Source organism: Leptosomus discolor, chromosome 2 (genome assembly GCF_034619465.1).
Source record: "Leptosomus discolor isolate bLepDis1 chromosome 2, bLepDis1.hap2, whole genome shotgun sequence".
Taxonomy (NCBI): Eukaryota; Metazoa; Chordata; class Aves; order Leptosomiformes; family Leptosomidae; genus Leptosomus; species Leptosomus discolor.
This window is the reverse complement of record NC_141392.1, coordinates 10547256-10668790: the sequence shown is the minus strand read 5'-3', so window position 1 is coordinate 10668790 and position 121535 is coordinate 10547256. Positions and strand designations below refer to the sequence as shown.

General features: G+C 38.3%; 1 protein-coding gene across 4 annotated transcripts; it reads right to left on the bottom strand.

Annotated features, from left to right (window-relative positions):
• Positions 1–2523: 2523 nt before the first annotated feature.
• Positions 2524–60769, bottom strand: SYT14 (synaptotagmin 14). Of its 4 annotated transcripts, XM_086460598.1 has the most exons (7): positions 60613–60769; positions 53842–54060; positions 27444–27712; positions 25052–25501; positions 7133–7322; positions 3983–4039; positions 2524–2837 (listed from the first exon to the last, which is right to left on the bottom strand). In XM_086460598.1, exons 1-7 carry the CDS (start codon positions 60722–60724, stop codon positions 2524–2526), a joined length of 1611 nt encoding a protein of 536 aa, XP_086316724.1. In that variant the 5' UTR covers positions 60725–60769. The 4 variants fall into 4 exon arrangements, with proteins under 4 accessions (XP_086316724.1, XP_086316725.1, XP_086316723.1 ...); XM_086460599.1 differs by lacking the exon at positions 53842–54060; XM_086460597.1 differs by lacking the exon at positions 3983–4039 and having other exon boundaries at positions 60613–60724.
• Between the last annotated feature and the right edge of the window lie 60766 nt (positions 60770–121535).

Here is a 121535-nt window from a genome sequence, read left to right as displayed (position 1 = left end):
AACTGAAGCAATACAACCTACAAACAGAAACCCAAGTCATGACCACAGTTTACTTCAGTTTGGTTCTGTAAGAGGTTATTTGCTGCACCTTCCAAACTGACTTCTTCATTTGTTCAATGGTGATGTTAAGTATATTCTCCACGGGAATTAATTTGTTTAGTTCTTGCTGTTAAATACTATACATTGTTTTATAAAGCAAAACCTGTACAAAGAGACAAACATCAAGAGACGAACTTCAGCTTTAGGAAAGAGCATCCAAATATCCACAAACAGAATGAGTAAAAACACTTCCACATTCATTGAAAAATTGCTTTTGAACAGCTTCTAAGTCAGTGTTTCTATTATATGGAAAGCTGAAAGGATTGGGAATATCTGAGCATTTTCCTTATGCATATAAAATTAATATTGATTTTTTATTAAAATCTACACTCAATATTACATTTCACAAACTGAGCAACAAAAAGGACTGAAAGAGACAACTTGTATTACTGCAAGACCATTCCTGTTTAAAGAAAGTTTTTTGCATTATTTGTATTTAATAAATCAAGTTACTGTAAATGAAGCTGCAGCACAATACCAGGAATAAAAAAAAAAAAGGCCTGTAATAATATTTTAAATCTTTAAATCAATAAAAACTGAAAGCCTGGGTCTGCAAATAAACCCCTCGAAAGGCATCAAATAAACCAAGAAGTGGAATTACAATGTCCTTTAAAAAGAACTTAATGAAATTGTTAAATAGTGTGAGAATTTGAGAACCACGTGAAATTTTATTATAGTATACTCACTGTCTCCAATCTCACTGTGCTTGACTGTCTGTATACCCTAAAGCCAGGATCATTCAAGGGTATTATAAAGAAATTCAAGAGAAAAACATTTATCCTAATGAGAATGCTCTAGACTACCACTAATTCTCTCAACAAAATTCACAACTTCACTCTTCTACCCACCAAGTGCTACAACAGTCAGTGAGGTCCCATATTAGCAAGACATCGCCACAATTTATAAGGAAAGAAAAAAACAAACCAAAAAACGCTTGCTTTCCATACAGCAACAATTAAAAGTAAATGAAACTTGTAATTACAGGCAAAAAAAGAATATTTTAATTGGGAAGCTTTTTAAAAATATGTTTACTGATTAATCTACAATTTCAGTAATATGAATTAGACTAATCAATCAGTAAATTAGCATGATTCCAGTAAAAGTATTTGGGACAAATAGGAATCTCACAAGCACTGATACTTCTCCAATTTCAGTGGAAGCCATGAGTGTTTATCCGATGGCAAACCTTCTCGTTATACTGTGGCTTCTCAATTGTGTTGTTAGAAAGCTGTGTTCCCCAACTTGAACATAAGCAAAGCAAACGTCTGTTTCGGGTGTGAACATTTATTCTATTGCTGGCAAATCACTAGAAAAATAACTTACTGATGTTCTCTTCTCCTAGAACAAAGGTAAAAACTCCTGGTTCTGCTTTCTGCTTCCAACAAACAGCATATGGTAATCCCTAAAACAGCCCAGAAGAGACTCAAACAATATCTATTTCAACCAAAGCCATGGTATTTCACATTCATTCAGAGTGGTTCAACTTCTGCCACTTCATTTGCAATCTTTCAACCTAACTTGCAATCCCTGACATTTTAAAGAAATCCATATCAATTTGTTTAATGAAAATATATTTTAGTAAAGTCGTGCTCTATGAGCTTCCTACATTGGAATACATGAATACAGGAAGTGCTTTCAACAGAAAGTTACATAGTTATACAGTACAACCTGTCTAAGGAGATTTGGAAGGGACCAAACTAACGATCTGGTCTCTTTGGATTAGGCAGAAGTACAGGCAAGAGGGAAAACCCCAATTTATGCCATATATAGAGCTCGTTCCTGTCACAGATTGAAGAAACACTAGTTTGATGTCAAAGTTCACCCGATGCCCAAACGTTAGTATTTTTCAAACCAGCTGCATATCAAAAACCAAAAACTTACTTGTACTAAGCTCCTGGAAAGAAACTCAGTATAAAACAACAGTATATTCATATTTGCTGTATTACTAAGTGTTCTCCCCCAGTGGATTTTTTTTCTTTTGCTCTACAGATCATTAACTTTTTCTCAAAGTGCAAATTATTGACCTTTAATCTGAATGCAGGCCGGTCAGAAGCTACAGTATTAGAGCAATACAAAAAGTACACAAGGAGGAGCTTACATTAATTTGGAGAACCTTACATAAAATGTTTCTGAATTGAAAACCACAAAACAAACCCAAACGAATACAGCATCAGGTGGATGGGGGAGGGACCGCTAACGTATCTGTGTACAGCAAGGCTTCTCTGACACCAAGGAAGTGTCTGACACTAAGTGAAGATTATATATTAAATCCCGCCATTTTGCATGTTGTGCATTCTTTATGATGGAATGTTGACCTCAATTTTCACTTTTCACTTCCACAACAAAGCTGCTGATTGTGACTGGCGATGACCATCCTGAGAGATCAAACTCCCTTAAAACCACAACTGCACTTTTTACCGTCCATTAGGATTCTAGCAAAGTATGCCATCTACATACTTGCTGTCCTTTAGATTCTTTCATTTCAGTCCAGTGATTGAGTTCATCTTCTCCTGAGCTGTTGAGACCTAATGAAATCCACCCTATCATCTCTTTTCGTTTCATGCTGCGCTTATTATATACAGACAGTATAAGCGTCACATCCGAAAGCTGAAACAGTGCCACTTGGAAAACGAAGGTTTCTTTGTATACTGGATTTGGCTGTCCTCGGCGGATTGAAGTTTTGCATTTGGACATCTCTTGCCCCATCGAGTTCAGCAGTGTTAACTTAACATATGTATCTACAAAATAAATTGTATTTTGGAATGTCAGATATCTTAGAACAGAAGTTTTTTGAGAATGAGATATTTAAAAGATGCAAGGATATGGTGTATACCAGGCTGACTGAACATAGCTTAATTTAGACACATGGGAAGATGATAAGTAAGCAAAATATTGCAAACACAGTAACAAATTAACTAGCTTCAGGACTACGTAAATGGGTTAAGTTAAAGGTATACCTCATAATCCTCCTCCCATCAACCCCCCTTATTTGTTCTAAACAAACTTAAATTGCATTAACACTTAGCAAGCTCCAACTAGCCACAACACTGTAAAGCATACCACTGAATTTTCAGAAAATAAGAATAGACAAAGTGGAATGAAGGCAACTAATGAAGAGAAAAAAAAAAAAGTTGATATGCAGTGATGATACCAAAACAGCCAGAATGAAATGCTTAAGAATAATCTCTGCATGGATGTGGCTTTTCACTTTGGGCTTTTCAATTTTATTTATTTTAAAGACCAAAATGTACCAAAGCACATTCAAAGGTGGAAGTCCACACGCTACAAACCCCCTAATAATTCCCAGATTCATGAAGGAATACATTTATTACACCTTTGAAGAGAAATAAGTTTTTGCATAATTCAAGATGGTTGTTTAAAACATAGCTTGTACAGCACTCTTAGGAAGTACATTTAAGAAGCTGATGCAAGTAAATGTGGTTAGCACACACTGGGTGTTAATACTTGGGTATAAACCCTCATTTTTAAAGCTCTGCTTTCATTTGACTAGAAGCACCAAGCCATGCTCCTGCAGAAGGATGTGCATTTCATGAAGTTAACTGATTTTAAGAAATATAAAAATCTATAAAACAATCTGGTGTTTCATTCTTTATTCCGGTCATATTCACGTTAATGAATAATATTATTAAACGATTGGAACTTATATAAAAAGAAACACATTGAATATTTTCACTTTGCAGATACACTGGAATCCCATCATCCATAGTCAGAGATAAATGCAACTTTTGCATTAAAGTGCCACAAATAATAAACATATACTTTTATAAACCAATATGGTAGACAGCCGTGGCTAGCTTTACTGCTGGCAAGTTTTCTTTTGCATGAAAAAGACAACATCCAATTAGTTTCTACAGAAACTCACCTCGGATTATATAAACCTGTCCACCTATCAAGTGTTTTAGACAACAGAACAGTCCATCTGACAACAGGGGGTGGAAAGCAGTAAAAGAAATAATGACCAGATGTCAATAGTTGGGTGAGAGAGGATCAAAGGTTAAAGTTTAAGAGGAAACACTACTCACTGGAGTGGAAGAACAGAAAACCTTAGCAGCATAGATTAGAAAAAGGATTGAACAAAAGGATTGTTGGGTAAAATTTTATGAAATGAAAATTTTGTGCCGTTTTTGTGTAATCTTTAACAAAAATTACACCGCTTACATATGGATTATCTTACCACTAATAGCTACCGGGCTCTAAAGCACACTCAACATAGGAAGAATCATGCAAATGATTAGACTGGGTAAAAAATCTCTGTATCCTTTTTATCAAACCTTATGCTTTTTCATGCAAACTCCAGCATATTAAGAAAAACTGCACACAGTAATTATACTTCATATATTAAATGCAATAAAATGTAAAATCACTGAACTGAAAACTAAGCTGGTTTTGCGCTTCGCTTTTATAGTTACAGTTATTTGATGGTAATACTTCAGTTCTTGGGTAGTGATGGACTTGGGCATGAGAATGACTCTGATCTAATCTCTAAAAATAGCTGAGAGATGCTTACCATTTGAAATTCAACTATGGGTCTCTATTTAAATAAATGTAAAGGTCTGACTTGTTAAAATCCATGCATTTATGGATTTAATGTGTGTGTGCATGCTTACACACACATGCATTTAATGTGCAAAAGCTCGTACCTCCTTTCAACAGCACTTTAAAGAATACTAAGCAGCACCTTTTTCTCAGACAAAATATTATCTGTCACACTGAGAAGCAAAGACACCTACTAACATCAACTGTTACTGCCTGCAGGATTTGGCCTATTTGCCTGTATTCAGTTGCTAAATGAGTTACTATATAACATAAAACATGCAGCAGAGGAGAATATACTATCAAGAAGCAGAAAGGTAGGACTCAATCCATATCTGCTGCAGAAGCATTTCACAAAAATTGCACAGGTTCACAACCCCTAGACTTCAGAAAGGATCATATGTTGGAAAGAATAATGGCTTCCATTTCTATCATAGTTTCTCAAGACCTGAATGAAAACTGACCTGCGCATGAATTTTGCAGCACTTCTCAGGATTTTGCACCACTGATGGTCCAAGCAGCAAATCTGATCAGAGCATTTCATCATCATCCCTATGGGCCTTAGTTTTCATTTTGTGGAAACGATGGCACAGAGAGAGGCTGGAATGTGTCCACAATATACTTGACAGGGAGTTAGGAAGTGGCAGTGGTACGCACCCGGATCCAGAAGGTGCTACCACTGCTGCGGGTGGGGGGAGGTAGGGGATGGCACAAAACAGCCCACAGGAGAAATTTGGATTCCACAGCATTCTGTGCATGGTCTTACCAGACCCAGAAAGTGCATTAGTTTCCAGCTTTCTAGAAACAACAGAACTCCAAACCTGCATTTGCCTAAACAGAACTAGACTATTATTATGAATATCAAAACTTCCCCCTATCCTTCACAGGGGATGACAAAAGGTAATACACAAGATCTTCCATCCAAAAAGGTTAGTCAGTATTACAGGGTTATGTGCCATGTTCTATGCTGCTTTCTTGTAATCTGAAACAGATTTTTGTCCCTAGTGACACAAACTCTTAGCTAGACAGCATGGGCTCACAGAGCACATTTTGGGAATTAACATACCAGGGAATAAACGTATCTGTCTCAAAATAAATACTGAACCCCCAACCAACTTGCATATTCTAAATATTAAGAAAAACATGGCTTTCTCTAGAGATTCCAGAAAGATAAGCATAAGCCACCTATTGGTTTTGGTTTATGGGAATACATGGTCCCTTTCTCTCCCAGTCTTCTCTTCTGCTCATTCCTTCCCCGACCCCAACGCCCTTGGGCCTTCTTGACTTTCCCCATGTATTTCTATGCTTTGTCTCCAAATAGGTGACTCTGGGGCAGCTACCCAATTATATAGAAGTATCAGAGATTCTTCTTTTGCCTTCCTTCTCTGGCCATGTTAACAAAGTCTGGCTCCATCAGTGTGAAAAGTACAGAGACAGCAAAGCAGAGTAAGGCTGAGTCAAATGTAACTAACAAACAGAATAAAACATGGGTCAAGAAAGAGGAGAGCATTGGTCTCAAGTTATTTGCCTTACTTCCTACACTCTGAAGACAAAGTGAGATGCGCAAACTACTTATAAAATGTTGGCAGCCTGCTACATAATCTAGTAGTGCCAGATAATCTGCTAGTGCCATACAAATCTGGGGATTATGAAACAGAAAGAAGAGCTCAAACCTGAGCCTCCAGAAAAAAAAAAAAATCAAGAGGAACAGGTAGGTATATCTGGCTACAATTTATGCAAATCAGGCTTATCATCTAAAAAAAAAAAAAGAAAATTTAAAAAAGTTCATTACTGAACTTTCTTAAACTATATAAAAGAATTTGAGACAGTAAAATCATTCTGTGTGCATGACATTCCATCTGGCTTCAATTCAGAAGTATATAAAGTTCACAGATATTTCAGACAAATGTATTTTTGAACAAATGCTTGAACACACAGTTCAAGTCCTTTCCAATGGTGAACATTCCTTCTGCACAGTAAATATGCCAAAGGTCTCAATTTGTTCCTCTGTTGTCTTCACTGACAGACATTCCCAAGTTACATCTATTACTACCACATATACACAGGCACATAAGTAATTAAGGACTGCAGTATCAACCCCTCTAGGAACAGCAGTAACTGTTCAGAATGTTTATATTAATATTAGCTGGCATGTACTTTCTCTTTAAACACTAACTTTTTATTCTTGGCCTGTGATGTGAGGCATTAGTAATTTAGCAATTAATCATTATGATAAAGGTAATTTATTAGTCAGTCATCATGAAAAATTAAAACAGTCTTGTCAACTTACAATTAATATTTTGAATTTTAGATTTTTGCTATTTCCCAACTGACTAGAAATATAAAACATGAAACAGATTAGTTGATGATCACTCTATTTGATTTTGATTGGGTAAGACTAAATGATAGGATTGAAGTCCTTGCTACCGAGAGCCCCACTAGTACAGAAGCATTAGGATGAAAAAAGATTTTCACTCACTGGGTGGTCTGTTTGCTGCCAAGTTTTTGAAGTGGCTGCCTTTTATCACTTCTGCTGATAATCTTCCAGTTGTAGCGTTATAAAGGAGGCCAACGAGGATTTCTGGAGCTGAGCCATGTACCAGAGACTGACAAGAGGAGGTACTTTCACTGCACGACACTTCTGACATGCTCATTTGAGAGTCACAACCCTATAAAACAGACAAAAAGTTCTATGTATTTTTATGAAATGATGTTACTTTGAAGTCTATTTTTAGACTAATGCATAGAAAATTAGGAAAGCGATTTACTGACAATAACAGAAGTTCCATTCAATCACCCAATAAGAAATGTGCATCCTTAATATATACTCAATTAGCACATGTTAGAGGTAACAAAGACTAAAGTGGTCTGGAATTAAAATAATTCTTAATTTTGTGTTTCCGTTGCTTCATAATTCAGAAGAAATAATAGCAGAAAATGAAAAGCAGCCTTTAGGGTCCGTATTTACTTCAATTGCTAAGACTAGACCTGTAACATAATTTGTCAGCATCCTGGAGAACATTAAACCTTGGATCTTATACTTTCCAAAGATGGAAAACACTACTGGAACTTTGAAGATAAAAAAATGCAGGAAATTCTTATTCATCCTTTGTAAGGGTTATTCTCTAGACTGAGAATTTATGAGTAGCAAAATAACAGAACACATGCAAACAGAAAAATGCACTGTCTAGAATAAATTAGCTTACAAGGAGTTTAATTGAACCAGGGATATAGAATTGCAATAGACCCTTTGTCTTGGGTGGGAAAGAAAGCCATCATAAAGCTCAGCAAGTGACACTTTAATTTCCACCCTGCAAGCTTCCAAAAAATTCAGATCTCTCATGCATTCTCACCACATCACATCTTTGACGGGAGCTTCTAATATTCATTTTTATAATTTTTAACCCCACATTATTGGCCTTAAAAAAAAAAAAAAATTCTTTACACTGCTATGCTAATCATACCATAGTTGTTCCTACTTTCTTTTCTCGCTTTCAGACACTGGCACATAGAGTTGTGCTACTGAAAATAAGAAACTGGACAGAACGTAGCCAATGGCATGGCAATTTGCTTGGTAGCCAAGAAGAGAATTTTGAATTATCAGTACATCTCTTTATGATTCTCTCAGAAAAAAATGTAAATTGGATCCACAGATTTTTCAAATATGGCTTGACTCATTTGAGAATCTGGCAGCACCCTTTCGAGAAGACATGATGATTTTGTGAAGCTGATTCTTCCAGATTCCAAATGTCTCTATCATTTCCAGCAACAGCTGACATCGGCGCAAGATCAGTCCTAAAACCTGAATAGCACAAATCCTCATCAAGATAAAAGTTAACAGCAAGTTAACTTCATCTGACATATAAATCCCAAATGCATTACAGAATCTCAAATTATAGAAGACACAATACCTACAGAAGAAATTGTGAGCCTACAATAATATCCTTCATATTGACATTTTAACTAGTTTTTCTCAACAGAACATTTCCAAGAAGACTGGCAGAAGTTTCAAGTAGCAATCCGGTTCCTTGTTAATAAACATGCACTATTAGCAAATGTATTCTTACTACTAAAGAAGGACCTCAACAAAATTCCCTGACTTCCATCCCCCAACTGACAAATTCTGAATTCTAAACCTTTAGTTATTTCTCAAAAAGTTCTTTATTCAATTCCAAGAATAAATTTCAAATGGGTTGCAAATGTGAATTGATGAAAATGAATTACAAGCATACATTCTTTCTTTGATTCTTGGCACTCACAAGACAGGAAACTCTGGAGTCCTAACTTCACAGAATCACAGAATGGTAGGAGTTGGAAGGGACCTCTGGAGATCATCTGGTCCAACTCCCCCGCCAAAGCACGTTAGCCTAGAGCAGGTCACACAGGAACCCATTCAGATGGGTTTTGAGTATCTCCAGAGAAGGAGTCTCCACAACCTCCATGGGCAGCCTGTTCCAGTGCTCTGCCACCCTCAGAGTGAAAAAGTTCCTCCTCACGTTCAAGCGGAACTTCCTGTGCTCCAGCTTATGCCCATTGCCCCTTGATCTGTTGCTAGGCACCACTGAGAAGAGCCTGGCCCCATCCTCTTGACACCTGCCCTTTAGATATTTATAAGTGTTGATAAGGTCCCCTCTCAGTCTTCTTTTCTCCATGCTAAAGAGCCCCAGGTGTCTCAGCCTCTCCTCGTAGGAGAGATGCTCCAGCCCCCTAATCATCTTTACAGCCCTCTGCTGGACTCTCTCCAGCAGCTCCTTGTCCTTCTTGAATTGGGGGGCCCAGAACTGGACACAGTATTCCAGGTGTGGCCTTACCAGGGCAGAGTAGAGTGGGAGGATGACCTTCCTCAGCTTGCTGGCCACACTCTTCTAATGCACCCTTCTTGGCCACGAGGGTACAATGCTGGCTCATGGTCATTCTGTTATCCATCAAAACTCCTAGGTCCCTCTCTGCAGAGCTGCTCTGCAGCAGGTTGACCCCCAGCCTGTACTGGTGCATGGGGTTATTCCTCCCCAGGTGCAGGACCCTACACTTGTCCCTGTTAAACCTTATCTGGTTCCTCTCTGCCCAGCTCTCCAGCCTGTCCAGATCTCACTGAAAGGCAGCACAGCCTTCTGGTATACCAGCCACTCCTCCCAGCTTCGTATCATCAGCAAATTTGCTGAGGTTACACTCTGTCCCTTCATCTAGGTCACTGATGAATATATTGAGTAAAACAGGCCCTAGTACTGACCCCTGGGGAACACCACTAGTCACAGGCCTCCAGCTGGACTCAGCACCACTGATCACAACCCTCTGAGCTCTGTCCTTCAGCCAGTTCTCAATCCACCTCACTGTCCACTCATCTAACCCACACTTCCTACACTTACCTATGAGGATGTGATGGGAGACGGCGTCAAAGGCCTTACTAAGGTCAAGGCAGACATCCACTGCTCTCCCCTCATCCACCCAGCCAGTCATTTTATCATACAAGGCTATCCAATTGGTCAAGCATGATTGCCCCTTAGTGAATCCATGCTGACTACTCCTGATAATCTTCTTTTCCTCCATGTGCTTGGAGATAACAGCCAGAATGAGCTGTTCCATCACCTTCCCAGGGATGGAGGTGAGGCTGACTGGCTGGTAGTGTCCCGGGTCCTCCTTCTTGCAGACTGGAGTTACATTGGCTATCCTGCAGTCCTCAGGCACCTCTCCTGTCCTCCACGACCTTTCAAAGACGATGGAGAGCAGCTTTGCAATGGCATCCACCAGCTCCCTCAACACTCATGGGTGCATCCCATCATGGATTTGTGGGTGTCTAGTTTACCTAAAAGATCCCTGACCCAATCCTCCTTGACCAAGAGGTAGTCCTTTCTTCTGACTTCTTCCCCTACTGCCAGGGTCAGGGATTCCTGAGGGCCAGCTTTAGTAGTAAAGACTGAGGCAAAGGTGGCATTCAACAACTCCGCCTTCTCCATATCCTCCATCACCAGGGTACCCACGTCATTCAGCAACAGGCCCACAGTTTCCCTGGTCTTTCTTTTACTACCAATATATTTGAATAAGTCCTTCTTGTTGCCTTTGACATCTTTGGCTAGATTGAATTCCAAATGGGTCTTCCCTTTCCTCGTTGCATCCCTGCATTCTCTGACAGCATTTCCACATTCTTCCCAAGTGACTAGCCACTTTTTCCACCTGTCATAAATATCTTTCTTCCCTTGGAGTTTTTCCAGAGCTCCTTGCTCATCCAAGCAGGCCTCCTGCCTCCTTTGCTCAACTTCCTCATAGGAATGCAACAATCTTGAGCTTGGAGGAAGTGCTGCTTGAATAGCAACCAGCTCTCTTGGGCCCCTCTGCCTTCTAGAACCCTAGCCCATGGGATTCCTCCAAGTAGGTTTTTGAGGAGGCTGAAGTTGGCTCTCTAAATCCAGGGTTGCAATCCTACTGATTGCCCTGCTTCTTCCACACAGGACCCTGAACTCCACCATCTCGTGAACACTACAGCCAAGGGTGCCCCCAACCTTCACATCTCCGACCAGTCCTTCTTTGTTTGTCAGTACGAAGTCGAGCAGCGCCCCTCTCCTCATTGGTTCCTCCACCACCTGTGTCAAAAAGTTATCATCAATGCTCTGCAGGAACCTCTTGGACTGTGGGTGCTTGGCTTTGGTGCTTTTCCAGAAATTATCAGGGTAGTTGAAGTCCCCCATGAGAACCAGGGTCTGTGATTGTGAAGCTACTTTCAGCTGGCTGTAGAAGGCCTCATCAGCTTCCTCCTCCTGGTCAGGTGGCCTGTAGTAAACACCCACAATAGTGTCACCCATTTTAGCTTGTCCCTTAAGTCTCACCCATAAGTTCTTGACTTGTTGTTCCTCCTCCCCTAGGCAAAGCTCGACACATTCCAGATCCTTCTTCAGTAGAGAAAAAGAAAGATAACTTGATTCAGCAGTTATGGTATACACTGCACACTTGAAAGCCTCAGCCTGTCACAACTGCAGATATTACTTAAGTTTTCTGGTCTTTTAAAATGGTCCCTGTGGTGCTTATTCATCTTATTATTTTTTTGGGCCAGGAATTCAACCACAGTCAACCCAATACTGTTCAAAGCTTAGGTCTCAAATTTGACTGTGATCATGCTGAGAGGCTACAAAAGAGACATAACACAAAGCAAGCAGCTGGGTAACACTGCCCCCCAAACCCTCAAAGGGCTTTGACAGCTGTACTGAAAGAAGGTGATGATAGCACTTTTTCCTAATTGTGACTTATTTGTACAGCTTACTGATGTTCTAATAGGGACTCAGTCTAAATCAGTTTATGACAGAGTTAAACTGATTACAATGGGTAGGAGAATAACGTTTAGAATGCTAGAAATAGTAAATAGTAAAAACAAGTGATGACTGAGTGGGAATGAGACTCGAAGTACAGAAGTTTAATGACATTAAAATAAAGCAGACAAATTCACTGAATCTAAACAGTATTTGTTTTCCATTTCACCTAAAAAAAAAAGACTCCAGCACATTTTGTTTCATTCTGACCCAAACATATTTTAAAAGATACGTTGCTTTTGAGTTATGAACTGGAAAATCCTAATATAAAAGAAAGTGAGACATTCAGAAGAAAAATTAAGCAGTGAGGTGTGAAGCAGATTAGAAGCCAGACTGATGTTACTGGGTAAAAACAGGGTTAAGTGACATAAACCGAAGTATAATTTCTGTGTTTATGTATGATAAGGCAGAAAACAGAGAATTTGAGGGCAAGTAGGTAAAAGACATGGCAAAAAGGGGAAGGTGGGGTTGTATTTGTCAGTTTCGTTTTGAAAGAAAACAGAAAGATCCTATGAGGAAGAGAAAAAGAAACAGGAATTGGGGAAGGTAAAGAGACAGCCGAATTCAACAGGGCTCAGATCAACAACTGAAGAATGGCTTTTCATTGCAGGACAAAGTTAAAATCAGGGATACTGAGTATTATCAGATGTCTTCTCAAAAGTATTTTCTCCAGCACAGAGTTTATTGTTCATATTGTGGAAATCCATTCATTGTTTCAAGTAAGGTATTCTGTGATAATCACATCTGTTGGTAAGTAACCTGACTTTGTGTTAAGTCTGTAAGCTGCACTAGAATTGAAAATATCAGTTTTTCAAGTCTCTGGTTAGAGTTTTCTTTTCTGTTTACATAGTCAGAATTCAAGAACAGTGCTAACAAACTCATTAAGAAAAAAGCAAGAGAAGTTACATTTTTACCTGCTTAAAATATAAACTTCATGATCACATGCCAAATTGTAAAATATTATCACTGAAATTGCCAATTAATACAACATGAATATAAACTTAGCTATGACAAAGCTTTCATCTCATGACAACATTACAGTGCTACCAGATGCTTTTCATCTCCATACAGATCTGTATCCAATCTATCTGCAGGCCACTCTGATGCTGTGGCTTCACTGTGGGAAACATAATATTTAGACCAAAGGTTACTATTTGTTTGGAATAACCTATGTAAGTTTATTTTTATACCTCTTCCCACTCTTGATCTATAAACATGGTGTGTATTTAATAAGTAGGGGAAAAAAGGATGAAGGTTCTGCAATAGCAAAAGCCTTTCCAGGTCAGTGAAGCACCAGAATAGCCTAGTAAGAACTGCTGTAAAATCTTAAATGCAGATTTTTAAGAACTCAGATGAACTGTCAAGGTATCGATGATCTGGCCACAGTGTAAGAAGCTGTCTCTTGAGATTGTCCCCAGAATATTAAAGCTAAATCTCTAACCTATTTTTGTCAATTTAGCCATAACAAAAATACATTATTAACAGTAAACACAAGCAAAAAAAATAGGTAAAGTCTATTCCAAATATTTGGTTCAAAGGTCTGTCTTACTACAGTAAATTACAAATTTTCAGCTTTTCAATTTTATGACACAGAGCTTTTCACAAAGGACCTAAACCTTTCCCATATACACCACAGGACAGTACTTTATTACAACGTTAGGCGGATTTTATTTGATCAATACTTACAAGAATTGCTGCTTTTCACTGGGTTATAAGAATAATATGTGTTATATTCTACAAAAACTTAATTACTAATTTTCCAACTACTATCCTTGGTGACTCCCATGCATATATTATCTAGATAAGAAACATCACTTTTTAATAAATATATAAGGAAAACATTCCCATTAAGTGGCATTTTTATTTCACATGTTTGTATTGTACAAAAGTTGGCAATTAAAAAAAGAAATCTCTTTTCCCTCGTGCCAATGGACGTGAACACACACAAGGCAAGACCTGAATCCCTAAGATGTATTTTCAATGATCTTTTTCTGTGATCCGTTAAGACATAGAGAATCCTCTATTTGCAATAATGACAATATATATGTAAAATGTATTTATTTGTCTTCCTTCACCATAATTCCATGGAAACAGGATATTTGTTACTTACATATTCATCTCCTACTGTTATTTTTCTCTACCCTGAAGTTCTGCTTGTAAATTCTGCTCTTAAGCCAACTGGAGTTAATCACAGGGAATAATGGCTGCACTCTGAGGGCAGTTAAAAGTTCATTTTCCTCAATGCACAGGTTAAAATCATGCCTCTGTAGTTTTACAAAACAAGAACATCTGATTCTCTTGGCTTTTCAAAATACACACAGGAAAGATGAAACCTTGCTGACAATCCTTCAGCAACAAAAATCTGATTCACAGCATGTTACTTGTCAAAATGTCTCTCTCAAATTTTAAATGTTAATGTTATACCACTAATCTCTTGAAGAACTTTTTTGCACATTACTTTCTTCTGCTTCTATATCAATACTACTGAGAGGTTAGGGAAAGAAATTTGAATCCTAGTAGGCAAGAGGGAACTGAATCCAGGTCTCCAACATGTTAGATAAAAGGACTCATCTCTCTTAATCACCAGCCCAGTGCTGAACCCTGAAGCTACTGCTCCACTTTGAGGCAAAAGCTTGCTGAGGTGATGAGAGCACCCAGGCACCAAACAGGCTCCAGACCTGCACTTAGCCTACAGCTCATCCCCTACTTCTGCGCTGAGAACCAGAGAGGAGGAGAAAACTGAACCTAGAGGCTCTACATCCCTCATTAGTGGCTAAAGCACCAGATTCTTTATGAAAACATGTTCCAAAGCTAAAACACTTTTAAAAAAATATCAAGATCATTCTTGGGAAAGAGAACTTAAACACCTCAAGAACTAAGCCCTCAAAACAGAGATGGAAAATAATTAGGAATGTCAAAGAATGGTGCTTTATAATTTTGATTTCTAGCATCTAAATCCCACTTATGTGCTATAATGGACTCTGATGCTTTTGCAGAGATGTTTGCCTCAGTTCCTCATCACTTCTGCTTGTGTTTCCCCTAACTCACAGAAGAACTGCGAGGATTGGCATACTGGAAAAAAGGAAGTCCTCAAAAACACGATACTCATAACAATACAGTTCCTTAAACTAAACAATTGATACTCTTTCTGTATACTAACACCTGCAAGAAGTATCAACTTTTTGTTTCTAAAGGGAGAACTCAAGTGTTACATGATGGTTAAAACAATATTAAATGTTTGAAATAATAAATTATTATTATTATTAAGAATAATAAAATAACAATAATAAAATTTAACAAAGATGTTGCAAAGTAAGAATGAAATGAAGAAGCAAGTGCCAAAAACGGTCTTTGGGGTTTTTGAGGTTTTTATTTTGGGTTTTCTTTGTTTTTTAAAAAAGGTTTCTTTCTGTACTGCATACGATTGTCATTTTGAGGCTTTGGCAATTTAAAAAAACACCTGATTTTAAATGGTGTCAATTTGGATGGTCTAGGCATTGTTTGTTTGGGGTTTTTTATGTTTGTTTTAAAGAAAATTAATACTTTTGAAATTGTACAAAGCTACCAATCTTCATAACATGTTAGGGAGGATATTCCAATTCCTATTGTAGCTGGCTGTCCTGTATAGTAAAAATATAGGACATATAGTTATCAGTATTTTGCTTTGAACTAACAACCTGAACTTGCAAACATTGAAACATATGGTTTTAGGCATCTCACAAAGATTCAAGTTTAAGAAAGCATTGTTATTTATGACAGGTAATTATTTGGGTCTTTTGCTTAATAGCTTCCTTGAAGCACATTCCAATTAAGGATGATGTGCATTTTTATCCATGTACTTAACATTTTACAATACTAATATCTAAGTGAACTTTAAATCACAAACATGAAAGTAAATATTCTAATTATATTTTCATTATGCAACTTGATTTTAGGAAACAAAACATAATTATTTTGTGTAGAAAAGCATGCTTTAAAAATTACCAAGATGTCCTATTCACAAATTCCAATTTAAAAATCTTTAACAAATAAATACATTCAACATCAGTGGTGTTCACATCAAACATGGAACCATTTTGATTATTAAACTGCTATTAATGTAGTTGAAAAATCAGATTATCTGAAGTGATAAAATTCACATATCTCATCAAAAGCTTCTGCTCTACCTTGGTTTTTTTACTCTCAAGAGGAAAAAAAACTTGTGGACGCAGAATTTTACAAAACACACCATCTTCTCACAGATGAAACACTGGAAAATGGAGATCAAATGAAAAATAATTCTTTCATTCACTACAGTCAAGGGACTAAAACCTTAAAAATTCTATGCACATCTTTAATTTACCACAGATACTATAATGTACAGAGCTATAAAACCTCCTTAGATACACAATGATACTACACAAATTTCAATTTTAAAGTAATTTAAACTTAATTTTAATAAAATTTAAAACATTTGTGGGTTTTCTAATAAGAATACAGTATCATTAAAATAAGGTTTGTTTTTAAACTTTAGCACACCATAATTCAGTCATAAAATGAAAATGACAAATTAAAATTTATATATGCTCAATAACAGCAAAACAACACTCCACTTTTCTGAAAGATTTTGAACAAGGTCACAGCGAGATTTCTGTGTTGCTTTTCATATTTCCTGAAATTTGCTATTAGTACTTCGTGCCTAAAAATTTTTTAAATTACCAGCTCTGCAGAACAAAACACTAATTCTCTACAGAAAGGGAAATATTTTAAGTTTTCTGCAACTTTTATTTATCTGCATTTAAATTACACCTTTGGCTTCCTTGACAGATTACAAAAGGTCACCTAGTTGTTCCACAGACTTAATGGGTTTGAAATTTGCACAGCAAACGCAAGCAGCAGTGGAGGCTGTATGAATGTACAATGCACTCACAGCATTTACAAAGTGCTGTTTTTATATTGCAAAAGTCTACCGGCTTTTTATACAGCCATGGGCAAGGGAAAGAAAAGAGGCAAGAGGCCTTTCATTACTGAATTCTGTTTTCTGAGATAAGACATGTAGCATAAAGAAACATTCAGGCACTAAAAGGTGTTAGATGTTTGTGCTAGCAATTTAGTTAAGAACATCTGACACAAAAAGCAGACATTTTACCTGCACTCCTGATGAAGCTATGCTAACAGCTCCTACCCAGACTCACTCACACCTCCCCCTCTCTTTACTCCCTGTCAGACTTGTAAGACCACGGAGATGTTATTGTGGGACAGCTTCCAAGACCACAGACTTCTTTAAATGACAATGCTCAGTCCAGATGGAGTTACTCTTTATGCTCATTGGGGAGATTAATGGCAAATAATTTCATTTCTCTCTTTTCTCCCTTGATTACAATTTTCAAATTAGGAAAGGAGAAAAAGATCCAGTGATCTAACAGTAAGACAAATTTATGAGTAGTCAACCTATGGGCTAGTATTTGATTGCATAAACATTCATGCAATTATTTTTCACAACAAAGAAATCCATAACATTAAAAGGTATATGTTTATAACGCATTTGTCAGCTGAACTATTTGTGATTAACAGTTCACCCAGCTCTAATTTAACCTGCTAGTGGCACCCCTTTTGATTTGTTCAGGTCACGTTTAATCTCATGATCAGAGGATCACGAGGCGTTTGCCATTGGAAGGGATCTGTTTCAGATCTTAGAGCTATCATACACACCACAAAGAAGGGCAAGAGGTGGGGATAAACGGGATTCTCCTGGGGCTGGCTGACAGCTGATTAAGCCCAACAGCAAGACAGGAGCTGTGAAAGATGAAGCTCAAGGTCAGACAATATGAGGGCCAGACCCAACAAGAGGCTAACACACTAAGACTAAAAGGATCCCTTGCTAAAGGCACCCTATGAACAGAAATGCTTATCTGATACCAAATACAGGCTGCTGGAATATACAAAAGAAGTGATTACCTGGAGACCCTCAAGTGTGAAATAAAGAACACTTATGTTATACTGCAAAGCCCAGGAGAAGAAGAATCACTCAGTAAGTAAACCAAAAACTACAATTAGAAGTTGTGAGAAATGTGTGAGTTATAAATTTGCAGACTAGGTAACTTCATCTGTTTGTACAACGTCTCTGACCAGGATTTCCCCCAATGGAAACAAAATTGGAGGAAAACAGTGCACATGCTTTTGCTGAAGGGTGATCAAACCTGCAAACAGAACTGTTTCTGTGGTTCTCCTTTTTCTTTCTTTCTTGAAAGACAGTAACAAAAATTCTGAGATGACGTTTGTGTGTACACATACATGCAAACAAGAAAGAATTCAAATTATAAGAAAATAAAATAGTTGGGAAACTCAGTATCTCTAAGGGAAACAGAAATTTCACTTGGATTCCTAAGTTAAAGATAGTATCTCCACTGAAAGAGTTGCTTGAGGAAGACTTAAGCAGCAGCTTGTAGTCTTCAAAAGTAGACATTTCATGCTAGTGAAAACCTTGCTAATCTGTATTTGTAACTCATACAAAGCCACTTCTGGGAAATCTACAGCATGTTTTTACTGTGTGATTATTTTCCTTACTGCTTTTTGAAATTGCAGTCCAAGTTGGCAGATCATACTTATGTCACAGTGAACGATAGTCTGAGAATCTCACAGGTATCTGATAAAATTCTCATTTTCCTAGCTTTATGTATTGATGAGCTTTTTCCTTTTTTTTTTTTTTTTTTAAAGATGATCAAACCTAGACATACAATTCTAGACAATATGTTTGTCACTGATCACTGGCTTTCTGAGGAAATAAGAGCATTGCTCAAGAGGATTTGTTTGATTTTATCTAGAACAGTCATTCACGCCCTGTCATTTGACTGGTGGCATTTTAGACTGAAAAGCATCATCATACGCTCAAAATAGTAATACCATGTCTGAAACAGTTTCCATTATTTGCTGACCCAAATATCAAAGGTTGTGAGGATCAAACTGAGTAAATAACTTTCTTCAAGCAACTCATTGATTAAAGGCAAAAGATACGAGTTTTTAATTGTGATTTTACTCAATGCAGTTAAGGCAGAGAGACAACAAACAATCTTTATTCTGGCTGTGTGACCAACTGATGCTTTTGACAAGTAGATGAAATTCTTTACATTGCTGACTTCAAAGAATTCTCCCAGTATCCTACATTCAGGGTCACGGTAATAGATCTAGTTACCAAAGTAGAGACTTGCCTCCCATCTGGGTATCAGCAAGGTAGCTGAAAGTTCAGGTTAAATTCAAGTTCCTGTTTTGCTAATGTGTTGAAGAAAGCCCTGGTGTTATGGTGGCAAATTTTTTTAAACAAGAACCTGAAGGCCAGGTGGACTTTGTTAACTCTGCCATGGCAGTGGCACGTACATTCAGAATGCTTTGTCCACATAAGTCAGCATATCCCAGAAATGGTATAGAAGTACCACTTTGATAGCATTTTTATTAGCTATATTATCCATGATGTCAGCAACAACTGGAATCAAATTATTATTCTTGTATCTTACAAAAAAGTCTGGCAATAAAGGCTAGAAATGCAAATTAATTGAGAAATGTGGTGGATGCACAAGATTCAACTAAGGGGCTCTCAGAACGTCGTAAGAAGTCACAAGCTTGTTTCCAGAGAATCAGGGTTTTTCATTTGTAAAAGCTTCGGACCCTTCAAATTACTGACAGAACAGGAATCACAACCCTAACTAGCCTAGACATGGCAGAATGACAAACTGACAAATGGCTGCAGTCACCTGAGACAAGTTGTGAATGCAAAGAAAAATTCTTAAGAACTAGCTAAAACAAAGTATCAAGGTTATTCTATATGGGACCGAAACATTCTCAACGTCTAGTCCGATGCTTCTTGGATGAACAGACTAATTACATGCCAAAATTTGCCATGAATGATTAGTCATATTTACGTAAGGAAAAAAAATCAGGAGCAAACAGCATTGATTTGGAAAGCCAATTAATTGTTAACTTTAACGACTGAACTTATCTAGTAGGAGGTCCTTATCACCTGATCAAACCCTATTTGAGGTCTTGAAACTTGCATCTGTCAGAACAGTGCAGACACACCATTAGAGCACAGGAGCCACAGCTGCCTTTGGGCTTCCCCCCTGCCATATCCTGATGAAGACCTGAGCAGAGCGCGCCATGGGTTAGCACTTACTCCTCAGCTGCCAGGAGCAGTGCTCAGTGAACACCACACAAAGGCACCCAAGTGGAGGCAGCCATGACACTGAGAAGACAACAGCCGCTGCTTGCCGATACTGCCACGAAATGTAGCACAACCAGCCAAAGACAGGGAGACTTGCTACATCCGCCAAGAACTGTCAAGTTCTCCTGCAGCCTCAGTAACACGATCACCATTTTCCAATCACCTAATAGTTTTCTTCAAAGAAATTGCAAGAATCATCTTCCTTATTCTGTCAAAGGATTAATTCTGATCTTCCATGTTTTACACCACTAACTCAAATGAATTCAGCAAGCTATTCCCGAGATAAGAATGTGCTCAGTGTTTAAAGATAATTGCCCCTTACTTTGATGGACATAATTTTTACAAGCTAAATGAAAGCATTTATGCACCATCACATAGGAACTGATCCTTTTAGGTAGAATTCTAGTTAAATAAAATACTATGAACCAAATCTTTTGAGTCCTCCTTTTTTTAACCCTAGACAAGTCTTAGTAATTTTTTTGTTAGCCATTTTAAAGTATCATACTGGTATTTAGTACACAAGAATTTTAGTATTTAGCCTTCCAAATACAACCCTGAACAGATCATGCCATAAGAAAACAGTAGTAAAGTCACCAGTAGGTCTACAGTACAAGAATTTGCACAAAACCTGACAGCTCGACTCTGTAATAGACAAGAATTCCCAAGAAAGAAATGCCACTCTGAAAGCTTTTTTTTTTCTGAGAAGTTTATAAACTGATAAACATCCATTACAGAGAATACTGATGATATGCCACACAAAGGGCAACGTGGAATAAATACCTTAAGCTCAATGCATACACCAATGTATACTAGATGATTAGCCACTGTCCTCAAAATGGAGAGAGTGCACATGTCTGTGTGCAAGAGCAAGCATTTTTAAGCATTTCATGCATAAATGCCTTAACTCAAAAAACCTGTAATTAAAATAATTCTCAGACACTCTGGATATTTATAGTAAAGATATACAAAGTAATCCTTTAAGCACGTATGATTGCCTACACCATCCATTCTTTGTTATGGGGATCACATCTGTGAGTTCAGTATGTTAGAAATGGAGAACATTACAGAAAGAAAGAAAAATAAATTTAATTCTCCCCAGTAAACATCTTGTTATTGACAACACATCATGAACGGTTACTCGATTTGCTTAGCAGAAAAAGGTATATTTTGGTCATCCAAATTGTACTTCCAAAAATCAATCAAAAAAACCCCAAAAAACACAGAATCATAGAACAGTTTTGGTTGGAAGAGACCTTCAAGATCATCAATGATTGATTGTTGTTATTCTACACCAAAAAGAAACCTATAGGATGGTGAAGAGGATTACATTTCGGGTTTTGATCATTTCCAAACAGATTTCACTAAATATGTGAGTGAAATTATATGTTTTTATAATCACATCATACTGGAGGCGGCTGTTCACTGTCAGGAAAATTTCTTTGCGTGAGAAGAACGAAGAGCAACTAAAAACAGGTCCACAGGGATTTCCCAAGGAAAAATAAACAACATTGCAACAGATTCGAAACTCCAAGATGAGTCAACAAAAATTTGTCTACCGTTGTACTAAAAGGAAAATTTCTCCAGAAGCATCAACAAAGGTCTTCCTAAGCAAACTATACTGAGACAAAACCACAGTGTACACCCCTGCTACTAACTTTTGATGCAATGGCCAACTTCTATCAAATCTGAAAGGGACACAGTCTCAGACGACAGTGACAACTGCACTCCGGCTAGCCCATATTGGTTCTGTTGCTGCCTCCCCACTCAAACATACACTGAGCTTGGAACGAAGTGTGTGATAAATAAGGGGGCTGAGGAGGAATTCCCTGTTGCGTGGGAGAACTGCAGCAACGCAGGGCTGTTAAACGGCAACAGGACTAGGGATAATAGCTGCTAATGCAAGACGTTATACACAATGTGGAAAGGTAAAGAACAGGGTGAAATCTTGGGTGAGAAAGATAGTTTGTGAACATATTTGTCAATTTGAAGCCACATGTAGCTTTGAATCCTATTTAAGGAACATACCAGTAGCATGTACTCACCGTGACACGTGCTTGTCCACATTTAACAATAACTAGAGCATTGCAGGCCCCACTCATGTGAGCATGCCACTATGAAAGGCACTGAACTTGCTGGTCTACCTTTAACCAGACTCCTTGGTGAATGACTTTAAGGTGTAACTGAAAAAATACTACACTGCACAGGATACAAACTGTTCTTATATAATCAGAAGAGAGATGATTAGCTAATAAAATACATTAATATAATATCAGGCACAGACAGAAGCAAATAAAATACATTTCTGCAGAAGAGATTAGCATAGATGTTTGAATGGATTAGGAAGTTTCAGTGACAGAAGGTATATTTAATATATAAAATCCATATAATGAGCAGCAGTGGAAAAATAGGACAACTGTCACATGTCCAAGGAGTATCTTCATAAAAAAGCTGTCAAATATAAACACTTCTCAGCAACAAAACACTGCAACTGAACAAGGCACATTTACAATGCACCTCATCATGGATTTTATAATTACAAATACCCCTGACCCACTGGTCCTCTCCAAACTGAAACAGCACTTACCTTCTCCTGTTAAATAACTCTCGCCTGGCATTTATGATTAGTTGGACATAAAGAATGTTTTTGGTTTATTCTAGCAAAAGGACAGTTGAGAAGAGGTACGACCAATGTGTATAAATAGACCCAGAGGCAAACACCTTTGAAGGCTAAAATTAAGCTCAAGGACCACGCTGGCATAAGAACAAACACTAATAAGTTGGTCATGAAGAAATTCAGGTTGGAAACAAGACAACCTGATGTTTTCAAATGAAAATTTATAAATTTGTGATCAGGATGACTTGGCTGTTTGCAACAACAAGGGCTTGAACGGAAGTCATCTAGGATGCCCCCCACTTTCAGTCATACACCCTAAAAACGCAATAAATTTTAACATTCTTGCAAAATAACTGTATGTTAGATCCTGTAATAAATCTCTCACTGAAAAAATATTATGTAGGCTATAAATAATAAGAGAAAAATACCTATAAACTCAGATGTGCATGAATTTTCAAGGGTTTAAAAACTGATTTGCATAGTTCCAAAAAACTGTGGATCCTCCTTCAAGCTATGAAGACTATGAAGGTTCCTTTTCAGCATCAGGCAGGGTTAAGATAAATCTGCCCAAACCCCACTACAGCAACAAACTCTGGAAAATCTTTTCACTTCCTACCAATATTCCTTATTCTTGTTCCTTGCCCCAAAAAATGAGGAGAGAAAAATGCAGACATGGCATCCCTTACTATCACAGAAAATAAATAACAATCATCTTATCTTTGATGCCTTCTGGAATTTGCTTTTTCTCTCCCTGCCACAAAAGCTCAAGAAAATAATGCAGAACAATAACCAATGCGCATATGGGATATACCAACCAATCAAAAGCCTGGCCCACTCACTGGCCTTTTTCACTGACTTTGGTAAATATTATACAAGAACCTATTGAAAACATACACAAAAGCAAGTACACTTAGCATATTCAACGTTCTGTTTCATGGGGTGCTTTTTATCCTGGCTGTGAAACTAGCAAACTCTGCATTAGGGAAGTTCACACTAGGTAGGTGAACCACTTCATCTTTGGAATAGACTGATTCGTACTTCTTAGGGAATCACGAAAAAGCTGTTTATTGTCAGTTGATCTTCCATCAGATCCACGTTTTAGTCTCAGCTTTCACTCATTCTAACAGTAGATTAGATTCTAATTAGTAGATTTTTAGCCATAAATACAATGGCATTTTATTTTGAGTGTCTTTCGTAATACTCAGGTTCAACAGAAATGGCAATTGATTCAAACTTCATCTGAATATGCTGAAAAAATTAACTGCATTGTTTCACCTGAAAAAATACTTTCCTTTCTTTCCCCTCTCCTCCTCTTTTTCTTCTATTGATAGTTTAAAAACCCCACAAAATACATACAAAGTCCAAATGAGGATGCCCTTGCTAAATCACCTTCTCTTTCCCCCTAAAGTCCATTATTTAGCACATATGCAGCTCTTAAGCAATAAACATTCAAGCACTCCTAGTCTAGGAAGCCGTGACCCCAACATCACAAACATTCTCTTTCTGGACATAAGCATACTTAAATACCTACAACAAAAGAAAAAGGAGACGCTGATCACTACCCATACGGTGATCTCCTGTGTTTTATGGTAGTGGTAGCTAAGTTTCCCCTTAATTATCGTTGCTTTGCTTTACTAAAAATACTAAAGTTAAATTATTTTTGGGGACAACAACAATTTTGTTCATCAGACAGGTCAGGTTTGGTTTTTTTTTTCAGCAAACAAAAATCCTTTTCAGTTTGAACTACTTTTCACACTATTTTTTACTTCAGACTGAACCAAAAATCAATTATTTACAAGGTTCCAATCTGAAGTTATTAAAAATGGCTTTGTGCTCTCAAAATTTTTCTTTCCTATCTTTCTCTCTTGAAAGGAAAATACCTACTGCAACCAAGATTTAATTGCAACAGATGGAGGGCACTTGCTAGTATAGCTTTTTTTTCCTCCTCTTTTTTTTTTCCCCTCTGCTGTGGGTAGCAGAGTAAAGCTTATACCATTAAATGCACGTGTATGTATTTGCATCTAGACATATATACAGATACTTACCACTCTAACCCTATTTATAGACTGGAAATTTCTAAGTAATTAAAAGGAAAAATATGGCAGCTTTTGCAGGTGGAACATGAATGTACTTACAGAAGCTCTAAGGAATTTATCATTGTCCTAATACTGTGCTATGGCTGTTGAAAAAAATTGAGTGGATGTGATGACTCTATAAATACACGTACTATTCTTACAAAATTCAGGACACTCTATATCATTGCATTCTTATTCTGCCTCATTTAATACTCACAGACAGACTGTAAGAAGGTTCCAGTATCACTGGCACTGACATCTTCCCTTGAAGATTCAATTTTGTTAAGTAAAAAATCTTTTCTCCCACAATCCTCTCTTTTTTCATGCGACGTACACTGTACAGTCTAAAGCGAACTGCATAATTCCCAATCATCTCAGACTCAACGTGATTAAATTTGAACGTCTCTGTGAAGACAGGGCACGGTCCCCGCTGGATGCTGGTTTTTGCTCTCTGCTTCTTTATAGGGAGAAGAACTAGGTGTACTTGCCACGAGCTTCCACCTGTCCTGCTGTATGTGGGAATGTCTGTGACAGCTGTCACTGTCACCAAAAGCTTCTGTTCCTGTGAGTCATAGTCAAAAGTCACATCCAGTGTGCCATATTTAGCTACTGGCTCAGGATCAAAAGGTTTAGGAAGCTGTGAAGATGATCCTCGAGCTGACATATCCTGAAGAAGAAGGAAAAAAGCTTTTTATTTATTTATTTATTACATTCTATTATTAAATCTAGCATGGAAATACATGGCTTTCTCTAAGCAATATGAAGGGACTATGATCTTTTTGTTCATTTCATAAACAACGTAAGTAAACACCAAAGCCCGAGGAGATGGCTGACTAGCAGCCAAGAAGAAATCAAGAGACTTTACCTGGCCAATACCACCAAAAGCCAGGAGGCAATCAGGCAGAGCTCAGATTAAATTAGGCTGTGTTTATGCTCTCTTCTTCTGTGCCCCACATGTTAAAATGTATATACATTTGTTACAATATAGAATTCTCTTATTTCAGCGTGAGTATATACACATATTTAAGTCAGATATCACAGTGCTTTGTGAGCAGGTTAGTGATTGAGTGCATGGTGAGACACCAGAAAAGAATACAGCATCTACTTGCACACGCAGCTCTTGTTGCTGTCCACAAGTGTTCTATGAACGTGCCAAAAATTATCACGGCTTTATTAATGTAATTTTACTGGAACTGTGTAAAATGCATCTGTTTTGAACACATCTTCTGAACTTTCTGTAAATGGCATCAGCCCTAAAACTTCACTTTAAACTCAAAGTTTGTTTGTTGTCACTTCAAATTTTGAACAAAATATTGATCCTCTATATTGTTACAACAGCTAGTTTGACAGTGATACTGAAACATAAAGTACTTACAAGTACAGGTCAACTTACTGCTCACGTAATAAGTTATTCCAAGCATGTAAAACAAATTTATTTCCTAATATATTATCAAAGATAATTTATATTATTATAATAATTACCGTATCATCAAAGATATGTTTGATCATGTAAATGAACAGATGCCACAATAAAGCCCTTTGGATTAAAAATGTTATATTCTTCTTTTAAACTAGTTGCTACACAGCTATGGGAATTCACTCCTCTGAAAGCTTCATTCTTCAAGTGGAGTGGCTATAAAAAAAGTTGGCAGTATTCTCAGTTCTTATTGAGTATGGTTACTTTAATGACTGGTGTGATACAAACCGGGAAGAACTAGGACTAGATTTGATGCAATCTGTTAGAGTTCACGGACCATATGTACACGCCACATCTTTATCAGCAATGAAGTTTCACCCAGACTGTGTTCCCAGTTGATCATCAGGTACACACAGACAAATAGCTACTGGAGGACCTTGCAGCTGGGCCTTCCAGATGTTGCACCAACACTCCAGGTATGCAACATCAACTTACCAAGAGGTTTAATAAGACAGAAACAACTGTTGGCACAACAGGACTGAGCCCGAATACGTACTTCAAAACTTCAGGTAGGGACAAAAGACAAATTTGCACCAAAAAGAGTCTCTTCTGCATATGACATTACTAACGTAGTACTAACGTAAGTACCCATAGATGTCAGCGCAGTAACTGGTTATTAAAGACATTTCAAGGAAATAGGTGTCAGAAAAGATGATTTCTTCATAGTAAAAATAAGCAGATGATACTACAGTTTGTAGCAGGAAAAAGGAAAATTAAGTGGACCAAATCTCTACATTGCCATCAACAATTTTAAAAAAATTCTTTGTAATAAATTTTTTTTCATAAAAGATGCATTACATTATGGGGTGTTCCGTTTAAAAAGTGTTAACAATTTTTTTGGGGGGGGGTCATTGCAAAATTATGCAGAAGAAAAGAATTTTGACTGCAGTCTTTACAGTGTGAAGTTTTCAGACTGGTTTAAAAAATAATTCACCCTTACTCAAAGCTTGTTTGAAAGTTAAGATGCCGTAAAGACAACTATAAAGAACAATCTGAAAACCTACTGTAAAATTTTCTGATAATGAGCTGCAATATTAGTGTTCATATAACTGTGCACTGATCTTTACATTAAAAAAGTTCTCAAAAGGGTGCACTGTATGACGCTTAAGAACACTCAGCTGCTTTCATTTACCTCTGGGCTAAGGACAGCCGTGCTATCACTTGGTACATCCTCTTCATATCCTTTGTTATGAAAGCTTTCTATTTCATGTCCCGTGCTTCCCTCACTTGGGCACTTATATGAACATCTTGGACTGTTGCTACACTGGGAAAATTCACATTTACTGTCTCCAACTTCAGAAGGTGTACATGAAAGATGAGGAGAACCACTATCATCCTGGTACGGAGGCGGCTGCAGTTCATCTAGCGGAGGTGTTCTTCTCATCCTCTGAATGCAGTTCACTGAGAATAAGTGAAAAAATCTTTACTTACTTTCTGATTATTTACTGTTGAAACAGTTCTGTGGGAAATGGTAAGTCTAAATATCTGGACAGATTATTTAAAAAACTGTAACTCTCTTTTTTACTTTATATTTCAAATTAGACAACAAATACTACTGAAAAATATGTTAAAAAATGGAAATGAATGATCTCTCAGATGAAAGAGGTTTAGATAAAAGCAAAGTATTAAGTAGTCACAATGGATTGTGTAAACCATATAGAAATAAATATAGCAGAAATATGACATGACAAAAATTCTAGGCTTGAATTTCAGGGATGCTTACCTTGCAAAAACCTTTGGATATCTTAAGTCAGATTCTGTGCAGGTGGAATGCAGACCAACTAAGGAAACAAAATTCACTCCCTAAAGCCATGAAATCAAACTTTTGATTACCTCCCATGCAGTTGTTCACCCAGGGAGATATTAAATTAAACTCTGAAGACAAATAAGGTATCAATAAAGGCAGACAACAGCCTTTTCACGCAAGTGAACTCTGCTCACCAGTGAATTTAACAAGCAAAGCAGTGTCTCAGATTCTTTATTACTTGTTAAGCACAGCTAAAGGGCTTGTATCTGGTGTCTAGAAGTTAGACACTAGATCCAGTCACTAAAGACAGTGGAAAAAGGATCATAAGCAATCTTGTGCTTGAGATGAATAGTTGATGCTGACCATCTTTGCTTCTCACACTAGACAGATAGATAGAAATGTGGTTACACATCTCCTCGGAAAATAAACCTGATGCATGACTATGAATATAGAAAGTTAATTCAAAAGAATTAATTTCAATTTTTTATCTCATATTTCACTACGCAGCGTTACACAATTGACTAGAATTGGGAAAAGACAGCACAGTGTGCAGTAGCTGAAACGAAAGGAGCACCAAGGATAGGTAAAAACCTGCATCACATTTTGTTTACAGCTTCTGTAGAGGTTTTAATGAAGATTTCAATGCCCTTCCTGCACAGAATTAACTTATACACAAAAACTTCAAAGCAACAATGTTTTCTGGTGTCAGACATACCACTTTCACTCAGAAAAATCTACCAAACACGGAAATTAACAGAAGTATTAACATTAGAACAATACAAATGTTGATCTGAGATTCATCTAAGAAACTGATCTTCTTTCCCACACGACAAAGGTGGTACATTTTAGTTTTTTCATCAAATTTTTGTATACAGTATTGCCCTGCCTGTGCCCTAAATTCTCACCAAGTACATCAGCCTTTTACCTGCTTCAGAGGTAATTGCCAGTTGTTAACATATCACGTAAACAAACAGAGTATGCATAAGAGTTATCCTTTATGGAACAACGCTGAAAACACAGTAATGGGGCTCTCTTCGGAAAAAAATAGTTTTAGCGAAAGGCTCCCTTTTGTTCTCTTTTCCTTTGGAAGTCTGGGCTGTATCTGACTGTGGCATGCTGGAACACTTCACAGCATCCGGGACTTGATGTAAGCCCAAACCACTGTGGTTTTGGTGCACACTGTCCACGGGAAGCAAACCCAGACACGTTGACTAGAACAGAGCTAACGTGCATTGCAGATCCCCAAAGATGTGCAAGTGAAGGATGGGGACAGGTCAGCTCCTTATGGGGCATACCTACTGCACAGATAAACATAGGCCTCAAAGGCAACTGGGGAACAAAGGGCTGCTCTTTATTTCACTGGGCTCCAAACGGAACTCCTCTTAGCTTTAGCTTAAGGCAAATGAGTAATTAAAAGACTCCTACTGTATGACACCACTGTCAGGAATCCTCTCTCCTCTGACAAACCCATCAGAGCCAGCCTACCATTAAGAGCAATTCCAAATTACTGTTACAGCACTCCTGCCAAAGGTCTTCTGCTGTTAGTTAGCCCAGTACCACTAACTCTTGAAACTCCAGTCCCAGAGGGCTGGAAAGGAAAACAGAGCAGGTAGAGAATCCTATACTTGAAACATAGTGATCAGCCTAGCAGATACACATAAAAATCTTACATATGAAACAGAGTTAAGCAGGACAGTCAGAATCTTGAAATCACCATGCAGGAATAGTGAGAAAGCTTTACTTGCAAAACAGAGAAAGATATGGCAAAGCGCCTTTTTTTTGTTGTTGTTTTTCTAATATTAGATAACTTGTGCCCATGAAACTACACAGACATAATTTTAGATTCTAAGCTGATATTTTAATCATAATAAAATAATAATAAATATCCTTTGACTCTCTATACCATGAAAACAGGACTTGCTTTTCATAATTTATATAATTAAATATTCTAGCAAATTTAGAGCAACAACATTTCTGCTCATTGTTGCTAAAAGACAACAAACAGCATTAAATGAGACAGCAACCACCATGTAGCTATGACTTAATTTCTTTCTTTTCACTTGTAGTCAAGTCTGCAAAGACTTTTTACCTCCCAGCTTTTCCACAATCTAATGAAATGAAAGCATGTCCGGGTAACTATCAACACCATTATTGTCTTACATGAGTAAATAAATGACTGTGTGACTCACTTTTTTCACTTTAACGAACTCCATTACATGTCCCTATGGGAAAACTGCAAAGGCTGTGTGACAGAAAAGGTACTTTTAATGTAGGTGGGGAAGAAGGGAAGAAAAGAAAATTCTTATTAACCAGCTGTGATTCAAAAATCTCAGAAAAAAGCTGAAACACTGGAGCAGGTTTTAACGATTTTTTTGAAAGTTTAGTTTACCAAAGAGAAATAGAATGTAAATTCTTAAAAAAAAAACCCAAACAGATCTCTCTTTAAAAATCTAAGGACACCTCTCTCTAAACAGGTATAAACTGGTTTTAAATAAAAAGTTTATCTACATAAAAAGATATCACAGTGTTCAAATTAATTTTTAAAGTGAAAATGCCTCATTTTAAATTACTTTCCCCCCTCCCCACAGTCAATGATGCAATAAAATGATGGTCTGATGTTATGGCTCTCTGAAAATACTGCCAATTTGAATTACATGAAGACATTCTAATGACTGATGATACCCAAGACAAATGATATCACAGAAGTGAATACAGCAACACCGAATATCTGATACTGTGTATTTTCCTCAAAAATTACACAAAAGTTAACAACTAACTTCAACAATCAATCCGTCAACAAAATTTTGCATATGTATCAAAGTTTAAAATAAAAAACCACTGCTAGTACATGCCAGCCTATCACTGATTGTATTGGAGAAATACATTTGGAGCTGAAAGAAAAGCAGGTTCTAAAGTGTTTTCATATTTACATGTAGAATCACTGTCTATAAGATAGCTTGTACCTTTCATTTTACGTGTAAACTTAGACACAGTTACCCTTGTGCATACTTGTATACTATGATAAAGCCAAAGAATACCTTCCAAAGACCACTGAACATGGCTAATAACATCTGTTAAAAATTTGCTCTTAACAAGCAAATGGTTACAGTGAAAATCTAAAATTAATTGTTGCATCATTTCTATGCAAGTTTCCTAAGAAACTTTCCACTCTCAAACCAGACAGAGAATAAATTTTGCCACTTCCCCCACTGAAATTAAACATATTAAATTACCACACCAGTTTGGACTACACAGGGTGAAAAACACGCCAACATGTATGCCAAACTTGGAAGAAAGAAATAGTCACAGAGGAATCAAATTTGGTTTAGCCTGAAGTTGCTACCAGACAGAAAATGCCAGAGCAGAGGAAAGACAAATAGAAAGAAAGATTCCACATCCATTTTTCCACCCAAAGTATGTGAAATAATTTTGCATTCTCACATGAGTGAAACCAAGTTGTTTAGTAACAAATATTTAGTAAACTCTAAATTGAGAATACAGCGCATTGCTGTCAATAGGCAGATTTGTATAACGAATCGTTTAAGGGTCAATCCTTCCTTACTGGGCTGGGAAAACACTCAGAGTGGTAACAGTAAAGTCCTCGCTCAACAGCTGAAGAAACTAGAACTGTAAGTGAAATACCTGACAAACAGAAGCAGATTAGCATTTCGCTGGTACACTCAGAAATTACAGCATGTAAACTCTCATTAGCACATTTAAGTCAGAAGTAAATAAATACCTTCTTTTTAGTACTGTTTGTTAAACAACGAAGGTTAATCTGTTTTCATAAGTCCATGTATAGGGGACTGACTGAAAGTCAAGGGGAGATGATAACATATCTTGTCATCCACCTCAACGGACTGTCATAAAATCTGACACAGCACCTAGGCCAAAATGAGCATTCCTGGAACATACAAGTGATAACTGTGAGTATATACACCAACATTTTCAGTCATTCTTCTGAGTGGAATCACAGTCTAAAGATACACAAGCTTACTGTAAGAAATGCTTTTTCTTTCAGTTTTCAGTTAGTATTTGAACCTTCTATTTCCAAGGCTCCTTATTTTTCCTGTCTGTCCCGGTCCCTCGTGGACCATGCCAGCCTGTACAACATTCTACCGCAAAGCTGGTGATGTTCCTTTCCATGTTTACAACGTTCAGACTTTGCTATCTCAATTAATTTTCCCAAAGGTTGTCAGCAGCAGCACTAACCTAGCTTTCTTTAGCGTGTACTTCCTGAGTAATTCGAAGAACATCCATCTCTTAACATATAAGGAAAAAAACCGCCAACTATCCTTGTGGTTTTAATTCCCCTGTCTCATAAGCAGTAATTAACCACACTTTTACAACTTAAGAGTTTCTCATATTTATTACACTTTTAAATATTCATACTATTGTGGGAGTCAGCATTACCACAAAACTTCTTTGGGAATCTGACTTCCAGTTCCTTTAAAACAAATAATCACTATATAAATTAATAATTTTTGCAAGTCATATTTCGTAATTATCAGAATATCTTCATACACAAACAGTACCTTTTCTTCCTCTAATATCTCCACATACACTATGCTTCATAATTATTTATTTTTTTAATCTAACAGAAATTTCAAGTTTTCAAGCCTTCAAGGGGTTCTATGTAAATGTTAAGACAATTTAAATAAAACATAAAATGAAATACATGTTTAAAAATTAAAGAAACCTTTCTTATTCTGAATGATTAAATACCCTTAGAGATTTCTGATATGCAGCACAGACAGCCCAAATGGAATTTTCATGTTTGAACTTTTCTACCATCCAAAAATATTATGTTGACTGAATTACCCCACATTATGAGGAGTATAAAATATAAACATTAAATATTGAATGAAACCTCAGGGCTCTTCTTCCTTTAAAATGAAAAGCTTACGTGCATCTTTGTGAGGAAAAAACCCCATATTATTTCACAATAAAACAAATTATCTTGGGTTGTTCTATTTCTTTTCCAAAAGAGTTATGGCACAAGTCTGGCTCAATGAAAAAAGGGGAATACAGGAGCATTATGGGGTCATTATGGACAATAGAAAAAACATTTGTTACCATCTTTCTTATTGCATTTGCCACATTTTAGACTTATTCACAGTCAAACTATCTTCTACATTAAGCAATTCACCAGTAAACATGAAAAGTAATCATATCTGTTAGGGTTTCATTCTCATTAAAAAATAGTTCTCCTTTGTTTCCTAATATTTAGAAAATTACATATACACTATGAGCTTAACCCCTGGCCTAGAAATCAAAACAGCATTGCTACCATTTACATCTGATGTCACATGAAGTTCTTAGCACTGCATTTTCCTCATCTTCTAAGGCTGGTCATTCATGTAATAAAAAGGTTCTCTTTCATTTTTTAATAAAACTAATCCAAAATTATTGAATTATCTTTATGCCCAGTCCTTAAAGCTCCAACTTTCTTCCTCAGGAAAGGTCCAAGACCAACTGAAGTTACTGATGCTTGCATAGAATGTTTTTTTATTTGTTTACATCATGAGCCTGCAGAACTACACCTTGGTTTTGTTTGCTGAAAAAAGAAATTTGCTCTTTTCTGCGCTTATTAGAGCGCTCCCAATTTGTAAGAATTTATGGTGTTTTACAGAGCAATACAGAAAAGTGTTGCACGAGTGAAAAATTCCAAGCTTTCTCTTTCCAAAATTAGACCAAATTAGAACATTTAAATTACAAACACATTATTAAAGCATTACAGTGAACTAATTGTCAAAGTCATTCTTTTGCTTCCTTCCCAAATATTTTGGTCGTTTCTCAATGAAAATTATACATTAGCACCTCGAATTAATTTTCTTTCAATTTAAGTATCATTGTCTGACGTCTTATACAGTATTTCCATTAATCTGAATAGGAAGGAGTTCTGCTACCTCGTTCTGTATTTATACTTTCCAGGTGTCCAAAGTACATCTAATACTGCTTAAACTTATTGGTTCAATATTTTAATCTCTTGCTGATGCAGATATCAATAAATCAAGCTTTCCAGAACCCTTTTTTTTCCTTTTACTTTTAAGAGGAGATTTCAAAAAGTCTTCTTTCCTGAGACTACATAAATTCAGCTCTAAAGTTTTTTGGAAGCAATGATCTTTAAGAAGTGAAATTGTAAAATTATTTGCCTTCCCTTCCGTAATTGTATTTCTTTAGGTAAAGCATTTGTACTAAGCATGTTCATTCAACTTCTTAGGCAGAAAAATTTATTTTTTGTTCCATTTAGATGCTGTTTTCACTTTTACCATTTTTACAAACAACCAACTTTCCTTTACACTACTTTTCAGATCAGTATGTTGGCTAACTTCACAAATTAACAGGTATTCCTTTGCACGTCTGTTCACTGTTCATTTTTTCCAAGTTATAAAAATTGTTAGAAAAATATCACTTCCAAAAAGACAGTAAGTTAAAATGAATTATCAGAATCTTCCTTCCTGCCCTCACCCCTCTTTTAAAATACACTAAAAGTCCTGCTTGCTGAAGGTGATTGACAACTCACTTCACAATCCTAAGAGTGTCTTGGTGACAAAGAAATGCCTTTCATCATCTCTGTGAAAATTCACCCAAATTCATCTATCTCACTAGCATTTACAGATGCTTAACAGAAATTCAGAGCTCAACAGCTAAAAGCTTTGAAAACTCCACCCACTGAAACCATCTCAGGCCCCTGAGAATCCCCATTTCTGACCAGCGTGTGCATACTAGCATACCTTCATACCTCTGGACAGTAGTAGCCGGACGTGGGCTTAGAAAAAAATATTCTCCTGTCATTGCTGTACTTCATTTGAGTACAATTTCCACTTTAAATTATAGTTCAAAATCCAGTCCAGTTTAACACTGCTGCAGCTGCAGTACTAAGCACAGGAGTTGAGTGGCCAGATAAAGTGCTGAAAAGGCAAAAAAGATCCCACAGAGATCTAAAATCAAAACTCAGTGAAGCAGTGTAACACACAGCTAATATTCCTGTAATGTTCCTGCTCTCATTCTATTTGGTCTCAAACAAAGAAAGAAAGCGTGATTAGAAAGCAAGATTAATGTGTTATGTATATCATTTTCTTGAACATTTTAATATTTTTTGCAGCTCATTTCAGGCAAGTTCTTCTTTATTTGACAAAAAAACCCCAAAGTTTAAGTGATACAGAAACCTCCTCTAAGATCTCAATAATTATTCAACTGATGATATAAACAAGATCCATTCAGCACTATACACTGCACTTACATGTGTTCCTTAACTATCAGAATTCCATCATTCTTTTTTTAATACTTCTATTTTAAATAAGATACAACTACTTCCTTAAGTAAGGAGTGTCTGCAATTTAAAATGCAATAACTTACCATTTTCTTAAAAACAGCCTCAACTTGGTAGCTGCATTTTGTATTATTTTATTTTCCTAATTGTGTAAAGTTCCTTAGTATTTTAGCTCTCTATTTATTACTACTCTAACTGGTGAAAATAAACCAGGAAATATATTTTCCATCAAGAACTGCTTCCAGAATAGGAACACAAAGCTTGCTTTGATTTGTTTGCCGTACTTTCATAACAATTTTTAGTGCAAAGGATACTCTGTTGGAATGAGTCACTAACACAGAGCAGTGCTACAATGATTCTGTATGAACCATTTCAGCAGGGCATGAATTAAATTATCTGCCCATCTACTTAAGGTATCTGTATGAACCCAATTTGGGTCTCTCGTAACTGTTAATATATATAAGTGAAATATATATTATGGTGAATAATATTACTACTGTAATAGTAGAAGTTAACGTGTTTGGCATTTTACAGATGGAGAACTAAAGCACAAGTCTAAATACGAGGTAATAAAGATTACTGTGAATTTAGCTCAGGAGTGCTCATAATCACAGAAAGCTTCCAACGAAATGCAGAACTGAAACCAAGTCTTTTAAGACTAGTACCCTAGCTGGGTTTTATTTTTTCTTATTTTTACCAAGCCTTGTAAATTATTATTAATCTAAAATTCACCTGAATTGTGTACCACCACCAACATGGAAACCTCCAAGCCACTAGCTTCTTAAAGAGATATACCCCCACAGAATTTTCCATTATCATCAGCTCTGTAGTGGAAGAGAAGTAAAAGAAAACAAAAAATACAGTATTAGGGCTGGGAAAATAAAGGTAAAGGGAAGAAGGAAAAAAAAAAAAAGAATAGGCAAAAGGAGAAAGTAAGTGCAATGATTCCGAAAAAAGTGATAAGTTGTTGGTAAATGAACAAAGGAAAGAAATAAAGGGAGAAAACTTTAGTAGATCTGTATAAAAAAATGAGAAAAAGAGCAAAGAGAGGAATAAAGAACAGACAAGATGCAAACAGGAATGAAAAATTACAAACAGCTAAAATAACAAAGCAAAAATGACAGAGGAAGAAAGGTGAAGGAATGGGGAAAATAAAACAACACATGACATGCAAAAAAGTGGTTCAGATCTGAGAAAAAAGCAATGTCAACAGAGCAAAGAGATAAAAGAGAAATCAGTGATGTCTGATGAGTGGGAATATCCGTATTTGTAGGTGAAAATCTGCACAACCTAGAGAATGCAGCTAGTTACATTCAAGGAGAGGCAAGATGTTTCCCAGAAGAAGCATTTATTTTTGTATTTATATTTTAGATTTATTATTATTTTTCCTTTTGAGTGGGGAGACAGTGGTGATTATTTATTCAGATCCTCAGATTCCAAAGGACCTTGATTTCTCTTATCTATTCAGGCACTTTTCCCCCTTCTTTCCTTGAAACACTGGCTCAGTGACTTGCTGTAGTAAAATGGACTGTATTTCCCGCAGTATATTAGAGCGTTCCTGTAAAAAGCATTCTAGAAAATCCAGGTTTTTTTGGTTTTGAAACAGCTCTCATAACTTTATCAAATAAAAAGCAGCTAGAACCCAGAAAAATCAAGGACAATCTCAGACTGCAGGAGTATCCAACAGGTTAACAACAGAAGAAAATTGTTTATATATGCTCAAGAACTCCTCTAAAATGTTTTAGATATTAATATCTGCAGGAAGTATGCTTAGGAATAATTGCACTAGTACCACTTTTGGGGCCAACTATCCAGAAAAACAAAGGCAACACAGACACTGTGAAACCACAGGAAATGGATATGTTTTGAAACTGAGGTATCTTTCCTTCACCCAGTAAAAGGGCTACAAATTCACAGAAAAAGCATGGATTAAGCAGCAGGGAGCATGTCACTCTGTTCCGCTTACTCCAGCAAGGCCTCAAACAAGTTTCTCCAGGGATAAAGAAACACAATTACTGAAACCTGAGTTTCTTGCACTTCTTTGAGGCGATTCTGAGACCTCCCACTGTCACAGACTAGCTGCTTTACTAGGCTTATATGGAACATATGATGTAGTTGCTGCTATGTTTCCATAGTTGTCATATAATTCCTAAAACAGGTAATTTTCTGCATTTTGACAGAACTAGATGAATATGAGCCTGGCTGGTGAAGGTATTTTCGTTCAGTCATAAGAGCTATGCAAGAGCTTATGAAGGTAAGAGAACAGTGATCAAGCTGCATATTGCATGCAGAGGGCTCATAAGGTTCACAGAACAATGCTTCAGCCCTCAACAAATGGTAGGAGGCAAACTGGTTTTTCATGTCATCTGCCCAAAGGAAAAATAGTGCTGAACAATCAAGGATCAGAGTGCAGCATATCATTCTCAACCCATTTAACCTCCTAAAACACTAACTGGAAAACACGTTGTCATGAACTTGGTGTTATACCTACAATACCAAACTTACCAGCCATTGTGACAGAGTAAAAAACATGCATACCCATCAAAATCTGTTTCTCATGGACCTTTCTTATACTAGCAAAAATCCATATAGCTAATTTGAAATTACTGTTTGATGCTGCTTGCTGAATAAGAGACTTAAAGGTGGTGCACAGCAGTTAATTAGTAATCAAAGTCTGACAGCTACAGCTGCAAAATGTTTGTATGGTAATTTCAAAATTGAAAATGATTTATTTCACTCTACATGAAATTAGTGTACACTCATTAGAAAGTCAGTGATTATCTTGAAAAGTACTACTGGAACATTTTAGTAGCTTTGCTACAACATCACAAAGTATACAACATATGTCTCCAGACCTACTACCATCCCACCCTTTCTCATAATTCGGTGTCAGCAAAGTTTATAATCTTAACATTACAACTGAAAAAACACCCAGCAGAATTATATTTAACATGGTTCATAACCAGAATGCTGTTTTTTTTTTAAATCTCAGCATTAAGAGTTTACACTTCATTATTAATAACTACTTTATTAACCTATATATAAACTAATATAGAACTGATATATGGGCATGTTGCAACAAAGGGAATTCTGATTAAAAATAAGGAAGAACTTTGAAATTTGAGTGGCTATAGATTGGAAGAGGTCACCCAGAGAGGCTGTGTAACGGAGAGCCCTGAAGGTTTTAAAAGCTCTCCTGGACAGGGCCCTGAGCAAGCTGGTCTAACTTTGAAGTTAGTTCTCTTTCCATCAGGAGACCAGACTAGATGACCTCCACAGGTCCTTTTCAACCTGCTATTCACTGATTCTACAATATATATTGAAAAACTCAATTCAGTACTATAATATTCAAGGATGGGGATCATCTCAAATACAGGTATCTCATATCTATAAAGCTTATTCTATAGCACAGCAGTTTAACAATTCACAGGCAAGTATAGCTCCTCCACATACGCTAGTGCTAATGCTACATCCTGCATTAAATACATATAGCTAGCAGCATAGTACTTCAATCGTTAAACACATACCCCTCCGCCCCAAAAAAAAAACCCAAACCAAAAATCATCACCACCAAAACAATCTCAACCCCAAACAAACAATACAAGGAGCAAAAGAGACTCAGAATACTTTGTTAACTGGTGACATTCTACTGCAGTATACCTTGCGGCTGGCTAGTTTTAGACCATAGCATCACCGAAATTCTTACTTCGATAAAATGAACACGCTAAGGTACAGACTTTTAAGTTAAAAACTTCCTAACAATAGTTAACACGTGCGCACACACATATATGCATACACACACCCCATAGCCATGTATCAGTAACAGGAACAGGAATGTAATGTTTATGAAATATTAAATATAATTAAGATTACACAGAGGAAGTAATATCCATTACAAAATGCTGATGTCAGACAGCAAATATTGACCTTTATAATTTATCAAGTGAAAAAGCCTTAATTTGCTTGTTATTCAAACTTTAACAGTAAGCATGACAGCTTAGATGGCAGAAAGGAAAAAAAAAAAAAAAACAACCCAGCGTTTGCTATCACTTTGCATTAACGTTTTGACCAGTCAACAATTCGGCAGTGATGAAATGTGCAGTTTGATTCAAAGTAAGACAAGGCTATTTAAATAACTCAAAATAAGAAATGGGTATTGAAACATTAGAATTTTGATAAGCGATCACAGCTGCACTAGAATTAGTTTCTATAGCAACAGAGGAAATAATGTGGAGAATTGCACTGCAATACAAGATGGATTCCTTACAAACACTGCCGTTCAAATAGAAAACGTTAAAATTACTCACTGTATTAAAATATTCCTATTAAAATGGTTATTCAAATATTCTATACCTTGTACTTCATACATTGTTCCATTTTTGTTCTCCAGGATTCAATTTTAGACCATCCATCCAAGTTTTGTATTACATTTTCATACTTTCCCCCATTGCTTACCTCGCTGTTTTAAAATTAAAGTGACTTATTCTGAAAAACACTGTATCTTCAAACTCAAACGAATGTGCGTTTTCAATCCTTTTTTTTATTATCCCTACATAGAAACACTCATTACATTTATCTTTCCAGCAGTACACTTGTAAAACATAAGAGATTGCTTTGCACATGCTATTCATAAGAAGCTGCATCATGGCCATGAGAATTAACATCACTATGGAACTTCTGAAACTTGTAGTCACATGAGACTTGCACTAGCTTTTATCAGTGTGTGCTCTCATGTCCTAAGCATGATTAAGAAACCATAGCAAATCTATTAGTATTCATGGACCGAATACCCGTAAGATGGCAAGATAAAAGCCTTTCAGTTGAGTACATCTCCAGATTTCAAATGTTGCTCATTTCTAACACTAAGAATGACTGTTTCCTTGCATCGTCTCCAATTCTAGCTATTTTTGGCAACTAATTAAAAGCATATGCTTGAACCTTTTATGTATTTTGCCCTTATAATGAGACCTATTACTCCAGCTTATTCTATCCTTTTGAGTTCCAAAGTATCTTTCGAGTTACCATGGATACAAGTGATATGCTTTCTCCCACAACTGCTTTGTGTGCCTTATCAAACACCACAAAACTGACACAGTAGGAATGTGAGCCATCTATACAGGATGAATATCTAACCCCTTGGAAGTGTTCCTCCTCCCCCCGCCCCGCCTCAAAAAATTCAGGTATGCCATATACTAACATTTGTAATGAAAAAAACAAGCAGGCTCTTTTCTATCTGAAATCTTAATACTTTTTCTCAAGGAAAACAAAATGAAAAAAGGTGCAGACATGAAACAATTTAATCTGCTCAACCCTGAAACAGTGTTAAAATGAAAACGGGAGCACACAAAGTCACTCTGAGTTTGCTGTTTATTTTGAGTTGACAGAGTTTAAGTGTTTCTAGATCAATATACCCACCGGAGATGTAAAATGCAACAAATTTCAGCAAAGATTTCAGAAAGGAGTTGCAGAAACATTATGTGCAACTCCAAGATTACCCATAAACTAGGGTAAATAAAACTCCTTTAAATAGAAATTGTTAGGCCTCTTTATACCAATTTATCATGGGCATTTTCAAATGCAAATTGCATTCCAACAAGCTGGCAATAATTTGTACTAATCAGTGAAGAAGAGGGCAGTTAGTAAACTGATTTTCCCATTATGTTTCTGTATTCTGACCTTCTCTCAAAACCAAGAATCTCTCCCAGTCAGAGAGCAAAATTTAGCAGGATTCAAAAACCAAGTGCCTGATACTAACACAACCTGAATTAATGTATGAGAAGTAAAAGGGGAATAACCAGAAGGAAAAATAAATTATTGTAATATCAACTCTATATAGAGTCATTCAGAACCGTCTCCCAACTTTCAATGCATTAAACCATTAGAAAGACATCAGCTACATAATTGAGTGCCATGAAGGCAACTAAGAGACAGAGAGCCAGAGAAGAATGGGTAGGCAAAATCCAAATATTACTAGTTCTGTAGGTTAATTTTGGAACCACTCACAAAAAAAAAAAATAGCATCTGGAACAGGGGAGCTATTTACACAACAGCTCTGTACCTCTGCCATTATATTCACCGTTACACATGCTATCATTTCTCCTCCGTATAATATTCTCCTGGATTACCTAGACTGTGCACAAATGCACACAAGAGATCCCCCATTCCTCTCTCAGGAGAACTGAAGTGCAAACTAGTATTTTTTAAGAAATAACTACTATTGTTACCATCCTTCATAAAAAGTGTTCTTAAGTTCTTCATTCGCAGGATCTCAGAGTTGTCTGGAAATTGCCACTATTGCTCCCTACATCTCTGAGGCCAACAGACTGCCTTTTACACTACTGAAAACTACGGGTTTTATTTCCAAATAGTTTCTTCTTTTAAAGCCCCTCCTTATTAACAGGAAGAAAAAGGCACCAGGAAAAGCAGATGATTCAGAGCAGTGGTTCTCCTTGCCAGTGAAAGGAATTTTGCTCCCAAAACAAAGATAACAGCCATTATTAAATAGGATGATGAGTTTCTCTGAAGCAGAGCAACAGATGCTAGTCTCTTTAATGGATTAATTATTCCTCAGTCTCAAGGGAAAATGACCATCAACTCAACAACCTTTTCAAATTTTACCAGATCTACTCCAGAGTTATCTATTGGCCACATTTGGTGTGGACATACAATTCATGATCCAAGATTTGACAGGAAAACAAAACATATCAGAGCAGTGCAAACAACTTCATCTGCAAGAGCTTTTAAGTCACACATTTACTTGCAAATTTTCATGTGATTATTTCTATACTCAGATGTAAGCAAATAAACACTGTAAATTCCAGGGAAAATACATCATTATTCTCTCTTGTTATTCTCAATCTAAAAATAGTTCCATTCTGGCATTATGTACAGAATTTAACAGCGAAATTTTGAAGCACTCCAAGCAAAATAATTTTGAGAAGGTAATTACAAATTTATGCAAAATGAGACTAGTTTTCTATTTTGTATCCATCAGATCTTGAAAATAAGTGAAATACATTTTTTTGATTTTCACTCAACTCATCAAAAATTGCCACAAACACTACAGATGCAACAGAAACACTTTGAAGTATAATAAATCTTATTAAAACATAATATAGATGCCATTGTACTTTCTGTCTCAGATTGTCTTTTTTTCTACTAAAATTCACAGGAACTTGGACAAAATCCTAAAAAGATATTATCTGGTTTAGGTCTTACTAACACAGTGGTTTTAGTGCTGAGGATTTAAAAACAATGCTCCAGAAGTTATTACATGTACTACTAAACTACAGACTGCTAAAGTACAGGGATAACCAAACAATAGATCAGATATATCAAAAACCAGAACTATGAGATACTGGAAACCACAGAAATTTTAAGCAAAATCAAGTTACATTAGCAAAATCAAGTAACATTCTAAACAAGATCCCTCGAAGATATGAAGCCATGAGTCTCATCACTACTGTTAATCTTGACCAATTTAAAGAACAGACGCCGCCCCTCTTTTTTTGCCAAAGATCAGAGCTCTCCCTGACCTTTTGGTTACGAGTGTGTTTTCTGGTTGAGATGTCAACTCTTTGCAGTAAACAACAGCAATCGTGCCACCTGTTCAATTCATATACATAAGCTGTATTTGTTCGGGCTGAGCATTTTCAAAGAAAAGATAATCACACCTGAAGTCAGCCTCTTGAAGAGATGAACCTTTTGTAGTTTCATTCTCCAAGACTCGGATTTTTCAGATACACATGCTCTTATCAGCTCTATTTTTAACCTGCCGCTCATATAGGATACTTAAAATTCTGAACATGTTTACATTATCCATCCAGCAGGCTAATGGAACTGCATACCAGACAGTCATGCATAATTCAAATCAATATCCTCAGGCTTGCAACTCTAAGTCAAAGCTGCCTTTAAATAAGCTGGGTGTGACTTTAACATGAATAAAATGTACCTAATTTTTAACCTTTATCTGACAAATTGATATATTTGCAAAGGAATGTGATAAATCTTCTTTAAAAATTGAAACAAATGGAAAATAAAGATAACCGAAAATCTTTTTAGAAAACACTTTTAAGGACAAAATTTAGAACGCTTCAACAAGACTGAGCGCAAAGGCTTCAAATAGAGAGCTGGGTAATTTTTTTTTTTTTTTAAAGCAAAATGTAAATATATATACATAAACACACATGCTGGCAGAATATCAAGTGTTGTGGAAAGTGAATATAGCAGGATTTCCTAGCTACACATTTAAAGATCAAGCTTTAATTGAATTGGGCATAGGTGACACCATATGGAAAAACCTTATACCCAGTTAAGCATGTCTGCTAGCTTCTCTCTAAGGACTAGAATCAGCATTTCCATAATAAAATAATTTTCTGTTTGAGTTTTCCTACGTGCTTTCATGAGACAGCGATTCCATCACAGCAGATAACCTTTAGCCACACTGAAATGACCAAAAGCATGGCAATTACAATAGCTAAGGATCTATTTCCAGTTTACTTGTAAATACAGTAGAGGAAAGGTAATTGCAAACACCTGTGGCCCCCCCTCAAAAAAAAAAAAAACCAAACAACCCACCCCAAACCAAAATGACACAAAACAAAAAAAGGAGTTCAAGTTGTATAATATAACATATCACGCCTTCACTTTCCCCCAGGGAAAATATTCCAGTAAGTCCTAAAAGTTAGGATAACTTTATAATACAAGTGCTGTAAGCAGTGGGTAAGAGCTTATTTTAACAAGGAGAAAAAAAAACAACCCACAAAAAACCCAGATCTTTGCCTCCACAGAAGCTACAGACACAATTTCATGTTGTTTACTCAGATATGATACAGTCCCCATAAATAATATACACAATTAAAGTAGCTATGAAAATAGTAATCCTAACAATAAAATACATGTTATCAGATAAAAATGGTTAAATTGTTCATCTTGCGCAAGGACAAAATATAAAATAATTCCAAGAGAATACTTGTGATATGGTTATAGCATGTCTATGAATAAATACATACACATGCATAAGGAAAATAATCTACACTGACTAGGTAACAAACCAAAAAGAAAAGCTCAGTTACAAAAATAATCCACTGTTCTTCTTTTATCAAAGAGACTGTTAAAATGTAATGTGATCAGAATATAAAAAAGTCCTAACGGTCTTTAACCTAGGGGAGAAAAGCACAGTTGGGAGGCAAACAGTCTCAGACTAGAGTTAAAAAACTTTTGATTTTAAACTTTAAAGGTAAGAAGAAAGATCCATTTATCCACAGACACTATGGAGGAAGAACTGATAAACTGTTCTTTTGTAATATTCTTACGTGAAGTTGTAATAATGTTCTCATATTTATGTAACAAGTACTGGTCCATTCCACTGACAAAGTAGCATGACTGTTCTCAGCAGGTAAGGAGAGTACTGGGTGTGTGCAGGGTAAAATGTCTTTTTCCACTGCACCTAGTAAATGTCTACACAGAGAGTTCCAGTTTACTGTTCATCCCTGTTTCTTAGTCAGTCATTCCACGACAGAGCCATGGGACCTCTGCAATTAGAGCTGAGTAATGAAAACTGTACCTTCTTTTGTCTATTCTGTGGGAGTCTTTCAGAACAAGACATGTCTCATGGTATACGTGCATAAAGATCAAAGAAACTGCTCCCCTATATCACCAGATATTACCATAATACCAAGAAAAAAGAATGCCCATATCCAATAGCTTTTAGATCACATTAGTACAAGAAATATCCAGTTTTCAATGAGAACTCTCACAATCAGCAAAAGTACTAGGTTCATTAAGGAAGTGATCTTTTCTGCTGATACAGTACTACCTCTTGTGTTTATATTAATGCAGAACATCTATATCAAATACAATGCCACAAGGAACTATTTCAGCCACAAATAGATATGTGAACTTTTCCCACTTAATGACAGATCTTGATCCTTTCATAAATTCCAGATTCAAATAGATGAGAGACTTATTAAAATAGTAAGTTTACAATAAAATGGAAACTTTTCTGTAATTATTAATGTATGATTTACATCGCTTCAGAGACACACATTGCTAAGGGTGACTTTCTTCAAAGCCTTTGCATCAATGCAAAGGGTATTTCTTCAAAGGCTTCAAAATGCTGGCAGGAGGAATCTACTTTGTGAGATCACTTCGCTCATTTGTGGGCATCAGGGAAAAAAAAGCCCTTTGCCATTGGAGGAGAGTTTTTCCTCCTCTTTGGAGTTGGTTTAGCTGGAAAAGGAATTTTCCTCTTGAAAATCTTATCATCATCACTGACTGAGTTTTGTTGCTATTTTTCTTCTCTCTGAAATAGACAACATGCATGCTTTAACAACATCTTTTTCCAGCATCTTTGCTCCAGCTAATCACAGGGTAAATCTACGATTTCAGAATTATTCAAATTCATTCTATCAAGCACTTTCATGTGTTTCCTTCGGTTGACAAGATTGTGCACAACTTTGATATCATCTATCTGGCTTTTAAACTCAAAAGTCAATGTAAATCCATTCTCTTCCAAACTGTCTCTCAACTCAGACACAGACCTCCTTTGCATCTAAATCCCATGTTTACGTCTTGCCACCTCTGTAATATGCCTCAAGAAAATTACAAGAATAATATTGAATTACACATGTACTTTCTGCCCTTATCTGTGAATTCTGTCTATTCCAGGTCTCCATACTTTGTAAACACTGTATTTGTCTGCCATTCATGCAGGTAAACAACCATAACCACAAAATGATCACAGCCTAATATGTGAATTACTTTCACAAAAAGTTCCTTGCTATCTGGAAATTTTCTAAAGACAAAACGTAACACTTTCTTGGGAAGTAAAAAAGATCTGAATTCTATAAAACTGAATAAAAGAAAAAGCAAAAGTTAATCTTTAAATCACCTTAGTCTCTGCAATGCTTAGTTGACTATATTTTTGGGAAATACCCATTGTAATTTCAAATACTTAACAGAAACAACTGTCTTCCACTATTATAGAACAATAGAGGACTGTCATAACGCACTAGGAAGCTACTTTGAAACTCTTAAAAAAACCCAAAGCAAACCAAAACACAAACCACAGCATCAGAGAAATTAAGTAGAAAGCAACACAAATCAAGTTAGCTCTGGACACTATTCTGCAGGTCCTTGAACTACAGAAGTATCTTTTGTACTACACAAAACTATCCCTACAACGTTCCCTTGATATAGCCATGGATTGAACTGCCACACTCCCCAGAGGCTTCAAAACCACAAGAAATTTTCTTTCTCCAATTTTTAAGAGCCTGGAACCAATGAAGACTCACTCTAATTTACCACCAAATAGGAGGCAGACACACACAATCAGGGATCAGAACTTTGTATCATTAGTATTACATCATTGCACTTTCTCCTGTACTACACAAAGATTTTTAATTACTCTTAAAATAACAAGTGTCAAGGGTAGATGCCCACATAATAGAAAACAAGCATAAGGAAGCTAGATCAACTAAAGAAATATTGCAATTAAAAAAATACCTTTTTTCTCTCCCAAAAAATCTCGAAAAAGTGCATCAAGAATGATAACAATTGATAGTACACAAGTACGATCAGCTGAGATACATGAGTATGAATATGTGGAATATCTCGTAGCTGTAACATGACTCAGCCTTCACAACACACTCTGAAACATCTGGGAAATATTGTTCTGAAGATTAGTTAAGACTTGTCTTAAGTGTCTTTACTGAAGATCCTTTCCGAGTGACTTGATCAGTGTTCTATTTGAAGCCCTATCTACCTGAAGCTACAGGCCAAGAAGAGTATTTTCTTCCGATAGGTATTATACCAGAGAAATCTCACAGGTAATCTGATAGACACATCAGAGAAAAATGGGTGGCCACTTTCTTCCTAAATACTTTTTCCATTTTATTTCTAATTAATTTCTTTAAAGCACACTAGAGAAAAAAAGAAGAGAAATAACTATTCAACTGAGCTTTCGGTCTCCCAGTCTAAATACTAGCTCATAGTTCTTATTCCACATAAGCCATCTTCTCTGCCTGTAATTCTTAGCATCCGAAATGCAGAGATAGACAGACCAATTTTGAGAGAACTTTGTGGCCTTGTTTTGCTGAACACAATACAACCATACTGAGGCCCTCACCATATAATTTTGAAACGGTAAGTCTTCATTCACGCTTGGGTTGAAAACAGATCTGCTTATATGCAAGGAATAATGATAGAAACTAAACTGGAAAACATAAGGTTATAATGGGAATCACCAAGTGATCCGTTCTTCCTCTCTCAGCCTGTCCAATGGCTTTCACCATAGCTTGACAAGTCTGAAGAAGTAGGATCCTGCTTTACAGAAGGTATTTACCAAGGAAAACTCCCCAAGGTTGCTTTAACAAACAGGGGGGATTCATCTGTATACCAGAGTTTTGAAGTGCTTATGAAAGAGCTTTTGGTGTTTATGCTGGGAAGACACTGAAAGAAAATCTCTATATACTTCAAGTAGTTCAGTGAAGAGACTTTTCCCAAGACATGAAAACTAACACAGGAGTAAGAAAAGGCAAAAAGCTGCATAAAGAATCAGATCCAAGAGATTCCAGAAGAACAGTCGCCTTCACGTGCAAAGATTGACACTGAGGAGCAAGGCAAACATATGTCCAACAGACACATCAACATAAAGTGCCAAAAGCCTAGAGAAGAATAAAAGTGGAGAAGATAAACTACAAAAATAACACCATACTCTACCTTCACAATATGGAAAAGATGGATAAAATCCAGTAGCATATGCCTGCTAGAGCAGCAGATTCTCATTTAAGAGAACTTATGTTTTCTCACTGCAGTCTTTTAGTGCTTCCATATGTTTCCAAAAAACCTTGTGAAATGTAAGGCACTTGGGCCAATCTCAGAAATAGAGCCTCTGAACAAACATGTCTTCAGCTGTGGGGCTTTATCAATTGAGAAGTTAGAAAAAGACTTTAAAATAGGCTGGAGATGGAACCTGTGGTTGTACTGAGCTGGTGAAACACAGCTAAGTAACAGTACATCTAAGTATGCTACGTAAGCAAGCGAACTTACTACTTTTTTCCATCATGATGTCACTTACTTTGCCTCAGAATTGGGATCGATAGCCCTTGCTTGCTTCCTAATCTGGAATTTTGCACAGCTGTTAAAGAAGCGATTTGGGCAGGAATTGCTTTAAGAACATCACAAATTAACTATAAAAAACCCAGACTGTTTTCTTCCCCTCTTCTACATTTCTCATCTCAATGGATTCAGAGAATCTTGATTTCAAAAGCAAAGAAGAACCTAGAGCTTTTGACATCTGCCTGCAAAACTGTAATTTTGATACATTTACCCTAACATTCTAAGTTTAAAAACTTCAATTTTTAGGAATTTAGAGGACTGCTTCCTTAAAGAAAATATTTTGTACTTGCCTATGAAGCTTATAGAGATGAAGACACAACAATTTGCCACTATAATGCTTGAGATTTTAAAGTTCAGGAAGTAGTCACTACTGGAGACAAAGAGGCTAGTTTAATATCACATTGTACGTTTTTTTGAAATTGAAGTTATTAAGAAAGTATGGTCCCTCTAAGATCACAACAATACAGATACTAAAAACCATTTCCAATTACCAAAGTAGAAAGAACAATGCCAATTTTAAATTTAAAGCTTGTACACTTCCTTATTTAGATTACTATTTCAATTAATATTCTCCTTGTTGGCAGAAATATCTTATGGTGTTATTTTTGCCTTTTTTTTTTTTGGTGGGCTTTTTCCTTATTTTTGTTCTTTGTTTTCTGAAACAGATGTGTAATATCACAGCCTATATTAATCCCCGCTTCCAAAATACTACAAACAATTGGAGCACATAAAGGCAACACTACATATTCAACAGGACACCAACAGGATTTGAAATGGTAGGGAGTAATGCAAGAAGTAGGATGCACATTTTAAAAAATGAAAAGCTAATTTTATCAGGATATTTATTAGGCAAAAAGGAAAAAAAGGTAATTTAAGGAAGTATCCATACTTTGCTGGATAATGAGAACGAATACAAAGAATATTATTGGCAAAAATAAGATTTCAGGCTTTGAACTAACTCTAGAACTCTGAGCCTAAGGACAGAAACTGGGATATCAAGAAATACTGTAGTTATACAGGTTTCTCTTTTCTGTGATTAACAGTTTTGGGTCATTCATGCAAAAGCTGGAAATAGGTGCAAACCTACCTTCAGTATCGTTTTACTTTGCCATCTGTACCTTTTGCTTTGCCATTCTGTATCATTTTACTTTTGATGATAACATTTGTCATCATCTTGCTTTTCTAATGAATTAGGTTTTCCTTTATATTTCCCTACTCTGGAATTAAGCCTGTCCGGGAGGAGCTCAATGCAGAAGTTATTTATTTATAATAGCTTGGAGTCTGTAGAAATACTTGTATTTAAGTACAGTATTAACTTTTTTTTTTCATTTAAAATACATACTATAACTCATCAAAGTCTAAGTGCATACAAATACATAAAGTAGATCAGACGCTGGTCATAAGGAGGTATTTGTGAACCAAAATTTAAAAACCTAAATTTCATAGAACAAACTAAAGTGCTACTAGAACATTCCACCATCGTAATACACCAACAAAACCTACAAAATATATTGCTTTCTTCATTTAACTATTAAAAACATTATACAAAATGCCATGTCAGTTCTATAAAAATATACTGAAAAGAAAGATTAATATGGCCATCTAGAGGAGAAAAGAATGATGTGAAAACATACCACACACATTGTCAGGCTTCAGAATAAAACCTCTTTAGAGAAATGCTGCCAGAAAATAAGATGTAATAAACTAATTATGTAACTGATAATAAGTGAACCTTAAAATAATACGATCAGACATTCTAATGATGAAAAAATATTAATATTATATATGTTTTTAGCAATGCAAGCAAAGCTTACAGGGTGTATTAATAAAGACAAGATTGTATTTTTGTCTCATTGTTAAATTTTGTGTGTGCACTTAACAGTGCACACACAGCCAAACAAATTTAAAAAGTGAAGACTGAAGTGCAGAGTAAACAGTTATTAGTAAAACTGTTTATTGACTCCTTTGGAAACACATAGCACACTGGTGCAAGACACAACATGTGACACAGATTAACTGCTGAAGTGATAATAACAGAATTTTCCAAAAATGAAGTCTTTTCATTGCTCATATTACTTTACCTCTGATGGAACGGTGTCATCAGAGGCTGATTTACTAGCAATGAACAGGGGGAAAACAGAGATGAGACAAAAATTAGTTCTGTCCTCTCATCACTTCACTTGTAACAGTATCAAGCCCTGCACAACATGTGGACTGATTGGTGCCTTAAGCTGGAAGCACAGCTGCAATGTTTAAGTCTTAAAAGTAGATATTATAAAGTACAGATGAGGAAACAGAAGCACACAAAGTCAATTATATTGACAATTGTTTCTCATATAAAATAAAGTATATAGGAAAACACTGCCTGCTCCCTCTCCACTACAAAGAATCAAGAAATGGTTCTATCATTTGCCTTTACATTTCTTATAAAAATAATTCAACAGTCATAAAAATCAAGTATGTAATGAAAAATTTCAGGATTCCTATGGCATCAAGTCTTCTACAGATTTATTTTGCAAGTTTAAGGAACAGTAAAGCCTTAAAGTTTTAAAAATTGGACTGAAACATCTAGAATATTGATGTTTTCCACTTGGAATCAGAGATTTTTAACCCCATCTGTTCAGTGAACACTTTCTCTGAACACATATGGTAGCAATAGCCAGTCCTTTGACTGCAGGCTTTCTTCATGAGGTTTCTACCTTCTAATTTCATCAAGGTTCTAGTTTGGGCAGCTTTCCCTCTGTAATGAGGCATACTCTGTCTTTTCCTCTATTCTAAAGCTTTTTTATCATTGTGCAAAGATACTATCTTTTATGTTTGAAATAATTTAGGAAGAACATAAAAGTACTAACACTAATAATTCTAGTGTGCCACCTTCAGGTCACTGAAAAGTGAAAAATACAAGGTTGTTAATTTGTTGCCATTCCATAGAATCATATAGAGACACAGAACGGTTTGGGTTGGAAGGGACCTTAAAGATCATCTAGCTCCAACCCCCCTACCAGGGATACCTTCCACTAGACCAGGTTGCTCAAAGCCACATCAAAACTCTTTTTAATAGTATTGAACATAATTTTGTTGAGATTAATGGATTACAAAAGTGAGACAAAATCACCTCGCTGATTTGCAAGCATTTTGCAGAAGACTGTAGAATGATTGCAGGCTATCAAATAAATAACATTGCTGATTCTTCACTCCTTGTAAAACATGGGAAAAGAATGCTCTCACAAGCAGCAGCAAAAGCAAGATACTGACAGTATTAAAGCTTTTTCGCAAGTAGAAAATTGTGGTTAAAAATTTACAGTTTTCTAAGTTCGAATATTTCGATAGTTTTTGCTTTAAAAGTTTTTTTTCCAAACCGTGAATGTTCTTTCATTATAATAAATTCAATTTGCGTACTAATTTTAGAGTGAGTACATGTGTGCATATATATAAATGGATTTTTACATCCAGTCAGCTTCCTGAATGGAAAGAGTGTTGAGAAGGGATAGCAGCTGGTGACAGATATCTTTAGCAATAGAAGAAAAAAAAATGAAAAAGGAGGAAGCAGGGAAACAATTCCTGATGCAATACTTGGATTTGCCAACAGGGTTCTTTTGTCTTAGATTCCAATCATGATATAGATTTCCAGACTGGAGTTCTCATTCCCCAGAAGAGGACAGAAGTCAGTGACTATGAAATCTGATGATCTGAGAGGATGGTAAGAAAGAAAATTATTAAAAACAAAACACAGCACCTGGATACAGGCTAGCACAATGCCTTTGCAGCTTAAATTTTATAGCGTCAAACTAAAAAGTTCAGATGAAATGAGAATTTTTCACTGAGAAGATGAACTAGGGAGGATAAAAAAGAATCTGAAATTCAACTGTGAAAGAGGAATGTCACATGTTCCTTCCAACATCAATTATTCTATGACTATTTCAACAACTGGCCTCAACAGTTTGAAATGAGACAAATACATTATTCTGGGTATTGAAAGCAGTCTTCTTGGATAACTTGTATCTGGTATTATGTGCTAATAAATACAATTGAGTTTTCCATCTCCTGTTAGTATACATCACCATTCTTTCCCAACAGCGACATAAGCCATACAAAAAATTAGTAACTTATCTTTCACATTCCCCTCGCCATGCTGTTGACAGATCTCAGTAGATATAAAAACCAAACATGATACTTTCACTATCCCTCTTCCTTGTTGTCCCTCTCCATCACAGTGTCCAAGGATCAGTTTTTACCACCCGACCTCACCTCTGCATCTCTTTCCCTATTTGCTGGAACTCAGACTCCCAGCCTTCCTACAATTTAACAGCAAAGGAAAGAATCTAAATTCCTGATCATCAGAAAAGAATCCCCTTACTCTGTAACTTGTTTCAACAATGGTTGTCATGTCCTTTGTGTCTTCACTTGGAATCATGAAATGAGCATGCACAAATTTCAAATTTCAGTGACAAACAGACTTTTATATGATTGAATTACATCACATAGTAGAAAATCTAGATTTTTTCAAGCACTTCTGGACTGTATAGAACATTTAAGGACAGATATCTTTTAATTACATGTATCCGCTTTTTATTAGACAATATCAGTCTCTAAAAAAAACCTTTGCATTTTAACATATTAAAGGGAGACCAACAAATATCTAACTACAAGACAGCATCTGTATTAGAAGCTGACTTTTACATAACTTCAACAAAAGCTCACTTTTCATGCTAGAAAATGACTATAGACACAGTTCTCACATACAGCTATTTTCAAGCACAAAAAGCATACTGAAAAAATATTGACAGTACAATTCTCAGCCTCTATGTCAGGTTGTCACCCTAACTTAAAATCAAGAAATATATACCACAAAAGAAAACATCCATCGTTTACATCCAACTTTTAACGCCATGGAAAAATTGTATTAATCTAATCTTTGCAATAATTTCTTTCTGCGATTTCAAGAAAAGATACGCAACATTCCAGTAACGTACGCTGCAATGACCATATGCACGGCAACCAACAACCAATTCTATTTACTTTGCTGTTATGACAGCTTATCAATAGAGGATTAACAGGTCATCTTTGTATTTACAACACCACAGAATTCATCAAGAGTTGCCATGTTTCCTTCCTAAATCAAAGCAGTTTAAATGCCCAGAAAAATAAAGCGACTAATGATAAAATTGTATGAAATATAACAGGATATTATATAATTTGCTGTATTTCTAGAAGAATGCACACAAGTCTGTGCCTATTTTTTTTGAGCATGCACAAACATAAAAGGTATCTGATTTTTCTTGCAGACATTGACTATTTGCAAGTCAAGCTGTCCTCATCTAGGACTTACTTATGCAGAACATAATTCTGAAATTTGGAATAAAAGGAATGCTTTTAAATCACTCTTACCTTCATCTATTGAGGCTTCACTACTGTATCCATCATATTCTGCAGACAGGGGACTATATTTTTGTCTGGTTTCCCATACATAGTTTTTTTGCTGTCTGCCATCCACCACTGGCAGCCTGGAACTCTGGGTTCTAGACAAGGCCTCATGATATTTACCCAGTGCTTCATCTTCACTCTCAGATGATGAACCATGCTGGTCTTTACTCATATAAGAGTTGTCTGTTTGAATAAAATAAAGCAAATCGACTACAGCTCAAAATAGAATACAAGAAAATAACCATAAGAGGTTATCATTGAAGATATTTAAGCTATTTCAGTTAAAATTTTGGTAATATTTTAAAAATATCACCTTCTTGTAATTATAAGTATTATGTGATTTTGTAATTGGTGAGAGCTATTTTTATTTTCTAGAAAAACTGAAAGATCATTAAGCCCCCAAAAACCACCCTAAAACTTACTCAACAAAACATGGATCAATTCATGTAAGGCAGCACACACTGAAGTTCTTGAAACCCTTCATTAAGTAAGAAAATGCTTAAAATAATTTATGTAAAGTAAATCCAACACTGATGCAATATTACATTTGGATACCTAACGTATCAAAAAGGCAGCTCCTGATCCTTCATTCCAAGCCGACTTTTGCTGCGAGCATGCAGCGTAACACAGAAATAAAACTGATTTACAAAGAGAAGCCTACAACAAAATCGTCTTAGGATATTTATGTCAGTAGTGCTTAAAGTCACAATAACAAATGGGAAAATGCCAGTGAAAGATGTTTGCATGCACAACATTATTTAACTTACAATAAACAGCCCCTCGTTCAACAACTGAAACTATTGCAGATTCTCAATGCAGACATCTGGCAACAGCAAACATTTTACAGAGGAATCTACCTAATTAATTCTTTTATACCAGTTCTTCTATAACGTCCACTCCTGTGGCCAACTTTTTCCAGCTACATCTCAATTATGACTTCCTCCCACAAGTCAAAGATTCAGCTGCATTTTTAGTTCTGTAAAAGGAAAGCTTCCTCCTCCCTTTTCCAAACCTCAGATGAATTCTGTCCAAATTTAACATGCCATGCAGAGCTTCTGTAGATCTGTAACTCTAATAGGCACTAAAAGAGTTCATGTAAACTCAATAAAGGTCAGCATTACCACTACTCTGGGAGCAAGCCTACAGTATACAATTTGCCAATGGATTACCATTACTGACGGATCTCTGAGATGCCCATAATGCTGTTTTTCAGCTCCTGATTTTGCAAGGGAATATTGTCTAACATGCTATCCAGCCACATTCACCCGCTTCTCCCCTCCCTGCTTTTATGCCCTCCTCCCAGTCCATGTCCTTAGCTCCATTTCTGGATTTCTGCTCCCATTAGTCTCTCCCTTCATGCCCAGACAGTTTCACTCCTCTGCCTGAGTATTCCAACTAAAGGAGGGATTCAGCTTATCCAAAATTCAGCCATTTAAAATTAAATTAAATCAACCTATGCCAGGCATCTAGGCCTCTTTTACAGTCAAGCGTTTGCCTCTTCCTACTACAGAGGTCCTTCCTTCCCACTTTTAGGTAAGCCTCTAGAGTGGATGAGTGAAAGATGAGTGAAATTACTTCACATAGAGGTTTATTTCTCCCTGGTAGTCATACAGAAAAGCCTATGCTGCAAGTTTAGGCAAGACATCTTTTGCAAAGCTATATTGCAAAGTAGAATCTTAAGTTCTAAGTTCCTGCCTCCTGGCCCCATACTCCAGGTTCCTGCTCCAAGCACCCACTTTTGGTCTCTTATGGGGGATTTCCTCTTTATTCTCTTTGCCTGCTCAATCCCAAATTATCTTTATTTGCACCTAAGCAACTACTCATGTAACCTTAGTCTTTCACTGTTAGTCTCTCCACCTTCATATAATGTTATCAGTTCTCTCCATAGCAGTCACCCATCCTACTTCAAATCCCAGTCTGCCACTTGCATCATGTCACATTTGTTCAGGAAGTTTCTGTCCTCACATAAGTCATGTTTATTTTCATTTCTTCTGTTCAAACTTCCAGTGTCCTTCAATAACGGTAAGTATCAAAAGCAGGGTAAGACCTGCTCTGTTCTTCAACTCCTACAATGAAGCATATGAGCGCAAATGGGATGGTCAGTGAATTTAACAAACAAATCATAGATGTTTACAATGCCTTTTTAAAAGGCAAAGTTCACAAAGATTCACAACTTCATCAAACATGTTTTTTCATAGAAGAACACGGACATCCCTGACATGGGAAAAGTGCTCTCCCACACTTCAAATATATACTCCAATATACAAAGGTGCCAAAGCACCTCAGTGAAGCACATGTGAAATCTACTTATTTTTTGCACAGATAACCAGCATGTTTTTCCCATACTCTATTCCTGGAAACAGCTAAAGATTTTAAACTCTAGCTTTTTTAGGAGGAGAAAACAAAAAAAAAGATAGAAAGGATCTCAGACAGAAAGCATGGCAAATTTCATCCCAAGTATTTCAAATTTGGCACACACTTTCAGGAAACTGAAAATAAGGTCTTGAAATGGAAAATGTCATGAAACCTTAACTGCAGACGGAGCTACCAGCTCTACATGCAATGTGTACATAATCTTAATTTAGTATTTATAGGAAAACTGGTGCCTCAAAAGACTGCTAAAGAGCAACTAGATCTTTCAACTCTAGGCTATCAATTTTAATCCAAGTCTAACAGATATGGTTCTTCCCATTGTATGAATGGCTATAAATCAAGTTCAATTTCACTGATCACTTACTGAAAATATCACACCAAGCAGGATTTATTCTGGCTAGCAGATTAACTGCAAGAGGCTGCCCAGAAAAACGAGCCTCCTTTGCTGGTACACAAGAGTAAGATTTTTTTACCTCATATGGCCCTCACCAGGTTGAAACCTGCCACCTAGGAACCTTCTACAGATTTCCACAACTACAATTAAAACAGGGCATACCAGGACTGAAATATAGTGCCAGACATCACTATTAGACACATTGTTTATCATTACAAGAAATGTATTCACAAATACGAAATTAAGTTCATTAATCAGTCTGCATAAAGAATGGAATAGTATAAAACATAGTAGCAACATGTTTGAAAGAAGTGCTGAAAGTTATGCCTCTAATAATACACTGATGTTTGTAAGCATCCAGAAGTTCTCAGTGATACCAGGTATTTTTTCTCCAGTTCCTAGCATGAAAGAAAAAGAATGAAACTGTATACTATTATTACAAGTCATGAAACAAGACCTCTTCAGAGGACTTAAAAACTTCATTAAAGTTAAAACACAAGCTATCCATGCAAACGGTTTTTAAATGAACAATACAAGCCTGCTTCAGTTTCTTGGGAAAAAATAGCTTCCTGCACATTAAAAAAAATCCTCAGGGTTTTATGCCTCTCCTTGACACTTCTCTTTTGATTGTTATATCTTAGTATATCTTAGTTGGAAACCTGCCTAAGAGTATTCATGTTCTTACTAAAATTCTTCCTTTGTTTGGCTAACACAGGTCATATGCAATTATTAACCTATTGAAAGCTTTTGATTTGCTTACTGTGGGACCCAAATTGTCATTTTTGATACATTTTGATTGTACTGCATGAAGAAATAACAGACAAGCTCATAGTTTATCGTACAAACATGGAAACCACCTCCTAAATCAAATTTAAACAAAACAAAACAAACAAAAACACCACACCCCAAAAACCCAACAAATGAATAACTGAAATTTTCAGATAAGGGAAAACAGACACACTAGAAAAAAATAAATAAATTCTGTGATGAAATCATTCATTGCTCTACAGAAAGAGCATCTCCAGAAAAGCCTGTGTTGCTTTCTAAAATTCACTGCACAGCCTGCAAAACAATTGTGTAATAACCCAAGGTTTTACTTCTTACTCACTAACTATTATTACAATTCTGTTGTCATATTGTTTAAGGCTGGATGTTGAAGAGAGCACACACAGCATCCATATCAACAACACACAAGTGTTCTTTGTAAGACTACAACTTTAAGACAAGCCTCATCCGGTTCTTTCTATACTTAAAATCACTTAATTGGCACTTCTCCTTGAGTTTTGTGTCTTGAAATTATTATCTTGCATATTCCAAAAATACATTATGAAGATCTACTAAAATGTAACAGAAGTTATTTTTCGTCATTGTCTTATCGTGTTTTATGCAATGCCTTTAAAACACACAAAATAAAAACCACTTTCACAGATAATTAATACTGGCAATTAAGACTTAATTTATAGTTTTCAACAGAAACCACACAAGACACTGCAGTGAAGGTAAGAAAAACTGTATATAGAAAAAGAGAAGTTAGAACATAGGAAAGGCATTTATTAATCAGTTCCTCTAAGTAATACTTTAAAAAGTAAGCATCTTCCAAGAAATACCAACATAGAGAATGAAGCACTGACAACACAGACCTACTTTCATCCATAGGAAACGCTACTATTAAATGTGTAAATCAGGTGAAAAAAAGTAGGAAGTATCATAAGTTTCAGCAGAGGTTGAAGAATGCAGTTTTGCTGACGGACTCCTCACCTTTTCCTGCTGTCTTCTTATTACATAGCTCTCTTTCTGATTTCTTTGAGTTTTTCTTTTTACCTGCTTTTGCAATTGTAGTTGACAAACTGTCTCCATCCTTTGATACAAATTTTCCTTTTCTGTCAAAAAAGGCTTCAGATTTCTTTTCTTGGATTTCATTAATGCAATTGGGATGGTCATTCTGCATCTTCAAGCTGGAGTCTGATAATCTTTGCTTCTGTACTTTAACAAGTTTTGTTTCTAAATCTTGGGGAACATTCATACTGTGCACTTCTTCAGAATCTTTAAAATCAACTCCAGGTGACTGTCGTTTGATTTTTCTATGCAAGTGATTTTCAGAATTACCCGATACTGCACATAGGCAATTATCTTGTTCCTCAACAGACTCCTCCACTGTAAATTTGTAACTTTTCAGGTTACTATCCTTCAAGAATTTATCGTTTACAAAACACTCCTTTCCTCCTACTGCTTCTCTTTTAAAAGGTCCTCCTACAGTCTTCAACTCCTGAGGTTCTTCTGTATCACTTAAATGATTATTACTGTCTGTGCCTTTTAACTGGCACTGGTTTTTGTCCACAACAGGGTCAGACACTCCATCTTGACTTGCATCTTTTTTTACAAAATCTAACGAATTAGAATGAGTCTCTTTATGTTCTGCAATACTTCTCTTCGTTTTCATATTAATTTCCTGAGAATGAGTTAATGATGGTCTATGTTCCTCTCTACCCTCCAGAGGTGCATCTTTCCGTATTTTGGAGCTTTCATCTTCTGCACGAAGGCCATTTATCATGCTTGCTACTTGTTCTGTTACTGAATCAGCTACACTGTAGCCAACCTCTCCAACAACACTGGTCAGATCATCCACAGCGCTGCTAAGCGTGTCCACCAGAGAAGACACAGAGGGAAGGCTCAGGTTTTGGTGGAGGTTTCTGAAAAACGCCATTTGTCCAACCTATTCAGCAACAACTTCTAATACCGAAAGGTCTTCCGTTTCACAAATGGATCAATTCCATTTCTCCAAGTTCAATTTCAGAGCTATTTGCTTTCGCTATCTCAAACTCAATACATTTACCAGGGGGAGTGTAGCTTTGCTCTTTCCATTCAATATGCATTGAAAATAATAAGAAAGCAGCCAAGTAAATCTTGAAATGAAGCCACAATCAACCAGCAAAACCATAGTCTTTTATCAACTGCAGCATCAACTAGCCATAATAATATTCATTATTTTCAAAAATAAGACAAATATGTGAGGTGGAAATATGGGGGGTTTATTCTAACCTGCAAAGAAGAAGTTGTGAGACATTTAAATTACGTACTTTCATCAATGTCACACTAAAACAAGCTTTTAACATAACAGCTGCACAAAAACGCATCATGGAGACTTCTTCATCCCCCTCTTGTCTTTTACATAAGGCAAGATATTTTGGAACATGAAGACTTGTTTTGTAGCAAAAAGAAAATTAAGATGACAGACTTAATTTCCAGAGGGAAGAACTTTTTCTGTCTCCAAGAAAACTGAAACCAAAAATTTAGCTGCACCTTTTAAAGAGGTAGAAGGAAAGAAAACTTCCCATTCTGTTCCCTGGTGCCTGTCTCTTCCTTTCAAGTCAACTAACAAAAGTCCATTCAACTTACACAGCCCAAAAGTAGAAAGGGTTGTTTCACCAACTCTCAGTATCTTTTTCTAGGTCTAATTTTTTTCATTTCACATTATCCTTGAAGACCTCATTCTATTAAAAAAGTATAGAAATAATTTGTTAGAGATAAGAAGTCTTTAGTGTATAATGTTCTACTTCTTTAAAATTATATTTTTCAGGTGAGTAAATGCAAGACCTTCTCTGAAAGGTTGGTGAAGGATTTTAATAGGCTGAGTGAAAACCAAATAGTCCCATTCACAAATTTACTTTAGAAGATCTAATTATACACAATTATGGAACATTTAAAATACATTCAAGAGTATTCTTACAGTGCAAGAGAAATATCTTGCCATAAGTACACATCAACTGTTTGGTTATATAGCTATTGAATTTCTGTGGCTTGTGAATACAAAGGTTTCTTCCTTTCCACGTATGGCATAGTCACAGGAAAAGTCAATACTGAGAGTTTTCATCACTTGAGTCAAGTGATTATTTGTGTATTTCTACACATCCTTGTAAAAACGTGCATTCTTATAATTAAGTTTAGTATAGTGTATTTCAGATACTTACAAAGTTTATCTTGAGAATTCTTTCTTGTAGTGTATCCTGAATCAAGATCTGGGAAACCACTAACATTTTCAAAACACATCTTCTTGTTAATATATAGGAAAAGTAGCAACATGAGAATAATGAACACCCCAACAGCAGAGAGGAATCCAATTGCTTCAGGAGATACTAAAAGAAACAGAAAAACACATTTTTTAAAGTCTTGTAAAAGCCTAAGCTGTAAAAGTTATAACATTTATCAGAATTACTACTCAAGTTACAAATATATATGCAAGATATAAATAAACCCCCACAATTTAAATTTGAGTTAATGTTTAATCATCTTTTCAAGGAACACAAAAGTAACTGGTACTAGTCTAAGGGAGGACTGACACTGTGAGCAAGAGGTTCTGCCAGAGTACTGGACCCCACAACAAGACAAGGTCTCTGCAGAAAATGGCGAGATTATCAGCACATGCCAAGGCTGATGATTTTTGGTGGAACATCTGAGACAGGGAGCACTGGAAGGGAGGTAAGAGCACCCCCCCCTTCCAGGAAGCAGCCGGAGGTTTGGTGACCTGGGCTCAGGGCCAACTCTGAGACAGTGCTGCTGAGGAGGAACTGAGCCCTTGCTGGTGAGGCCATTGCCTTGCCAGCCTCGTCATGCTCAGCTCCTGGCTCCTCTTCAGTTAGGGACCAACTAGCCCTTGCTGCTCCCTGACAAATAGCATACTGTGCGAGCAAAACACAGAATGAGAAAAAGCACATGACAGTATGTTCCTTGCCCTGGCAAGTGTGCCACTTGCATACAAACCAAGAAAGACTTATGTGGAATAAAGCATACTGAATCAAAACCAGGTAGAGGAAAAAAGGCTGAAGTAGACTGACATGTCCTAGAAAGTGTATCAAATAAAAAATACGTAACTGCTACTAAGCAGGTAACTGGAGTATCAGGCATCTTTTGCAGGGCTAGAATCTTGCAAGTCCATCAGTACCTAAGCAACAACATTAGTAATACCATTTAAGGCCAAGACTACCTAGGAAATGGTTTTAGAAATATGAAATCTGGGAATGGATGTAGCAAACTGAATTAAGGGGGAAAGAGTAACTAAGGGGCAGCTTGTTTACTTGAAGAGACTGGGCAGAGAAAGGGATATAAAAGGGCAGCAAAAAAGAAGGTCTAGAAACATAGGAAATAATGAGTAAGTTACAAAGGCAGTTCAAGAACAAGAAAGGTCAGCTCTTTTGACAGGAGGAGTGCAGATGCCCACAGACTTTATAATGAAGCTGACCTGCTTCATTAATCAAGGCTGCCAGGATGTCAGAGGGAAGCCCCTTGGGCAACCCACTGGACTCTCCACTGGGTCTGCATCTGAAAGACTTGATGTGAGAAGCTGACAGAATTGCAAATTCATTACTAAGTAGTGTGGGAGGTTAAAGTGAAGGGTTATAGAACTATAACTCAATAATATTTAGCTGCAATTTATAAGAAAAAAGTGATAGAACTCAGTAATTGCATTCACTTAACAGTGGCGTAAAGCATTATAGAACTGTCAGTGATTCATAGTGGTAATACCACTGTTTATTAGTAGTGTGCTGATTAATTAATAAACATTAGAGCCTCTTATATCAGTTAGATCTCAAACTTGCATTCTAAAGAGGGAGAGTAAGACCTTGAGGTAACAGACACCTTAACACTTAGAGTGTTTTTTGTGGCCTCAACACACAGACGTGCATCTTTCAGGACTGATCATGGCTGCATTCACCTGGATGAAAGCTAGGATTTCACATATCCCTTTCTTCCTGATGTTTTTGCTAGACTCTAAGCATCCCTCTACTCAGAGCCATAAATTCCACTCTTAGGGGTTGAATTTTTTCTATTTATAAAAGATTTATCAGATTTATGAATTCCATTTTCCAGGACCTTAGTACTTCACTTTAGGAGTATAATGTTGTGTGGAAACACCTTTCACTATGCAAAAAGGAGTGGGATTAAAGAAAAGCTGGCAACAGACTGCATTCTCAGAGATGCAATACAAAAGGACAAGAGGCAACAGTCCAAAGTAGCAACAAAGAAAATTCCAGTTGGAAAGGAGGTGAAAAAATTCCAGAATAAGAGGTGTTTAACACTGGCACAGATTGCCTAGATCAGTTATAGAATCCAACTTTAATGTTAGCTCTCCTTTGAGCAGAGGGCTGAACTGCGAATTACTTTCCGAGAAGCCTTCCAAATTAAATTATTCTCTGCATCTACATATGCCCTTTGTAAATCTGGGCTCGTACATCTATGTAAAAGCGCTCACTGAGAAACACACAGTTCCACAACCTCCTCAGTTTGTTCTGTGGGATGACAAGGAACATTTGTGTCTGTGATGCTGTTCTTAAATAATTATACAGGTATGTTTTAAAAACTGAAAAAGAAAGATCAAAAGAAAGGCACCTTCCACCATCTAAAAGAAATTGGTCAGACTTGCACTTTATTTTGAGCTGGACATCCAGACCTAACTGAAACTGAAAATTATTTTTGTTTCACTTTTTACTTCTGACCAGAAGAGATCACATAACATTGCGCCTAGAACTCTGAAAATTTTCACATGAAAAGGAAGTGGCCAATAACTTTGAACCACCCATCTTGACAAAACTACTAAAAAAAAAAAATACCAGAATGGCAACCAAAGTAGTGCCAAAAGGATAAAACAGAAGCCCCAATTAGACTACAACCTCTATTAAGTCAATATCAATCTTGAGTAAAATTTTTCCTTGGTTTTTTAGATCATACCAGAAAAGCTAGAAAAAACATGAGCAACTCTCAACTGAGTTAAGTAGGGACTGTCTTCTGAAGAATGGAAGGCAAAGCTCAAAATAATTGTAAACCTTCAAAATCTGACCTTCACCTTCCAACCTACTGAAGTCCAAGAAACAACAATAAATGTAAGAACACTGTATAACTGCTTAATAGGGCCAGAATAAACAAACTCTGCAACAGGGAGGAGCAGGCATGTGGTATTTCCCATTTCAGACAGTACAACAGAAATACAAAGACTCTTAGAGTTACAGAGTTCCTCATCAGTCCTTTAGGATGAGACGTCCTGCTGCATCAAGCAGTGTAACAAGGTGAGAAAAGTGAAATTCTATTCTGGACGAGAGAGGAAAGGAGGCTAAATTTTTTTTTTTTTTTAAAATATCTTCATTATCACGCACAAATAGGAAAAAAAAAAAAAAACAAGCAACAAATCGAAACCTTTTTTCACAAAAGACCTTGGTTCCACATCCTACTAAGATTACCTGACAATCCCTTCAGAAGTCTGCTTGGAGTTGCTTGTGAGTTCATTACAGCTGAATTTTTTGGCAACTCTGCCTCACACTGACGGGTTTTTGTTGGTTTGTAAGTTAAAAAAAAAAAAATTAGTTAAGCTGTGACCAAGAATGAACTGTAGAAAGAAAAATTACTGCTATAATAGTGACTAAGTTAAAAGCCCTAGTGTTCCCTGATTAAGAGCAAGGAAAATTTGGCATGCATCAGGTGTTCATTTATCATTTGTCGGGAGTCCATTTACCATTTTCATGGAATCTTCCTAAATATGGGAAAGCTCTGAGATTTGACAGAAGCCTCAGTTTGTGTATATTAATTTTTGACCTCAAAGTATAACAGATGAAACCTCCCAAGGTTCCGCTGGCAGTAGGCATGCTCCCTCCCCTCCCAAGACTGCATATGAATAACTGAGAATGTCTGGGGCTATTGGAACAACATCCAGTTCTCTTTAAATTATTGATCCTGACCCAAACAAGACTAGAGACCGAGCCAAGAGCAAAAAAAATCTTCATTCTTCAATAGCTTCCAGTTCTAACACCTATCAAACACAGAGGCAGTGGCAGAAAAGGCAGGAAGAAGAAACTGCGATTCACCAGGACACAGGGCCCAAGAGAAGTAAGAGTGAAGTGGAAGGTGGCAATTAGGCACAAGTTAATGCTGTCCAGCGAGGAAATGGGAAGTATGAGTCAGGAAGAAGGCACAACATTGGGACAGAGTACACAGAACAAGTTGGAAAGTGTTGAGAAGGCAGAAAAAGACAACAGATTGGGAAGACTAGACAGATAAAGGTAACAGGACCACAGAAATTTATCTATGAGGATAATTCCTCTATTATTGGAGCAGGCTGTGCTAAGCAACTTTGCCTGAATTCAGTGTCAACGCTGCTTTCAGCAGGAGATTGAACTGAATTCCAATCATTCTACAATTCACAATAAAGGACAGTGAATGTTTTCTTTTGATAGGATAGGTTAACCGTACAACATCTTCAGAGAAAAGTGCACTTTCAAGTATTTCACATTTGATCTTTTAAAACTGTAGGTTTAAATTTTTTTTTTTTTTTTTTTTTTTTTTTTTACTTATGCTTATGTTGTTCAGCAACCAAAGCTGCTTTGATCCATCAAAATATGTGCTTAAGGAAGTCAACCACAACCTAAAAGTAACTTAAAAACACAACGTTTTTGTTTTCTTTCTTGAGTATTTCCTGGATACTAATTAGTTAAAAAAGGCACTGTATGCAAACTGTGTAGTTCTCTATGGAAACACAGTATCTGATGACATCTTTCTGGAGTGAAAAAAAACATTGGCTGATACCTTACAAAAAGAATGAAACGTAGCTGCAGCAAGACTAATTAATTATTTATGTAATTCAGTGTGAACACAGGACTTGAAAGTTATGTTTCCGTATCAATTTCCATCCATGTAAAGAACCTTAGAATGCTTGTTCACAGATTAAGCACATTATCAGGTTAAAATCCTTTAATGTATTACCATTATAAAGCCAGAAAAAAAAACCTAAACAAAATTGTACTTTAATTTTCCACATGTAAATGTGTACAGATTCCTATCTAGTAATAAAGGTTTTATACATCACATTAATCCTTCAATTAGTTTCTCACAGTGAAGTGTCAAGCAGTTATACTTTGTAGGCAGAAGAAAAAAAAATGTTCTTTTTTGCATATAAAATACATCTGTGCCACATTCAGCACCAGAATTATTTTGATTCAAAACACATTGTCATAAATTCTGATTGGTTTTGGCATTAATTGTACCATGAAAAGCATTTTTAAAACTGTCAGCTATTCCCAGTGGTTACTTCTACAATCACAAACCAGTAGAAAGGCAAATACTTTCTTATAGTTATATTTCAAATTCAAATGTCCTACTTTTATAAACTTCATAATTATCCTCAGTTCTTAAGAAAAACAACAATAAATGTTTGAAATTCGTAATACATAAGTTTTATAAATACTAAAATAACAAATGTCTTACTACAAAGTTATTAAGACTAATTGAATTGCTGGCTATGGAAATGGCATAGAGAGTTATACTCATTATGGAATTATTACATTAACATCACTTTAATTCACTTTTATTATTACAATCACTAGAAGTAGAATTATTAGAACACAGAAACTTACCATCTCTTCATCTTAAATATTAAATTAGCATCTCTTCCTCAAATAATAACTTCCCTGTCACTAAACAATTTTTCTTTTCCAAAAGCTGTTTGAAACTCTTCAGAAAATAATGGCATCTTTAAACAAATATCACCAAAACAACAAAATTCCTCAGATATATTAAAAAGCATTTAATGTTTTAATATTAAATTTTAAAAAGCATTTAATGTTTTTAAAATGTATCTACTCTCCAATTATACTTAATGTCCAGCCAACTATTTTTGGAGCTCTCGCACTCCACATCATGCTGCTTGCTTAGCTAGTAATGCACAAAGCCACATAGTTATCTTAGCGACGTTTTAATTATTCATTTATGAATGCAATACTATCTCTTCTGTGCACAAATTAAGTAACTAGGGGTATGATCCAAAGCACCTCAATTACATTTAAGATCCTAGCACAAAAACGTCTGAAATGAAAAATGTAATCCTGTTTTTATTCATAACCCCTTTTATGTTTTCTTTTTTAGAACTCGATCTAAGATATTTTAGCCTTTTAAATAAACAGGACTGTTGTTTTGTATTTATTCCTGAAGAAGAATTATTTATTGTTATTAGTTTTTACACTATTACATATTGACATTACATGAAAATAACCTGCGCTGTCCAGCTCAAAAATATTTTCATCCAAATGCTATTCACTGCTGCTTGTCACTGCATACCTGCTTTCCGACTTGCACAAGACATTACCATATTGTCAGAAAGCTGAACAGGTTACGAACCACAAAATAAGATTCATGCCTTGACTGCCTTTTCTCCATGCCTGAATTATTTATCTCCAAACAGCACATATTTATTTCTTACTGACAACTCATGTCATAATGGAAAAAACCAAACAGACAAAACCCTCTATACATCAGAGTCAGCTCAGAAGTAAAATACTTTGGTCTGAGTGATTACTCAACAGTAATAAGAACTGCACCTTTGTATGTGTCAGTTACAGGTAAATACCTTTTCCTTTTATGACTAATTACATAGGATGGTCTCTTCTCTAAAAGCAACTGAACTTGAAGGCTACCTAAGATTTATGCTCTTTCTAAACAGCTTTTCTTTGACAAGGGAAACTCAATACACAGAGTTTCACCATAATGTAGCAGAATTATTATCTTCCTGTTTACTGGAGTAGTTGAAGCAGCAAAACCAAGCTGAATAGAACCTAGCTTACCTAGACAACACGCTACATCTACAGGCAGCAATATTTTATTCAGTGTTGTGTTAGAAGACTAAAAAAACTAAATCCTTCACTACCTGCACTGTTTTACAAACCAGATAAACTCTACGTGGCAGCTGACATTACTATTACAATACTCTCCCCCATTTAAAAAACAGAAGCAACTTTACCACAAAACATGATTAGCTGATGTTTCTGCCAAAAATCAATGACAGAAAACAAACTCAGAATTCCCTCTAAACATTTTATTAAACACATCAAAAGACAAAATACCATATTTCCTAGGCTTCTTGTTTTAGTTTGTATTCATCTTTCTTCTTTCTCTCACATAGGACATTGGAACCATGTAATTCGTTTCTACAAATTTTCCTATTTATTTTATGTTTTGCCAAAACAAGCATCAGAAGAAGAGTTTTAGCTCAACTTAAAACATGCAATTAAATCTCATTTCTTACTGTTTTTATTTTTTTAGCTACATTTAGGTAACATTAAAACTGAAACTTTTCTGTATAAAGATGCTGCCCCCTTCAATTCCAACTTGCATTTTCCCTTTCTTCTGCAGCACAGACTTTTTAACTTAGCCCACTATTAGTGGCTACAACTGTCAGTGTATTATGCTAAATACACACTATTCTGCTCGTCTTCTGAAGTTCCTTCCTATGTGTTTGTTTCTCCTGCATCTTGCACTTCATTATACAGCAAGTTTACACACCCTTGGATACAAATTACAAGCATGTACAACGTGAGCTACCTGTATTTCAACACTTTAAATATCTATATCCAGTATATCACCCTAAGTGACATGCAATTTTAAATGAACATAAACCTGAAATGACAATTGAATTTCAATGCAGAACTGAGAAAAGCATTTCCTAAATAAGAAAATTATTAACAATTTTTAGTAACACGAACCTTTCAGAAGTTTTGGAAGACTGACAGAATGAAATCAGGATGAAATTGCTTATTTAACTTTCTATTTGGAATAACAATGCCCTTTAAAAATTCTATTTATAAACCTTTCAAAGTTATTAATACTGGAGAAAACAGAAAACTTGCATCACCTGAAGCAATGCATGATGTCATTTAAAGGCTAATTTACAAAAAATTCATACATATAACATGTAAAAAAATAAATGTGCTTGTTTACGTGAAAAAATTCACTGGAATTACTGTATCACAGCTACACTGGTCTAACTCCACTGCCACTTCTGTTCCAGCAGACAGTCATCAGGAATAATAGCAACTTCATTCACCTTTTAGTTTATGTCACTTCACACTGGCTGAAGGATAATCTGCACTGTACAGAGATAAATCAGAACTTCTTTTCCCCTCGTTTTCTTAACATCTAATTACAAGGACTAATAAGAAAAAAATACGTTTTAACATCTAGATTCCAGGACTTCCTTCACACAGGAAGAAAGTCTAGAATGTACTCTAATTTTAAAATTCAATTTATTTTATTTTATTATAAGCAATTAAATTACTTGACTAAATGTTTACCTCTTAGAGTTCAATATACTTCATAAATTATAGTTTGTGTTTAAAAGGTCTTGGTTCAGCAAGTGAACTAATCATGTACATAACTGCAACAAAGTACCTGTAGCAACTCTAGCACTGCCTGCAGATTGTCATTTACAGGACTTCTTTCCCTTTCTTTTAAAATACCATGCTGAAACTGTCTTTTGGAGTTAAATTTAATTGTAGGAAAAAGAGGACCCTGGGCTCCAAAATATCACTGATCTAAGAAAGGATTTAGCAATAACAGAAACCATAGTCTGAGACAGAGATTTAAACTTTTGACAGAAATCTTTTAATTCCTAAATCCTTATGGGCTCAGGAAGTTGTCAGCCTGCCACCCCTGCTGATCCACCAGTCCCTCAATGCCTTTTCTCTCTAACACGGAATTCATCTCCTATTAAGTAGTATCTCGTAACAGAAATCTCTGAAAAGAAACAGTGAAGGAAGCACTGCATTGCTACTTGGAAAAGACACAGATCATGGAATCATCTTTTTACCTCCAAATCCCAATAATCTGTTGCAATTACGCAGCATATTACATGACTATTCTCCACGCAGTGGGTAAGAGAACAGCGGTGATTACAGATTTTTAACGGCACTCTCAAATAATCCTCCCAGTGCAAAAGTATTAAAGACCTGCAGGGGTCTTGTGGTTTAAAAGTTCATCGCTACTACAAAGTAGAAAACCCACATTTTCCCTATCAACTACTACAATTAGCAACAAAGTGTGAAACAATCCAGGATCCAGGTTTCCAAACAGCACAGTGATGAACTAGGATACATAGCAAAGTACTGTGCAGTAAAAATTATTATATGAACATATTAAGTGAAGAATTTACAGGGTTTGGATATCGCAAAGTTCTTTCACACAAAACTTGCTACAGAAGAAAAGGTACTGCAACATCTGAAGTGACACCAGGAGCTGCTGTTTTCCAGAAGAGTCCAAACACAGGAGAACACACAGAAACATAACTGTTTCCTGTATGGGCATCAATAATCTCTAAGAAAAATATTTACTTTATACTAAATTTTCTCTAGTCCAAAAATGTATAAATACAGATCAGTGTTCCAACAGGGTGCAAAATTTTGTATATATTCCAGCGTTGTTAATTATAACATTATTACTTTCATTTTTTTAATGTGTAGCCATACTTCTACAATATCTCTCAGATCTATTAAGTTTAGTATTCATGGGATAAAGGACATAAAATTAATTCTAGACTGGGAAAAAAAGAAGTATTTGTCTGTCTGTTAACTAGTGCACAATTATGAACAGATTAAATACTATTTTCTGCGTGTATTATAAAACTAGCTTTAATTGTGTATACTTTTTAATGAAGAGTTTTTATTCCTATCTCTGTAAAAAGAGAAAATGCACTTTACTTTATACTGTCCACTTCTGAACCCCTGAAAGAGCAGAAACAACATATATTTATAATGTTTTACATTAACGTGAGGTTACCTAATTTAAAGAAATTTGCCACCATCTGTGGTATCGCCTTTCTCTCGACTAAGAACAAGAAGTTCTACCAACTGGATGACAGCAAAGAGAAAAGTGAAAAATTATTTTGTTTCTTTTTCAGAGGCATGCACTTAGTGTAGACTATCATAAAAATGGTTATATAACTTGAATATCAGACACAGTTGACTTTCAGTAAAATAGTTTGTACTTGTAAAATGAACCTCATGAATAAATATGACTTTTTTCCACTTGAATTAAACGCAGTTGGCAACTTAACATTCAGATACATGCAAATAGATAAGGATACTTGACCAGAACATTAAAGAGGACATAGTCCTACTTAAAGTATACTTCTGACAAAACAAAAATTCATACCTTCTTATCTTTTCAAAATTATTATTACAAGTGACATTTTTCACTGTCAGCCAAAGACATTGTCTTTCTGCAAGTTCTTTCTTTTGCATATTAAAGAGAGCACTTCTGTTCCATTATTAGTCACAAAGGCAGTTTGCTGAATAATTTCCTTTGTTTGCAAGACCGCCACAACAATAGAAAAAGAACATCTTGCAAAAGAAAAAAGGGCTTAAAAATAATTTTAAAAAATCTGCGCAACTCAGACCTTACTCAGATACTCAATCTACATTTCCATGAATCAAATACAGAATACATTGCTGAGTTAGAAGTATCACTTTGCATTACTTCAAAAATACACAAATCAACAACGGAAGGTGAAAGACACCTAAAAGTAATATGGCCATACATCTTCTGCTTTAATGTCACTTCCATGTCGTACAGGGAATATTATACACATCAGAATATATTAAACAGGGGTTTTGCTCAGTTACAGCTCAATATTGTGAACACTCATCAGAATGTCTCATCTGTACAAACAGAACCTCAAAACAGCCTTGATTAAAATATTAGTACAGCTAACAACAGTCAATTCCAAGTTAGACTAGTTACAGTGCACTACACAGCCAAAAAAAGACACATTTTTCTGAAGCCTGATCTCAAGTTCCCTAAATTCTTTTATGTCCATAGCAAAGGAAGAATGTAACATAACTCCCACGACTCTCTCAAAAACATCTGTGTATCAGGAAAAGAGCCAGCAAAAAGGCAAACCTTTAACCAAGTAATTTCAGAAAAACCCGGTCACCTTCTGCTGTCAAGAACCCCAAGCGACTGAATGCAATGACTCAGTCACTACTAACTAAACTAAGCTGGACTATGCTTTCCTTAGCTAAGTCTCCAACTTGTATTGTCAGACAAGAAGTAAGGGTTTGAATAGGTGTGAGTACATAAAATAAACTTGCATTAAACAGAAGTAAATAAGAGGTTCATTTATAATAAAAGCAAAAATATCTTTTCCCTTTTTCCAATTTCCAGAATTCAACAATGTGTAAATACAAAACCACACAAACAGTTCAACCACTTAGCTATGTTAAACACAGTCACAAATTCCAGGGCTGTATTATCAAACTTCTGTAATAAAGGATCATACTTCTTCAAAGTTCTTTTCTATAGCAGCAAAGTGGCTTGTTCTGTATTTTGCAGCTATTAGATGTTACGTAGTGGCCACAAAATGCACACATTTTCAGAACACCCCCTTACCTCCATATTTACACATTCAGAAGAAGCCTCTATTTAAAAATACATACAAATCAGTTTTTAAGGCTTTCTAGAAAAGCCTATCAGTCATCTTACTCCTGATCAGCTCTTTGCAGATTCTTCTCCGAGATGTATGAATCTGCTAAAAAGAAACCGAACAAGCAAAACACTGTAAAAGTACTGTAATCCTTCTTGTGCAGACGAGAAGCAGACCCACCACAGTCTATCTTGGGCAACTATGAAGCTATAACAACATTACCAGACAATGGCTGCACTTCTGGTTAGCAAATCTGAGTTCTGTATTGACATTGTATTGGTATCATATTTATAATAGAATTCAGTATTCAGTAAGTGTTGTAACTGGTACTTGCAAATCTTCGCATCTCAGAAAGCTAAAAATAAATCTACAAACCAAATTAAGTTTTATTTATTTCAGTGGAAGTGTTGTTAACATCAAAGATGTCTTAACGATGCTTTTAAAAGAAAATGCAACTGTTTTAAATGAAAATACAACTGTTTGCAGTCCCAGTACTGCAGCCTAGAGTACCTAAAAAATTTAAAATAACCAACAGAAAAAAACCTTCCATGGTTTTGACTAACTTAAGAAACATAAAACTTGAAAAAAAAATTAAAAGTGAGATTTCAAACTTTTTCAATTTAACAGCTGAATATTCTTAGAGCAGACATCTCCTTTTTTAAGCTTTGGGTTTATATATGAAGTTATACCTTCATATATAGATAAGAGGTTCTCATTAAATACTTGAGCTAAATGGTGTGATCACACACAGCTTTGCAGACCTTTCTGGTCCCTTTCCACATTTCATCATCCCGTATCCCAAGGTTCCTATTTTCGAAGCAAAAATAAATGGGCAAGAAAAAGACAATTTAGGAATGTGTTTCTTTGCTAACCAGAAAGAAAAATTAATCACCATCAACAGGTGTTCTTCAAGTCACGTAATACCCATATCAATTCTAATTACACTCCATCACTTGAAACCGGAACGTTTTCCTGTGCATTATTCATAGAAGACACATGCTTGCTTGCTTTTCCCTTTTCAGTACAGGAGAAGTAAGATGGAACATTGCTGTTTATCATACTAGTTGATCCTCAACAACAATGTTCTTGGAAGAACTATGAGAAAGATGGACAGACAAGCAAAGCACAAATGTACCCTGGACATCCCTAACAACTCTAGTTACTTATGCTGGCTATTTACTACTAATCTTTCTTTCAGAGGTTCCACACAGGCACTCTAACTACAGTCACCTGGCAGTCAGCATCAGAGGCTTTCAGGCAAATAGCAAACGCAGAACCATTTTGTCAAACGCTGCACCAACTCTCAAAGCCTCATAGACAGCACGCGATGAAAACGAGTGGCTGAACGCTAGGAGTGCCAGGGTGTACTCTCCTGGTGCCACAGTCACACAGACACCAGCAAAAAGGGAGAGGGGGACAGTGCAAACTTACCCAGCACCAGACAAGACTACAGGGAATTATTCATGTGTCAATGTGAATACTTCATTTGTCCATCAAACTTCCACTTCAGCTCACGGACCAAAAAGGGCTTGGCTTTCACGGCACAGCCAAGAGATAATGAAAAGGAAGACCTCTATGCCACAAAACCTTTCAACTCAATCCTGTATAAGCTCGAAATGAGTACCCAGTGGCATTAAGGACAGAGCTGGAAGGTCTGATTTGACCAGCTCCAGACTGCTGGCAGCCAGTAATTGTCAGCTTGGAAAGGTCTTCCTACTCTGAGGAGGTCAATATGGATCTTGAGCATGCACTCTGACCCTGACAAACAAGCAGGCAGGGACAACTGGCAAATAAAGTAATCCTTAGGAGCCTGGTCATTGGTCAGACAATAAAAACATCTTGAATGCATATCAGATTATGTGAAGTCTCGGCGAAAGCAACCAAAACACTACATGACTGGAAGACTTGTAGTGTGATGGCAAGCACCTTCCGCCTTATGTGTACACCTCAAGTCAGGAGAGAGGACAGACAAGAATGCACCCGCTCCACACACTACAAGGAGAAATTTGTCAGTAGCGTGGCTGGGCACAGGGGCACACAAGGTTAGAGTACACATGGAAACTCATATGAAGAAAAACAGGAACCCAACATATTACAGGTATAAGTGTCACAAAGAGGATCCTTCTCTTCTAATCACACTTATCCCTAGGCTAATTTATAACCACCAATGCAAGTTTCACCCAACTGTTACTGAAAAAAAATGTTTCTGATATCATACCAATGACAAACAGAACTTAGTATCTAATGTTCAAACCCAGAACCTTTAAGAAAAAAATGCACATCTTTTCAATTTAGCTTCCCAGCAATAACATTAAAAACCATACAGCACTGCCTCCAAGAATGCAGAAAAATTTGTTTTCTTAAAATCACTACAGTACCCTGAAATTAGCAATATTAATAGATTTTGAAACTTTATCAGTAGGCTTCCTGAACTTCCAATGAGTTTCATAATTCAGAAAGAAAAACAGAGCCTATCACTGAAGGAATATAGAGCACTGCGCGTACTGACTTATCCATCAGTGGAAAAACATACACAGCAATAAAGGAAAAAGTAACCTGCCCTCCAAAATGAGAAAGTAGTAATAAAAAAAGCAAGAATTAAATTATTCCCAGTTTTAAAAAGCAGAAAATTGTTTTCAACTACAATATTGTCAAACCACACACAACACTCAATTACTCTTCTCATAGATATGTGGAAAAGATGACTTGTGACCATAAAGCTATTTTTCACCTTAACCAGTAGACTTAATTCTGAGGTTAGGAGATATTAAGTAAATGTTTCAAAACTCCTGATTTTACTAAAACCTGTAAGTGAACACAATGGAAACTAAGCTCTATTCAAAGGCCAAACAAATTTTCTTCCTTCCAAGCATGATGTGGTTTAACAATACTATTGAGCCAGCCTAACACTCAGATGTTGTCAAAAGAGTCTTGCAGCCCTCCTCTCCCAGAACACTCTCTTACTCCTTTCCTTTTGAAAGCTCTGGGACTCTTCTGACCTAACGGTGAGCCAATTCAAGGAACTAAGCCTTGAAGAAAGTGGGGCTTTTTTTTCAGCCAAGCTTAGTTTTCTGATCAGAACACAGAGGTTCAACAGCGATGCCACAGAAAGGAGCATAGGGCTGGCAACAGGGACATAAAACAGAACTGTATCTAGTCATTATATCATCTGAGTTCCATCAAACTCCATCTTCAGTTATTGTAGCCCAGCTTTCAACCGATAAAAGTCCTCTCTTGAGCACAGCTCTGTTTCATGCTCTGTCAGTTACTGGTTTCATTACTGATACAGTTGTTTTCAAGGAAGTTTGACCCATTAGGAACTGAAAACATAGGCAGAAGTTGCTAGTCTATTACACCAGTTGTTTAAAATATCCTCACATACTAAAAATCAAATCATCCTACAAATATCTGGACAAGGCAAAGATGAAAGTTTTTGTGGTTTCCTGTCACAGCTAAACAACATTAACAACTTCCATGTAACTCAGTGAATATTGAAAGAGCACATTTTCCCTTCTTGTGAAAAATCAAATTTTATTTTGGACTTTCTCATTTTATTTTATATTTTTTTCTTTTTTCCATTGAAAGTGTCAGCATCAAAGTATTCTGCAACACAAAGATGCAACACTAACATCCAGAAAATATAAGATTGTAACATTAGGTAGCAGATTTCTCACCAGTACTATTCACAAGCTAAGAAGTTCACTTTCACAAATCATTGCTTACCTTTTCTAATGCAGATTAGCTCATGTACACCACAAGTTCGTTCTCCACCTATGTGGAAATAAATCATTAGAAAATAGTAACAAATAAATGGTATTTGGCTTCTTAATAAGGCTTATAGACAGTGTAAAAGAAAAAGCTGCAAAACCATGTCAATTAATAAAAAAGCAAAAGATTGCTATAACAAGTTTTCACTCTATACATGATACCCTTCGGAGAAAACAATAAATGTACCTTTGGCTTAATACCACTCATGATGATGCAGTTTGAAGAATTTTACAGAGAATTTATACAGATAAAATTACAAATACCAGCAATTTAACTGAAGGCACACTAATATTTCCTAAGTATAAAACATAATTTCCTGTTCTGAGGGAACTACCATCTATAGAAAAAATCTCAAAATATCACAAATATTTGTAATGTAATAGAATGCCAAAATAATGCTATGATTATCTTTCATGGTAAAAAAGAGAAAGCCTGTTACTATAGGCTATGTTATATTTTTTTTATTAAAAAAACAGCTATACAGAATTTGAGACATTTATGAGAGTTATGAGAGTAAACGGTTGCTAGAAATATCAAGCTTTAGTTTACATTTTAATAAAAAACATTTTAATGTTAGAACTACAGCTAGTAAACAAAACACCAACACATACTATACCTAGGGAAGACAATGAGGGAATCCACAAAGAAGAAGAATACATTCAGTCAGCCCTGCTGACAGAGGAAGGTGTGATACAGGGACAGGACATGAAATAAGCTATTGCTAAACCTTGCAGAAGAAGAAACGGGCAGTTACAAACTTTTGAAGAGATTCTTTTAATGGTATCTCAAAATTATTGTAAGAGCTGATCTTTTTATTATGATTACTTTATGTTGCATACAGTTACAGTATTCACGATACTCTTCTCTTAAAATAATGTATTTTGGAATGATATACCCCATGGTCAAATCTTAAAATTCCAAGCTACACCAAGCGATGGCCCATCTTAACCACATTCTAATGCCCACTAAGGCTTTTCCCACTGACAATGAAAGACTGCACGTATATGAATACAGAACTGAAGGGAACCACCAGGTTTTCATACCCAGTTCTCTGCAATCTCATGAAAACACAAACCAGACAGTTTCAAAAACTCATAAAACATCTATTCCATGTGCATTAATCACTACTTGGCTCCAAACACTTCACCACACACTAAAACAAGCTTTAGATAACAAAATTCTTTCCATCTCAAAAATGTGGAACTATATTATATAGCACTTATAATTCTCCTTCATTCCATAATAAAGGAATTATGCCACATAAGAAAAGGATATTGTGATATAACATCAACTAATGTTTAAAACTCACAATTGATAACACTAAGACACTGTTGTAAAAGTTTTAGGAATAAACCTGTATTTGTAGTTAAATTTACATTTTAAAGAAATAACAGTAGGAAATGCAGATATTAGAGGGAAAAAAGGATAAAATGGATCAAATAAATAGAGTAAAACATAACTCTTCTAAAATAAAATTTAATGACTGGGAGGCATGAAATTAACAAGAATCCTCATTTTATGTCGACACACTTTTTTTTCATATTCAGTAATATGAAATACAGGCCTCAAAGATACTCTTGAATGGGAAATCAAGTATCAGTGAGTTTGAGGATCCCATGAGTTTTATATACTCCTCACTATTACAAACCCCAGTTGTAACAGCAATGTAGTAACTCTTTTCAGTGCATTCTACAAGCTGGAAAATACGGTTTTCATTTGGAAAACATTTTGGAAGGAAAACATAAGAAAAACTTAGTAAAAATAATAATCTGGCTTTACAACAAAAAGGCATTTCAAACAAACTCTGGGAGAAGATTACAACCTTCTTTAAAGTCATTGCAATCATCTTCAGGCTACAAAAGAGAAACTAAAAGAGCAGCTGAAACCCTTCTCCCTAGATTTTCCTCCCCCAATAGATTTAAATTCAGCAGTGAAGAAAGAATAAAAATTACAAAAAAAAAAAAAAAGAATTTTTGACTACACAAATGCTAGACAGCAAGTTAAAAATAAAGATCCACCTATAAATGACCGAGAAGAAGAGTGAACAGCATTAGATTTTAGTTATATACAGCCCTCGGTGAAATCCACCAGCTTGAAATCTCAACCTAAACCACTAGTTTTAGGTTTGGATATTGCATTGCTACCTAAACCTTTTCTAAAGAAAGATATCTTTTTTTACAATCGTTTAGATGCCAAAATAATATGGTGTTCTACTAAACAAAGCCTTTACATTTATCTTTATGTTACTTTCTATTGATCACAAGGCTACATAATAAATGTATACAATTTAACATGCATTCATTCAGGATTTTAATTTTTTCCTTTTTGTTTTGTTAGACAGTGCTGATGATATTTCTTATTAAATAGGAGATTAATCTACCACTTTTTTTCCAAACCGGTTTTGTATGGAAATCAACTTAAATAAAAATACACCAAGTGACCTACGTGTTTTGAAAATAAAGGTGAAGAAAGCATCTTTTATACTTTAAATTAGCCAATTTATTAAAGACATGAAATAATATCCTTAGGTGACTGCGCTGATTCTTCTTTTCCCTAGTGTTCTTCAAAACTGGAATTAATACACTATTGACACCTTGCTTTTACTCACAGATTAACAAATGAACACAAGTTTTTCTGCCTTTCTAACTCCCAAGAAGTCTCTCAGCTCTGAATAACCTAGTCATTGAAAGAAACTAAACTGAAAATATGAAAACATTTTGCAGGACAGCAAGATTTCAACTGCTAATTTAGCCTTTCAGTCTGAAAAGATTAGTTTTGTGTCCGCTAGCCCACAAATCCCAAAGGCTCAGTGGTATGACCCTCTTAAATTTTACAGTCTTCAAATGTTGAAGTATTTGATTTTCATACAGAGGTAGTTCACTACACTTCCATAGTTAATTAAAATTTAAGTTTGATTTAGACACAAATTATTATTAATTCTATTTCATCATGACTATGAACATGATCTCCTATTTAACAGTTTAAAGTTTTAAGTGAGTTTCACTCATAAAACTACATAACACTTTGTCCAAAATGTGACCTGAGAAGACAAAAAACCCACCTGGGGACACAGAGCTTTTCATAATTTCAAACAATGGAAGTAAAATGAGAAATAATGAAATATGAACTAACTTTAGAATTGCACATGCAACAAAACCTTTGAATTTTCTTGAGCAAGAGGGACAACCTAGTGGCCCTCAAATCTAATGCATTCAAACGTTTAGCACAAACAGGATGGCCAGATGTTTTACAGAGGCAGCTGAAACCCCTAATGAAGTTTACTTTTCTCAATTTAAGACAGAGACTTTGTATACCAAGTCTCTGTTTGCCAAGATGACTATCACACCTAAAAGACGAAAAGTTGTGCATCAAAGATGATAAAGCATCACCTGAATTTTGTATTGATTAAATTGTAAAATTTTATGTCTTTTAAAACTAGTACAACTCAAAATTCAAAGTTCTACTATGTTTTGACTTTAGCTGAAACTCCACTAGTAGATGCTGAAAACAATTGGCTAGGAAATGTAACACAGGCATTATGAGGGAGTGATTTAGGTTGGGAACGGTGTGGCACTTGGACTTCAGAGCAGGACCACCTTTACAGGAGGTTCCTTCCTCTGGACCTCAACCAACCAAGTTCTGCGAGAACCAAGATTCCATGACCCCTCCAGGCACCACAGGTTCCTAGGGGAAAGCAGGGAAGATGTCACCCCTCTCACTGTCATCATTTCTTCCTTATAGCCAGTCAGGATTTCCCTTGATGTAGCTCACACCCATTGCCTCATGTGCTTTCACTACGCACCTGAAGAACCCATTTCCATGTCTTAGACCCCCTTATATAGTGAAAGGTTGCAATAACAGACCCCTTCAGGTTTCCCCAGACTACACAAACATGTTTCCTAAACGTCTCCTCATGTGCCACATATTCCAGTCCCCCACCAGCTTAGTGTCACTCTGTTGGAGTCTCCAGTTTGTCGGTCTCTCTCATACTAGGTTAACACAGCTGGACACAAGTCAGAGGCACATGGCTGGTCCACCAGGACCCTCAGATTCTTTTGTGCAGAGTTGCTCCCAGCCAGCCCATTCGCAGCTTGTAGTACTGCACAGGCCTGGACTTTTCAGTTGTCCTTGTTGAAGTTCAGGTGGTTTCCTCCAGCCTGCTGAGCACCTGCCAGGCAGCAGCCCTGCCCTCCAGCTTCTTAACTGCTCCCCTACCTGCTATCACCCACAAACTCAGCAAGAGTGCATTCCATTCCTTCAACAAACAGGTCACACAATCTCAGTTCCAGTATCAACACTGTGGTACAACTTAAGACTACTGTGTATAAAATACATTATTCTTCAGTTCAGCGACAAATCCATGCCAGCAGCCGCAGCAGAACATTACACTGTATCACAGAAGTCTCTGTCACCAGATGGAAGTTATGGGACATACTTTTTATATGATAAATTACTCTCCTGCTGAGCATTGTATTTTAATTAGCACCTTCATAAGTTTGGACTACATTCAACAAACATCCACTTAACATTTTATTCAACGTTAGACAACTACTTTTTCCCTTGACAAATCCATGAAATTCCAGTGCATGCTGACAATACCATGCAGGTTGAGTAGCATGAACAGGGTGAGGGGCACAGCGTTCACTATGGCACTTAAGAGCCCACTTTGTCAAATTACAGAGGAGCAGCTGCTGCTCATGCATAGCAATGGCAAAGGACGTGCATTTCAGCAGAGCTCCTTCACTCCTGCTCCATGACCCCACGTCAGGCAGTCATAGCCAATCTACAGATCACAGGTCAGGCTGGCCACCAGCCTCGAGCACACAGGATTGTCAAACAAGGTGGAAACAACAGTGCTGTGCAGCAAATGCATAAAACAGAGGTGTTATGGTGCAGGAACATAAAATGGGATACACATGAGAAAGACTAACACACTGTTAACGTGTCTGAAGCACATGGAAATACTACTGCTTTTGCTATGAATACAGGATACACAGGAAACCCATTCTTATGCTAAGCTGTTTCATATAACATACTACAAATTCATTCTAAAAGACAACTATAATGACAGTGTTCTGTCTTATATATACCAGCAAACCTACTCCTTGAAAAACTGCCTCATACCATGAAGTGAATTTAAGGAAGAATCTGGTTTTAGATGAACAGACAGCTCACTTCAAAGGAAAACAAACAAAGCTGAAAAGACTTTCACAGAACAGCAACTCCACAGCTGGCATCAGTATGGTGTTCTTCCTAGAAAAGGTTACATACACTCCTTAGCCTATCCTCACCCGTGGTGTAAAATCACCTCTGCATTCCTTTAGTACTCTTTTCACAGTTTTAGTCTACAAATAATATTGTATATGTAAAAAACACAATGTTTCAAGTTGAATGCTTGGAAGTAGTCAAAAAGCAAACTAAAAAGCTAACAATGTTTGAAATTATTAGGAATGAAAAAGTAAGTTTAAAAAAAAAAACAAATTTGTTATTTTATATACTTATTATGTGCCCACATCCTGTATATTTTGTGCCAGTTTGGTCTCCTCTCTGTCCCACCACCTCAAAGAATAAAATAGAACCACAGAAGTCTCAGAGAAAGGCAAATAAATTCAATAAAAATGGTTAAAACATAAATGGTTTCCATATGAGGAGCAATTTAATAAACTAAGACTCTTGGACCTGGAAAAAAGATACAACAGATGGTGGACTTAAACAGGTGAATAAAGAACAATTATTTATTGTCTAATTCGCAAATAAAAAAATAGGTATCAGATTAAATTAGCAGCAGACATGTTCAAGACCATAAGTTTTCAAAAGTTAGAAATCAACATTCTAGTTTTATAATGCAAACTCCTACTGTAAAGACTGTCTTCTCTGCGAGCACCATTTAAAATGATTGTTATTAGTAACTTCTTAGCCTAAGGTTAAGGTCATCTACCTGTCCTGACATAAGTTAAGAATATTTTGTTTGTTGCTATTGACCATAAAAGAAGTGACAAACATTAAAACTTTTTTCATATGGAAAATATTTAATTTTTAATTATATCTGTAATCAACAGAATCAACAACACTGGTCACATTGAATCAGCAATCAATGGCAAACAAGAATGGCACAGCCACTTCTTTTTCTCAAACAAATTTTCCTACCTGCACTGAAATAAATGGAAGCATCTCCATGGACTTAAAGAAGCCAAAAAGAAAAGGAGGGAGGTAGCACAGATTTTCTAAGCTGACTATGTTATAAAGTTGAGAGGTTCTTGGGGACCTTCTCCCCCATCATGAAAATAATATCATCTCAGCTTCCTTTCTAACCAGAATGACCAGACACTCCTCTTTCCCTACTCTTCCAAGAACTGAAATACAACTAACACTTAAAAAAGATGAATAAATTCTTTGGTTTACCTTGTACTCAGTTATATATTTCTTCAGATAAGACTTATTAGCGGAAATTAAGACATACAGTAAATGTAACTAGCAACAGAAACATTCAGCATAAACGGTTCAAATCTGACCTGACATTAAACCTGTAGACATTTTTCTTAAATGAGAATAGAAAGAGAACCAGCAGGTACAAGAAGAATTGTTACTTCACTGCAAATGACAAGAAGATTAAATATACACTGCCAAGCAATGTACACTGCTATCAAATGTTCAGGAAATAAAAAGGAAGACATCAAAAAACAATAGTTGATAGCAAAAAAGGATGAAAAGTTAGCATGACTTTCGGCCAATTACTACAGTTTTTAGTTAACACCACTGAATCACGACTCTAGAGCAAAGTCACACAACAGAAAGTAAGCTGAGAAATATTTCCCTTCTTTTAATTATTAATAATCTACGGACTTTTGCATATAATTTCTTTGTAAAGTGTGCATTTTAATAATTTTACTCAAGACATTGTGAGAAAAATATACTCACAGAAATAGTATCAGTAACCGGATTTCTCATATTTCAGATAAACCAGCAAGTTTGTGATACAAAGGGAAATTACTACAAAGAATTTTTACTTCAAAAGATCCTAGTTAGTAGGAAAACTGCTTATTTTAGACTACAGAACAAAAATACCTCTAAGCGGCCAAGAAGGCCAACGGCATCCTGGCCTGTATCCGGAACAGTGCTGCCCGCGGGAGCAGGGAGGTGATCATTCCCCTGTACTCGGCTTTGGTGAGGCCGCACCTCAAGTGCTGTGTCCAGTTGTGGGCCCCTCTCTGCAAGAAGGACAGTGAGGTGCTGCAGAGGGCACAGAGGCGGGCTGCCAAGCTAGTGAAGGGTTTGGAGCGTGTCTCGTATGAGAAACTGCTGAGGGATCTGGGGCTGTTTAGCCTGGAGAAGAGAAGGCTGAGGGGAGACCTTATCGCTCTCTACAACCACCTGAAAGGAGGCTGTGTCGAGGTGAGGGTCGGTCTGTTCTCCCCAGTAACAAGCAACAAAACAAGGGGAAATGGCCTAAAGCTGCACCAGGGGCGGTTCAGGCTGGACACTGGGAAGAAATTCTTCACTGTCAGGCACTGGAACAGGCTGCCCAGGGAGGCGGTGGAGTCACCATCCCTGGAGGTATTTGAGACGGGTAGATGTTGTCCTTAGGGACATGGTTTAGTGGTGTTGGTAGAGCTAGGACAAAGGTTGGACTCAATGTTCTTGAAGGTCTCTTCCAACTGAAACTGTTCTGTGATTCTATGTGTGTCAATCATACTGAACGTACCGCTTTTCACATTGAAGAATACGCTCCTTTGCAGAATATGACCAACTAGTCCACAAACTCAACACTTACTTGCTGTCTTAAATTAACTTTCAAAACCATCCAGAAATCTCTCCATCTCACTCTAGAGATAGATTTACACAGAAATCAGAAAAAACCTCCCACCTCCAAGAGTTAAATACCCCAAAATTAGGAATTGCAAGGATTAAATGCTGACTTGAAATCCACTTAATCCCCAGGTGCACATTTAGTTTTATATACAAGGAGCTTTGCCTGATGCAGTTCAAAACCTGACAACATTCAGGAAAACGCATGAGAGTATCAGCTATGGATCCCTTGCATCATTCATTAAAAAGCTGGAAGAAGTGTAACCGAATCAGGCTGGGAATAACGTGAAGAGAAAATATGACCTAAGGGTTAAAGCAGTTGAAAGTTCTCTGGAAGACAGCAAGACTCTTTTCTCTCTTATAGATCCCCTGTATTTTGACAGGCAGTGATACAAGCCAACATTTTTAATCATGTAACGACTACGTGTTTGCTTTCCTGCATGCCCATCCTGAATGCCAAGAGTTCCGATTTGCCAAAGTGCTAAGCATTAAAAATGAACAGAATTCAAGAAGAATTTCACTCTGAACATATTAACTGTTCTCATATCAAGTACGGTAATTTCATCTCAGCCCACAGGGGGCTTGTCAAAAAGCAGTCTGTAGACCATTAGAGGTTAGATTATTTTTTTTAAAAGGTAGCCCACTCTATTACCTAAAAGGCGATAGAGACCTAATGGCTTGCTTTATTTCAATAGATCCATAACACTACAGTGATGATGGCATAACATAAATTCAACCAGGAAGTTGGTAATTTTGCACATGGCACAAGGTTTTACTATCATCAGCAAATAATGTGGTGAATCATCTTTACAATGACAATAAAAAAAAATAATACCAGATAACACTCACTGAATAGTTTCCACTCCAGACAGTGAATGAGCATAAGACAGCATTAAACAGATTCTGTGTGGCTGATCAAATCTGATACCTCGACATTTGATCCACCCCACATTTAACAAACGTGTTTAAAAGTGGGCCCAAGTACAAAATACAGCTTCTTATGTTTAGGCTTTATTTAACACTGCTGCTGCTGCTCAACCCCTGCCCTGGCTACACCAGCTTGAATTCAGAAGCGCTACTGCCAATGCAGGTCACACTAACTTGAAGATCTCCGTGTCATCTTACACCCTTCTAGTGTGTGCTGCGGCGACACCTGAATACCCCAGGTAACCTGGAAGTCAAGATAAAACAGATCCCTAGGCCATATTCAACCTATGAGCCACACACATGATATTCCCACGTAAGCACTGCACACAGCTCATAGCTCTTCTGTTTCCTACTCTGGAAATTCACAACTAGGTATAGTTTTCATGTAACCTATATGAAGCAGCGTTCTAAATCCTCTCTCTTCTTATATCCATAAACAAAAAGCAGATTCATCCAGCAATTTTTGTCTTTGTTTCCCAAGGAAATGAGGGTTATATAATTAAACAGTTCGTTTCCTGCCCCATCCTTCTATTGCTAACAAATTCACTGGCTAATTAAAACCAAAATTGACAGAAAGTTTTAAGAACTTAATACTTTTAGAATTCTATGTTTCATAAAACTAAGCAGTCAAATACAACATAAACACGGACCCCATCAAACACACAGACAGCCAAACAGCTGATAAATCCCTGCACAGCACACACAGCTGCAGCTGCCTGCTCCCAACCAAACAGCTGGTAGATGAGGAAAGGGAAGGAGGACAATCTTGTCAGAAACATCAGAGAGCTCGGGATGTTTCAGAGACACTCAAGAGATGCAGGGACAAAATGAAAGGTATTCAAAAGCCTAGATTCACAAGGAGGACCTTGGCATACTACATCAAGAAGGGCAAGTGTTACACTGGTAGGATCACAGGGGGAAAATACAGGAAGCCATGTTCATTAGCCTCATTACTCTACCAACAACTTATTAGATGACAGCACCACCCTGCAATTCTTTCTTCTCTACTAGATTCCTTTTATCTGTACGGATCATTATTCTCTATAACACTACTTCTCAGTTCTTAGCACTAAACTCCTCACAATGGAAACCACAGAAAAGAGTTTAAATTCACAAAGAATTCACTCAGTCTGAAAAGGTTCACCTCTAAATATGTTCCCCTCCTTGAGAAACGTACATTTTTGTATAGCCTCTACCATGTTACAGCATGTTCAAGTGCAGCCCAAACACCTGGTAAAAGCAGGATGAGGATATGCAATTCTGCTCTAGGTTACAAAGCATCCCACTGTGACCTTTACATTTCCTTTCCCTCCTCTGTGCAATTGCAACGTGATTTCCATTGCTAGCTCCTCAGCCAGACCTCAATTAAGTAGAACTCTTACGGCCAGTGCCAAGGTTTTGCTATTGCTCTAAAGAGGCAAAGCAGCATAAAGAAACCAAATGAATGCTGCCACGAAGAACATCACCACAGTGATGCTGAAGGATTCTCAGAAGCGACTCGTCAACTCTCTCTCTTCCCAATCCCAACAAACTGCCACAAGACCCCAGGCCTGGGCAGCTGTAGGTGAGAGGATCTTAACTTCAGACTGCCTACCAGTCTGGGCTTACTACTGCTTTCAATTTGGCCTTGCTTTTTACCATATTGGCCACCTTCTCCATTCTCATACTATCCATATTAGACTAATTTAACCTGTTCCTATGAACAAGTGGAAATACCAAGCAATAAATAACCTTGCATCTCAAAACAGAGGTCCTACTTAATACTAACACTAATTTTGGTTTGGAAGAGAAATATACAGAAATCAGAACTGTAAATACAAGTCTTTAATCTCATTTGAGCCAAAACTTTTCCAATCGGGTTGCCCTCTGCTGTTGCCTAGCAAATCAGAGATTGCCTGACTTATGCAAACTACATAACTGATGTCTTTGTACAGAAATAAAAAAGAACATGTTTTAACATAACATTAACTTTCGGAAGAAAAAGATGTAACTGTTCCCACAATCACTAAATTAGTGCTTTGAACATGGTCACATGAAGAACACTTGTCTTCTTTTAAAAGTCTCTCATAATCATAATGCAAAAAAAGTAACGAAGCATTGCTGCTGACCAAAACAGCCATGGTGATTGGCCATGGCCAATGGCTCCCTGTTTCTCTACATCACTTGATACAAAAAGCCTCACTTTTACAAAAATTTGGGTTCCAGTGTTAGAACTGATGTAGACTGCTGTGCTGACAAAGCGACACCGGAAACGGTACTTGCAGATTTTTAAGAACGGCCAAAAGCACTTAATTTCTTGCAGCTACCAAATCCTATTTTAACTGGAGCTCTTTTAATTTTGGACACTTTTCACATATAACTCTGTATGTCCTGCTTTGAAGGAGTTTTGAACTATTTTATATTGATTCTTCGATCAGAAGTCTTCAATCTTGCTACTTCCTGGGCCTTTGCAAAAGAAATTAAAAAAACCTGGAGAACCACAGTGTCTTTAAAACTGAGCAAAGTATTTTCTCCATTTACTTAAATACATTTACAAATTTACTTGGACACAATGTAAATTCTGTATTTTGACACTTTAGAAGTCCTGTGGTTTGATCCTGACTTCAAGAGTTGGTATTCACCTAAATCAAAGTCGTATTTTCAACACTGCTGGCCAGGAAACAGTACCGCTAAACAGGCAAGGCACAAACAGGAGGGGGAGAACATCAAGATGAGGAATAAAAATTGTAGCACCTCCTAACAAATCTACAGCTATTCAGTTCAAAACAAAGGGGACGCTGCATGCCTGCTACGGACTACAGCAGAAAAATACATCGCATTTTCTGCCTTCAGGAAGAGTACTAAATCAAAACCTAGTAGATCACCTTCATGAATGAATTTTTTTTTTTAACCCATCTCACACTTAACTGTATGCACCTAATTTTCTCACAAACTCAAGTGACATTTTGGCAATTTCACATAAGCGCCTACAAGACAGTCGGGCTATTTCTAAACTCTGGCTCTAATGTTGCAATCTTTTCAAAGGCTAGATTGTTTTATTCATTCATGAGTATTTGCATTAACTTTTAAGAAGTAATAACCTAAATCATCTCAAAATATTAAACATGAATTTCACATTTTGTGAATATTTTCAGATCTATCAAATTTTCACAGATTTCTGGGATAAAAAGAAAACAGAGGCAGATTTTGAAGGACTGGTAATTTTTTTTTTCCCCCTGAGCTTGAGTTATGCAAAAAGTCCAGACCCAGCAGAATTTTTTGCAATCTTCTGGATAATATTAAGAGGGCTTTTCAGCAGAAAATAACCTAGCCAACTTAAAGCTGGCCAGCTTGGACTCCTGGTGTGCACAGGTTCCAAGACAGGGTGAACATGCAGCTTTGCCTGTGCAGTGCAACTTCTCCTTACAGAGGCCTGAATTACTAATTCAAGGAAACTGACAGCACAAAAGCATCCCACATGCAAAACAAACAAGAACAGTTTGGTTTTTCCCTGCTCACTGTTTTCCTAGGTTCTTTAAGTTATAACAACAGATGGTTTCAGGAAGAACACCACAGCTGAGGAAGCAGCATACCTTAGGATCTTCTTCAGCTGGAAACAAAGTTCTGGGTTTTTTTTTTTTTAAGGATTTTTAACAAGGTGTAAAATTACCCTCAGGATCGAGGGGGAAGCTCGCAAGAAAAAAAAAAAAAAAAAAAAAGCCCAGAAGCCCTGCCTTTTAAGATGACCATCTCCAAACAAACCCAACAAGTGTCTAGCACATCTCACTCCGTTGTTGTTGTTATTGTTAAGTGATGACTAGAAAGATCTGCGGACACGAGCTTCTACCCAGCCTGTTAGCTCTCAGCACCCGGGCAACCGGCAGCGGGCAGGGAACCTCCCTCGTCTGGGGAAGCAGTTTTCCGAGACTTCAGGGCCAGGAGAGACGACTACTTTTAAAGCAGTTGTCAAAAGTCTCTCCGGGGAGGACGTATAAGGCTGCGCACGTTCAGCGACTGACATTTACAACCAGGCTGCGCCGTGTTCCGAGACGCCTCCTCGCTCCAGCGGTCTCGGACCCGGCGGCCGGCACAGCCCCGGCCCCGGGGGGGAGCCGCCCGCCCCCGCCTCCCCATCAGTGCAAGGGCGGCTCACGGCACCGAGCGGACGGCTTCGTCCTCCTCAGTCCCCTCCGCGGCATCCCTGGGGCAGGCGGCGGCGGAGGAGGAAGGATGCCGGCCACCGTGCCAGGGATTATTTACCCCTGCCCAGCTCCCAGGCACGGAGACGGGAGGAGGGAGCAGCGACACTCACCTCTCCCCCACGCACGGAACAGCCCCATCGCTGCAGCCCCCGCCGCCGGGCCGGGTGGCGGGGGGAGAGAGAGAGAGAGAGAGAGGAAGGGAGAGGAGGCGCCCCCCTGCCGCCCTCCTCCGCCGGGCACCGCCGGGCGGGGGGTGCCGCTCGGCTTCGGTGCGCCCCCACCTCACGCCGCGGTGGGAGCCCTTCCCCCCCCCCCCCGTACCCCCCAGAGCCGCCCCCCTCCCCGTGCCCGGGGGAGGAGAGGGAGAGGAGGGGGCTGGGGGAGGGGAGCGATTCGGGGCGAGAGGAGCCCGTTATTGGCCTACTTACCATCAATCGCCATGATCCCGGGGTGGGCCGTACCAAGTGGAGCGCACGCAGGAGAGGCGCGGGCAGGCGCCGCGGCTGCCAGACGGGAGCGCCGCGCGGGGCCGGGCGGGGGCGGCGGGGAGGGGAGGGAACGGGGGGCGGGCCGGCGGAGCGGGCCGGGGCGCGTGACTCCTCCTCCTCCCGCCGCCGCCCTGCGCGGGAGCGCGCGCGCGCGCGCACCTGCCCGCGCTCGAGCGGCGGCCGTTGAACCGGCGGGGCTCGAGACCCGCCCCGCCCCGCTCGGCCCCGCCCCGGCCCTCAGCGGGCGGTGGCGCGGGAGGTCCTGAGCGCCTCCAGGGTTTGAGGGGAAACACGCTGGTACTCGTCAAGGCGGGGGGGGGGGGGTGTCTCCTCCCTGCCCGCGGTTCTGTGTCGTGGGTTTGCTTCCCAACGCGCTTGGTCGAAACCGAAAACAAAGCCGTGAAGGCGCTGGTCTCAGCCAGGCCGATGGTTCCACAAACATCTCCAGAACTTGGCGCAGGCGGCACCTGCGGCCATGTGCGCGGCTTCCCTAGGCTCGCACGGGCATGGCCGCGCCGAGTGCCCCATAAAAACGGCCCCGTAAAAACGTCTTTAACGCTTGCTAAGTAAAGCAGCTGAAAGGCGGGAGGTGTCGGCGTTGGCATGGCCCCCGCAGCCCTCGCCTGCTCCGCAGCGCAGGCAGGACATGGCGGCATGGCACCGCTGCGCGATGGCGGGCTCTTTGTTTTCCTCCCATCGTACCCCTGCCTGACTCGGCATTTGAGAGTGAATCAGGATCCCCCGGCGAATGGAGGTACCATCAGTCTCAGGTCTGGTGGCTCCTGTTTCTAACCGTGATGTTCTGTAGCCATAGTGTCCGACTTCCTGCAGTTTTGGGGATGTAGAACGGAAATAACATCTGTCAAGTGGAGCCACATTCACAAGCAAGCTGTGCATCCTCAGAAGGGCTTGATGCCTTCAAATTTATTGCAACCTTTGACAAATGCTTGAAGTGAATTCAATGTCAAAAGAGGTTTGAAGAAAGGAGAAGGGGTTAATGGATCTGCAATACTTTACACAGGGCAGGTTTGGGGTTTTTTTTTTTTTGGGGGGGGGGGTGTTTCTCATTGAATCTTGGCTATGGCAGGCACTTTCCTGTGGCTACGCCCTCTGTTCACTCCTCCTTTGCACCCCTCCGGTCCTGCCTCTGTTGCTACTCCTTCCTCTGTCCCACGTGCCACAGGTCCTTCCCTTCCCTCCCATGCCTTTTCCTCAGCTCCCTCCCACTTGGACCAGCCTCACTTCCCCTGGGGGTCTGCAGTTGTTGTCCCAGCAGGGTATCCTTCTTCTGTGTGCTCCCTCCTTGTCTCCCAGAAGCTCCATGCAAAAGGAGCAGCCAAGAGAACGGGGTCTTGCAAGGCCCTGCAGTGTTTACCACACGGATGCTGGGAGCCAGAAGGATGCCTGAGCTGGGCCATGCAAGGCTCCTGCGACTAACAGAGAAAACAACCAGGCAGATCGATTGTGTTACCGATTTTATATCATGAAACACAAGGGGATGCATGTAAAACTCCGCTGCTGTGCAGGAAAGTCCTGTTGCATTTAGAGCTATAAGGAAACAGAACATGTTAGTACATGTGAACAGGTTTTTCGTACACGTATGGACTGGGCAAACATAAGAAAATCTTCACAAGGTTGTCAGCAGGAATACCTTTGGTACCAAAGTCATCTTTCTGCTGAATCTGAAGTCACTGTTCAAATCCTGGAAGCATTAATCTCCTTCAGTCTAGCAGCCCTCAGAAATGTTTTGTCACATGGAAAAATCACTGTGTTTTCTCAATTTCATTCTTCACCTCAGTTAGAAAAAGCAACTTAAAAGTGAGGAGTTTAAAAGCAAAGTCAGCTTGAGCAAAATGGCCACCTTGGAAAACACAAGTCCCAAATGACAGACATTTGCCCAGACAAGAAGAAACTGTAAAAATGATCTTAAAAGAGAAAATGTCAGCAGAGCTTAATGGCAAATATATTTCTCTGTACCAGCACTGACATTTACCTCAGATACCCTGGTGATTTTCTGTTCATTCCTAGAAGGTGTTCCAGCCCTGAAGTTTTCTGTACAATTTGTCTTGATATCCATTTTTCTGATGATATTACTGTCCTGAGCACAGGAATGAAGACTCCTGTGGGATCAAGTACACAGTTAGAGTTATTATTCTTCTCTCCTTTTTTTTTTTTTACTTGTCCCCCTGCTTTGGGCAGCACCCCCTTACAAAGGAACTACAGTCACTGGTGTCAGCAAAACTTCCCAGGGTACAGATGTCCACCCATACAGAATCCAGGATTCAGTTTGCAAGATGTTTAAAAAGTCAATAAAATTTTCAGAGCGCCTCACATGCCATCACGTTTCTGTGATTCATGTATGCAATTAACATAGTGGGATGCAGAAGTGTGGGTCATTGGACAAACTGTTTTTGAGGGTGAGGAATGAATATATGTTTGTGAATTAGTAACATTATGATTGGAACTCTTAGTCCAGGCTTTCGGTTTTCAAAACACAAAAGAAACATATGATTCCTACCAAAGTCGTGATTTGCTTAGTTTGGAAAAACAGTTTCAGGACATGAGGAACAAACATGGTTCCACATCAACAACGAGATGGTATGAAAAGTGTGTGTGAGGAACCAAAACATGACTTTTCAGAGCTAGCTGAATCAAATCAGTTCTATTTGTGCCTTAGTTTCACAAGCACATGTTTAAAATTCCTAAGCTTTATTCAAACATCAGCTACTCCTGCCCACCACCATAAGAGTCTCATCTTTCAACACTACCCGGAGGGACAAATCTTGAACAAACTTCCAAAATTCAACTATTTTTGTGTCGTTCCCATGGTGTAATTGCAACAGTATAAGCCATAGCTTCATCCATTCCCTGTGTAAAAGGAGCACAGCTGATCGGTTTGGGTGTGTCAGAGGCTTCCCACCAAACCCAGTGGGCAACTTGCTCTGCTGAGGGCATTTACGTGTGGCCCTACGAGCCTGCCATTCGCAGAGGACAGCTGCGCACAGACGCGGCTGCAGCTCAGCCCGAGACCTTAAGCAACGGTGATAAATCAGTAGCGTACAAACGACTCACAGGTTACCAAGAGTTTCCTATCAAAGGGAAGAACTATCACCCGTGGTGGCAACAAATTTGCCAACAGCGATACAACTAGCTGACATGTATAGGACAAATTTTGTCCCGTAAGCCCTAAAGTTTTCAACAAGCTACCTACACAGGAGAAACTTCTCCCACCGCATGCTTCGCTGATGCGAAGCCGCTTTGGCAATTAGAATTGAAAGCTGCTGGAAACTTTGCCATGAGGGCCATGGGAGGATTAATACATTAAAGATCATGAAGGTCTCAGTTACTGGGGAAACAAGTACAGTAATAGAATATTATATAAGTATGAGATATAGCATAGTTATATATATGTATATATAGCATGGGAAATAATTCCATTTTAAGATCAAGTCTGTTTAACATATCTTAGTGCTATTGTTTATATACAATTTTGTGTGTTCATTACATAAAAATATTTGCTTTTTTTCTGAGTAGAACTCTGTGCTGATTTTTCTGAAAACCAGCAAATATTTTATGTGAGATTACCTCATAATTCTAAGTTATCTGAGCCTTGTTATACACTGATTCACTGTATCGCACACTTAAGGCATGATCCACACCAAATCTATTTGGATTTTCTCTTCCACCTTAGCCACAATCCTAGTATTAAAACAGACATGATTAAAGAGCCTATGCTTGATGAAGACATAGAATGTATGAAAACCATAGCATATGCAAACGGAAAGACTAACTGAAGGGTTAGAAAACACAGGCTATCAGTAACCCGAAAGGTTGAAGTTCTAGATTAATAATCTGCTAATTAAGATGCCAGACAGATAAGCTATCAATAATTGTCCTGATGTGAACAAAATGAGTTCACAATTAAACAAACAGTGGAAGAAAGCTTCAAACAGCTGGATGTAAGCTTTCCAGTGGAATGTTGCCATTTCACTCAGATGTAGGTACTTTGCAGAAACATAATGATTTCACTGAAATGCCATTGCAGAGGGGGGCAAAATTAAGAGCATATGCAAGGTCTTTCATTTCAGAAAAAACTTTTAATCTCAAGCCTTTTTACTTCATATTATATTTTAACATAATATCGACATTTAAATGAACCATCTTGATTTTATCAGTATAAAATCTTTCAGTTAGAAAACCTGACCCTGTGTTGAAATTTCACTTAATGGGGTGTTCCAAGCGTGTGTGTGTGCGTGCATGCACCCGCACCTCCCTCTGTGTGTGTGTGTGTGTGCACATGACTTTTCTCTGGTTGTATTTCAACCTGGAATGAAAACAGATTTTGAAAGAATAGATCAAACCTCCCACAAGACTGAAATTTTTTTTTTTTTTTAAGCCAGGAGCCTTACAGAAGTCCCAACAAGCAGCAGAATGATGTGCAGTTCTATGGTATTGTACCCTTGTGGATTATTTATAAGAAAGCAAAAAAACTCTGGTGTGACAGTGTTGAAACAAAGAGACAAACAGACAAATTAAAAGCCTTAACCAGTGTTGAAGTTAAAACACGACCTCTGAAACATCTTCGGGAGATATCTCCCAAAGATATTGCTCCAGCAGATGAAAAGATGGCTAAGCATTGTAATACAGTGCTGTGCCCTGATTGATTTGGGATATCAGTTTACAACTTTCCCTAAGAATTTTTGGCAGCAATTTTGTGAACACTGCCAGTCAGATTTGCAACTTAACTTCCATCCAGATTAGTTTCTCACACAAAATGTTCTTTATTAGGACATTAAACACCTGACCTTTCAATATTAAGGTTTGCATTATCAAGTTGTTGGCACTAAATAAATAATCTGTGACTCTTAATTAGCTTCTCATAGTTTTTGAAAGCTAGGAAAGACAGCCTGGGCCCTCAGACCGAAATTGCATAGCTACTCTGGTAAAGGTGATCTACCACATACCCTCGAGTTTGCAGTTGTGGAAAAGGATTATAAACCTGACTCTCGAAGTGAATGATTTGGCCAAATGCTACTCAGTGTGTAACTTCGTGTTCGTGAATAAAGGATTGAGAAATTGGAAAAGGATATTTCCAGCAGCACCTTCCAACTGCCAAATTTGGGACAAGGTCAGATTTCTAACTAGGATACAGTTGGAAAAGGTCCTATGAGCTAAGGCAAAGAGCAAAGATTTTTGTTCAGTTTCACATGGTTAATCTGTGGGCAATGCATCTGCTACAGAAATAAAACCTGAAAACGTAAATAAAAATGTGATTTTTGGTGCCTACTTGCTGTAGCTGATGTTCAGTTAGCCACGAGTTACATGCAAGCCTCAGAGGTGGATAAAGTAGATAATGACTCTTACTGGTACACTTGTAAAATACTTAACTGGCTCGAATTACTGAACTAAACATTATTCCACTGTGTTGCACCGCACTGTCCCAAAACAAAAGCATCGTGAAGATACAGCTGGGGCTGTTCAGTGCAATTCCAAAGAAATGTGACTATCAGCAAGTGCATGTGCTCATACAAACCACAGAAACCATAAACCAACACCATGCCAAAAAATCCTGTGCCAAATTAATCCAAAATCCATGCGGGAGTGCCAGTTTTTCCATGAGAAGCTGAACTAATGAAGTGGGTTTCCTGCAGACGTAGTTTGTCACCACTGATCTCCGTGCCTCCTCAGTGGGATATCCCTAGCTCACCCCCATCACATCCTCTGTTATATCCCCAGAGATAACAGGACATGTTGCAATTATTCCAGAGCTTTGCACATGCTGTTTGAACAGTCAAGAAGCTGCCGAACAAAAAGTATAAGTGATGAATTGTCATAACTGATTAATTCTCCTGGCCTTTTCTTCCGTGGGGGCACTAATTTCATTCTCTTTCTTCTGCACAGAAGTTAGTTTCCATGAGACTAGAAGGAACCTCATTATTTCTGAGATCTTGATGAACTCGAACAACCGTTTCAAAGCTGAAGCTTCCCTCAGCTTTGACAGGTAGAAGCATTTGACAAAGAGAACGTGTTCACACAAGCCTCATTTGCTTGGGAAATCAGGCTAAAAATCTCAAAGCCCGGCAAACAGCCTACACGACTCCAGCAAAATATGAAAAAAGAGCCATTCAGCTACACTTGCAAAACAAAACTTACAATTTAATACAAATTAACAACAACAACCCCCCCTTGCTTTTTCGAAGACGGGTATCACATATGAATCTCCCCACAGGCAAGTGGATGGGAATTACTGTACTTTCTTACAGAACAGTTATGTGGACTTCTAATTACGGAAGCCATAGCATGCAATAATGATATGATAATAGACAGGTATGTAGTACGAACAAACAAACATTCAGAAATTCATGCCTGTTTTTTCTGTGGAATAAACCTCCTTCATCAAAAAGCCATCAAAGGTAATACCATGGAACAAAACCAAATTCAATTTCCTTTATTCATACTTAAAATATTAAAAGTGGATGGGAAGATAGGATTCAGCTCTCCTGGAGGGCTATTTTTAGAAAGAACAAGGTCCTGGATGCTAACTGAGCCTACTGGTCTGGTTTATGCCAGCACAAAATGAATGACCTTGCTCTCACGACCTGATCTGATAGAGATGAGAGGCCGCGAATGGTTTGGATGGAGACCGAGCTGCATCAAGCTGTAAAACCACAGCATACACAGAGGCAGAGTTAAAGTTGTCTCAGTGTGGGTTACTAAAACATTTTAATCTCAAATTGCTTGAACAGTACAAAGGTTTTCCTGTTAGGGTGTTCTTAAAGCTGATTGCTTACCAACTGGCACTGAGAATACAAGAGTTGGAGAGATTCACCTCCCTGTGGCCCAGGTAGCTTGTAAAAGTGGTGCATGCCAGGGTGGTGGCAGCAGCACAGGGAGTTAATTGTCCTCCCAGAGAAGGGGAAATGGGAACAGATTCACAAAGTGGTTTATGGTGCGAGTTACTCACAGCACGTATGCCAGTCCTGTTTTATTGACAAGCCCTGGCCAGATCTACCCACGGTTGCTGTTCTTGGCTAACCTTGACGAAGTCATTCCCGTTGCCATGAAACAGCTTCCTTCACTCGCGCTCTTCATCTCCCTCTAATTGCCTTTGGTGCACTCGCTGATCCTCTGCTTCGTTTCTCTGCCCTCCCACCTGTAACCTGGTTAGCTCGAAGCCGCCACTTCTGGATTGCACAGAGTACTTTGTGCAGCTGCTCTGCATGTAAAGGAGGAGCAACTGGTCTCTGTAGAGAAGGATGACAGTATCTATTAACAAAAGAAAGTGCTTGACAAACACTGTCCCCTTAGCAACCAGGTGAAGCTGTAGCGCAGCCAGACCTCTTATGGTCTCTCTGGAATGAACTGGTATCCTTAACCGTTCCTACCGGGAGGCTTGTGCAGAGTATATAATCTGCGTTTAATTTCTTTCTAATTGCAGTGACTTATTTTGTGTGTGCTCCTGCACAGCTGAGAGCTGAAGCCTGTGGAGTACTCAGTACTTTCCTTTCCTTAGCCCCTAGGAACAGTATTGTAAAAATTATTTTAAAAGTAGTAAGGGTTCAAAAGGCTGCATCCATCTAATTTCGTGCTTCTTTCTACTGATAAAAGCTTTAGCGTGCCTTTTAATTATTCCAAAGGTATACAGCAACATATGATCTACTCTGATTTTTGGACTTAGCAGAGCTGTTCTTAATGCTGTTTCTGAACATATGTTCCGTTCTTACTTTTAAAATAACTACCAGAATATGTCATTCATTCTGATGGCACCACAAATATTCTATTCATGCATTAATGGCACTACTGAATCTAAAGAAATATTTTTACTAAAAATGTATGCAACCTGCAGAATTGTTAAAACCACTGTTAAATGCAGGGACTTATTTAAATATGTTTTTTGATTAACATTTCTATCCCCTTCCATGAGTTCCTTCCATGAAAATAACCCCACATTATATGTAAACTGGAAGTGTGGTCCTGGTTCTTTTAAAGATTGCTCCTTCATACAGTTACAGCAAGATTAAGAATTCTGCAGAAGAGCTGTAGACTCACAAAGTTAATTATCTGTATGAAGTACTCAGGTTTTATCTACATCTTTTAAGGTAATGAATAAAAAGCTACTGAATGAGTTCATTAAAACTGTTTTATATTTGCTAGTTTAAGCATGTATTTTTGAAAATTGCCCGACTTCTAGTCTGCCTGTTATTTAGCAGAAACTTTCAACAAAGATTTCTGAAGTGCAAATACTCATCAATGGGGAACTTCACAGAGTGAAAAAAAAAAAGAAAAAAAAAGATAAAAAGAAAACGCAGTTACAAACTAATCTGAGGTTAATTTGCAACTGAAGAATGTAAAACAAGCTGTTTAAAAGCCAATCAACTAACCTGCTTTGTCTTTCCCCAAGACCCAGCTTCTTCCATTGGAAGTGATATATATTCTAGTCTGACTTCCTTAACTCCCTTCCAGCCTGAATTATCTTCTGATCCCACAGACACCCCATGGTAGTAACGAGTTTGAATACTGCACATGTACATTTAACTGAGGAGGTTGACTATGGAGAAACAGCTCCAACCCTGGAACAGCAGAGAAGTAACCATGATGCCCTTGGGGATGCTGGCACCAGGCAGAGCTGCCAGGGCCTGATGGTGCTAGAGCAGGTTTGGTTTGGTAGGGGAATGGATGAGGTGTGTTTGTAATGTATGGGGACATATGACAGGGGCAGTAATGCATTAGCCATATAGCTTTAAAACTTTTATTTCTGTTCAATGTGAATTTGACTTTAGCATCAATTTACTTTAGCCATCTAAATGTTTTTCACAAAGAGATATATCTTAATTTCTCTGCTTTTCAAAAAGCTTAAGGTAGACGTGTTGAAATAAAATGGTGTTTAATTTCAGAGGTATTAAATGTCCACCTAGTACTCACATCTTTTCCAGGAGAGGCAGATACACAGGTGCCTTTGGGGAAAAAATGTAATGGAAAATTCAAAGGAAATGTGAAAAATATTCTCAAATCCAGCACAAAACTTAGAAAAATTATCCTAAAAACAAGTTACTGTGGTGGGACTTTTTGTTACAATATTGTTAAAACTGTGAGGCAGCAGCTCTCTAGAATGGGGCTTTCTAACTTTCTGCCTTCCTTGTCCCTTTCCAATATGAAACTAATTTTTTATTCTTTCCAGCTACATGTTACCCTGCATCTGGAACCTCTCCACTACTGATCTCAATCTACCCAATGACTTTGCCTTGGCAGTTCTTGTTGGCTCCTAAAATTGTTTTCAGTCCAAGAGGTGGTCCAAGTGAAAGCTGTATTCTCCACCACCATTCTCTTTGCCAATTCTCCCAAAGTCATTGGTCCTTGTTGCTGGTTATCATCTGTGTGCTTCATTCCCTCTCCTCTACACGCACTTAGTGTCCTTGGTAGGTCATTCTTTGGCTCTGCATTTCATTTGAACCTGCTCCCAAGCCTCACCTTTGATAGTCTTCCAACTGCAGCCTGTGTGACTCTCCAAAAAAGAAAAGTACGCCACTGGAATTGCACCACCGTAGTTTAAGACAGGATCTGGCCTTCCTTTAAATTGTTTAATGAGATTAATCAGTTGTTGGATTATACAATATTTTAGTCAAAGAGGAATCAAGTTCGCTTGGTTACATCTTCATTGTACTGATCCCCACAGTACTATTGCAACGTAGGGAAATTAAATGTTCTTTATTTTACAGATGAATAACAGTGATATAGAAGCTGTAACCACACTGCTCAATAAAACAGGACCAGGGACCATCGTGTGGCTCTGGATTCAGTCGGCACAGCCTGGATGTGTCCACACTGTGCATGGCCCTGTGTTCTTTTTTGGTCTCATGAAGTGCCTCTCTGGTTCTAAGACATTATCATTGTATATGTGATTTTTTTTTCTACTCAGAATGTCTCAAATAGTGTACAAGCTACATGCAGTCCATTGGAATGTATATTCATGGCATTTGTTGATATGTGGGTAGATGTTGCGTGCCATTGGGCATGTTATGATGGTTCAAAGAGGTAGTTAAGGGTGAAAAGCCTGCTGCGAATGTTTTGGAGAGCTATGCAGGGTACAGGGACCTGGTACAGGATTTTTCTGTATCCTGCAGCAAGAATTTTGGTGTGACAAATGGCTTACAAGACCACAAGTGTGGTCTTCCCTGAAGCAGGGCTCTGTATCCCTTCAAATAAGCTTACTGGGCAGTCTAGATATGCTATGGTCACTTTACCCAGCCATGAAAATCCCACAGAGTAGATTTTCTTACACTAATTGAAGGGAAGGCACATCTCTAGGATGTAACCTTACACATTGAAAATTGTATTTCAGGGTATGGATAACACAATGACACTGATACCAGGAAATTCATAACATGGAAGATGACACCATTGTAAAATAATTTGGCTTTGTTCATTCTCTCTATGGAAAAGTTGCTTCCATAAGCCATTAGGGAATTTATTTTCAAAAACAGATTTCATGTTCAGCAATGTTTCTCTGGTGGCTGAGTTCCCCTGGGTTAGTATTTTTTAATGAAAACTGCACTGGTATTTCTATTACATGTCTCTAGCCTAAAATATGGTTTGAAACAGAAACAAGTACTCAGATAGCTATTAAAGTAAGCTGATAAGATTCACAGTTCATGAACTGTGAATTAATGAACTTACACAAATTCATAGACTTAATGTTAGATGAATTAATATACAAACTGTAAGAAGAGATAACAAATGGGGCCTGGTGTTGCATGGAAATGCTCTGCCACTCAACTATATGTTAACGTGGCTATCAGAGCAGACGAACAGAAATCCAGCACACTCAATCTAGCAGACCGCTGCCATCATTTAATCCATCCAAATGACTAGTACTGCTAGACCTTTTCCTTGGCACAGAGCACAATGCTCCTAATTAAGGCAAATCTGCCTAAGTCTAGACAGCCAGCATTCAAGTGGAGGCTTTTTGCTACTGTGATAGCACAGCAAACAGAGGTTAGAGCTTACATTCTGACAGTGTGATGGATTATAGACCACAAAATATTCTTGCATGACAAAAAAATTAATATGTAGCTACAGTACCTGATGTTTATTGAAGCATAAGCTGTGGAGGGGGTTTGTCTTCTCATCCTTTCTCAGTTATAAAACATGCCCATTAGGATTATTTCTTCCCAGTGGTCACCAGCTTTATAAAACTACCCTGCTTCATTTTATCAGCATACTAAAACTACAGCTCACTGAAGTCAATGCTGTTGCACCAAACGAGAATTAGGAAACTAACTGCCTTCTGCAATAGTGATACAATAGAGGACAACTGGTCACAATAAAATCACGACATACCCTCCTGCCACTCATAATTAACTTTGCCTTGGAATGAGAGGAACATGTTGTCCTGCTGCAAAAATAACAGTGTGCTTGGTTGTGAGCCAGAGCCAGTGATAAATACATTTCTGATTACAGCCAGCAACTTAATTTACAAGCATCTGATTTAAAAAAAAAAAAAAAAAAAAAAAAAAAAAAGAAGAAAAGAAAGAAACGACAAAAAAAACCCTTTCAGAAGATACAGCTATATAAATAAGACAATTGTGATCTAATGCACTGAGCACAAGATTGGAGTCATAAGACTTGATATTCCCACTGCTGCAGCTAACCTGCTGTGTGACCACGAGCAGGTCATTGGACGCCTCCGTCTCAGTTCCTTTGAGCTGGTCATTAGCTACCTTTGGACACAGCTTAGAGATCAAGGCTTTAACTGTGAGCTATGGATGAAGTGTTCCGTGTATATAGAAAAAGTTTCCATAATTTTAAGGAGAGGTTTACAGTTCCAACAGCAGAAAATCCTTACCTGAACTATACCTTGTCTGCAGGTATTTGTACTGGGGAATTTTAGCAGAGTTATGTGCCCACGTGGTATGATTAAGTCCAAAGGAGTAGAGATAATCCAGCTTTATGCAAAATAACATCCATGCTGTATGAGTCCCACTCACAGGTTGAGCCACAAAATATAGTGGTTTTCTAAAAGTCTGCAGTTATTTCAAGCCAGCATATTACAACTGTATCGGATGAGCAAAATGACCATCATTTATCCTCCGAGTTAATGATCAGACATTTATTTTTAAAAATAATATACTGCTCTGTGTCCTAAATGAGCCAGCAGTACGTGACTGAACAGAAAGTATGCAATTACGTGCTGATGTTCAGTAGGCAGAGAGTAGTCCTGAGTGACTCCAGTGAAACGTATCGTTGTATAAAAAAATGCACTGAGCCATAACATCGAAGTTAAAGGCCAACCCTCTAAAACTTTCTGCTTCTGGAAAGGAAATAAGCAAACCTTTGCCATCACTGCCCAAAAATGACCATGTAGCCTTTTTAGTAATAATACTGATGGGGTGAGCCTTTTAGCACTCCATTATTTTGCCCAACTTTACCTATAATACTTTTCAGTTGCCTATAGAGTTGCCAAATTTAAAACCTTTGCCCAACGATTTCCATCGCTAGTCTCAACTTTAACATTTTGGAAAGTCTAGACAAACCTTTGCTGTTTATGACAGCATGCTTAGGGGAAAAGATTATTTCAATAACATTAACCCATTAACGCTTACCTTTCCCCTGTCTGTTTGCTCTACTGCTTTCCTGGTTCAGTACAGGGATTCGTAGCGAGTCTAAATCCAACATACTTTTGTGGTCCCCTGTGGAAGCCACAGTAAACTACCATTTGCACAGAAGCAGCAGAACCTGGAAGTTTGCTCTGAAAATGTCAGTGCATTTCATTAGACGTGCCCACATTGTCCTGAAGTAACCAAAGGCACCAAAACACATGGGGAATGGATCTTTGCGTTCCTGGTGCACGCCTGTTTTCATTGGAGCCTTCTCTGATTCAGACTGCAGACTGAACATAGCTCACAAATCAGAATCACGCTTATTTTTTAAGGAAAGTCTTCTCTGTAAAACTCGTATCCTTTATTTTAGAAACTCTAAGATGCACACTGTAACAGATGAGGAGCTGTAGGGAGAGAAAGAGTAGTTTTCTCAGTAAAGAACTGGGCAGGCTTTGGAGAGCTGTGCTTTATCGCCAGCTCTACCACAGGCTGCTCGTGCTATGCTAGACAAATCAACATTTTTTAAACAGGTATTCCTTACACAGCTGATAAGGGAGAGAAAAAATAAAGCTCATGATTTGTTTTAAAATTGTTTGTCAGAACAGTTTTTCATGGGTTATCTTTCCAAATTTTCTTGATTTCAAAACCAGTTTTTAAAACATTATTGGAAAAGATTGATTTTTTGATGCTTTGGATAGGAAAGAGACAAGGAGAGAAAGAAAAAAAAAAATTTCACTTTCATATGTGCATAAATTAAGATCATAAAGCAAAAAAAATTCAAAGGATCTGACTTTCAAGCTTTCAAACACATTATCCCATCTGGCTTACATTTTGCCCAAAGAAATAAATTCTGCTCTCTGGGGACAGGGAGAGAACACCACTTTCAGCAGAGTCTAACCAGGCTTTGACCTGTGAAGCTGCGCTCCTACACTGATCCATGGCGACAGTACAAAGGCGTGCGTAGGAAGCAAGAGGAGGCGTATGGTTGATGAATCCATGCCAGTGTCATTCCACTGGCAAAATCCCCTCCCGGGGAAGGGAAGCTGCTGCAGAAGCTCCTGCACGCTGAAGGCTGCAGCTGTGTGCATGGAGTACTTATGCTAATTTTGCCCAGCCTGGGAAAGGATCGGGGGCGGCTTTGTCACCAACAGTGTACCTCAGCTAAACATTCTCCTTTTCGCTTGGGGCAGTGAACAGCATTAAGCTCTGAGAACAGAATCTATTAAATATGAATGGAGATAAATAATCAGTTTATTTGCTACGGCGCAACTTGGAGGTATCAGTTTTTCCACGGTGTTTTGAGGTCCTGTTGCCATAGTAAGCACAGAAGTTCAGAACTGTGCGCTGCTGTTCACAGAAGGGACTGGCTCTGAGGAGCTGCAGAACAGCGGTTCAAAAAAGGACACAAGGCAATTACAGAAGCTGCAGGGAAATGAAATAATAATTCTTTTATCACAGTGCTGCAGTTTCTGTTTTGACACTGGCGGCACAAGAATAAATGCCAAGAAAAGAAATTTAATCTACATTCAAAGAAATGCGATTTTAAAAAGAGAGATCAAGCCATATTCTCAATACGTGGTGACAGTGTTCTCAAAATCAAGGACTGCTTCACGTAAAAATAGTCATGGATTAGACCTACCTCCTGAATTTTATCCTAGGATCAGTATTTTACAGAACTACTAGAACTGATGTATTTTTATCTAAAAAAAAAAAAAAAAAGAGAAAAAACTATTTACCTGAAAGTCAGTTCTTGTTGGAGGTAATTAGCGCACATAACAAGACACTGTGTCTTCAGATACTGCTTTCTTCTGAATCATCTGTTACACAGCTTTATGGAGCCAATTCCAAGGCCTGGCAAGCTGAGAGAAGCTGCTGTTATGGGACCCTTTTACCACTTGGGAAGACAAAGTTAACAAACTTATAACTTCCAAGTTCTTACACAGGGAGTCCATTGCAAAAGAATTACATAATGCTCCATTTGACTGCAGTTATTCTTAATACCATGTATTTCTTTAGACAGTGGTACCTTTCTAAACCCCAGGCCAAAAGATCTCCTTCACCCAATGCTCAATAAAATTTTGAATCTTTAACAGAAGCAGGAGCAGATCATTACTATAAAACAACACAAAAACGTACAGAGTTTTGATTCTGGACACATTCCACTTTGCATCACTGAAGGTAAATTTGTTTTGCAAATGCAGAATGAATATATCTTTATATTTCTGCCAACACTCACCTTAGTTTACCGCTGCTAACAGGCTATTGTAATCTCAGAACAAAAAACTCCTGGGTCTCTGGGGTGGGGAACTACAGTAACAATTATCAGCTTCCAATCTTTGTTCTCCTGAATTGATGCAGTGACACACATTTGCATTTCTCTGATAGCAAATGATAGGGCATGCTAATAGCTAAGTAATAGTTGAACAATTATTTAAATTCAGGTTATCCCTAATTACATTTTCTATTAAATCCAGGGAGTGATTTCCCCACCTCCAACAGAAGGAACCATGTGGTGAGGCTTACATGCAAAGAAGGGCCTTTAAAGCTTTTCTCATACTGGTTGCTGGGGGCCAGTCCTTGCCTCTTTCCCCAGTCCTAGGAAGCTGAAGGGTCAGAAAGCATCAGGATAGGAACTGTCCTAAAGCAACAGCATTTAGCTTTGCTGATCCTCTTCGGCCTGATAGCCTGCTGGACATGTCCTCCTGACCCAACCAATAAAAATAACCCAGGGCCAAAATTCTGCTGGGAAAGCTGGGTGCTGAGCAACGAGCAAGGCTGCAGGAGAGGGCACACCACTATCTTTTTTTGTGGAAACTGATATAACCCTTCAGCAGAGGGCTGATCAGACAACACCACGTCCCCAGGTGCAGAAGATAACTGTAGAAGCCTTATCTCCTAAATGGCACAAGGAAGCCACCAGACCCAGAGGACCTCTTCTGCTGAGCCCAGGTGGGGGGGATTTGCTCTTCAGACTCCATTGCTTGTATTTGCTCAGCAGAGAAGAAACAAAAGCCTATAAGTAAAAATAAATTCCCTCTGCATCCCAAAAAAAGATTAAGTGATTCCCTCACGTCTTCTGGTATGCCAGCCCTGGTTCTTCTTTACCCTCTAATTAGTTTATTACTAATGCATATTTATTGAAACCCACACGTGGCCCATCTCTATTACGTAAGAGAAGGTTTTATCTGGGAAACCTTGAGACAGTGTAATCAGAAGTGTGGCCATTGTTCATTCTCACTATTGACTAATTTCATTTAGCTTTAAGTATGTGATTAATTTTAATACTATGGGAAATTAATCATGTTTGTGTTCTAATGATCAGTATTAACCTAATTAGTGACCACGAAAATTCCCAAGCAAAGCACTTAATTATATTAGAATTAAGATTGTAAATATTTTCCTAATGGAAAACTTCCAGTAAAACGCTAATGCGCTCAAAGGCTACAACCACACGAAAACACGCAGCATCTGTAAAATTACTTCCATAATGGGTTTCTGATTGCTATCTCTGCTACACAAGGTAGCAGTGTTTGTAATATGATGTTAGAAATGTATCCAGACATCCCAAGTAAGCTATGCAATACTTAAATCTATGCTTCTAAGCTTCGGTTCACCAGATAGAGCAGAAGTCCTTTTCAAGAATCTGTTTCTCAAATTCCCAGACCCTGTCCCTATCCCCAAGGCCACTGAAAACTGTTTCGAGGACAGAAACAAAGCCTTCCCTCAACCTACTTGTCCTTCGTGTGCAATCATTTTCCTGCTGATAACGCCTGGGTCTCCACTTCCAGCCCCTTTCCCATTCCCTCCTTCTTTTTCCACTCTTCATGTTTTCTGTAGCATGTTTATGCATGGCAAGTCACTCAGGAAGGAGATGATGCACTCTGGAAAACAGGGGCCAGCGATGCAAATTAGACAGGTAGAGAATGCCATTGTCAAATCACAAAACAACTGGTTTTGCAAATAAAAGGACAATGTCCAAAAAAGCAGCATTATCCTCTGTCTTCCAGGAGACATATGGCCTCCCAGAAATTGTCTTGGGTCCACTTTTTTTTTGTTAAAAAAGTTGTGTTCTGCTATGTTATTCTACACAGCCCTTCTTGTAATTAAATGACACCAAATAGCTGAAAGAATCATTACAGTTCCCCTGGAATAATGTAGTTATTCATACCTCAATCTGACCCTCCTTTCCTTACTTTGTGTAAAAAGTTTTGTTGTTTTACATTACCTGTTGCAAGCACTGTCCCAGATTTAAGCTACTTAGTACTACAGGGAACGTACTGCTCAGTACGATCCCCACAGGCTATTCCCAGGTACGGGGAGGATTGCAACTGAAGTATTTATTTAAGATTAAAGCTTTGTACTGAATTAGGAATTGATCTTCCACTTGTCCAGATAGTATTGCTTTATGTATTCATATACAAGTCTCTTTTGAATACTCTCGCATCTGTATGCTGCTCAGAGTGAGTGAATGAACCTTTGCCAGACATGCAGAAATAATACTTGGAAATACCATTCCCAATTTTTGTGGGCTCAGGGTGATTAGGGCAGCACTAATTCTCTTGTTACCTCCCAGCTCCTGGTTAAACAAGTTATCTCAGTTACCAACTCTACACAGAGTGCCAGAAATGTATCAGGCCGGTATTACATCTTATCAATTATGTACCGTCTCCAAACACAATACGGCTAGTGAAGTCTCAAACACAAACTAGAAAAACAGAGAACCTGTTCCTCCAGAGCCACATCATATCATTTATGCACAAGACAAAGATTTTCGCTCTGAAGTGAATTCCTTTCTTTCCTTGCAACCTTCCCCCTTTTTATCTTATCCTACAGTTTTTAAGCCAAGTCATGTATTAAAAACGTAGAGAAAACGAAACCATTAAAGAATTAGTGGAGGTAAGATCCTGAGGAGATGCTGGCTTCAGTAAACTGATGGTTTACCCTATGAAAGGATTTGTGAGAAAGATTTTTAGTTTCCTGTTCCTTTACATCTGCATTGGCTGTGTTACATATATACTTGTGCCTGAGCTCCCCTCTCCTGGGTAGTAAACACACCTGCATCTCCCAGTGTTATTGAAGGTGTTTATAAATGTGGATTCATTAATGGATAGTTGTGTTCCAGCATATGCCACGGGCTGTTTACTGTTTTGTCTTTTGCTCTGCTAGCTTCAGTACCTTGTGACAGCATATCATTGATGGTAACATTAATGACAGAGCTGTCCCAAGCTGAAAAGATCTCTAGTAAATGCTTTATGGAGAGCAAGAAATAAACAAGTCCTAAAATGATATTCCAGTTTTGATTTGGGGGGACTGATGTCTTAAAAATCTGCATCAGTTTTCAGTATCCCAAAGTATCCTGCAAAATATACCTGTTTCCAGAGACTTGTATCGCTCTAATCTCTACATACATGGAGGTTTTTTCAGTCACCTTTAGGTACTAGTGGTTGAAATCCATGCTTTGGAAATCAGTTTACCCTCACATGGAAACCCTGGGTGGGGTTTTTTTCCAAACCTGCAGAACACAGAAAGCTGCAGCTACTGTGTAGGCAATTCATTCATGCAATAAATGTGCTTGCTATCCTGGCTTTTTGAAAATCAACAGCTTAGGTCATTAATCATTTTTAAAACTCATTATCACGATGAGAAATAAAGCAAAGAAAACCTTTTTGATTGATGGAGATTTATTAATTTTATTGCTATATACTTAATTTTGAAGCTACTGACATGAAATGTTATAAGTACAAAATATGACTGAATTAAAATTTCATTTTAGATAGTGCCAATCCCTAAAACCTTGGTCTGTCTCCTTCAATCACACTCTACAAGTTCAACCGTCAGTCTGGCAACAGCACAGCATTTGTATTAAGCTCACATGCACAGGTCTAAAAAAATATCCTCTAAACTCATGTAAGAAAATGGTTTCATGTTTGCAGACCCTAAACTTATACAACTGATACGTATCTAATCCGATGATATACCAAAATAAACCTCTGCTTGCTACTGAACACAAAATTGAGCACAAACATGCAAAGGAGGCCTTGTGTACCCTGCTAGCAGAGAGGGAATGAATGGAGACACGTTCAGGGACACAGCTAGGATGTTTTTGGGCCCCACCAGACCAACTACATGTTTTTCTTTTCAAGGCCATTTGCAAAGAGTAACTTAAAACATCTCTAAATTATTTAGGGAGACTAGACCTGCACGCAGCCGATGAACAACAGGGAGCATTAAATTTACCTTTGGAGGCTTTCCATAGCTATCCGGTGGGGTGCCTAGCAGGACTCGAGCAGGATCACCAGGACCATCAAGTTGCTTCTCTTCTTGCGAAGTCCATGGACAAATTCAGAGAGGAAGCGGAATGCTTTTCCGCACAGCAAGAGTTTCAGAAATAGTTTTGTACTGCACAAATTAAGGCACCAGGAAGTTTTATATTTCTAGCTGAAAAAAATGAGAATTTGCTAATGCCAAAGTAAGGCAACAAGTTGAAGATGTTTTTGAACGTTTTTGTTCTTTCACCCAGATAGAAAGAGCAGCTTTCAAAATTAATTCCACCATTACTTGGAACAAATCCAAACAAATATAATGGTATATATAAATTCACCTTTGAGTCAGCATCTCGTGTTTTAGCAGTTCTAGTCATAGCATCTTTCAGAACAGTACATCATCCGTATGCTTCATACATGTCTTTTACTTTCTCAGTAAATCAGAAGATGGATGCTAAAATCCAGAATGCAATCTTAAAAATTTCCTTGGTTTTTTAGCAGGTTTTATTGATGCTGCTGGTCGAGCATATTTTGTAGTGGGAGATAGCAACTTCTCCTTTATAATTCAGGCAAATGATTAATTTGAAATAAGAAAGAGGTTATCAAGCAAGGAACATTTGCAGTAGCTGAACAGGAATATTCTAAATGAATGGTGAAAGCCAAAATATATGCAGATACAATAAAGAAGAATAAAATCCTTTTCGCTATAACTTGTGTGAAGTATGAGAGAGAGGCACAAAAGCATCAGACGGGTCCCAGTCCCACAGGAACCTCAGAACGATGCTTTTGTTTTAAGGAAAATGGGAAGGGTTGGGTAGGGGGTTTTTTATGTTTGGGGTTTTTTTCCCCAGGATTTTTGCCACTGGGAAATAATCTCAAGATCAGGTTTCTGATACAACAGATTTACATGATCAGTAGGAGACTGGCCAGGAACCATTATGGATGTGCATGGTAACTGGTATCTTTGTGAGCTTTTTCATCAATGTCATCCTTTGAACATTTCTTTAGATCAATTCTTTCGGAATAAAGGAGCATAACTGATGAAGTTTAACTAAATGTCATATGGTGCGTGATCAAGCCTCTGTACTTCAGTAACACCTACCACACACCTATGGTTTTTAGGCCTGTTGCTGCCATCTTACCTGTGCGGACTATGATCCAAAAATAGCAACTGCAATGTTGCACGTCTCAGGGTGTCATCCCTCAAACCAAGTGATGACATTCAGTCCTAAACCACCCTCATATCCCACTAGCATGATGACCCTCACTTTTATTATAAGAACACACTTAATTGATAAAGCAGAATTAAGAGAATGAGAGCACAGTCTTTTACATCTGGAGTTTGGTAAGGATGTTGTGCTAGGTAATTCTGTATGCTTGTTTGGGGTTTTGTTGCAAAATTGAGATGAGCAACACCAGCTGAGTTAGAGTGTGCTAATCATGCCACCACTCCCACTGACTTTCAACAGAATTTGAGTACCCACAGCCCTCACAGCCCTTCAGAATCACAGCTTAATGCCATAAACATACTTTTCCAACTGTACTCCTGCTCAAAAATCATCTGCTTTGTACTCACAGCTTGTCCTCTTCACTATCTGCATCTAAGCACCCTGGTACAAACCTGACCATTTCTACTAATGCTTTATGAACAGCAAATGCTTTATACTGGGCATTTTCAAGCCTTCCAGAAGTCAAGAAGGAATTTCCTATATTTCCAAACAATCCCTCTGATCACAGTTGTAAATGTTAATAACTAGATGAAAACTTATACCTGTTCTTGCTGAGAATTCTGAATGTAATTGGATTTCTTCCTTCCATTGGGTTAGGGAGAAAATTAATCCTATCACTCATCTGGTGAATATGAACTTTAGGAGCACTGTCAATTTGCAGCTTGTGACTGAGCTAAAAGGATGCCAGTTTTGAAATGTTTGTTCTTGTCCAGTCCCGTCCTCTTTATTTGACTTTGAGCTTTTACATTAAGCAAACATGCTTTTCAAGGTGCATTTTATAAATTAAACAAGTAAATGAGTCAGGTATGCGATCTAAGTCAATTTATCTTGCATTTTGAAATGCAGCTACAGGTCTCAGTACCCAAGTAAGACAGTTTCTTCATCATGTCATTCCTTCAGTTCAAGAGCAGGGAGGGCAAAAATTTGCAACAATTCCAATCTCCTGGCCTGGTTGTATTAATAAGCCAAATTAAAAAAAATAGTAATAGCAATAATTACCCAAAGACCCTAAAATTATGCATTTATTAAGTTATGTAATATTTTGTAAGATAAACTGGAGTGTATTGGAATAATTTCTCCCAGCAGTGGAATTTAATCCTTTAGAAGAACAAAGCAACTGTCTGTTTTGCAAAATTGCACAAGAGGCAACTATTATATTAACAGTTTAGGACAGGAATCAAAGAACGTAATTTCCAAAAAAAGGTTCACCCAGAAATCTGGGAGGCAGAAGTTGTCTTCAACACCTGGCCTTTACGCCACAGATGTGAGCGGCAAAAGGTTCTGCAGGCTTTAGGAGGAGCCAAACCAGCCTTGAGCTGAGCTGTGAGTTGCACATTGGAAGGCTCCATCAATACTCTTGCATTAAAAGCAGCGGTTTCCTCCTTCCCGTTACATATTTGTTAAGTGTGTGATTTCTTTTTATATCACTTTTGGTTGACAATCTACTTCCACACTATACAAATATGTTGTGTTTATTCCTAGAAATAAAAATACTTAACTACTGAACCTGTATTAAAATATCTTTCAGAGCACTTATTAAAAATTTACTGGATTGTTTTAATATCACTTTTGAATATTTGTTCTCTAAAGGAACAGTAAACATCAAGAAATCTTATTTCCAAGTGTAATCTCTGTGGGGACCCACCGACATACGAATTTCTTGTATAGTTTGGGTTTACAGCACTTTGAAACAGAAATATTCAACTTTTTTCTTCAGACAGATGCTGCAGTGAGAATGTACATCCTCTCATGCTGCTCCAGGAGCACTACTGCTCTTCCTTCACAGTGTCAGCCCACCTTAGCAGAGGTCATGAACTGCCTTCCCCAGACAATTTTACCATGATTGTTCTCAAACATGAAATTTTAATCCTCGCCTTCAGGACTGACAGCAGCAAAGAAAGTATTAATTTCATAGTGAAACAAGAAAATGAGATTTACCACTTTGTGGGACTCTTCCTGGACATTGTGTCACTGGAGCTGCAGCACTGGAGACATCCAGAAGACTACTCTGGAGACAGCACTGTCACTTACAGGGTAGCAGATAACTCCTGTCATTTTCATTCCTAGTGGAGCTACGACACCATCCAAAGTCTCAGACACCTGAGCCTGCAAGGTACCCTGGCAACTTCTCCCCTGCACCCTGGCCAGTGGTTACATGGCAGCCAAAGCTGCTGCTCTCTTTTTAGTCAGCCCTAACGTTTTACAGGATAGTGAGTCTTAGTGGGACAACTTCTTTTGTTTTTATTCATAGAAAGTCTCCAAGACCCCAGAATAGATAACAGGACTTAGAGAGGAGGATGAGTAATTCAGTGGGTTGTATTTAGTTAGTGAATAATGATATCCTTGCTGAGGGAAGCATGTTTTCTATGTTTATTCCTTGGTTGACAGCAAACTGCCTATAATTATTGTTATTGTACAATTACAGAGCAGGGGGACAGGAAGGGGTAGAGTTGATGAGATTAACTAATTAGACTTCTGGCGGACACATGAACAAGCTGTGAAGGGAAAAAGCTATTCAGATGAACACAGTGACTGAAAACCAGCCTTCAGTCCTCCTGCTAGTCCTCATTGCCCTGGCTTCCTGAGATCATCTATTTCGGTCTAAACACTGATCTGTGCCACACATTAAACTATTTGTTCGCAATAACGCTCAAATAGATTCCACACTGGGTATGATGGGTTGCCTGGCAACTTAAATTCATTTAGCAAAATTTAATTTCCTTTACATTATTACTTTTATTCTATAACATGCAGGGCCGAGTAACAAATTCTTACATTTTTCTACCAAGAAAGGATTTAATTTCTGTTAAAACTTTCCTTTGGAGTGAACATAAAAGCAACTAGAAGAAAGGAAGGAGGGAGGGAGGTGCAATATAGACCAATGTTTTGACCTAGCTTTAAGTTAGAGCGAAGCAATAGAATGTCACAGTATGCTAATTATTTAATCAACCCACATCTTCTCTGCTGTTCATGTATTATTCTATCAATCGAACACCATCTGCCCTCACAGAAAAATGTTCCTGCAACATACAGAATATTTAGCTGACATGCAACTATCACCATGTTCGCACTAGAAAGTCATGAACCTGAGAAACTCGAGGAGCTTTGGGACATTCAAAACATCTCCAGCTCTTTCTTGGACTTCCTCTGGAGAAAATTACGGTTTCCATTTAAATTTCAAATAATGAAATAGTTTCATTAATGGCTTTGAATGCAAATAGGAAGCTGAGCTTTGGAATCCAGTGTTCCTTTTAATGAAAAATTTCTGTCACTTGGAGAAGCGTGGGAAGCAGCAGCAAGAGAGGGAGAGGAGGTGGCTCTGGCTCCTCTTGTCTGCTCCACTCAAGTGGCAGTTCCCCCCGGGGGGGCCCCCAGCCACCAGCTCGGGCTGGCACCTAGTGCTCTTCTCCCTGGGCAGGGACCCTTTGGGGACCTGCCTCATATTCCCTGGGAGAAGGAGCCTCTCGCTGTATTACTGCTCATCTCTCACCTCGCCAGCAAGTCTTGGCAGGATATGCATTTCATAAGGTAAAGAGAGAATTCCTGTCTCAAACAGGAAAACAACTAGCTTTGTCAATGAGATCCTGGTAAAATACTCTGTGGAGAGGATTTTAGAAAAGTTGTTCAGTAAACATACATTATAAAGGGATGTTTACCTCAAATAGATAAAATGAAGTATAAAACCTTGCTAAGTGCAATGAGTAACATAAAACCTATGCCAAAGGAGGATAATATTACTTACGTAACTGCATTTTATTTTTTTAACTACTAAAATAGACAATTGTGAAAATTCATCCTAAATTTCTCAAGTTGGAAGTGCAGCACAGTTGGCCTCTTCATCATTGTCCAATCAAGCTGCTGTTAAGGAATCCCAACCAGCTCTCCAAGTAAACAGGTACAAGGATTGCCTGTGCTACAAGAAATATCAAGTGCAGAGACAGCCAAAATGTCTTTGGGTGCTATTTAGAAACAGTTTTTGGAAAAAAGCCACTATCTTTAGTTACTAGATCAGTTAGTAGGCTAGTTGCTAGATGTTGAGTCGCTCCCTCATCCCTTTCTGTCTCAAAGCCCAGTATGGAGCATGTAAGTCCACACCTTACCTGCCAGAACAGCCAACGGCCTTACAGCAGTGTCCCGTATACCGGTGAAGGGCTGTCAGTAAGGCAGGGATGGATCCACCTACCAGAATGAAAACACTGGGCCCCAACGCCTCTGCTGTCCTTACCCTGGATTCCTTGGAGCAGGGCCAGGGATTTCCAGTGGGACTGGAATTTGGCCCAGTGTGCCACAGTTCCATAAAACACAACTGTCTATTGGTTAAACAACGCCAAACATGTCTCAGCCAGTTGCCTGTTTACTGACTACCGAGAGAGGGGAAAAAAAAAAAAGCTCTCGGATGCTGTTGCTTGGGTTTGTAGGATGTAGGACATATTAATTATGAACAAATGAAATGATCACAAAACAGAGGTGAGCCATGGAACTCGGTTTGGCTGTAGTGTTTGGTATATGAAAAAAGTGACAGCACAGGGCTCGATGAACATAAATCCTGCATTAAAAATAAATTATTTTGTTATCTAGTATCTATTTGCTTAAGACAGTGGTTCGCTTTCTTCTGCTCTATGAGATAATGGACTATAAAATTGGTTAAATTATTGTCCATTTAGCACAGTAAAGGAAGAACCCTGGTTCATTTGGTCAGCAAAAAGCTGTTCTGTTAAAAATGTCTGTTCTTTCCTCGAAACAGAGAAGTCCAACAACGTGAGGCGGTGTTCACTTGGGAAATATTGCCGAGGCAATTGCAGCAGGATGGTGGGGAGGTGAGCGCTTCAAACAGCGGCGTTCCCTGGGGCTTCACCCACCTGACTCAATTCAAGCTCTTCAGGCACCTCTTGGGCTGTGCCACACCAAGGCACCCTGGGACCGTGGGCACCGGGGTCTGTCCCTCCCCTGGGGCCCTTCCAGCCCTGGGACACCCGTGGAGGAGAGCAGCAGGGTGGGGGCTGAGCCCTGGGGTGGGGCAGAGGTGGTAGAGCCCGCTGGTGCCCTCAGGGCCCTGACCACTCTCCCATTTCAAAGCAGACAAACACAGACCGCCCCCCTCATGTCTCCCACCCCCCCAGCACAGACGTGCAGTTTTCCTTCCCATGGCAACGCGTGCAGCAGCAGCTTTGCTTCCGTTGATGCCAAGAAGGCAGCAGCGTTCACACAAACACCACGTCCCCGAGCAATCAGTTCCTGAGCCTTTGTACATCTCCATTAAAATATTTCTCCTAATTTTGAACTTTAATTTTCTTTGTTGTTTATCCTATCCACCATAAAAAGCAGATGTTCCTGCTCTCTGCAATAGGATTTTATGCATTTGAGGACTTAAGCATTTCACAGTCACCTCTTACTTTCCAGTCTTCCCTGGACTAATTGGCTCAAACCTACTCTGAATGGAGTATCCCAAATTAGATGGATACTCCAGGCCAGACAAGGTCTGATATTTTTGAGTAGACAGGATGGATTACTTCAGAAGTCCTAAAGATGATACTCCTAAAAAAGTAAACGACTCTGAATTATATTTATATTTTCTCAGTATCATCATACTGTGGACTCCTGTTTAATCTGTGGTCCACAATAGCACACTGTTTTGTGTTTTTGCAGGTCTTTTTGTTAGGTAGATTTTTGTTACTCTGTACTGTGCATTTGATTATTCCAGCCTAAGACCATGATCATGATCTTGTCCTAGTTGAATTTTTTTTTTCTTCCCCAGGCCATTTTTCCTATTTGTTGATAACATCTTGAATTCAAATCCTGCTCTTTAAAGACCTTGAAGCTTCTTATCATTTTCAAATGTGATAACCGTAGGCCTTTGTCCAGCAATGGCTACTAAGAAACCCATTAAAAGACTTGCTCCAGAAGGACTACAATGGAAAGCTTGTAGTGTAACGTCTGCTGCCACCACTGCTCTCCAAGGATGTTACCCATTCAGCTTGGCAGCAAACCCCTCCCTCAGGCCTTTCAGTGTTTTCCTAGCTTTTCTAATAGGAATGTTGTGCCACACTGCCATAGCCTTGCAATTCAAGCTAGAGAGCATCTGTGGCCTCTTCTCTGACCACTCTTTCCTCAAAGGAAATGAGCTGGGTGTGATGTAGGTTGGGTTTTTTTAATCAGTCAGTTCTCTTATAGGTGATTTTAAACTGTTTGGGGAATTTTTCCCAAGAGTTTTGAGCTGATGCAAACCGCTTTATCATTCTCTAATTCTGCTCTGCTTCCACCAGATACACATCTTAAAGACAGGCACCATCTTAGCTGTTCCCAATCTGCAGGTATCTTGCCTGTCCATAGCAAGGTTTCAGAAATCCTGCGTCACCCCTCTGTGTATTCTGGGACACAGTTCACCAGGCCTGGTCAACCTTAAAACCTTCTGCTTAAGCCTTCCTTGTCTCAGGCTCACCTTACCCCTTTGCCAGTAGCAGTAGCTGCACGAGCTGCTTGTTCCTCGTAACTCTCTTTCAGTGAGCACAAATGCAGAACAGGCATCAAACACCCAATTCCTCTGTGTCACCTGAAGATAGCGCTTCTTCTCCATTGAGAAACAGGCCAAACCTTTTCCTGGCCTTCCTTACTACTACTGAGATAATGACATTTTCTTGTAGTGAGTATCTTTTAATAATTGCAGGGGATAAAATATGACCTCCAAAGGAACTTTTGAATACCCTCCTGAGAGCTGGTTTCAAGGGAGATTATTTCCTGAAGGCCTCAGCTCAAGAAAGCAGCCTGGAGAGATGAACAAAGCAAGGGAAAAGCAAAATAATCATGTAAAATTCAGACCCTGTTGAGCACCTCCCTCTCTCACCTAAAGCATGCAAGAGAAGATGTTCAGTGTAGCCATTTCCCTGCTCCCAAGACAGTGACTAGAGGCCAGAAAAGTCTCCAGGGCGCCTAGCCTGAGCCACAAGAAAATATGAAAGAAAGAGTTTGTTTTAAAGGTAGTAGAAGGGGAAGAAAAACACACCCCACCCCACATTTCTTGAACTTGCCTTAATGACAGTGAGATGTTTCCTTCCCAGCGAAAGCTAACTGCTACTCTTGACACGCCTGATGTCAGCTGGAGGAACAGATGGCTCAATGGTTCATTTCAAACTGTTCGCTCAGCCAAACAGCACAAATTGCATTAATTGCCTCACAGTACGAGCAGAGCACGGAGCACTTCGCGTGTCCTAGCCGTGAATCACTGAGACTTCTCATCATTATTCACATTTGACAGGTCAGTCAGGAACTTAATCCGCATGCTGGGAGCGGTGGGGGTAGAGAGAGCACACCACCACAAGAAAACGCCTGAGCTGAGCACTCTGCAGGTAACAGATCTCCAAGGGCTGATTTGGCCTTCGACTTTTGCCTTGGCACTAAAATGGCTTCCTCAGCACAGTGCCACTTTCCAAGGTATAATTTCTCAACACAAGAACGTACACAATAACACACCTACTGACTGGCTCCAGGGAGCAGGAGGAACAAGACCCGGTTACTGACCTTCTTCTCGTGTCCACACTGAGACCAGGAACACCTTAAACGCACTGGAGGCACGTCTATAGTCTACCCCTTGCTTTGCCCCTTCCTGGGGCAAAGGTAGCTTACACATCATTGGAGGTCTTAGTAGGCCACCTGAGAGAAAGAGGGTGTCCCAGAACCTCCCAGCCAGAGTACCTGGGGAGGGAAACCACGAGAAGAGACTCTCTGTGCCTGCCTTCAATGAGCCCCTATATCCAAGAACTGAAAAAAACGATGGAGCCAGAGTTCGAAACAAGTTACACCAAATATCTCATTTTTTTGTTTCTATAAGCTGGGAGTTTAATTTACTAGTACACATGTGCATGAGCACCTGGAAAGTTCATGCAGAAGGTGAGCTCAAGCAAAGAGCTCTCCTTTAGGTTTGACTGCTCTAAACCTTACCTAATAAAGTGATTTATTAGATGCTCCGAGTCCTGACACCTTGTTCATCACTTGCAAATGCAAGGCGGTAGCATTTCACCCACTGAAGACACTACATTTCTTCTGACCAAAGAAAAAAAGATTGGCAAATTATCACAAAAGACCAGAAGTTTAAGGACACAGCCTTCTAGCTAATACGATCACTAATGCTTCTCTGTTACCTACTGAATATATATTCTTTATTTCAACAATATTGGTAAAATACAATACTGGGAAAAGACTAACCTTATTCTCCCACAGGCTGTTGAGATTCGTGCTGCAGAACTTACAGGCAAGTCCTGCTGCTCTTTGCTTCCCTCTGCTTTAGAGGTAGCAGAACCGCTGTGGGTTTTACCGTTGGGGCAAAATTTCTGCACCGCATCTGCATGCATTGCCAAATTCTGCTTGAGCCCCTCCTGCAGGAAATGAAAAAAGCCCAGCCCCATACATACAGAAAAGCAGATGCCCCTGCTGTGCTGCAGCCCTCCCCAAGTCACAAGTTGACAGTATCTCTGATTATTGTAAATGGATGACAGCTGAGGGCTGGTTCTTTTGCACCACCCCTGCTTGGTGGAGGCTCTGTCTGTAGCCTCCTTCGTAGCCCTGTGCTAACCTCAGATCCCACACATTTCTAAAGGAGAAAGGACCTGCACTGCTATCCTCTCTTAAGCACAAGTCAACAGAAAGGAAAGGATATCTAGTTGTATCTGACTGAGGAAAAAAGGAAGGATTCAGGGCTCTGCTCATGTGAAAGTTACTTTACGCCATTAATCACTTTGCCTTTCACAAAGTTTAGGGAAAAACCCCTGGATCTAAGCTTGTTCCACTCTCTGTCTATTCTGTACCTCTAAAAGAGGTGCAGCAAAATTCCTAGAGTCAAGCCTTCTCACACTGGGAAGCTTTGCTCTTGGTGCTCTGTACCTTGCTGCTTCGGTCAAGCTGTCTTGTTCACCCTTTCCTTACACTGATGGCTGTTTCTGCACCACCAGAAACACCCCATCCCCTGGTCCTCGCAGCACTACCATTACTGTGGAACCTCTTCCAGTAAACAACAGAGAGTTACCCTAGTATATTTTCCCACTCAGAAGTAGCTTGTGTGGTGCATTTAGGCGCTCAAATTTTGAGCGCTGTCATTTGGACTCTCGTCTTCTGAAACAGAACCTTATCATGCTTCTGACACCTGCTTCAGTTCTCCTCTTCCCTGAGGACAAGGCAGCCTCCTTTGTGCCTATGGGCTCCCTGTCTCCCACGAACTAATTCCACCAAACACACCCATGCCCACATTTAAGGTGAGCTGTTTCACAAAGCTTGTAGGCACTTGGAGAGCTACTGCACTGCAACACGATCTCTGAATGATCTCTCCTTCCTTTGGCCTCAAGCAAGCAGCCTCTGAAGCTGCTTGTAGCAGGAATTAGTTCAGACACTAATTTATTCCTTTGGGCTTCTTCCTGGTTTAGCTACATTTTACCAGCATGTAACTGCATCCCACCCAACCCCGCTCACAATACCAACACTGGAGAAGGGGAGCAAGAACTGAAGCACAAAGCAGCCTGGAAGACCTGGAATGGCAGAAGGAGATGGTGTTTATTACTGCCGGCTCTACCCCTGCTCTGGGACACAATAACAGGCAGCAGAGCAGCAGTAAGTCAAGCTACAGACCTGCAACTTCAACCATTGGGGTTTTTGGTTAATTTAACCACGTCCTTTAACGTAACAGGGAAAGAGTGAGACTGTGCTTAGGAGCAGATAGTTTTAAGTCATAGCACTGTGTTCAGCTGTCCGAGAAAGAAGCATTGTCAGAAAACCTGGCTTATTCTCCAGCTACTCAAGTTTTCTGTCAGCAGTGGCTGTGCTAGAAGAACCCACAAGGTCTCTTTTACAAAGGCACCCCCTGACTGATCATCTGTTGCTTGATGCTCCAACGGTCTTTTCTGGACAGTCCTACCACATTGACCTCAGCCCCAAACAGCTCCAAGGCCAGGTATGTCCCACTCCTTTCAAATTCTTTCCTAGGCTAAAGGAGTATGAATTATGTGATTAAACTAATGAATAGGGGGAAGTGCCCACACCAACACACAGACTCATGTTGGAGAGGGAAATTTAACAGTTGATGCTGCAGAGACAGCTGGTAGAAGAGATGGCACTGAAGTAACTTAGAGCCTTTGCTGTGATGAGCTGCTACGATCCTTCCAGCCTCACCAAACACTTACTTTGTTTAGAAGCCCCCAATGAAGGAACTTCTCAAAGACCTTGAAAAAGTCCAAATAAAGTGTATTAACTCGTTCCCATTTATCCATTTTATGTCTTTGCTCATGAATCAGTACAAAACTGATGCAGTTTTCCTGCTTTGATTAGAAAACCCCTGCATTATTAAAGCTAAATATTAATTCTTTACCAACCATTAATTCAATGCAATGTGGGCTTTTGAAACCTGACAGCCAGGGCAAGGAAATGACATGGAGATTGCTGCGTCTTACCCAGTAACAGCAAGGCACTGGCAATGGTTTTTCAGTTATGGTCCCTGCTACCAAATTCCCCTGATGTAAGAGGGTAAAGGAGGGGCTAATAATAGCCCTTACAGCATCCTTATAAACCTCTGTTTTAGAAATTCTGGGAATGTCTCTTCAGATTTATGCCTCTATCAGCGGTGAGAGTTTGACCCAGGAAATGTGATGTCACCTGTTTTGGCCAAAAGACTAAGGCCAAATTTCTGTTTTCAGTCGCAGTGACACAATTATGCTGTCAACTGCTCCAAGGTTACCATCCTATTTTTGTCCTCTGTCTTGTTTCTCTGTACCTTACCTTGATCTCCCTCACGTCCTTTGCTGAAGGCTTCTGCATCTCTCTTACATAATCAAATATTTATTTCCTAAGTACCGCTCAATGTTACGACCATTTCACCATCTCCATTTCAGGTAACTCATTCACAGTACTAGCTCCTGCCTGTTTATCTATCCAAGAGTTGGTGGTCTCAGCCCAACTCCCAGTTCACCTGGTAAAGCAAGCCCCCCCAAGCACAGCTGAAGCTAATGGTTAATTAAGATGTGCTAATTAATTATCCTTTACTGCCAGGCTCAACACAGAGGATGAGATTTAAAGCCACAGGGACTGAACTATGTCTAGCATGGGCAAAAGGACCCCGCTGACCAGGATGAGAGGTGGCTGCAGTAACACCCATCTATCAGACACCCCGTGCAGTGTTTTGCAGTCGGGCTTCTTCTGCCCCCGTGCCCTCCTCGTCCCGGGCTGTTGCACGGCACGACTCGGCCAGCGTGGGTGCCTGCCTGCGTACCAGCAGCACCTCCACCTTCCCTACAGGATTGAGGGTCTCCTGGCATCTCTGTGGAGGGGAACGGATGAAGCCTCCCCCCAGTGACCTTCCCCAGGGCACCTGCCTCATTCCTGGCGCAGGACCTGCGGGAGCTCGCTGACCAGAGCGACCTGGCGGAGAGAGGAGCCCTCCGCCGCGCAGGTGGGTCCCCGGGCAGGACAGCAGCGGGGCAGCCTGGCAGGCTCTGGGGTGGGAGGCGCTGCCGTCCTCCACCTTGCTCTTGCCCCTCTCCCTCTTTGCACAGCCCCCTCGAACATCCACACAGGCTTTTGTGGCCGGGTTTCCAACCACCCCCCTGCCCCCCTCCAAGGCGGGCTGTTTCATCCAGACACGCTTGGCTACCAAGTCCAAAAAAACCCCCAAACCCTGGAGTCACTCCTGGGGCCGAGGCCACGCGAGCATGACTAACCCAGAGCTGAAAAATCCTGGCAGCCTGTGACAGCACAGCTGTAAAGTAATTGTTAATTCTGCTGTTGTTAACAAGAATGCTCCAGTTTCCCTCTCACGTGATTCGTCCCGTGTCTTCCCATGACTGCTGCAAAACCAACAACCTGCCTCCTTACAGGAGGCAGCTCCCCAGCTCCGAGACGGGCTGTCCCCAAGTCACCTTTCCCTCCCTCCTCCACATTAATACAGGCAGCAGCAGCAGAAGGCTGGCTCCTATCCCACAAACACATTTTCATAAAAGAAAAAAAAAATATTTAAAAATTGCCTTTTTGTCATCTCTGAAAGGAGCAACAAAACCTATTATCCTGATTAAGTTTTACCAGTGAAAAAAAGGAGCTGTTACAACAGGGGCTCATTAGCTGGAAGAACAATCTTCCTATAAACAGATATGTCTTTCTCTTGGTCATCAATTACAAGGATTTCCTGAGAGACAGGAGATGCTGAAAAGAAACTGGGATTAAGATGTTAAACAAGAATTTATTTTTACCCTTGGGTTTGAATTCCCAAAAGCGAGCTGCTAATGCTTCAGCACTACTGCACGTCGGCAGCTGGTGCCTGGAAAGCTGCCTGCCTGGTGCCGGTCAGGCAACTCTCACACTGCGTTATGATGCCTTTCAAAACCAAAAATAATACAGGATTAGTTTTCAGTACTCTGAGATTCTCTTGAAATGTC

Bases quoted from the DNA above. Each gene is read 5' to 3' on its own strand.
- SYT14 (XM_086460596.1), bottom strand. From the start codon at position 59,348: ATGGCGTTTTTCAGAAACCTCCACCAAAACCTGAGCCTTCCCTCTGTG. The intron at 54,061-58,402 runs GTGAGGAGTCCG...TTATTCAAACAG, and splicing joins TAAGAAGACAGCAGGAAAAG to ACAACTCTTATATGAGTAAA. The intron at 7,323-25,051 runs GTGAGTATTAAA...TCTGTTTTATAG, and splicing joins AACCTTCTTACAGTCTGTCT to GGTTGTGACTCTCAAATGAG.